Raw genomic sequence first — 143,140 nt, forward strand, 5'->3', positions numbered from 1 at the left:
AGAATTAAGGTTTTTATCTATATTGTCTTGGACTTAAGGCACCACTGCTTAGGAGCTGGATGAGTGAGGAAGGAGAGAAAGTATATTAAAGAATAAATTATCCGGTAGATACAGCCTAGTGGAAAAGGTAAATGGAAGATACGAACTTTAACCAGTTACAGCTTGGCATTTAGCTGAAGAATCTGAAGATTCAGGGAGAGGAATTGATTTGCTCGAGGTCATACAGCTATTTACAGCAGAGTTGAGTCTTTAGAACCCTCCGAATTTATTGATCCAAATATATATTACCAAACAACACTTTTTTTTTCTCCAGTTTTGAACTTTTTCTAAGAGATCCAGATTCAAAGTCAGGCTCAGCTGCTGCCAGTAACCAGCTGTTTAACCCTGGACAAATAACCTCGCTCAGCCTCAGTTTCCTTACCAGAAACTGGGACTCTTACTCTGCAGGGTGGCTGTGTCGATTAAAAAGAAGACTCTATTCCGTGTGTCCCACCCATAGCAGGGCCTCCATAAATATTCGTTTCTTTTCTCACTGCTCTCGTTTTGAAGGACAGAGCAGCGTAGCGTCCAGCAACCATTCCCAAGTTGCTTCCTCTCCTCTCAAAGTTTCAGTTGCATTACGTTTCTCCCCCCAATACCACGCAGACGCATTTTAAAGTCTCTTTCGTGGGGTAGAGCAGGCATTCTGTCATTTGTTTTGACTTGAAATAAGACAACGTAACGCAACCGCCCGGCAAACCGTCGGTCAGGCCAACTCCCGAAGGAAGGGGGCGGGGGCGCGGGACCCGGCCTTATTCACCGAGGATGCTGCTGCCTCTCTGCGTCCCGGTGCTGGCCGGGCCCCTCGCCTTCCCGTCCGGGGTCTTGGGGCCGCTCGCAGGCGTCGGGAGCCGCGCGGAGCAGGGGCGGTCGGGGCGCGCGGCGCTGATTGGCAGAGCGGGCGCCGCCGTCCAGGAAACGGCTCGGATTTCAGCGGGGGCGTGACCCGCCGGGAGGGGGCGGCGGCGGCGGCGGCGGCGGCGGCGCGGGCGGCGGCGGCGGCGGCAGTGGAGAGCGCCGCGGAGAGCCGAGCGGGCGGGCGGCGGGTGCAGAGCGGGCGGGCGAGCGAGCGAGCGCGGCCGCCACAAAGCTCGGGCGCCGCGGGGTCTGCGCGCGGCGTAGCTGGCCCCGCGCGGCGACTCCTTTCCATGCTGGCTGGGCCCGGCCGCGAGCCCCGGGCGCCCCGAGGCCGCGGCTTTCCTGCGCGCTCCGAGCGTTCGCAAGTTGCGAGCAAAGTTTGCTGGAGGAAACGCCAAGCCTGAGTCCTTTCTTCCTCTCGCTCCCCAAATCCAAGCGCAGCCTGCGGGCGTCATGCCCGCGCGCCTCCGCAGCCTGGGGTGCGCGTGAAGCCTCGGAGCCTTGGCGCCGGCGAGGACCCAAGGACCACTTTTTTGGGGGAGCTCGTCGTTTGCTCCGTCCCGACCCACGCCGGGCGCGGGGACAGAGCCGATCGCCGGGGATCGTTGCCATTGAAGGTAACCGCCGTGGTGGGCCCCTCGGGGAGCCTCGCGGGACGGGAGAGTGGGCGCCGTGAACGCCCGGGCCGCCGGGTGCACGGTCCCCCGAGCGGAGGGCTGGCACTGTGGAGGCTGCTCCCTGTCCTCCCTCTTTGGCTGCATAGGTGATGGGGGAGCTGGGTGCGTGCTGACGGCTGGCGTTAGGGAAGTTGTGCCTCTATCACCCCCATCCAGATGCTGACATCTGCCTCTGGCGCTCACACCCGCCCCCCTGTCAAACTCCGGCCGGCGCACTCCCGCCAGCCCGGCGAGATCCTCCGACCCCAGAGCTTGCGGGCGAGCGGCGGGGCTGCCTCGCTGGTGGCACAGCCGCGCAGGTCCGGAGCTCGGAGGGGCATCTGCGGGGTGCCTCGTTCCGGGGCCCGGGGAGCACCCGTCCCGTCCCATCCAGGCCCCGACAGGGGTGCCCTTCCCCGGGAGGGAGCCGCTGGGGTGGGGCCGGCGACACCTCTGTAGGGTAGGAGATGCTCGGGGGGTGGCACATTTGGGGAGGGGCTGCTCCGGCTCCCCTATTGCAGTGCCGGGCGCCCCTGCCCCGCAGCCGTCGTCGGCGCTGGAGGGAGCCCGGCGCGCCTGGGGCTAGGGGGCGAACTGGACCGACTTTTTCTAGTTCGCTGCCTGCTCCGCCGGCAGCAGCTCGGAGATGTCGAAAGCGCAGGCGAGTTCTAACTTGCGCGCTCATTCTTTCGGCGGCCGAACCGCGCCGGGGAATCAGCCGGGGGCCGGGCCAGGAGCTGGCTCCGACCCTCGCGGCCGGAGGGCCAGGCGCAGAAGTCCGGCCTGGGGGCGATGAGTCTCCACCGCTCCCCTCGCCGTCCGCTCCCTTGCAGACTTTTCTCGCGACCTTCCTTCCTCTCGCCCAATTCAATAAAACCTACCCTTAAAGGCAAACCTGCTTTCACCCATTATGTGTTTGGTGTGAAACGCTATCAACATTTAAAACCCCATTGTCCCCTTAGTCCCAAATCCCTGTAAATCTTCCACTGGCCTCGACTCATTTTCATCTGAAAAGCCTGTTTAGTTTGAATAGAAAAGCAATCGGGAGCCCCCCCCCTCTCCGTGGAATGTCAATTAAAATGCAGATTTCTCTGAGCTCTTTAGCACCCCGAGAAGGGGGAGAAAATCAGATATTCCAAGCAAACAAATGAAAGAAGTGCCACAGTGAAGCCGGGTTGGTGGTGTTCAGTTCTCCTGAAGCGGCGGCAAGTCCTCATTGGCTTGCCAGCGTTAACAGGGAAGAGAAGGTGGTCCCAGGTCAGCCTGTATTTTGTATTTTTTGAGATTTCAGTATGTTGAGGAATCCCCACACCCACCGCATTTGACCCCTCGAGAGGCCCCTGCCCTGTTAGCTGTGGGGAGAAGGGGAGTTAGGGAGGCTCTGAGCCAGGACGTGGATCTGCCCCCTGGGGGACCTGGGCGCCCCCCACCTTGCCTGGCTGTCTTGACTGTTGTGAAATATACTGGGAACAAAACACCCAAGTGCTGGTCATGGGCGGGCAGGCAGACAGACAACCTCTTAGGGGTAGAAACTCAGGTAAGGCGGGCGCTGTATGGGCTGTCTTCTTGGAGGGTTGGGCGGGGGGGTTTGGGAATGTTCTGGTAAACCGAGGAGCCCAGCATCGACCTGGCATAGGGACCACTCCCCAGCCAAGCCCTTTCGCTTGTCACTTTGCCTGTCTTTGGGGGCAGGCTTGTGCCGAGGTGAAAATGGACCAGGGGGACGGGTGGCCATGAAGAGCCATCCATCACTGGGAGGGTGACAACTCCTCCCGCGCCCAGGCGGAGAAGAGAGTTCCCTTTCAAGGGGAAAAATAAACACGCTGGGGCTTTCACTGAGGCTCAGACTCCAGGAGGGATTATGGTATTGAAGGCAGGAAGCCGGGATTGTGGCCGCCAGCGGCATGCTGGGCCTGTGTTCCCAACACCGAGCCTGGGGACCTCATTATCCTGCCTAGGAGGTCCCTCCATACTTTTGTCCAGTCTGGTGAGGAGTTGTGCAGACCTGCCGCCCTAGGCCTCCACCTTCCAGAGATTTGGGAAGGGGGTGGCCGCGGGGCCTGGACCTGGACCTGGAAATGGCTAAAAGTCAGCTTCTGGTGCGAGCTGATGGGATGAATGAATGGTCTGGGATTCAGCTGAGGTCACTCACTGTTCACCTTGCCCTGCCTAGAGCAAAGGAAGCTCCTCTAGGCTGGGACAGGTGGGCAAGGGGGCTGGGGAAGCAGCCTGGGGCCCACTCTCCTGCTAGGATTTAAGATTGTTCCTGTGAGGCAGAAAATTCCCATGCATTCTGGAAATGCTTAGTAAATCAGTGAGAATGTTTGTGTGTTTTCCTCCCACGTGTATGTAGAAATAGATATGGAATTATCTTTTGAGGCTCTTAACTTGAAGAGGAAAGAAAAGTTGGCCAAAAAATCCTTCAAGCCGTCTGAAAACAGGGTGGGCGCACATGCTTTTCTTGCTTGTGCTGTGAATCACACCATTTCACATGTGCTTTCTTTGAAGCAGAGATTTTCTTTATTCCTCCTCTGCAAGTGGTGCAGCATCCTCTTTTCCTTCACCCACTTTAATCCTTAGTTAAGGCTAAAAGTTTTTTCTGACGTAGCTTTGGGGAGGCTCCAGCAGTATTGAAATCGTATGTCATAATTCGAAATATCAAGTCATGCAAAAAGCGTGGGGTTCAGAAAGTTCTCACCCTTACCCTCAATCCTATAAAATGTGGTTCGTTCATATATAGTTCACAGAATTTCTGACTGTGTGGATCAAATTCCCTAAAGTTTGTGCATTTCGGTTCTATACTTAGTAATTGATACCGAACAAATTTAAAGTTACTTGGAATATCCTAAGCGTGGAAAATTTTCTTTGCCTTTGGATCAAATGAGTGAACAGAATAGCAGGTTGGGCACTGCCTTGTAACTTCTGCTCTGAAATTTTAGCCAGTACGTTAGCATACTGAAAGTTATTGGCCCAATCACATACCTTGATAATAATTTACATATCATCAGAAGCAGCATCATTAATAAATGCCTGTGATATTCATCAGAATTTGCATTTGCTCCATTTCTTAACCCACTCTGTCTGAAGACATTCTCTAGGCCTGGGTTGCCGTTAGTCATTGTGGAACGGGATTCAGCCCTCGAATCTCTTTTTGGATCAGCTGCTTTGAATGTATTGCAGTTCCGTTCATTCTTTGTAAGTGGCTGCTTGGCGAAAGATTGAAATACATTTCTGCGTTTGAAAATGAATCTCGACAAGTGTAAACTGGTGGGAATTTTTGGTCGCCTTCCTGGGGTTCTTTTTACTTTGCTGGTCTCCCTTCTTCCTGAGGGCTCCAGTGAGGGTGGAGCAAACCACTTCGCTCCAGCCCCCAGAAGCAGATGCCTCTGAAGCCCAGTTGGCCTGAGAGAAGTTAATGAGAGGCTGGGTATGCCAGCCCGAGCATCATTAACTTGCTTTTGTAGTTGCCCTTGAAACCAAGGTCACGTTGCTTCTGCTTTTTGAGGGCGGTAGAGGCGACAGTGGGTAGGGGAAGAGAGTACACTTTGCCTAACTGAAGTGGCCGCACGTATCTGTGTCCTGTAGCTACTCTTTTTTTATCTGTTTCTTAAAAGTAGGCTTTCTAAACGATCAGCCTAACACCTTTTGTGGACCGGTCTGGTGGAAACCCCTGGGACTCACGTGCGGAAGGAAGGCATTTGCAGATAATGAAAAGGAACTGGGTTGAAATGAATTGGCGTTGGGGAAGATTTCACTGACTTGCCGACTCTCTCTCCTCTAGAGGCTACAGCAGCAGCAGAAGTGGCTGCAGGACCAGCAGAGGCTGTCACAGCACCTTGGTTCCCGAGCCCACTGCCGGCTGAAGGCATTGCTGCGGGCAGCCCATGCTCATAGAGGAAGTGTGCAGATGGGATTAACGTCCACATGGAGATATGGAAGAGGACGGGGGATTGGCACCGTAACCATGGTCAGCTGGGGGCGCTTCGTCGGCCTGGTTGTGGTCACCATGGCAACCTTGTCCCTGGCCCGGCCCTCCTTCAATTTAGTTGAGGATACCACGGTGGAGCCGGAAGGTAAGTTGTTTAATTTCACTTTCAGGGTACCAAGTTTGTTTTGGGATTTGTCCGGGGAAGTGGCACTTAGGTCAAGGCCTGTTTGAGAATCAGCTACCCCTTGCGTTGTAAATGAGTCTTCCAAGAGCAGGGGAGAGTGGGCTGTCTGCTCCCCGCAAGCCAGAGATTACGAGAGAAGGTTCCCAGCTGTCACACTGCAGGCAGAGTGGTGTAGTTTGGTGGTTTCTTGGCATGTGCGTTTCTCTGAGCTGGGTGAGGGAGACGGCGGGCAGTGTATCCAGTGCCCAGGAGAGCTTGCAGCTGAATGCCATCTAGGGCTTCCTGCAGGAGCATTCTTACCGGAGAGAGTCTTGTTCACAATGTAAAGAATTGCTGTTTTCTGACAAAAGGAGTCACTAAGGGAAATTGCCAACATCTGAAATGCTGACATTTTATTTTCATTGTTTAAGGAGAAAAAGCAGCCTCTGAAGTTCAGCACAGAGATGCTTGACACATTACATTCTTTTGAGCCATTGTAATTCATAGTACTTAAGCAGTACATCACAAAGCGGCAGATTCTATTTTAGGTCAATTTGAAGTGTACCTGGGCCTTTCCTGAATCTCTGAGAACTTCCAGATCTAACAGGGTGTGCATTGGTGTTTCAGCTTTGGAAATTACATGAAGGCAACACATTATGCATTTTGGAAAGTACAGAAAGGCATGAGGCCAGTTGTGAGCACCAAACAGGGCTGAATTATCCCGCCGGGCAGATTTGGAACCTCCTCCCCAGGTCCTTCTGAGACGTCGGTAGCCAAGCCTTGACTTGGTGCAGCACTGAAATCTGTCATCAGTAGGGAATATTGGTAGCTGAGCTATTTTTCAAGTGGTAATCTGAGAATAAAACGGCAGATCCTAGCACTCATCGCCACTTAATGAACCTGTTTGCTGAGAGCCCACCTGGTGCCTGCTGAGCTCGGGGGCCTGAGTGGGCTGGGGTCAGCTCAGCTGTTCTGGAAAGGCACCCAGCACAGAAGAGGACCTCAAGCCCGTCCAGGACCACGCGGGAGGGAGGGCTGTGTCCCCATCCGAGGGGCGCTCCCACTGAGACCCTGAGTCAGGAAGCATAAAGGTATATCTTTTTCTAAGACGGAGGGACTTCTTCCCAGAAGCAGTCCAGCAGTCGTGAGATGAGGCTTGCGCCCTTTTTCTTACACAGAGGTGCGGACGGAGGCTTTATAATGAACAGGTGCGGTGACATCGCCGAGGCTTCCAGATCTCCGGGAAGGGAATCTGGTAGGAGCTTGTGTCTGTGACTGCCTCCTTGTGACATAAGCATGGCTGTAATGTGCAGTGGTGATGCATTTTTGAAGGGCTTAACTTGAGGGAAAAGGGTCCTGGTTTCTGAAAGTCATGCCTGTACTTCTTTAATTTTGCTAATAATTAAAATGGATGTTTCTCTAATTGCCGGTTTTCCCCCGAGTGCGTGGCTCAGCCCACACCGAGGCAGCTGAGCTGGGATTTCCCAGGAATGGCCCAGGTTAGGAAGAAAATGTCATTTTTCATTTAGACTTTCAGGGCAGCATTATTGGGAGTTTATTTCAACATAAAGTGTAAAATGGTCCTGGAGGACTTCTTTTTATCATATTTAATTATTGAAGAGAGTTTAAAATATGTGTGCACATACCAGAAGAAAGAGGTGAGGCAGAGAGGGGGAAAAGCAGTGGACAGGGATGAAGTCCCCACGGTGGTTCTCTGTTAAAAATGTGCATCCAACAATGTGAGTATTGTTGGAAGCAGGTCTTCTCAACTTGGCATCTGTGGATGCACTTGCGGGTTGAGGGGAGGTGCCTGAATTCCCTGAAATGGTAGGTCATGTTTTGCAGATGTCCTTCTGTGCATATTTCGGGGTTCATAGCTCCTATGAGGTTTGCTTCCAGAGTTGTGAGAGGTTAAAAAAAAAAAAAAGATTTAGTGGAAGCGGCGAAACCCTGCCAAGAGGTGACTTTGGAAAAGCACACAAACCCCTGGACCTCAGTTTCCTTCCCTTTCTGTCATCTGAGGGTTGGATAAGACAGTCTTCAGGGTCTCTTCATTCGTGCTCAATGAATATTTACATCCTCAGAAGCCTTCTGATGACCTGCCTCGAAAGCTTGCTGGGAGATTTAGGTGGGCCTGGCCGTAAAGTGCAGTTAGCACAGGGCGTGGCGTCTAATGAGCACCCGGGACGTGTTGTCATAATTGTTCCCAGTGAGCTGGGCACATGCATCTTCCCAGTCCCGTGGGCTGGCTGTGTCAGTTGCCACAGTGTCAGAAAACATCTAGGCTTTTGGAGACAGTTGAGAAGAAAGTTGCTCTCTAATGGAGGAGGCCCTTCGTGTTTCCAGGCAGCTGTGTTTGCTTTCTGTAGGGTCTGTACTTCCCCTTTCAACTGATTTGAGCCCTAAGATGGGCTCTTCCAATGCTGGAGTTTTGCTTTGGTGTCAGAGGTTGTTAGGAAGGTAATCTAAATATAGATGAGGAAGAGGAGATTTTAGCAACTGGAAGCAGACTAAGTAGGGCAGCTCCAGTTTAGGCCGTGGTACCAGCGAATTGGAGGGAGACAGACAGAGAGTCCCCCATCCATGTGTGTGCATCAGTCCCTGTCTGTCCTCCATGGTGACTTTAACTGTAGCTTTGGTTAAAATAAGTTCAACCTTGACCTTCTAGTGCACAAGGCCTTATCTTATTTTTGGTTTGCTAATTGGGAAGCTCAGTTTAGATAATGTGTATTGGGCTGGACCAGAGGAAAATTTGTCCAGAGAAAAAGGTGACCAAGTTCCAGGAAGGAGCCTGAGCCCTAATGCTAGAGGGTCGTTTTCCAATTGTCCCAGCTTTGTACGGTATCATGTCATCTATCATCGCCCTATCCCATCCATCATCATATCATGTATCACATCATCTCATCTACCATGTATCATCATATCATATATCCCATCATCTGTTATATATCATTTGTCTCTGGACACATTCTGAAGTGGTAGCAGTAGGTTTGGGTCTACTCAACTGACTTAAGAAAATAATCTCTAGAAGATTTTAGTAGTGTTAATATTCCAGACTAAAAATGAACATTTTCAACTGGTCATTCCTTTTTGTAGGTGACCAGCTGCGAAGGGTTTAAACTCAGTTGACTCAAAGGGGCCAGTACTCAATGCCAAGTACTGTTCTGTTGATTAAGATTCTAATTATTTAAAGTATAGTCAAGCTTGATTACCCTGGGGTGGAGGCGACTCTTACTTTCAAGTTCTTCCTGACATTGTCACCTACTCTGGTTAATTAAGTCATTGTTGACATTAACGACATCTTTGTTTACATCAGCCCAGTAGGAGCTAAAATAAAAGGGCTTTTCCAACCCAAAACCCTTAATTACTTTCCCACCCTCCACAAAGTGTCATTCTGAAAAGCAACAACCTGGGAAGAAAGTAGTATGCCTTTTTTTTCTTTTTTTTTGTAATCAATTTTTGGGCAACCTTCTGAGGTAATGCTGACTGATGTTGAGTTGGTCCAAAGTTCAGTAGCAGAGAGATCGAGCAGGGGGTCCACACGGAGACCTCCCTACCTCAGATTTTTCCAGTATGGTTTAAGTCCTTTGTTAGACGTACTGTAAATGCCATGATATCAGCCATACGCATTTAATTGCAAGTTAAAAGAAAAGAAAAAAAGAATATATCCGCATACCAAGAATGAATGATTTAAAATAATCTTCTGTTTTGTATTATCTGCATCTTTGTTCTTCAATATGAGTGTTAATATTTAAGAGTTGACTGTAACTTGATAGTTAGCTTAGGAACAAGGACTTATTCTTGGTAAATTAAACCAAACGTAGGCTTATGCAGTTAAATACACAATGAAGTACACATTCTTTATTAGTGTATAAAGTATTTCACAATTCACAGACAAAGAGCTGTGTTTAATATTACTTCTAGAGCAAAAATTTGGCAAGCCCAGAGAATTGGTATTTGTATACTTTCTATACTGGCTCGCTCTCATCCAAATTCCAAGTGTGTGTGTGTGTGTGTGTGTGTGTGTTTGCCTTTTTATTTTAACCAGTTAAAACACTGAGTACCTACTAGGTGACTAGTCCTCGCTAGGCCATAACTGAAGACTTGTTGCTCTCAAGTGTTTCCCACTCAGTTGAGGGTGAGAATTCAGATAACTAGAGCAATCCAATATGAGATGTCTCCAATATCAGACTTAATGAATAATTACACGGTTATGAAATAACTGGGGTAGTGTTTAAACAGGAAGAGTTTTGTTTAATGTTTGTATTCTCAATAAAATGTGTCCAGGAGCCCTCCCATTTGCAGTCTCTTGTTTGGGTATTTACTTATCCAGGGTAATTGTTAAAAGGCTACCCCGCTCTTTCATCAGAGTCTGGCTTAATTTTACATTTCCATTAAAAATGCTGTCTAATTTTAGTCTTTAAAGGAAAATGTGGGAAATTGATTTTTGGGTGCTGGCATCTTAGGCTCGGTTGGAAATACAGCTTGTGTGCTACTTTCCGCTGTGTTGATTTGATTCTTAGCAGGGTGCTTGCCTTGGTAAGCAATTCAGAAGTGATTGTTTAGAAGTTTTTCAGGCTGTCGCACAAATGATTCTGATCCAGTGGGTTTTATGAGGCTGTGCAAAAAGGCCCATGGTCTTTATTATTATTTTGTTTTCCTGGAGGGATGACTTTAGCCTTAGGTTTTGCATCCTTTTTATGCTTTTGCTATATCCAAGTGCGATTTAGAGATGGCTCTGCTTTTCCTGCTTCCCTGGCATTGCAATGCCTGATGCCACACCCCCACCCCACGTCCTTCTCTCTGCCTTGCCATCTTAGCAGTAATTTCTTTTAATTGATGGTGACAGTGCTGAAGGCCATAAGTGGCTGAATCGTGAACCTAATGTAAGGGCTGAACGTTTGGCCTTAAGCCAAAGAGGTGGGTGTCTGATCATTATATCCAAGATGAACAAACCCCGAAGAATTCAGCTTTGACTTCTTAGAGGCTTAGAGGCTCTTGAACTTGAGTTTTTAAAGCTATGCACAACTCGTGTTCCATTTAGCGGACAGTGTTTATCTTCATGGGAAGCCTTAAGGCTTTCTGGCAGCCCGAGAGTCTGCACAAACTGACCACTTCCTCCTGCTTACCCAGATAGACCTGGAGTGACCCAGCCAGGTTCAGCTCTGGCTTTCCTGGATCAGGGAATATGAGGAGGTGGGGAAGGGAGCCGAGACGGAGTTCTGTAAAGAAGTCTGGTTGAACGAGCTGCTGGCCTTTTCACTATTGTGGTCCCCCATGTCTTGGAGATGTTTCCTTTTGAAATTAACAAAGGTCACACTTTTCCCAAGTTTTTTTTCCCCCGTGCTCTGATAGTTACTACCCCATTTTTGGGCATGACAGGAAATCCAAAATGGTAGCCACATCAGTGGTTAGATGGTGGTTGCAGGCTTTCACTGGCCTCTGTATAACTTCAGGCTTTTACCATTTATATAATCATGCAAAAGGATATTTTTAATTATCAGGCTAGACCACTGTTGTCCATGAAGAGAGCAAATCAAGTAAAATAGGCATGCGTTAGAGTTTCAGTAATTTTGGTTTTAGGAAACTTGTACCATGATGGAGTTTTAAGATGTTGGGTGTGAGCTGTTGACATTTATTCCACTTTGGAATACCATAAGTAGTTACGTCCCATTCTGGACTTTTGCCATTTCATGTGAATGTTAAAAATTTCAACTTCTTTTTGACTGTACTGAGTCAGGGAGCTAAGGTGTGGCCTACTCTTTGGTTTAACCCCTGTCCAACTAAAGCATGGTAAATTCCGAGTCGTGTCTGAATGGAATGCACATATATAGAATGTCGGGTCGTGGTGAACATGTTTTATGGGGAGGTCAAAAAAATAGCTTATAAGGAAAATACTGACAGATTCAGAATTGAGGTCAAGGGACATATATATTTTATGATTTATATACAGCACTTTACTTGAAAGAAAGAACCCAGTTCTGAGCTCTGACATTAATACAGTAAACTCTGTATATATTGTCATGATTATTTTCTAACACTAGAACTCCTTCTGAGTTACTATGTGTGACCTCTTTTAAAGGCCAGTTTACTGTTAAGTTTTGCCATACGTAACCAGCTGTAATGTTTTAAAAATATCAAGACATCGAAAAGGCCAACTTTGTGTGTTGCAGGGGGCAAGGGGGTAGGAGGTAGGGAGGTGCTATAAAATGAATAGAAAGATCTTTGTAGTGGTGAGTTTAGGGTTTAAACTCTGAAAACCCTTACACTTCAGATTGTAAGTAGGCAGTGAGTTTGCCCCAGAGGAGTATGGCTGCCTTTAAGGCACCTCCTTCTTTTGGGAATTCCCTGGCGGTCCAGTGGTTAGGACTCTGCGCTTTCATTGCCGAGGGCCTGGGTTCAGTCCCTGGTCGGGGAACTAAGATCCCGAAAGCTAGCTGCACAGGTGGTGGCCGCCCTTAGCCCCCGCCCAAAAAAAAGGCACCTCCTTCCCATCCCGCTAAGCCTCCTGGATCTTGACCAAAACTTGTTGCCTTTTTAGCTGACCCAGGTAGGTGCACAATTAACTATACATCCTAGGGTTCAAACAGAAAATCACTCAGATCTTTAAAAGACCAGGAATCCTCTATGTAATTAGCCTAAATTCTGCATCTGACTTTTTTTTTTTCCCATAGAAATTAATAAAATCATTTAAAATGGTATGTAATGTGCTTTCTGGGGACAGAAGGAAGTTGGCCTTGGGAGCTAGACAAAGCAGATTTGAATCTTTCCATTATCTACTGGTGCTGTGACCTTGCATAAGTTAGATAACCTCTCTGAGCCTCTCTTTCTTTATCTAAAAATGGGTCTGATAACATCTATCTTGAAAGGGGGACCAGGAAGATCAGATGCAAGTGTATGTAAAGCCCGTACAGTAGTTCCTGGCAGATAGTAGGTGCTCAGTAAGTGCTAGTTTCCTCCCTGCCCCACCCCACTTCCTTGTAGAGGTAAAAACCTGAGATAGGATGTCAAACCAATATTTCTGGGATGTTTACCCTACGATATACAATGACAGATCTTCTGATGAGAGGCGTTTACTTTAATTAAAGTAGAAAGGGAGCCTCCCCAACCCTTTTTATTATCTTGGGCGTTTACAGGTCTGGACCTTGGGAGTGGGATTCTCTTGCTGCTTGCAGTCCAAATGGTTCAGGGTTGACATGTTTTTTCCCCGTCGAAAGAAGTCAGTTGCAGCTGTGTAATAATGGCAGGACATGTGCTTCTTAAGGAGCAATATATTTTGGCAAGGAGTTCTGTGCTTGGGGCTTCCAAACAAAGGATCGTCAAGAGGCCCTGTGAAGAAGGATGCAGAGGGACTTCCCTGGCGTCCAATGGTTAGGACACTGCGCTTCCACTGTAGGTAGCACGGGTTCGATCCCTGGTCGGGGAACTAAGATCCTGGATGCCAGGCGGCACGGCCAAAAAAAAAAAAAAAAAAAAGAGAAGGATGGAGAGAGGTTTATGGGATTGGTTGGTGGGGAAGGGGGGTGTCACACGCTCTGCTTTTGTCCTGGCCCGTGAGGGGAGCTCCATAGCATGTTATGATAGGCTCTGCCAGGTTGGCCTGTAGTGGCTTCCCCCGGGCAGCCTGGTGGGCCTTCCTTAGGTGCACAGGTGGCTGGGCTTCCAGTCTTCGTGGAAGGGAGCTCAAGGAGATTGTTATGGGACCCATGGTACTGGGGGTGTGAGTGGGGGTGGGCAGTGTGGATGGGGTCGCATTCTATTAGCCCATTCCTTGAGAGGATGAGGATGCAGGTGATGGTAACAGTAATTCTTATTACCATTTATTAAGTGCCTGCTGTGTGTTGGACATTGTGCTAGGTACCTTGACATATTATCTCTAATCTCTTTTCCCCAGTTTTATTGAGATATAATAGACAGCACTGTTTAAGATGTATGGCATAACCATTTGAGTTACATATATTGTGAAATGATTACCACAATGAGTTTAGCTATCATCCGTCATCTCATACAGACACGAAAAAGAAAAAGAAAAAAATATTTTGGGATTAACTCTCTTAATGACATTCACATATACCAACCATAGAGCAGTGTTAACTCTAGTCATCACGCTGTACATTATATCCCTGGTACTTATTTCCCTTCTAACTGGAATTTTGTACCTTCTGAACCACCTTCCTCCAATACCTCCTCCCGCCACCATCTCTAATCTTAGTAATGCAGCTGACCCCAGCTATTCACATTCCCATCTCATGGCTGAGACTCTTGACTGAGACTCTTGGAGACGAAATGATTCCTCCAGGGCCCCATAGTTAGTGAGTGTGTGTCCAGGCCTTGGGGTAAATTTATTGGTGCAACAAAGATTTCCCAGTGGACTCCTCTTTCCTGAGCAGGTGAGTCTTCTGTGGAATACTGTGGGGACCTCCTCATTCGTAAATCTGTCGTTTGACTCTTAAACATGTAAGGACACTGTAAGGACACTGCTGGTTGATGCTGTTTCTTCTCATCTGTCCACATCTGTTCCCCTAAAGCTATTTGAAGAAAAGTCGTAGGCAATAAAACCATTCCAATAACTACTTTGTGATTCTTCTGGAACGGCCTCTGGTGGTATGTCGCTTATTGGTGAGGAGCTAACCCTCTCTGCTGCGCAGGAGACCAGAGGGAGACCGCGCTGAGTCCGGGTTGGTGTCGTGCGGCAGGAGTCAGGACAGGAAGGGCTGCCCACAAGACAGCAGCACGAGGCCATCCCGTTTTCCTTGTCCCAGGTGCTTCAGGCGGTCCGCCCTGGGACCTGCTCAGTGTTTTGGTTGTTTTGGTTGTCAGTTTGACATTGTGTCAAGCTTTTCTTCAGCATTTCTGGTTTGAGATTGGGTCAAGGCCTACCTCTGCAGACCGGTATACCTGGGGCTCCTGCAACCTGTGGTCATGGACAGATACTGAGCCTTCTAATGTCAGAGGCTAGGAAAGCAAAAATAAATAAATAAAAGGGGGCGGGGGTGGGGGAAAGGGAAAAAAATTCCAAGAACGAAAGGGCAGGGGCAGCAGCACCTATATATACTTCCTGTAGCCTCGGCCAGGAAGGGTGTCCCGAGGGAAGAAAGAGGCCGGGGAGCAGAGCCCATTTTCAAAGCAAACAAAGTTCAGTTTGGTGGTTTTAAAAAAAAGAAAGTGAACTCTGAGCGGTTCCAGCCCGACGTGGAAGTGAATCAAGCCTGGTTGAGTCAGTTGCTCTCTGCGCCAGCCACGTGCTCGGTGACGCAGAAGACACAGGCATTCAGAAGGGGGGCTCCGTGGGGGTGAGAGCTTGTAGGATGCTTCACTGGAAGGTGGCACTGCCCGTTCCCTCTGAACCTCTCAGCCCTGGTGCAGCCGCAGCTTCCAGAGCCAAGGTCATTACTACGGCACACCTTTCAGATTGCAGCGTAATTGCTGTGGCTCCTTTGAGTTTGTCCCCCAGTTACGTTGAGACCCTACTACTACGTCCTACTGTGTGCCGGGCTCTGTGGGGATAGAATGACAAGCAGAGAAGTCTCAAGTCCTGTTGAGTGGGGGGCGGGAACTGGGACTGGCATTTGTCAAATACTTGCAAAAAACGAGGGGACACTTCCAGTCTGAGGTGAAGGTAATTGGAGGTAAAAGCATGGTGTGTCTCAGAGGGATTCGGGGAACCCAGAGGAGGCCAGGCCAGGCGGGGCTGGAGGCAGCCTATGTGCCACGTTAAGGATTTTTCTGGGTCTTCCAACCGTGCACCTTCCCGAGGCTGGTCTTGAAGGCAGTGGGTGCCGCCTTGATTTGCTGGCAAGATTACCACGTTGGCCCTAGTCAGCCCCGGCCAGATCTGCCGGCTAGGTTGCTCTGTGCCCACTTTGGGAATTGTCCTGACCTCTCTGCTGTCCGGTGAGAGGTACCTACCCTTAAAGGTATGGCGAGTGAGGAGGTCACGGGCAGCCCTCAGCCGGCACTTGGCTGGGTCATTTCCTCCTGCTCCTTGACAGTCTGGAGCTGCAGTTCCTTACCAGACCTACGTGGAGGCAGGGAGATGGCCCCGGGGAGCCAGGGAGACCCAGTGAACACGATTCTGGTCCCCTCTTGGGGGCCTCACCTGGGGACTCAGAGATTCAGACAAGGCTCCTCCTCTTCCCATGGAGAGGGGTGACAGTCTCAGCTTAAGAAAGGACCTGGTACGCCCTGTCCACGTCTTGGGAAGCCAAGATGCTGGGAGCCCTGCACAGCCTTTCCAAGAGCAAATGCTCCCGAGGGTTTTGAAAGGGGCTCTATTAGGAGGTAAGGGCTCTTCAGAGTTTGTTTCCTTGAAGTTTTTACCTCTATGCAAATAGGCGGCTTAGGGTTGGGGAGAAAGGTTAACCACCACGGTGGCGCCTATCTTAATTTGGAATTTCCTGAATGAATGTGGTTTCAGTCCTCAGGCACAGGATTCCCCTAGGGAGACTTTTTCTCTTCTCTGCATATCTCGGGAGAAAAGTGATCCCTGTGGCTTGTCCTGCCTTGCTGGGTCCTGCCGGGCCCAGCCGGCTGGGAATGGGCCCAGCCCACCCCAGAGGCTCCCCGCCCCCTCTGACTTCAGGGAGACCTCTCCCAGGGGCCATTCTGATCGAGCTGCTCGCTAAAGACCCCTCGGGCTAGGAATCTGTGCCTTCGCCTGAACAGGATTTCAGCGCTGGCCGGGCCTGAACTTGCTGAGGCCCGGGCTGCCAGATCAAACCCATTCAAATGAGGAGGCCCATCTGTTTCCCAGTATACAGCTGCTGTCCCTTCATTTGCAAATGGCTGGGATGCTGCTGGAGGGGGGACCAGTCTGGGGACACATCTGCAGGCTCCGAACGGGTGTTGGAACTGGGGTCCTGCTGAGAGTAGAAAGGCTGAGCCCTTTAAGTAAACTTGCTGAACAATACCCTCAAAAGGTCCTGAGTGGCAGAACCCGAGGCAGCCTTGCCCTCAAGAAGTAACTCTTCACCTCCCTCTCCTCGTCCCGCTTCCCGTTTTTTTCCCCTTTCGTTTGCCGCTGGGGCCGCTTTAAAAGTATTCATGTATTCAGAACGTACTCACTGAGGGAGGGGCTGGGGAAAATGTGCAATAGGATTTGGACATTGATCTAGGATTTGGGCATTGATCTAGGATTTGGGCATTGATCTAGGATTTGGACATTGATCTGACCTTTACGGGACTTAGAGGGCAAATGTATCCACTGGAGTTGGCACCATTTATGTCAGTAACGGGGCCGTGTGAGCCACAGGTAACACTAAGGTGGAAAGGCGACCGCCCCTGAAAACTTGCTTCTGAATGTAGTCAGACTGCTGGCTTTGGAGCATGCTCTCTGGAACGCAGGCCAACCACCCCACTCACTGGAGCCCAGGTCCTCAAGCTAGTGGCCTCTGGGTCTGGCGTTCAGGGGTTTTCATGGCCTGCTGTCGGGTTGCGGTGAGTCATCCCTGAGCCCAGCTGGGATCCTCTTTTCTAGGGAGTTCTTTGGGGGTTACCGTGCCCCCCATACAAATACCAGTTATCTCAAATTTGTTGGATGGATGAATAGTAAATGGTATTTTAATAAGTCACAGGCTACTTCCCTTACAAAAGTAATCAAACAGGTGTTGTACATGGCTGTTGATGACGACGACTCTCACAAGATCCTTGGATGTTTAGTTCCATTTGGGAACATTCCAGAAATCCCCACTTTGGTAACTTACATATATATGATGTGGCAGATTTGTTCATTTGAAAGAAAACCCCTTTTTAAAATCAGACAAATTCAAATTGAGGTTCCCATGTGATTGGAAAAATGTAATCTGCTGATCAGTTAATATATTACTCAGCCATAAAAAGGAACAAAATTGGGTCATTTGTGGAGACGTGGACGGATCTAGAGACTGTCATACAGAGTGAAGTAGGTCAGGAAGAGAAAAACAAATACCGTATATTAACGCATATATGTAGAACCTAGAAAAATGGTACAGATGAACCGGTTTGCAGGGCAGAAATAGAGACACAGATGTAGAGAACAAACGTATGGACACCAAGGGGGGAAAGCCGCGGCGGGGTGGGGTGGTGGTGGGATGAATTGGGTGATTGGGATTGACATGTATACACTGATGTATGTAAAACTGATGACTAATAAGGACCTGCTGTATAAAAAAATAAATAAAATTCAGAAATTCAAAAAAAAAAAAGTATCAAGCTACAGCCCACAGGCGGGGTAGGCAGGCAGGGCACCCCTGCCGGCGTGGAGGCTTCTCTTAGGTGTGCCCCCCACTTTACAAAAGCCTTCCCAGGCAGCCTCTGGTTTTGTCCCCGTGGTGACCTTGACCTAGCCTGGAGGTAGCCTATTCTACAGACTAGGACTGAGGCTCAGGGAGGAGAAGGGGCCGCCCGGGTTGACAGGGTTCATCACTGCCGCAGCAGGTCTCAAGCTTGTCCTTAGACACTGGAGCTGAACTTCTCACAAGGCGGCCCTTGGGCCAGCAGCATCAGCATTCCCCGGGAACTTGTGGGAAATCCAGAATCTCAGACCCCACCTCAGGCCTCCTGACCTAGAAACTTTGGAAGGGGGGCCCTGGAAGCTGTGTCTGGGTGATCTTTATGCAAAGTAAAGGCTGAGAAGCAGAGCCCCCCTCCTCCCCCTGCCCCCTCCCCCCAGCTCTCAATTGGAGTGGGTGGGTGGAGGCAGACTGTATTCTGCTGGGAATATACTAGTTGGATAAACAAAGACCTGATGAATTGGAGATGGGAGCCATGCAGTCTGTCTTAATGGGAATCAGAGGAGTTTTCACAGAGGAGATGATATTTGAGCTGGGCTTTGAAGGCTGAATAGGAGTTTGCCACACAGAGTATCGGGACAGGGGATGCAGGTAGAGGGAACAGTGCCCATGTGAACAGACAAGCCTAGGGTGTGAGAGAGAGGGTAGAGCGGGATCTGGGGCCAGGAGCAACCAAGGCCTTAGTGTGGGTGATGTTCTTTGGGTTTTACCCTGTCAAAGTGTGGAGTGGTCTCTGCCTTTTTTTTTTTTTTTTTTTTAAAGTAGTGGTAAGATTTGCTTTTCAGAAGATTGCTGTAGTGGCTCATGAAGGACACAGGGGGCGGCCCACGGGTGATGGGTTGGGGGGTGTTGCAGAGGTCTTTCGGAGAGATGGTAGAGGCTTGGAGTAGTGGGCCCGTGGGACCAAAAGCCGCCCTTGCTTTCTTTCCAGAGCTGTTGCAGAGACAGAGCGAATAGGGGAGGAGATGTGGGGACTGACGAGATGAGAGGCGAGAGGGAGCAGAGGTGCTTTAGGGTGGGTTTGGAGCTTGAGTTGATGCCACGTGGTGACTCCATTCAGCAAGAGGCCAGAGGAGGAAGACGAGGCTGAAGGTCATCTGCCTGTTTTAGATACGACCTCTGTAGACATCCAGGTAATGTGTTCCCTCGGGCAGGTGGAAATGTGAACCTGCAAGCAGGGACTTGAGTGGCATTGCCATGTAGGGGTGGGAAAAGCTGCAGAGATGGAGGAGGTCAGAATGCAGGGAAAAGGACCAGAGGAGCCGGGGGTGGAATTCAGAGCGTATCCACAGGTATGCGGGGCGGGGAGGGGATTCCCAGAAGGGCAGGAAGGTCTCCATGCACGTTCCTGTTCTTGAGAACACATGTGCACACGCGTGCACTCACGCACACACACGCCAGCAGAAAACAGCATGCCGCTGTAGGTAAATAGGCACTAAACTGTGTGTTAGGGGCTCTCCCTTTTCTATCATCCCCAGCCTTCCACGTTGAGAAGACCTGGTCAGGGGCGTTTCCTCCTGTCACGGTTAGCCAACTGCAGCCCCGGAATAAGGCTTTCAGCCACAAGTTCTTCCCCACGGCTGGTACTTTTGAGTGCTCGCTGAGTGCTGGGCATTGTGCTTGGTGCTTTCCGAGCACTGTCTCAGTTATGGTTGTTCCTGGTTTGCAGGGGAAGAACGATGAAGTGATTAGAAAGCCGAGGGCCCTGTCCTGGGTCACACAACTTCTAAGTGGCAGAGTTGAGACTCAGGCCTGTTCTAAGTCTGGTCTTTTAACATCCCCAGCCTGTCCTTGCCTTTTCTGAAGAGTCACCAGGGAGGGGACAGAAGTGAGGCTTAACGCTAAGGTACCACAGGGAACAGCTCCAGGAATTGAAGGAGCGTCGGATGAGGAAGGTGGCCTCCCGCTCTGTACAGTGAGGAGGGCTGCCTGGGGTCAAGGGCTGCCACGAGGACTTGGGGACAAAACTGTTTTGGGGGGCAGAGGATTCTTTTTTCAGGACCGGAGATGATGACGTTTGTTCATTTCACAGGCGATGCCTCTGCAAGCCCACTCTTGACCTTAAAGAGGGTGCTGATAAAGCTCAGGCAGATCCCGTTCGTTCCTTAATTCCTTTACCTCCTCGTGACGCCCCCATCCCCGTTCCCCCCTTTTCCCTTCCTGGTTGTGGTGATACAGGGAGTGCAAAACCTTCTGCTGAGAAAAAGAGACAGATTTTCCAGTGGTCTCAGTCAGTCGACAGGGCCAGCTTTTTGGTGATGTGGTTTTCCCTAGAGCAGCATGCCCTAGGAAGCCTAGATTTCGAGAAGGGCCAGCCCCCTCCGCTGTGTCTAGCAAGGGTGTTTCTGGAAGGCAGGCTCAGGGCCTGGATGACCAGGTGACTGAGCACATAGGCTCACTGTATATCCGACCTGGGGCAGGGGAGCTACTTTGACACAACTCTTAGTGCCAGTTTCTGCTTCCTGGGCACTAGATACCCTGATGGCTTCTCTCTCTGGGAAATGATTTTTGAACAAAGGGCTCAATTTTGAAGTTCTTGCTCAAGCAAAGCTGCCAATATCTAGGGATTTTTTGCAGATGGTTCTGTTCGATACCCTCATCCTGGTGGTCCAGTGGGAATTTTGCTCTCCCGAGCGTGAGTTCGATGCACGCGTTGTGACCAGGAGAAAACCTCTTTTGTGTCCCTCTTGCTCCCTTTTGGAGGACACTATAATTAATAGCCTAAAACCTTGGATCAAAAGAAGATGGGATGCTGACAAAATACGGGGTGAATATTTCTGCGTTTTGGGTCCGAATATTGGGCGATAATGGTGACTCACTCTTAAATGGGTACTTTCTTGGGCACTTTACTATTTCCACATTTTTATTTTCTCTTAGGTAGCAACATCATTTCTTTTCAAACTTGGAGAGCTGTTCACCATGTTTCTCAAAGACAGACCTAAATTATATGAGGGGTGTGCCTAAATATATAATTTTTAATGGTTACCATATTGGAAGCATTAGCCATTATCCCATCTGATCACAAGGAATGTGAGCCAGGCTAGAGTTTCTGGAACAGTCAAGCTACTGTGGCAGAGACAGCTATTAGTGGTTGTTCTGGCCCCCGTGATACCGCCAAGGAGAGTTTTAAGTCCTGACGTGAGTCTGCAAGACACCCCGACAAAGGGTTGGAAGAGAAAACTGCAGCCTGTTTACTTATCTGTGTTCCAGTGCTTTGAATTCTTTGAGGCCCCCATTTTTATGTTGGCAGTATTTCTTGAGGTAGAGAACTTTCATCTTTATATTGTGCAGAGTATTTGTCTCTCCCTTCCCCCCTTAAGGAACAAGTAGTACCCAGGCCTTATAAGGCCTCTGTTTGAGGTCCGGATTTTGTCTTCTGCAAGCCCGTTCTCGTAAAGGAGAAGCTTCGAGCCTGTCTGAGCTGAAAGCAGCCAGCTCTGCTGCTGCCATCTGGGTGTCTGCGGAGCCCCCTTGCTAGGGCACGCGAGGGTGGTCATTTCTGACTTGATTGCAGGGGCCCCAGGACCTTTAAATCTTTCTACGGCTAAGTTTTAATGCCACCTAGATGGAAACTGTGCCATAGAAAAGTGTGGGCTTCGCTCTTCCAAAGCCCCTGTGCTCTAAGACATCATGGATTACGGAAAAGTAAAGCGATATAGATGTCTGTCTGTCCAGACTCCCTCCGTTGCGGCTGGTAGAAAGTACTTTGGCAGTGCTGTGTATGTGAGGGGTTCTGTATTCTGTTCCTATGGACAGGAAATGGGGGATTGGCCAGTTGAAACTTCTTACCAGGACCGGAGTGTGGCCGCTACGGGCCATCGTGAAGACCAGGAGGGCGAGTCTGAAACAGACACTTACCTGCTCTGTGCCCTGTGACATTGCGGTGACATGTGCAGCTGCCTCCTGTGTATTTCTTCTGTCAAGACAGTGGCAGCCCCACAGCAGTGATATTTATTCCTCTCGTGCAAGGTGGCAGAATGTCGGGAGGGCACCAGGAAACCAAGGCTGTTGTACTACTCTTGCCCCACATGCTGGTGTTGTAGTTCCCGGGGAGGCCTGCCACCCATACCCCCTAGCAGGATGCCCCTTTCCCTTTCTCTTCCTTCCCTCCTCTCTTGCTGAGGGGTCTGTTTAGGGATTTCTGTCTCCATTTCTTCCCCTTCCTGGAGGAATGTCTTTAGGGCTTGGAGGCCCATGACTTTCTCAGGCGGAGAGACCTCAGGGGGGATGCATTCCAGGGGTGACCCCCCTGCATCCTTGAAGCTGGGGCTCCCATTTCTTAGCTGTGATCATCTTGACCTTTGAAAAGACACTGGTCCCTAGGAAACCCCAGAAAAGGCTGAATTTGTGTAGTTAGTTGTCCCCTTGGCATATGCGGCTTTTTTCTTCCTTAACAGTTTAAATCTGTCATCCATTCTCCACGAAATGATTGGACAGGGCAAGACGTGGGTTTCCCATCTGTTCTCTGTTTGCGTTTGGGCGCCATTTCAAAAACCACACGGGAAAAGTTTATAGGCAAACATTATAAAAAGTGACAGTCTGAAGTGCTGCTATGGCTGGTACGGCAGCATCGAGTGTTACCTGAAATAGCTCCCTGTTCCAAATTCTCTCCTGCTTCAATTGTCTCAAGACGGCCTCCCGATGACACCAGGGAAGAATTCAGCTGGTCGTGTACAGCGAAGCCCCAGGAACCACAGCCTTTTCTGACTTTTACAAGACTTCCCCCTCCCTGGGCTCTGCTCACCCCCAGCAAGGATTGGTTTCCCTGTGTCGATTTCCTGTGAAGTAAAGCTGGTGACATCAGCGTGCTGTCACACCTCTGCCCTGATCCACTGCGGGACTTGGGGTGTCAGGCAGCCCTCGCCTCAATCTTCTCTTCCCAGTTGGGGGCCCCTCAGTTCTACATTCCAGTAGCTCCCAAGGCATCCCAGCTTCAGAGTTTCTTAGGGGTGGGAAGGAGATGCGGCTCCGGGCAGGAATCCCACACCAACCGTATGCAGCGGCGGCTGTTAGTCACACCATTCACTTTTGATGAGTTGTAGAGATGCCCGTCTCTCATTTTTTAATATCAGATGAGTCCATTTATTGGAAAGCAGCTGTGTGATAAGATGCCACTGGTGCTTCTCAAGTGTTTGAAACTTGTGGGGAGAAAGTTCAGATTGATGCAACCAGAGATCTGCACAGCCGAGCTGTACCCGCCGGTCGTGTGGCCTCAGCAAGTAGAAACACGTGCCTTTTCGTCCTCCCAGAAAGTAAACTCAGCGCCTTGTTTGTTTAACACTTTTAGGTACAGAGACGAAGAATGTCCAGCTCTGGTGTGTGCGCTCCAGCCTTCTTGCTTCTTTGTGGATTGTAATTTATATTATGAAAGATATGAGGAAACATTTTCTGTCCGTGGAAGCCTCTGAAAGCGCAGTTGGTGCGTAGCAAAGTGGCTTCTGGAGCCTTCTCCTCATTGTGTTTTGGTGAGAACAGATGGGGGAAGTGTTGGGCTGTGTGCTCTGCGTGGATTTCTCCACTCCTGTCTGTAAGAAAGAGTAAAAAGTATGCTGCAGTACCAGAAAAAATAAACGCAGGAAATATTAATATTGCTATAAAAGGTATCGTTTAAATCTCTCAGGGAATACTTTGCCCCATGTCAACCATCATGTTTTATAGAGCAGGCCGTGCAGCTTGGTGGACTCAAGGGGAGGCACTGACCTGTGACAGCGGGAGGTGATCACATCACAGTTAGAGGGGTGGGTAGGGTACCGCAGATGCAGCATCAGCCATGTCAGAGGGAACCGGCCCGTTGTCTCCACGGAGCAAAGTGAGGTCAGTACCACTGTGGAGGTGTCCGCAGAGCACTCGGGAGCACGTGGCAGGGAGTCACCTGGAGGATAGCAGCGCAGAAGAGAAACCAAGCCCCAGTGGCCGCGTGGGAGGGGCGGGGACAGAGCTGCCTCCACTGAGCCAGTGGTTTGGGTCTCGGGCTAAGTGTCCGTGTCCTGGGATGTCTTTGATGCAGGAACCTGCGAGCTGGGCCACGGGAGCCGCTGGGTGGCCTGGGATGGGCGTGTCGTTCTGCCCCTCACCCCCACCATGTGCCCCACTGGTCTTCCCTGACTTTTTATCCCCAACCTCTTCTCCCTTCTTCCCCCCTTTCTATTCACTCTCCCATCCTCCCTAAGTTGCGCTTGAAGTCCTAGATTACGCAGGAGTATTGCTGGGTTCTGCTGGGGTTCCCCAAAGACTCCACAGACCCCCATATGAGCCTGTTGTGAAATAATCAGCTGGGGAGGGAAGCAGCACACACTTTCAGAATTTCCCACCGGTAGTAGTTACTGGTTTCAGACCTTGAAGGTGGATGGCTTAATGTTATGAATGAACACTGTTATCTTACTGATGCATTTTGGGGAATTATTTTACTATCCTTGAAGCTTATCATCTAATTGGAAAGCTGGGTGACAGTTTTGACCTGGTTTTCCTGGAAATTAAAACCATTCTTAGTATCTCAAGTCACCTTACCAGTCCTTTTGACCTGGGAGCCCATCATTAGTAACATCATTCTGTATCCATGGCGATACAAATCCAAGGAGTCTCTCTGATGATCCTCCGAAAAGAGTGGTGCTCGAGATCGTGGTAGTGTCTTCAGCCTTGAAGAACAACGGAGATAGTGACCGTCATGGGCCCAACAAGGTATAGTTGGAAGGTCAGGTTCATATTGAATGGCTTGTTGGATTCTCAAGATAATATCCTGTTTTGGGGGCATTCTTGCTTCTCAGTAGATGAGGAAGCTGAGGCCGAGAGGTTAAGCAGGAGCAGAGTGGACTTGGAACTCAGGGCTTCATCCTTTTCCCATGCAGGCAGCACGCATTTAACCAGCATCTCCTGTGTGTCCACCCTGAACAGGACGTGGTCCTTACCGCCCCGTGTTACCTCCTTCTACAGCAGCAGGTGGTGGTGTCCTTTTGGTGATGTTGGTCCAGCATCTCAGATACTCCTGGTTTCAGCAAGACTTTGTGGTTTACCCATTTCAGATGGAGGAAAGGCTTCTCAGTCAAAATGCTTTCCTTTAAAAATGGAGAAATCATAATTCCACCTTTGTCCAGAGAGAAATTTTTCTGCATCATAATTGCAAGTGTCTTGCTTTTTTTTTTTTTTTTTTAAAAAAAAACAGTATTAGAGCTTTCCAATGCCTCCATGAAATAGGGACAAGGCTTCCCCTTATCCGAGGGCCAGGACAGAACAGGTTGGCCATACGGGTCCTGGGCTCTCCTTTAAGGGAGGAAAGTGTTGCTGCTTCTGACCAGCTGCTTCCTTGCTCAGTCATCTCTTGTTGACCAGTTCTGGCTCAGAGGAAAGCAAATTCCACAACATTCTTGGTAACTTGCTGATCATACAATGTGGTTGTAATAAATATCGATGATTTTATGACCCAGGCTAAGCCACTGTCAATTCATTCTAACATTGTGGGTGCTGTTTCTGTAATCAGTTGTTGGAGACCCAGGACCCAAATGACATCTGATCCTGGCCTTGACTAGCTGTGAAAGGGGTGGGCCAGGTGGCCTTTGGGGGCCCGTCATTTCGGATATTGACTGGCCCTGACTCTAGGAGGTGGGAAGTGGGAGGTGCTCTGAGATTATGGGCCAAACTGATTTCTTTGTTCTTCTCCATTTCCCCTCTTACCCGCATTGCTGCTCAGGATCCAGAGTTCAAAACATTGTTATCAGTCCCTGAATTCAGCAGCATTATGACTTAGCCTTGGGGGGCCTCATCTGAGGACCTTCCAACTAAGTTCCCAGCAACATCTTTTAAGCATTGCTTTGCCCTTCACTTCTCTCTAGAGAAGACTTCTCTGACCATCCTATACAACAGGGGTTGGTGAACTTGCTGTAAAGGGCGAGACTGTAAATATTTTAGGTTCTGCAGGCCATTAGGTCTCTGTTTCGACTACTCAGCTCTGCCAGTGTCACATCACAGCAGCCCCAGACAATATGTAAGCATGGCTGTGCGCCTATAAAACTTTGTTTACAAAAACAGACGATGGCTGGGTTTGGCCCGGGAGCTGTGGTTTGCCAGCTCCTGCTTTGCAGCCCAGAGCCTCCATCTCTGGGTGTGCCACTAACCTGCTGAATTCTTCTCCCTGACACTTAGGACCACCCTACATACTTTATAGTTTTGTAGATGTTGTATTTATTGTCTATCACCCCACTGTAATTAATATCCCATAAGTGCAAGGACTGTTTTTGTTTCCTGTTGCTTCTTGAGCATCCAGAATAAAAAAAAGCATGGCCCATAGTAGGTGTTCAATAAATAATTGTTGAATGCGAAAAACAAACTTTTGAAATGTAACCTGCTTGTCAGTTGGGGCTTTCTGCCCTTGTTTTGGGGTGTGTTTTTCCATGTTAAATATGACTTTTATTTTCTTCTCTTGGTTGTGGTTACCTCTTTATGTTCCCATCCTGTTCAACGTCTGGGCCCTTCTTGGCGTGGATGCCTCGGTGGGGTTAGGGGTGCCCCTTTGGGGGGCCCTGGCCCTCCATGTTGGCTGGCGGTGGTGTTGGGGAGAAGGATTTCTAGAACCAGATGCGTGCAGCTCCTGGGATACAGGGACTGAAATGTGAAGTAACTTTCTTTCAATCTTATGTGGGAGATTCGTCCAGACCACATTCAAAAGGGCAAAACAATTGCCTTGTGACGCTGCCCAGCTTTGGAACCGTCCCAGAGCTGGGAAGCTTTGTGTTTTGCTGGGCCTGGGACTCCGGGTACCATTCATAGTTCTCACTGTGAAGGATGAAAGCCGATTCATGGACCCTCGTGGGTCCCGGCTGGCAGCTCTGGCTGTTCTTAAAGACGCATGGCTCCTTGTCGCTCCTTTCGCGGAGGCTGGGTCCTGCCAGGTCCCATCTTGCCCTGCACGTCTGGGGACTGTGACCCTGTCGGAAGTGGTCACCTTCCGTGTGTCTGCCTGGGGCAGGGGAGGGACTCACAAAGAGCCACGAGACCTCAGCCCTCGCTTCAGGAGCTTGGCATCTCCCCTGGGGACAGGACAGGTCCATCAGGAATGTGGTCCATCCCCAGGAGCTGGTGAAGAGGGGAGACCCGCTCCACTCTGGGCCAGGGTGGCTGGTGGCACACCCTCACCCGGGAGGGCACGAGGGATTTGGGCCTTGAAGGACAGGTTGGTGTTCGTGTGGAGGCAAGGGAGGAAGGGACAGCCCTAAAGGAGACAAAGGCAGAGGGCTGAGGAGGCTGAAACCCAGGGTGTGTGGCGGGGGCTCGTGGGCAGGGAGCGGTCCAGCTTTTCTAATGGAGCAACCGGGCCTGCAGCCTTCAGCAGCTTCATTTCAGGATCCATTTAAGTGTAATGGGGACTGCCTCCTCTTGGCTCCCTGGGGGCATTTTTCTCTTTTCTGTTTTGCCGTTAACGCCTCCAGGCTATTATCATTTTAAGAGAAAGCAGTGTATCCCAGCTCACCCAGCACAGAATTAAGTCTCCAGGCCAGCCGTGTTCTGATCTGAGCCGGAGAGTCTGAGGCACCTCTTTTTAAGAAGCTCAGATTTGTGACAACAGGCAGAGTCAGCACAAATAAATGGGGGTGTGTGTGCGTGCGTGTGTGTGTACACAGCCGTGCAGTCATGTGGAATGAAACCATTGGTAAAGCACACGTTCTCACAGATTAAAAACGCCACAATGATAGACTTTCCCGGGGGTTACAGTGTAAGCAGGCTTTGGATTGATAATTGACTTCAGAGTTTTCTTGGATAGTGTCTTTCCAAGTTGGGTTTGGGGTTTGTGTTTAACGCTCTACAGTTTGTGGAAACCCAGTGGGGCAGCTTTTGCCGGGCGCTTCCTCTGGTTGGTTTTGGATGCTCCTCTTCTCCTTGGCGAGGGCGGCTTCTGGGGGTGCGAGGAGAAGTAGACACCCCTGGGGCCATTTGCAAAGCATGAACTGCCTCTCCCGGGCGTCAAGGGGCCTCCACTGACCTTTGTTGGACGTTCTCTCCTTTCCCTCTTTCCCATCTGTCTCCGTCTTCTCTCTCCCACCTTTCTGCAGAGCCATCAACCAAATACCAAATCTCCCAACCAGAAGTTTACGTGGCTGCGCCCCGGGAATCGCTAGAGTTGCGCTGCCTGTTGCGAGATGCCGCCATGATCAGTTGGACTAAGGATGGGGTACACTTGGGGCCCAACAATAGGACAGTGCTAATTGGGGAGTACTTGCAGATAAAAGGTGCCACGCCTAGAGACTCCGGCCTCTATGCTTGTACTGCTGCTAGGAATGTAGACAGTGAGACTGTCTACTTCATGGTCAATGTCACAGGTGAGTTGGCCTGCCAGCCGCTGCTCTCTCTCTTCTCTGTAGCCATTCTTCTGGGTAAAGTGTTATTGGACAAGTGAAATCATAGTGGGATCTGCTAATTGGATGCCAGGCACAGAACTTCACGGTTTGTGATTGATCTGTTTTTGAAGTTCTTCTACGGGACCTGGTATATCAGAGAGGCTGGTCGTTAAAAATGACAGGATTCTCATGTGCACAGTAACATTTTTCTTTTAAGACAGCACACTTTCCTATAAGTAAAAACACATCTTTTTTTTTACCCCCGTACCACCGGCATCCTTGGCATTTAGAACATAGAATTGAAATTTGGATGCTGAAGATTTCTGCTTCCTTTTGTTAAAATTTGAGTTTCTCTCCTTGACTTTTCTTCCATGTGGTGAGGAGGGACTGCACAGGGCCCCTTTTGCAGCCAAGTTTAAAGTTCCGCTTTCAGGATATTAGTAAACGGTCAGAAGGCCACACGGGGGCTAAGTTTTTCTAGCGACTAATTCCTTTCTTGAAGGAGACCCCGAGTGCTGAAAGGTTGTGTTGGAAAGAATCTTTGGATATTACACAATCAGTAAGTTCTTTGGGGACTCGAGTACCATTTGAAGCTTAAAATCCAGTTTCAGTATATCCAATTTTATAGCATGTTTAAATAATGTGAAAGCAAAAAACGTTGAGAATCATAATATAGACGAACCATCATCATGGAGTGAAAATTTAAGCCATTAAAACCATCTTAACTAAACATGGTCTCAGACTTCTTGCCTGGGTTCCTGGGTTGTTGAATCCCCTTTCCAGAAAGACGAAGTTGTAGATGATTGCAACCTTTGGCTTTGCAAAAACACAACCATGGATATGTTCTTTTGAATACAGATGCCATCTCATCCGGAGATGATGAGGACGACACAGATGGCTCGGAGGATTTTGTCAGTGAGAACAGTAACAGCAAGAGTAAGTAATGGCTGTCTCCGAAGGTCCCCGAGAGAGGAGAGCTCGGTGGGAAGTCCTGACTCTAAGCTGTCTCCCTGTCGACTGTTCGGGATGCTTGTTGCCTGCCGTCCCCACCTCTCTCCGCTGTGTCTACTCTCTTGACTCTCAAATCTGAGAATAAACCAGTGTTACTGTACACCCTTCTCTACTGTTTGTTCTTTCTTATTGTGTCAGTGGCCACTTTCTTTTGAAAGCAGTTATGACTTTTCTTTCCTTGGTTTTCCTTTTTCCTCTGGCTTCTCACTATTTGGAGATGTAAAGCCAGTAGAGCCATGTAACATCCTGATCTTCTTCATAACCGTCGACGGTGCTTGGCTTGTCCCAGTGGTTCTCCACGGGGGGTGATTCTCCTCCTTCCCCCTCCCCAGGGGGACACTGGGCAATGTTTGGTTGTCTCAGCACAGGAAGGGGGGGATGCTAGTGGCTTTGAAGAGGCCAGGGATGCTGCTAATAAACATCTTTACAATGTACAGGGCAGCCCCGTAACAAAGAATTATCTGGTCCAAAATGTTGATAGTGCCAAGGTTGAGAAACCATGACCTTGTGAAACATCATTGCTTGCCGAGCAGAAATAAGGGAAGTGTGTCTTACGTTGCATATAGAAAAGAGGGGCAACAAACGCTGTTTGCATATTTAAAGGCAGTTAAAGCACTGCCATAACTGACACTAGGAGGCCTTTACATGGTGAGTGAGAATGTGGCCTCTCAGAGCTGGGCAGCCTCGGTTCAAATGCTGCTCCACCACTGCTGAGTTGGGTAACCTTGGGCAAGTAATTTAACTTTTGTGCCTCAGTTTCTTTATCTGTAAAATGGGAATAATCACAGTATCTTTTGGGGTTATGAGGATTAGTGAGTTCATATTTGTACATTGCTCAGAAGAATATTTGTGAGTGTTTATTCAATAAAGAAGATCAAATATAGCAAGTTGTATTTTCCAATGACATGGTTGGAATATTTCCAAAGTGATTTTGCACTGGTCACTGGCATTCCTTGCTTAGATGTTGTATTCTACGTTTTCGCAAAAGGATATTACTTTAATAACTTTAAACAAGGCCTAAATAATAAGATAATTCGTTATTAAAATAGACCCAGGGCTTTTTCAAGGAAGAAGAGAAAATCCATGTTGTCCGGCACCTGGGATAATGTTTTGCTTTAGTGGGGAACTGCATTTGTCTCTTGAGTCTCCTAGCAGCTTAGGCAAAAAGGGAGGTATCTGGGCTTATATAGTTTTCACTCTGTGGCAAGAGAAAGCTTGCGGCCTGGACCACTCGCGTCAGCGTCACTGAAGAACTTACTAGGAATGAAAATTCTTGGGGCCCACCCCGGACCCGCTGAATTAGAAACTTTGGGAGTGATTCTGATGCACAGTAAGCGTGAGCACCACTGGCTTAGGGACTCGCACACGCACATCTGCTTCCAGAAGGAGTTTATCGTTAGCGATCTCGTTGGTAAAACAGTGGGTAATAAGGCGAGTGAAAGTGTCTTCCGCTGTGATTTGTACCAGCCTTCCAATGAGGTCGTTATTATCATTGCGATTTAGTAATAAAACGCTGGTACGTTACAACATGCCACTCACTTCTTATTAGTTCTTTGGCTCTGGCAGGAGAATCAGTGACCCTGACAGTGATGAAAAGGGTCTGCTCTGGGCCGACTCTGGGCTGGCTGCTGGTTCGTTCAGTCAGTGCCCCCAGGGACCGGATAAGGTGGAGAAAGGAGTTGTTTGTTTGTGTTTTATTCATTGGGAATGTGTGATTCAGTGAGCCAAAAGCAGCGCTGCAGTTCAGTCAGAGGCCTGTGGCATGTCTAATCCCAGCGCCCCTCTGCCAGTACTCAGGGTGATGACGGGGGTGAAGGGAAGATGCTCGCACAGTTGTTTACGGCTCTAAAGTGGTACCCGCACGTGGGAGCCATTGCTGTTGACTGGGACATCAGATTCAGCGCGGTTCTGTGGGCATGCCTGGGAACTGCGTTGTTCTGGTGATCAGTCCCCTGCCTAATAGCATGTTACCCGGAATATGCAGGAAGTTATAAAATGTAACAGCAGGATAGGCTAAATGAACTGAATCTCTCTCTGATGACTCTCTTTTCATCCTGAATACTAGTCCTGACTGCTCGGTGCCCAGGTAGGGCCAGGTAGTAGTAGAGTGTTGCATTTAAGAAACGCCAGCCCACGTTGAGTGAATTGCCGTGCCTTCACCTTGCAACCTGGGTTCTTTGTAATTAGCTCTCGAATGACACCAACTCTGCCCCGAAGTGGGTGCTCTGCAGTGATTAAGGGCTGGTGTTAGCTGTACCAGGCAGATACTGCTGTCGGGAATTGCCTCTGTTTGGTGCCTGTGAAACATTAGATGCGATTTAAAGTGATAGCAGTTCTTAGCTGGCTGCTTGGCCTCTGCCATCTGTTAGTGTGATTAGGCCGGTCTGATTCACAGGTGCAGCCTGGGGCGTCTGAGATTAAGCAGCTGTGGCCTGTGTGGACAGAGGAATGCCATGGCCGGGGTAATTGGCAAGGCGGGGAAGGGGATGTTGCCATTAAGACAATTTTTTGCCACCTCGAGTGTCAAATGCCTGACCTGATTAATAGGGAAAATTGTAGAAGCACCGAATTCTTTGCATTTTCAGCCACCTGGAAACCACTCATGTGTCCAAATGGATTCCTTCGGTGCCTTCTGATCGCCTGGAGATGCCACTGGGGTGTGTTTGAAAGTTCCCCTTCAGTGAAGTTAACAAATGATGCTCCGGCAACCCTGTGCTGACAGTGATATTTCTGAGCTTCTCTGAGAAGGGTTTTTCTCATTTAGGATTGGTCTATGTTACTTCTCCATCAAGTGACTCCAAAAATAGATTGTAGGTTACTCTCATTGCTGGTATTCTTGTTTATCTAATTTTGTCAGTTAACTCTCAGAAGGCAAGCTTATCTGCCTGGTAGAGTTCTTCTTAGATTCTGTACAGAGTACAAAAAGTATGGTAGTCAAATATAATGGCAAAAAGAACAGTCAAAATTTGAGGCAGGATTGTTGCATTTTGGCCGTGAAACTGGTATCCGTTAACCTCCAGGTCCGATTTGATTTTTATAGGAGTGTACTGCAGTGTTCAGGTTGATCTGAACCCTTACCTCATCCTGCGAGACCCAGCTCAAAAGTGGGCTCCTCTGTAGAGGATTTCCTTGTTTACACTGGGCTATTGAGTGGCTTTGACTGTTGTTCACGGGTTCTGTTGTATCACAGGTAGTGTACATTGTATCACGTGTAGTGTCACGTAGTTATCTCAGACCCGCCTTTTCCGGTAGATTGCTTCTGGAGGGTAAGGACTATCCTGGACGTTGAATGAATATTTTGTGGAACTACCGTCCTCACGTATATCTTTTACGGATCCCATTAAAAACAGAGCAGCGTTCAGGTTTGGTTTGTACATTAAGAGAATAAGCCGGTGTTTCTCAAAGAGTATCCCTTGGAACCCTAGTTCAGCATAATTCTCTGCCAAAAATGAGTTGTATTTTGAAATGAATTTGGAAAATACCTCATACTGTGACCTTTCTTGAAGACTTACAGTGTCTATCAGCCTATTACAAGCTCTGAGAAGTTCTGTAGTAAAACATCTGTTTCTTTTTGTCCTTTCCCAGGGTTTTCCAAACTTATTGACCATAAGACCCTTTTTAAAATATAGCATCTATTAACATCCTGCTGCACGTGCTTTGAAAATCCCTGCAATGGGCTGATTTGATTGATCTGACTCCCCCTCCCCCCCTTTAAGTCAAGTTCTTCCATCACAGATGTGAAGGGCATTCTCCGGTCATACTTTAGCAGCTGACTAGCTGATGACCTCACACTTGACCAGTGCTAGACGTTTCCCTGAGTGGAACAACCTTGTGATGTCACTACAAGCCTGGCTGCCAGGAGATAATGCTGCTGCATATGCCCTTTGGTGAAAGAGACTTTCTCCGGACAGAAAGTTGTGATTTCAAATGCTAATTTTTGAAATGCATCCAGGTTGAGGATTTTGAAAAGGTTCAAGCTTTGTGCTTTAGCTTGAAAAAGCGTAACTTAACTGGTCCTTGCCTTCCCTAGGTACTAGGTATCTTAATGGGTCATCTGGCAGCAAATAAATAGACACGTCTGTCCGTTTTTTTCGAGGTACTTTTTATCACCTCCGGCTTGTGTTTAAGTGATTACTGTCTCTGGAGAACTTGAGACTGACTTCTTGGGAAGGGCATGAGTGACAGAAGGTTCAGGTTGGCTGCTTAACTAGAGGGAATTGATAGTAAGACAGCTGTATCAGGTGGAGTGGTTCTTTCTATTGAGTGAAGAGAGAGAAGGTAATTTTCTATTTTGGCTTTATTTTCGTTCAGACCTGCAGCTGCCCATCCTCCATATTAGGGAGAAAGGCAATTTTTTTTTTTTTTTTTTTTTTTTTTGTAAGCAACTGGGGAAAATGAAGGTTCTTGGCCTGAGATTCTGAACTTTCATTGATAGACCTGCCGATAGTAACAGTTCGCCGTCGTCACCTTGGCTCTAATTGGGATTTTCCTTGGAAGAGATCGTATCTAAGTTGGTAAATGCTGGTTTCTTAGTTGTGTTGAAGTTTCCAGGAACTGAAGAAAACAAATTTTTAGAAAATGTACAAGCTGCCTAAAGGTTTTGAAACACCTTTGCGGTGAAAACCTCATTACAAGTTGGTTTGGGTGTTTTATCACAAAGGCCAGTGATGATGTCCCATCCATTCGGCCAGACTGAGTGTCTTGTCTTTCTCGGCCTCCCCTCTGGTCCAGCAGCATCACGGGCCACTAGCGGGTTCTCTTTTGAAGGCAGAGCCTGGGAACTCCCCCAAGCAACTGGTCTCCCAGTGGACTTAGGTGTTTCACACGTGGGTCACTTGCCTGGTTTGTTTTAGTGTATTTCTTATTGAATGCCTCGTTGGTCAGCAAGCTGTTGTTTTAATGAGATTTCTCAAATAAAGCCCCCCTGAGCCCCACAGTCACACCTTCACTGACATCTCCATATTTTGTTAGATTTGTTTTCTCTTTCTCTGTGCAAAACTGAAGACAGATGAACTGCAGTCTACTGCAAGGATGGGGTAGAGCTCTCAGAGACGTGCCTCCTTCCCTCATCAGGGGTCAAAGCATTGAAATGTCCTGATTAGTGATATTTTTAAAGGCACTAATTATAGACTTAAGACAGAGGCCTTAGTGAGGCTTTAGAGAGTTTGTGAGACTTAATCTAAGAGCTGAAACAGGCTGTTGTTTTTTTTTTTTTACATCAATAAAAATACAGTTGGCAGTCATCAGCGGCCACAGCTCACATAAATCTTGAACTTTTGACTTAATTACCATGGGAGAGTTCAAAGGGCAGCATGGAGTGGTTGAAAGAGCACTGCTCAGGGAGCTGGAGACTTGGGTCTAGGCTCAGCCCAGCCTCTGGCCATGTGACCTTGATCAAATCACTTAACCTTTCTGGATGACATTGATCACACCAGCCGTTGGGCCAGATGGTCACTGAGGTCCCTTTTGGTACAGTGGTAATTTGAGTCCGTGTTTTTCCTTTAAACCACGAGGCTGTATTCTCTCTATTTGGTTAGAGAGAGAGAGAGAGAGAGAGAGAAAAGACCATAAACCTTAGATGTCAGGGTGGGGATACGTAAGAGTTTTTGTGGGAGCTGGCTCAGCAGCCCATGTTTTCTCCTTAGGTTTAGGTTGCAGGGTCAAAATAAATCCTCTGATCCTATCATTTGTCGACAGAATCAATATCTGTGTAGAATATAGATAGATACCTGGAAAGAATGTTAGAACTGGGAGGGGCCTTATCAGAACATTCAGTTCAGCTCCCTCATTTTATAGCTCAGGCTTTTAACAGTTGTCCATCTGGTCTGTCCATCCATCCATCCATCTGTTCAATAAACACTTGAGTGCCTGCTTCATAGTCTGAAGATGGCTCCAGCTGTATGCTCCAGGTGATCTACCCTTATTGGTCAGCCGACATCGAGAGGAATATATTTCAGTCTAGGAACACCCTGGGCATGGAAACAGACATAAGTAACCGAGAAAATGGTGGACGACCAGAGAAGGAATGATGAATCTTTATTGTGGGATGAAGGGGGGTTAAGAAAAGCTGTGTTGAGGGAACGTTGAGGGAAGTTTCTGTGGGGTTATAAATCTGCTTAACCAGCCACAAGTTAAGAGACTTCTGTTGTATTAAATCAAAATTCTACTTACTGGGTATTATTACTAATATACAGTATCTGTTTCAGTGTAGAAAATGATAATGAGTAAATACGCTAAACCTTGATGATGGGCTTGTATTTATTTATTTATTTTGGCTAGGTCTTACTGTTCCCTTAACTCTCTCGTTACGAGTATTTAATGACTAAGAGAATGTCGTTCTTTTGCTACATGCTACAGCAGAAGATTTGAGAGTGTCAGAGCAGAAGGGACCATACCTATCATCTAGGTCAACTTATTTACTCCTGATTTAAGTATGATTCATGTTTTATGCCATCAGGGGTTTATACCACAATTCCATCTCTATTAAACATATCCCTAAGATTATGTCAGGGAAGGTATACAAAGTGGATGCCGTACACCTCTTTCAAGCAACATGATGTGGCCTTGGCCATCCGTATTGAGCATCTACTGTGTGCTAGAGTCTTCTCTGCTTTTGTAGATCATTAATTTGTTAAGTGAGCTCCTCCTCCAAATGAAAGTTGTTAATGCTGTTCACAGCCTTGGGATAGAAGAGGCCTCATTAGGTAGAGGAGCTTTTTGGGAGCCTGGTCCCTGTTTCTCTCCAGCTGCATTGTAGTTTTTGGGGTGGGGACCCTGGCATTTCCATGTGTCCAGACTGCAAACATAGCAGGAAATACTGAAGACAGGAAGAGTTCGCAGAGGACATAGGCCACTGATGATGGAAACACAGCAGGGCTATTCCTACAGTGTAATTATTTTTCTGGACCTTCCAGATTCTTCAGGTTTTCCATAAAACTAGTTTATTTCAGAAAGAGCCGTTGTAAAATAATAAAATAACTCCTCCCCTCCAGCATTATGTTCTTAAAAAAATTCGTGAGCTTGACATCTTAAAGGAAGGCCTCATCATGAAAGTACATCGTGCCTGTGTGATGTTAGCACCCAGAGTGGTGTTGGACACGGGGTTGGTGGTGACCCATCACTGCCACTCAGGGAACGTCGAAAACTTGGCCTGACAGCCCTTTTTGTTGAGCCAAGCTTTACCGTTATTCAGAGAAAGCGAATGTTGTGAATTCAGTTTTCCAGTGACAGTCATGTAGGTGATTGGCTTCTACTTTGTTGATTAGATTTCATGGCGCCTCACCCACCTGCGATCTCTGAGCCTTTAGATGAGAAACATGGTGCCCACAGACTTTATTTTTTTAAAATTTTTTTCTGGTTTCTTTTTTTTTTTTAACATCTTTATTGGAGTATAATTGCTTTACAATGTTGTGTTAGTTTCTACTGTATAACAAAGTGAATCAGGTATAAGTATTCATATATCCCCATATCCCCTCCCTCCTGCGTCTCCCTCCCACCCTCCCTATCCCACCCCTCTAGGTGGTCACAAAGCACCGAGCTGATCTCCCCGTGCGATGCAGCTGCTTCCCGCTAGCTATCTGTTTTACATTTGGTAGTGTATATATGTCAGTGCTACTCTCTCACTTCATCCCAGCCTAACCTTCCCCCTTCATTGTGTCCTCAAGTCCATTCTCTACATCTGCGTCTTTATTCCTGTCCTGCTCCTAGGTTCATCAGAACCTTTTTTTTTTTTTTTAGATTCCATATATATGTGTTAGCCTACGGTATTTGTTTTTCTCTTTCTGACTTACTGCACTCTGTATGACAGACTCTAGGTCCATACACCTGACTACAAATAACTCAATTTCATTTCTTTTCATGGCTGAGTAATATTCCATTGTATATATGTGCCACATCTTCTCTATCCGTTCATCTGTCGATGGACGCTTAAGTTGCTTCCATGTCCTGGCTATTGTAAATAGTGCTGCAATGAACATTGTGGTACGCGACCCTTTTTGAATTAGCCCACAGACTTTAGATGAGAAGCATGGCTGTGTGTCTGTTTTGCACAAGCAGATTTTATAGGTGCAGTTTTGATGATTGAAATTTCACCCCAGGGAAGTGGCTACCTACCAGAAATTCCAACAAAATTCTTTCACCCTTGTCCTAAATAATTCCTCAGGCTCCAAGAAAAAGGTGCTGGTTGCCAGTGTGCTACTGCCACAGGCCATGACCGCACAGGCCCATGTGGTCTGGGGATCCCCATGTGGGTTGCAGGCTCACCAGCAGCTTAGCCCAGCGAGGGAGAAGCAGCGCAACGTTCCTAGTTGCTAACGCTCAGTCCTGCTTTTCAACATAGGGAACGTGGAAATCATGCCTGTTGGTACGTAAGCACATGTCTGTTGATTTCTTTGTATATAAAAATGAAAAGACATTCCACAGGATCAGGGCAGCTGTAATTGACGGTATCTGAAAGAGCTACTACATTAATATTTAGCTAATTCGTATGAATAGGCTATTGTGTTTACTTAAACAGATAACATGAATGCAGACACCTGACAGCATGAGGTATGCTTTTCATTTAGGTCAGATTTGTAAAAGTCTTTGTGTAGCGACAAAGCTCATTATTTATTTTGTGCTCTCAATGCTTTCTTTTTTAGTGGCTGTGGACGGATTTTTCTAAGTAGAAGCTTTTAAAATGAAAGATGATTGAAATTGTTTCAGTATATGCCAGGCCCTGGGAGACTTGTGATAAATAGGAATCGAGTACTCCCTGGGGAACCCTCAAAAGAATAGGTGTGTTTATGGGCATTTGACACCCCAAGTCAAGTGGCTACCAAGTTGCCTACTCATTACACATGCAACTGGATTCAGAGGAAAGAAGGGCAGCTCTATTTTCTCCCCCGGCTCCCCTCCCGCCCTCCCCCTGGGCTTTCTGTCTCTGGTGCACATGACCGACAAGTTTTGCCTCACTTTGCTCTGCCTTGGCATCATGTCGATACCACCTATACCCCCACCACCTTGACACTTAGATAAGCAGAAGGATAAAGAAGATACAGCATGTCCCTGTTAAGAAATCCCTGTTTCACCTTTTATAGCAGGTTTCAAGAGCAAGGGTGAGTCAAAGAAGGGTAGGTGTTTTGGATGCAGTTTTTCCACTTTCTGATTCCACCATGACGGCCTGGCTGTTAAGTGAAGGGCATTGTTACCTCGCCAGGAACGAGCTGTGTCATCCACAGAACAGAGGAGGAAACTTCTAAATCTGCATCGTAGACAAAGCCCCTTCCTACGCCCATTTTTGCTTCTGCTTTGTGGAGGGTGTGTGCTGTTGCTCAGTCTAACCCTTGTTAGAAATAAGCACTTATGGATCAGTCTTCAAGAATTTTAGTGTTCTAGAATGTTCTAGGATGTTCAGGGCCCTGCTGATGGACGCTTTAGTGGGGGGTACAGGGATTTTGGTTACCTGTTTGCTAAGACAGAATCACGCATGTGAAAAGTTAAATTGCTGTATAAGATTTCATTGGAAATCCTGGGCAGTAATAACGGAGGCAGTGTGCCTTCAGCCGAGGCTGTCTGTTCTGGACGCCCGTCCTGCACATCAGAGAGGTTAAAGGCATGGATTCCAATGCTTTGGAGAGTAGGTAGGGGAGACAGACAGTGGGCTCTGGAATCAAACTGCCTTGGCTCAAATCCTGCTTGCTCTTCTTCCTAGTTTTGTGGCTGTGGGCAGATTACTTCTCTGTGACTCAGTTTCCCCATCCCTAAACAGGGATTATAATTGAATTGTGTCAGGATTAATACAGTAAACACGTGAGAGCTTTTGGGGCTTTGTCTGCAAATAAGAAGCACCCAGTCAATAGTGGTCATCATGAGCCATTATTAGCAGGCTTGAAGAATTTATGGCAGTATTCCCAATTGATGCTGTGACTTTAATTTAGAAAAAATGTCCCTCCTGTGGTAATTGAAAAAGGTGTCTCCTCCTTTGAGTTTAAAAAATCACTAGTGTCCCTGTCTTTGAGGGCTACTTAGAGGGCACAACTTTAATGTCTAATTGGCAGCTTCCTATTAAGTTACCTGCTTAGACACGCTGGTAGGATTATGGCATTCACAACCACCATTGGAGAGGAAGGAAACCTTTGTGTTTTTTTTTCATTTTAAAAATTAAAACATATTTTGTAACATGGCTTGTTGACTTGTCATATAAAGTGCTGGGAAATTAATGATGCCTCCCTGAATTATTTTACCCTACTGAGATAAGTTATACTATTGATTACCCTTTGAAGCGCCAATGGATAAATTGATGTGGCTTTTGGGCACAACTTGTTTATGTGTATATGTGATCCTTTCATAGGTGTGGTGATCTAAAATGATATATTTGAGGGGGACTCAGCTGTTGTTACGGTGTGTGTTGTCACTGTGTGTCTAAAGTAGCATTTTAAAACATGATTCATAAATTTATATTCTGGCACTAAGAACAGGGAGAGAAGGTTCCCTGTTAATAGACATAAACTATAAACTATCAAGCAGCCCACCTCCAGGGACCTTCTGGGAGGCCAGCTGGATCAGACTTCAGAAAATGTTTCCCTAATGTAAATATTACCCAAAGATTTTGAAAGCGTCGGATCGTTCACATGCAAAAGAAAATGATCTTACCTGTTAGGAGCTTAATGATGGAGATGAAGCTATCCATCTATGTACATTATAATGTCATTTTCCAAAACAGGAGCACCGTATTGGACCAACACAGAAAAGATGGAAAAACGGCTGCACGCCGTCCCAGCAGCCAACACTGTCAAGTTCCGCTGTCCAGCTGGGGGGAATCCAGCACCAACGATGCGGTGGCTGAAAAATGGGAAGGAATTTAAGCAGGAACATCGCATTGGCGGCTATAAGGTAGAATGAAGCTTTCAAAATATTCTATTTCTTAAATTTTTATTTCTTTATTTTTTTAAGTAGTCAAAAGTTAGCAGGAACTAGAAGGAATATTCTTTTAAAAAAAATCAGTAATCATCATAATTGATCGTTTCCATGTTTGATATTTTAAAAAAATTACCCTGGACTTGCATGCAATTTTAAAGTACAGTCCCCATTTGTGTTGTTCTTTATATGAAGAGAGTTTAGTAATAGAAGGGTTGAAAGTTGAGAGTCTGTTTTCTATATGTTTTATGGTCTGTAAAACTAAAACTGGAGCAGAATTTGAGAAGTGTAAGTACAGTTGCCCTATCTGAGCAGGATTGTATGAATAGTGGATGGACTTGGATGAGAGACTGGGGTATGAAATACTACTTATTAAGAGAGAACACTTCCCGGGACTTCCCTGGTGGCGCAGTGGTTAAGAATCCGCCTGCCAATGCAGGGGACACTGGTTCGAACCCTGGTCCGGGAAGATCCCACATGCCGCGGAGCAACTAAGCCCGTGTGCCACAACTACTGAGCCTGCGCTCTAGAGCCCACGAGCCACAACTACCGAGCCTGCGTGCCACAACTACTGAAGCCTGTGCACCTAGAGCCCGTGCTCCACAATGAGAGAAGCCACTGCAATGAGAAGCATGTGCACCACGACGAAGAGTAGCCCCTGCTCACCGCAACTCGAGAGAGTCCGTGCACAGCAATGAAGACCCAATGCAGCCAAAAAAATAAATAAATAAAATTAAAAAAAAAAAAGAGAGAACACTTCCAAGATGACAGAGGCAATCTCCCTGTCCTCCATCCTCAAGGATTCTGAAGAGCCCATTACAGAATGTGGTGAAATATAGTCTCATCACTCACTGGGGAGATTGAAATTGACAGCCGTTTCCCTGAAGATGCCTCTTGAGGCATTTGTTCATCCATTGAGCAAATGTCGATCGAGTGCCCTCGTAGCAGGCACCGTCCTAGGCTCTGGGCAAAGCACGGCCCTAGCTTATCGGGGCTCCTCGTCCAGCAGGAAGGCAGACAAAAGAGCTGGCAATCAAGACACTGATATGGGTGAAGTTAGAAGAGTATGTTGTGCTGTGGATGTGCAGAGAGAGGTGATGTTGGCTCCTTGGGAGACTAAGGTAAAGGAGATCAGGAAAGGATTCTAGGCTGAGTTTGAAGGAAGGTTGTCTCAGAAGAGTGATATGGAACCTCCAGATCATTTAGTGTGGAAGGGGAGAACTTTACGGATTTAGTGTATGAGGACGACTTAAGGAACCTTACTGTGAAATTCTTTGGTGCATTTGGAACATGAATGGGTGTATCAGTTACCCATTGCCTTGTAACAAATTACCCCAAGACCTGGTAGCTCTAATAACAGCATTTATTCTCTCACAGTTTCCATGGGTCAGGAATCCAGGTGTGGCTTAGGTGGCCTTCTGTCTCAGGGCCTCTCACAGGATGGTAATCATGGTTTCAGTTAAGGCTGGGGTCTCATCTGAAGGGTCAGTGGGGAAGAATCTGCTTCCAGACTCACTCATGTGGTTGTTGTCAGGATTCACTTCCTTGCAGGCTGTTGGACTGGGGGCCTCAGTTCCTCACTGGCCGTTGGCTGGAGGCCACCCTTTTGCCACATGAGCCTCTCCATAGGGCAGCTGACAGCATGGCAGCTGGCTTCCTGAGGGGGAACAGACAAGACAGAGGAGAGTATGAGGAAGACAGATGTCACAGCCTTAGTAACCTAATCACAGAAGTGCCTTCCCACCACTTTTGCTGTTTTCTACCATTAAGTAAGTCACCAAGGGAGGTGATTATTGAGGGCACGAATATCAGGAGACATGGGGATCACTGGAGCATCGGAGAAACCTGCACAGTGGATGAAACAGAATATGCATCAACTCAGGCCCCAGGTCCTTAAGAACCATGTGGGAGAGGATTTCTTGGTGGCAGCAGTGTGATACCCAGGAGGACTTTCCTTGATGTACCGCTTACCTGTGTTAACACAGCAACATCACTTTAGATGGCAGGTGAGTCCCTGTCCCATCCCTGCTGCGCTCACATGGGGCTTCCCTCCACACAAAGTGCCCTGGAGCCCTTTCCCGAAACACTCTACACAGTTACTCATCTTGAAAGGGTTAGTATTTTCATCTGTAAGAATTTTTGACTTTTGTTTTAACATTGAAAAATTACTTTCTAGAAGCCAAAACCCAGAGGATAATTGGGAAAGCCTACGAGTAAATTTCTAAGCGCACGTGTGGGCAGTTTATGTGTGAAACAGATGTGAAACACATCTGCTGGAAGGTGGATGCCTTTGAAGCTGTGGAGTAGAAATACTTGGGTTGTCTTCTGCGACTCCTGCTCACTGGGGGAAGCAGTAGCAGGAGAACGATTTGTCTCTTTGTTCAGTCCTTAGACTGGTACAATGAGATTGGTGGTTGGCTTTTTTTTTTTTAAAGAATGAATAGACAGAGATTTCATTAGGTGATGCTGGTTGTAAAGGAAGAGTTAAACCACTAAAATCGGGGCCCCTGGGATTGTTCTAACCACCAAACGTTCTCTGAAATCATAACTGATGCAGTTCCAATGATTTATTTAAATACAACTTAAGTATAAGAAGGGTGGTCAAAATCTTGGTGGTTAACTCATTTCCTTCCTTAAGACAGTCTGGGAAATGAGTGCAAAGGGTCAGTGAGCCTCCAGAAACTCCTGGTCTCAAAATAAATAGGACCAACATCATTATTATGGGTAAGGAGCTTTTTGCAAATCTGAATTAGTGATTACAAATACGCTGGAAGACTAAGGGTGCCGAATGAGGAAACGCTGCTTGATTTTTAACAGGTGCAGTTCGGTTTTGATTATTGATGACAACATTCCACTAAATGAAGAGCAGCTATGTCCTAAAAGCGGAACTAGGAACCTCTAGCCCCTTCCCGAGGAGGCACAGATGACCAAAGTATTTTTGTTGTTTGATGTTGGAGTCATTTCTGGAGTGAAAGAGGAATGGAATTCGAGTGTGTGGGGAGAAAAATCTAAACTCTGTTTTGCTTTTCAATGAAAAGGGCAAACAAAAGGGAGAGTATTACACCTTTGGAGCGGGGGTGGGGAGTGCCGGCCGGCAGGGATGAGGGTGCATCTCTTGCCCAGCTGGCCTTTCTCTCTGGAGAAAGAGGCTGGGACGGTGGGCCTGACTGGCCTGGGGGCTTGCCGCATCGCTGCAAGGGTAGTCAACCTGGGTTCACAACAGTTGTGGCATTGGTCACTCGTTTTGGGAATACGGGACACCCTTAGAAATTCCATTGAGCCCAACGGGCTTCTGGGACTTGAAAAGACAGAGATCTCTTCTCTCCTGGGAAAATATAGTTACCTAAAGCCTAAGTCTTGCTAATGACGTGTTAGACCCACCCCAGGTCCCCGGGTTCCTAGGCCATGAAGTCACTAAAGGTCACAGAGGTGGACTTCCACCTGAGGGCCACCCCTGCTGGGCTGGGCTCCGGGGCAGAGTGGGGAGCATGGTCATAATGGGGGCTTTTCCCTCTGATGTTTTCTTTGTTACCTACATACGCTTGTAAAGAACTGTGTCTCTGAACATTTGACCTGAGGGATCCGTATTGTACGGTTTGTAGTTTCCATTCCTCGGCACTTCCCCCCAAAGCCGAGACCTAATAGTTCACGTGGAGGGCCCGACTGATGTTCAAATGACCCCTCCTCTCATTCCCGTCCCTTTGCTCTTTTATTTAATGAAGAAGCAAAGTGACAAGTTTTCCAAGATGTATTTTTCCAGAAAGCAAGACCTGAAATTTTCCACAAACAAAATTGTGATTTTTTGGTGTGCATTTCTGTGATTTTTTTTTTTTCTCCTTCATAAATCTCATTCCATAAACCATGGCTGTGCTCTGGTGGCCCAGCTGTCTGTCTAGCTGTTTCTACCTGTTTATGGGCTGGGTACTTTGGCCCTGGTCTACTGTATTATGCATATGTGGCCACTGAAGGGAGAAGGAACACAAAAAACCAAAACAAAGTCAAAGAGAATTATGAAACAGGACAGAAAGCTCATTTTAATTAAAATGGCCCATAGAGCTCTTTGGTATTGTGTGTTTCAGTCTTATTTATCAAAGAACTCATGCTGAGCCATTCTTAGGTTATTAAGAGTCAAATTACTGTTTTTCTTAGTATGTGGGCAAAGGCTGGTTGGATGTTATATAATGACAAAGCATGACTTGAAGCAAAACCATATCTCCCTAATTGTGCTGATGCCTGGGCTTTTTAACATCAGTTAAAAAGTTGGCTAAGCTCTCTGGGCTTCACATCACCTATCCTTAAGATGAGAAGATGGGATAGGAAATCTCTAACGTCTGATCCTTTCCAGCACTAAAACCTGTGTAGCATAACCATAATGCAGCATCAGCCATTTTTCATCTTAAACAACAGCACAGATTTTTTTTTTTTTATAAGGAGGTTGCCTTTAAGGCTAGATATTTAGTAGGGCTCTGAGCAGTGATTACAATTAAATGTAGAAAAGCAAGAAGATGACTGAGAGAATTAATAGACCACCTCAATTACTAGCTCATTCCTAGGTAATGATTTAGGCATAGAGGAGAAGAACATTCTTAAAAACCGTCTTTCAAGCCACGTACTAACGGCATAAGACCCAAGAGAGATCATGGGATAAAGCTCTCCCTCAACATGGCCATAGAATTGGCACAAGAGCCCGCGGCGTCCAAGAAGTTAGAATTCCCACGGAGCCGCCTGGCAGAGGAAAGGAAGCATTGTAGAGTATGGACGATTAGTTTCCAAGTACATTTCAGGTCCAAGAAAAGACAACTGAAAAAAAATTATTTTCTTATCACAGCTGAACTGGTTGTTTTGATGGTTAGGTTAGATTTACATTTTCTAGGTTATTAAGTGTAATGCTTAACCCCAAAGTATGTTTATTTGGAAAAATCACTACTAATGTGCTTTTTAATATATTTCTATTGGTTGAGCTTTTTTTCAACCAAGACACTTCCGCTTTAATGTCAGATCAAGCAGACTGTGATGAGAAGCAGGTGTGCGTTGGTATCTGCTGGCGTGTGTTGTCTGCTCACCTGTGTGCTGACTGTTCCAGGTGCCTCCTGTATACATGGCACCCTGTGCCCCGCACAGCCCAGAGAGGTGGGCACTGTTCTTTTGTCCCTTTTACAGATGGGGCTCCTAGGTGGTGGAGCTGTTATTTGGACCCAGGCAATTTTTGCTCCAAAGTTCATGCTCTTATTAAACTGCTTTCTTTCAAATATGGTTCCATGTTTTGTTAAAAAAAAAAACCCAGAACACTGTTATGATAAATGAAAGACACGTAGATAGTAATGGCTTCCCAAGAGCATATAAATATCAGTTGATGCAAGGTATACTGTTGAGAGTAAAGTTGGGGGGGAGGGGTATCATGCTGTTTTTCTAGCTTCCATGACCTGTATGAGATTTTTTTTCTGGTGTGTGGTAAAAGTATAACATAAAACTTGTCATTGATTTCTAAAACTTTTTCATCATCCAAAATAGAAACTCTGTATCCATTAAACATTAATTCCCTATTCCTCCTTTCCCCAGGCCCTGGTAACTTGTAATCTACTTTCTGTCTCTGCATTTGCCTGTCTAGGTATCCCATATAAGTGGAATCATAGGAAATTTGTCCTTTTGTATCTGGCTACTTCATTTAATACGTTCAAGGTTCATCCGTGTCGTAGCATGTATCAGAACTTCCTTCTTTTAAAAGAATGGCTGAATAATATTCCATTATATGCATATATCACACTTTGTTTATCCATTCATCTGTTGATGGGCACTTGGGTTGTTTCCACCTTTTGGCTCCTGTGGATGATGCAGCTATGAACATTGGTGTACTAGTATCTGTTTGAGTCCTTGCTTTCAGTTCCTTTGGGTGTATACCTAGGAATGGAATTGCTGGATCATATGGTGATCCTGTGTTTAGCTTTTTAAAGAAGGCCATGACATTTTTAAAGAGTTAAGTTCAAAAGGCAGTGGATGCCCTTTTGGCAGTTGGTCCCCAGAGCACCTTTCTGGGCACCGTCAGGGAACAGGCATAGAAGAGAACAGCCTTGCATTTTATAATTCACTTCCCACCTTCTCTGGAGAGATCCATTGTTTACTGAGTAGAGGGAAGAGTTTCTGCCACTGGCCCTCAAAGATCAGAGCTCACCCAGCCCTGTTCTCAGCCCAAAAAGCAAACTTCTTGGCATTTAAGCATTAAACAGGTGTTTGTCTCCAGGTCTGCGTGGTGATAGGAAGCAGCATGTACCACAGCCCTTGGCACATGTAAGCTCAGTTTGTATGTACACATCCCAGAGGGATGGTTTGGAGTCCCCCAGGAACCAGCTGAAAATGGGGATCTGGCATGGGCTAGTAAGATTTTATGCATCCTCATGACACCTGGTCTATGTTGAATTGTAGTTCATGGGGCACCTTATGAAGGCCAGGGTTAAAAGGGAGTGCTGTCCTTCTCCATAATTTGAGCCCTGATACTGGTGGAAGGAAGTCTTGGGGGTATTTACCATCATGTGGACACATCATTCCTCGATTTGGCACAGAGCAAAACTTTCCATCCAGCTTCTGGCTGTTTATTCTGCTTGTTATCGAACACCTGGGTGTTTGGAAATGTTCAGAATTTTTTGCAATGTGGAAAGCAAACATCCAGGTGACAGCTGGGTCTTTGACCTTTCACCTTTCACCTGGGTGTTTTGGTGTCCTACCAACTCAATCGACATTCCCAGTTGTCATCTGAAGGCTAGGGCTTTTGCGTGCAACGTGGAGGCTTTAGGTAACTGAGGAATTCCGAGAAAACCTGTCTGGGCCACCTTTTGTCTTTGCAATGACAGGGTGTAGAATGTTTGTGGATCCAGTTTTTGGATTACAAGTAAGAAGAGAGTTTAGGCCATTAGCTTCAGTCTGTTTGGTTTCAGTATTGAAATGTTATTTTTAGAAGTCTTTAGTGAACATAGTTTTGAAACCCCATGCTCTCTCATTTTGTTCCTTGGCAGATGAAAAATACTGATGAATTCCACAAAGATTTAGCCACAGGGAGGAATGAAAAGAAGGGATTGTGCATGTGTTGGTTAACGCAGGATTTCTCTTCTCCCTGGCTTTCGTGGTCTGTCTGCCGGAGAGTTACACATGCAGTGGTTCTGCCACAAGACAACTACTACCCTAGGGTTTATTTCACTTTTTTTGTTGTGTGTGTGTGAGATTTATGTTTAAATTTGAAAAGTGAAAATGAGAAAAGAGTAAACATTTTTAATCCTACTACTTAATTATATAAAGTAAATCACTAACAATTTAGTACATTTTCTTTCTGATTTTACCTTGTATACAAGTCATGCTTACAGATTCAGGCCTATATGCACCTAGAAGGTTGTGTGTGTGTGTCATGTGTGTGTCTTGTGTGTGTGTGTGTGTGTGTGTGTGTATTTTTTACAAAGTGGAATCATGAATATACATATTTGCATTCAGGCTACTTGTTTTCATTCATCAGTAACTATTAATGATATTTTACCAGGACTGAACATAAGAATACCTCATTCTAAATTTTTAATGACTGTATGCTATTCTTTTGGAATAAACTGTTCATTATGAATGAGTCTCCTGTTGGTGGATTCCAGTTTTTTTCTGTTACAAACTGTGCTTGAAGCAACAATTTTATTATGTGCTTTGAAGTAATCCTGCTCTTCTCTGTGTAGGCAAGATTTCTAGAAGTGGAATTAACTGGGTCCAAAAAAAAAAAAAATGTGTGTTGCTAATTTTAATGGGTACGAGCAAATTATTTTACAGAAAGATTTTTCTCAATTTATGTTATCAATTTGAGTTTCTATTTCCCTCCACCCTCACCAAGTACTCAATGACATTGATCTTTCTAATTTTTGTTAATCAACTGGTGAATAACAGTGTCTCATCATTGTTTTAATTTGCATTTCCCTGCTCCTTAATGAGGTTAAGCATCTTTTCATATGTTTATTGAGTATTTACATTCCCTCTTCTGTGCAACCAAAGATGGTTTATGTTCATTTGACCTAAGTGGCAGAAACAATGGAGCATTAAAAAGCCGAGGAATTGAGAAAAACGTGTTGAAGATGACATCTTACATTTTTGTAGTTTCTTTAGGTTTACCCGGAATCTTGGTATGGAAATGGTGTGTTTAAAAAAGCACAGAAATCTTTGTGCCTCTGTTCCCCATCTTTGTAGAGTTACTGTTTGTAGTCTCTTAGCTTGTCATTAAGCAACCAGTAATTAATGGTAGGATGTCCCCTACAAAAGTGTCAAATAGTCTCCCTGTTGGAGACTTCCAAGGGCATCCATTGGAAAATGCCACAGCTCATAAAATTTGGGATTGGTGGTATGTCAAGGAATCAAATACTGGAGCCACGGTATAAGAAAATAAATATTAACAGCACTGTATGGGGCAATATTGATTGAGTACCAAGGTCTCTGGAAGGGCAGAAACACCCTGTTTGGTAAATGTGTTTCTCATTGTGAAAGCATTTTATAAATGTTAACTTATTAACATTATTGTCGTGCATCTCTAGGAAGTAAATATCCAGGGAGCACATGCCCTTGTAGATCTTAGGTGGAATGCCATAGCCCCGACGAAAGACTGGAGCTGACCATATGCCCTAGGGTTAAAAAAAGACAGTGGCATGCGGGGCTGTATATGCCAAGATTTAATGTCTTGGGCAGAGGCAGACCGTGCCCTGCCTTCACAGTTCAGGTTCAGCTCCATTTGGAATCCACTCTGTGCCAAATCTGGATCCAGGCCCAAGAAAGACACTGACAGTTTGGATGGGGTCCAGAGACAGGCACTAGCCATGATTAAGGGCTTATGGGCATGACATTTGAGCAGGGGCTCAAAGAACTGAATATTTACAGCAGGGCTAAATGCTGGATTACGTGGCTTGGTGACATCAGGGCCCGAGTTACCCTCCACGTGACTGGTTCCTCAGAGGCCAAGAGGGTCCCATTCCTGATAGTCCTGAGCGCTTGTGGAGAGGGAGGGTCTCATTGTGGGTTCATCTGCCTCGAGTTAAATCAAGGAGCTAGCACCTGCCTTTTCCGTGCTCTGAGCCTACAGCTCCAGGGTGGCCCCCAGGGGGGCAGGATTTCATTAGAGAATTCTTAAACTGGAGGTTTTAGCATGCACATTTTCTCCTCTTTCTGAACATCCCTTTTCTACATTCTGCAGAGAAGGTGCTTATCCCAAGAGGAGACACAGCCTCTTGTTTTGGTTCTCCTAAAAGTCTGTGGCCCAGCCAAGAGCAGAAAGTGAGTCTTCTCCAATGTAGAGAATAGACTCTCTCCATTGTACGTCTGATGACTTCAAGTTCATTTACTGGCAGACATTTCACCTGGGACAGTGAGACGAACACCCCATCACCGGCTCTAGGACCTTAGACTGAAACAACCTCCATGGTTTACAGGGGGAGTCGTTTTCAGGCAGCAGCTGAAGCAAAGTGACTGCTCGGAACTCAGTCTTAATTCGGGGCTTGTAGTCTGTTAAGAAGAAGAAACCAGCCTTCACCCCCATGATGCTTCCTAAGACTGTTAGTGATGACCAGCTCTCTTGTTTTTGGACTCAGCGTCCGTAACTGCACTCTGCAGTGATGGCTTGTGCTGAACTGAACGGCTGACATGAAAAGAGTTGTACTATAGCGTGTTCTTCTAACCTGTTACCTCTGTTGGCTCTGCTTTTCAAAGTGGACAGCTGCTCTGCCCTCCCCTTTTTATAATGGAGCGTTCACGAGACCATCTTCTTTATTCTCTAATTTAGTTCCTTGAATCACTCATGTGCTTGCACAGGCTCTGCTGGCATTATCAGTTTTTTATGTGATTAAGGCAGAAAACACTTGCAGTGCTCAGGGAATCATTCAGAAGGTCAGTTGGAATTCCTGAAATAAGATGAGTAGGCCCTGGCTTTTTATTTTTTCTTTCCATTTCTCCAGAATGCCTTGTCCAAAATGCCTTTAAAGAGTGATACGGATTTGGAGAGAAATATTAAAGCCATGAACCTGAAAGATGAAATCTGCATTTTGGCCTTGATAAGGAAAAATCATGCTTGCTTGAAAGCCTGAGTCTATTGAAATACTTTGAAAGCAAGGTGGAAACCTTAGAATCTAGTCTGTTTGCATGTTGACAGAACTAGGGTAAGAATCACAATAAACTTATTTTCTCACGTGCTGCTTACCTTTGAAAAGTCTCAAGGAGTTTGTAAACAGATGGATACACAACTTAAGTTTCCTGAGGATTCATTGCTCCCATGTTTGAAATTCCGAGTGTATCTCAGGAACATGTAGCATCTATTCAGCCAGAGATGGGAGGGGCAGACCTATGTTTCCAGCTGAAACTTCTTGAGATGTCCTGACAGCATCTAAGCGCTGTGGGGAAGGATCTAAGAGGACTTCAAACCAGAAGCTTCCAGGAACAATAACAGCACCTACCTTGTGGGCTCCTTGGGAGAGTTCAGGTTATATTAGCTGAGGTGGAAAGGAGCGCTCAGGAAAGTGCCTGGTTCACAGTACGTGCTCACTGGCGTTAGCTCTACGTAGTTCCTTGGTGCCGTAGGGGTTGAGGGCTCCCAGTGGTTGAGCAGTCTGAGGCTTACCTGCCCTGGGGCACTGATACCGTGGGTTAGTATTAGGTTCCCCGGCCACTTGGCAGCTCCTGGAGGACCCCTCAAACCCATGACAGTGACAGACCTACTGCATACACTCTTTTGTATCTTAACATGACGATGTCAGCTTGCCAGATGTTCACCATGATGATAATTATTGTTTTCCTTTGTCACCAGTCTGAGTATTTATTATGAGGAAAATTTAGAATTCAGGTGATTCTTCTCTACCTTCCTTGTCTCCCTCAACTTCTTTTTAAATCAAGAAAGCAAAGCGCCTGGTGTTCTGTACTAAGATTGTTCAATAACCACCTTGACTCTCATCTTTGCAGGTACGAAACCAGCATTGGAGCCTTATCATGGAAAGCGTGGTCCCATCCGACAAAGGAAATTATACCTGCGTGGTGGAGAACGATTACGGGTCCATCAATCACACGTACCACCTCGATGTTGTTGGTGAGTTTGCTCCTCCCCCAGTGGCAGCCACGTGCCAGCCTGCTGCAGCTTGACTCATTTGAAATTGTGAAAGTGAGTCTTGTTTCTCCCCGTGCTTTCAGGAGACTTGGTTTGTTTTCATTCTTTCTAAATACACGCTATCATTTGGGAAGGACTCTTCTGTCATTTGACAATGTTCTGTTTCCTGATTGGCTGAGTTTCATGTGTTTTGCGTGATCCCCTTGGCTCCCAAGCCTCATCTTGTGTAACGTGGATATGGTGTGAGATGTGCTGATGTTCTGGAAGCTGAGATTTCTCTGCAAAATGTTAGCGTGTGCAGGGAAAGGTACAGTTAGGCTGTGGGAGAACGTTGTTTCTGAAAGAAGGGCAACTGTATAATGCTGGCTGAAGAGTAAAGGAAAAGGTATTATAATGACTGAGCTTATAGCTGGTTGGACGAAGGTTAACGTCAAGGGACCCTTCAGTCCCATCAGAAGAAAGTCATTAGACACTACAAGTTCAATGTCTATTCCTAGAAGCTATTTCTTCCGTGAAAAGGGAACTGTTTTTTTTTTTTTTTTTTAATTATTTATTTATTTATTTATGGCTGTGTTGGGTCTTCGTTTCTGTGCGAGGGCTTTCTCCAGTTGTGGCAAGTGGGGGCCACTCTTCATTGCGGTGCGCGAGCCTCTCATTATCGCGGCCTCTCTTGTTGCGGAGCACAGGCTCCGTAATTGTGGCTCACGGGCCTAGCTGCTCCGCGGCATGTGGGATCCTCCCAGACCAGGGCTCGAACCCGTGTGCCCCGCACCGGCAGGCAGACTCCCAACCACTGCACCACCAGGGAAGCCCAAGGGAACTGTTTTAATGGGCTTATGAGTACTTTTTTTTATCAAAGTGCTTAAATAAGCTATTTTAATGAAATATCTTAAGACAACATAGCTTGTTGTCCTGGAAACTCAAATTTCTTCCTAAGTCTGGTCTATTATGATGGGTTTTGTTGTAACTGATGAAGAAAGGCTGTTTCTCTGTCTTGTTGGAGGATTGATAAACTTACACCTAGGAGGTATCTCGTTTCGGGATGGTGGGCTAAGATCTTTTCTTTGTAGAAGCCACCTTTTGTCTTTGCCATCTACCCTGACTCTCAATGTGGCCACCTGTCCTTGAGTCCTTGCTGTGGGTTACCTAATCGGTTTGCACATCTCCACATGCAGGTTGCTGACTCCTGCTAAAGCCTCAGTCTCGCCTTGATTCATTTTGCCTTAGTGTGACCCTCTGTAACCCCACAAACTCATGCCCACCCACTGTGCATCCATAAACAAAGGCCTTCCGCCATCATTTCCTGTGCGTGTGCCCTTAGTATTATTTCAAATGTGGGCATTTCTTCTCCTTCAATAAAATATAAACTCTTTGAGGAGAGAGACCCCATAGATATTTGAATTGCCCAAAGAGCCATTAAAGAAACTTTGCAAAAGCTTGATTAACCAAATTACATAGATGTGGTTAATTGAAGTTTTAGGTTAACTGAAAATTAAATAGAAAACCATTTTAATTTTCTATCAGGTTAAATTAAATCCGTAAGAAACTCTTCCTTAGAAAGCATGATACAGTCTTTATCTCCATTTGTAAGTGTTCAGTGAAAAAAGCAACGTTTTGTTATTCAGAAGCCTTAATGTGAAATTTGAAAGGATTTTGTATAATATAGATTCTATAGATATTCATAAAAGCCTGAGTTTTAAGAGCCGCCTTTTCTCACAGAGATATTTGTGGAATGTTTCTTAGTGGGAATCACTATGTACAGATATTTTACCAAACAAACACAAAGAGAAGTAACACTCAAATGTGAGAAGAAAATGTTTAACATTTATTTTGGCATTGATGTGTCATAAGTCTATTGATCAAGGAGCACACGACTTGGACTTCCCTGGCGGTCCAGCAGTTAAGACTCCACGCTTCCAATGCAGGGGGCATGGGTTCAATCCCTGATCGGGGAACTACGATCCCACGTGCCACATGGCGCGGCCCAAAAAAATTAATTAATTAAAAAAAAAAAAAAAAACCAAGAGGAGCACACCACTTGGATTTCACTTTGGGCCTCGCATATCCTGAGTTTGACATGAAAGTGTTCCTATTAAAGGAAAGAAAGTTTTGGGGCTAGAAGTTCTAAATCCTTAATTTTGAACAAAAGTCATTTATTGTGGGAATAAAATCATTGTGCTACAGCAGACTTTGGGGATCCTGGCTTTGCAGAGATCTACAAATCATTCATTAACATTGGTTGGGGCCATTCCAGGAACCAGGAGTCATATCTCGGCCACTTCAGCCGCGGGCTCTTGCTTATAGCAGGTTTTAGGTTGAGTTGTTGTGTAAAATGTTCAAAAGCCCCTCACCCCACCTCCCCTTTCAGCTTTCTGGCAGCTCATCTCTGTGAAGCCCTGAAATCTCTCTTAGAGTTTAGGGTTGGATTTGAATTGGGCTGCTGAATAATGGAATTGTGCTGTCTAATGTTAATCCCCTGGCAATCAGTCTTGTTGAAAAGAGCGCATGATTCAGTGGTGTAATGTGGAGGGAGCGTAGTGTATGGAGTAATGCAGAGAAAGGCCTGATTATGTCACAAATTTGGGAGATCGCCCAGCTAAACGTGGGCCAATAATGACACAATGCTGGTTGGGAATATCCATTAAAGCTCAACCCCAATAATTTTCCAAGCCTTGAACCTTCTTTATAAATAGAAGCCAAAAGTCAGTGGAGTATAAGACATTTTCAGGAAAGATGGAGGTGTGAAATACTCTCATCTTTGCTCAAAACCCTAGTAATTGCTTTGAGAAGTGGTAATAAAATAAGAATTGAGTCAGCTGAAGAGTCTCAGGCAGACTTACAGGGCTGGCAGACAGTCATCCTGAACATCTCGGCAAGTGGAAACAAAAGGGATTCAGGCTTGAACAGTGAATTTCTGGTGGCTTGTAGGTCCAAGTTTAATACATGGCTGCGTGATAGCAGCCTCTCAGCTACATCTCTGTTTGACAGAATATCACAGACTCTTTCCCAGAGAAAGTGAAGTCCTGTCCTAGTTCCCATTCTCCGAGGTTTTATTTTTGTTGCTATGATACGTAGGCTTGTAGTTTGGATATGACGACGCATCAAACTGGGTGAGACCTTTTTATTGAAATTCTTCCTTGGAAAGGCATTCCCATAAGCACTTTAATGTAAAAGCTGTGTAATTTAAGTGACATTCTTGTGTTCTGGAATTAAATAGCAAGCCATTGTTGTGTGTGAGGGAAATGCTTTGGTTTATGGAAGCCCTTTTAGGAGCCTTGCTTGATCCTCATTAAAATTGACACCATTACTTTTCAGCCATTTACTTGCAAGAGAAAATTAGTGTGAAGCTCCACATCTCGGTAATTGTGGTGATAATAAAACGGGCTCTCCTTAAAATAGCGAGCTCTGGGAGGTGGCAAGTGTTCACCCGTAGTTCATCAGTGAGCGAGGCTGAAGCACAGGATGCTGCCTGGGGCCCTGCCACCAAGAAGCAGCAGCCTGGCAGAGGTCGTTTAACTTTTGGTTTCGCTCTCCTCGTGTCTGAAAAGGAGGGTGCTGAGACTCACTAATGTCAGATAAAGGCAGCCTGGTGTTGTGAGCATAGCGGGTCTGTCGGCCCACACACACTGGGGACCAAGCGAACTGGGACAAGTGACTTAGCTCCTCTGAGCCTCTCTCAGAGATGATGCTTACCTCGTTTCTGTGATGGCTGTATCAGTTTCCTAGGGGCTGCTGTAACACATCATCACAGGCTGGATGGCTTAAAACAATAGGAAATTATTCTCTTGTCAGTTCTGGAAGCCAGAAGTCTGAAGTCAGGCTGTCTGCAGGGTTGGATCCTTTTGGAGATTCCGAGGGCGAATCCGTTCATGCCTCTGTCCCAGCTTCTGGTGGCTGTCAGCAGTTCTTGGCTTGTGGACCTATCACTACGTCTCCAGCTCTGTCTTCCCGTGGCCTTCCTCTCCGTGTTGTCTCAAATCTCCCTCTGCCTTTCTCTCGTAAGGACACCTGTCATTGGATTTGGGGCCCACTTTCAATCCAGGATGACCTCATCTTGAGATCCTTAACCACAAAGACCTTACTTCCAAATAGGGTCACGTTCACAGGTGCCAGGGGTTAGGACATGGACTTATCTTTTCTGGGGCCACAGTTCAACCCACTATAGTGGTTATGAGAAATTGGTTGGGTAAACAGGTGAAAACACCCAACTGGTACCTAGGTGGCTAGAAACAAATGCTACTTTCCTCCTTTCCAAACTTGGAAACTCCTTTGAGGGTTAGAAGACATCTTAAATGGCCTTTATTGACTCAACCAGGAGTTTTATTGAACAACCTGGATGCCGTGTTGGGACCGACAGAACCGGCCAGTGGCTGACGGTCACTTGTCCTGCTGAGGTTTCCATCTTTGGTTAATGCTGTCGTCAGGGCTTTCCCAGGACTGAGATAGTTGCTTGAACTCGCAGAAGAGGGTTGTAGAGTTTGAGAGCTTCAAGTTCATCGAGTTGGTCTCGTTACCTCCACCTCCACCTCTCACCCCATTTTACAATTGGGAACATCCAGGTTCCGGGCGGGTAGGTGATTTTTGCCAAGGTCTCGAAGGAACTCCAGAGCTGGGTCTTCTCGAATCCTAGATTCATGCTGCGCGCACCACACACTGCTGTCAGGATTGCTGTGGAGTCAGCAGCGGCTGCAGCCAGACTCAAAGGTGAACCCCATGTGCAACTCTTTGTTGCCAAAAAACCCCAAAAAGTGAGAGAGAGAGAGATGGAAGTATTCAGAAGACCAGTTGCTCCTTCTGACTCATATAGACCCTTTCTTTGGCTTTGAATTATGAACTCTGTCTCCTTTTGATGTCCAGTTCTGCATTCCCAGAGACCATCAGATAACTTATGAGCTTTTCACCTGGCATCGGGTATTTTGGGGGGTAAAGGGCAGCAGAGGCGGATACGGGTCCTTTGGATTTGCAGAGGCCAGCCTTGCCTACTCCTCTACAGTCTACTTTCCAGAAATTTGTCCTCCCGGGGCAAGAGCTATAAGCAGTGCACAGTGTCTCGGTGGATGGTTGGGAACTGGTCAGGGCCAGGAGTCCCTTCTGGCTGTGAGGGGATCACCCAGGCCCCTCCGCCAGCCCTGACTTGCTCGGCGGCAGACAGGGGCGGCGCTGTCCACTGGCCCTTGACATCAGTCCGCTGTAACTCGGCTTCAGACGTGATGGGACTCAGCCCGAAAGCAAGAAGGAATCTGTCCCGGTGCTGACTGCCACCCCCCAGGTGTGTGTCGGGGAGGAGTGAAGGCTGTGTTGCGGGCACTGACCCATAGGCCTGACTAAGGGGCTGACGCCTGGCGTTGAGCGCTCGGCAGCCCGTCCCGTGGGAGAGGTGGTGTCAATCGTTTATTGCTTGGGGCATCCCGTCCTGGGAAGACAAAGGACCCAGTGTGATCCCTGAGCCCTAGGAAGGGGACTGAGGCAAGTCAGAGCCCCCGAAACCACACTTCTGCAGTGCAGTGGACCTTTCTTTTTGGTGGGAGGTGTCAGGTTGGAACGAAGTAGTGTTTCAGTAAATGAAGAAATGGGGGTCTAGTTCATTAATTAACTGGTTGGTTTATTAGTGAGGATCTCAAAATTAGGACCATTCCCAGCCACTTGCTCCTTACGGAAGACCCTCCTCTGTCCTAGTTTCTGTCACGTCATGGCTCCCGGGCACTGCTTTTGTTTCTCTGAGTGAAGAGGGTGGCTATAGTGCAAGTAGCATGAAACTACACAATACCGTGTGTCTGGAGATGTGAACGCATTGAACGCCTGACTCTCACCTTCCAACTTGTAGCTCTTGTGCATTTCCCTGGCACTCGCCAGGCCTCAGCTCCACAGGGCCCCTTGGGATTCTCAACTTGAAGCATCTTGACCTAGAAGCTTCCTGGCCAGACCTCATTTGACTTTCCATATTCATGATTTTGCTGCCAATGAATTCTTTTCCATTTCTTGCTCTGAGTTCAAGACTTGGTGTTTACCCTGATACTGGTTCTGCGTGCCAGCTTGACGTCGTGAAATCTAGCTGGAGGAAGGCAGAAACCCCTCAACTGAGAATGGATGGATGGAGGTGCCATGCCAGGCATAGGTCACGGCGGTGCCTGCCTCAGTGGGCTTGTTAAAGTGGACATGGAGTGGTGGGGCTGTAGCGGGGGTTGTGTAGGAGGCCAAGTCCTGCTGCTTTTGTGTCTCCAGCAGCCAATACCTCCTCCTCGTCCTAACCGTTGCTACAGCATCAACCCTCGGGGGGCACCTGAGCGCCTCTGGAGGTCCTGGTGGGAATTACGTGGGTGAGTGGTTCAAATTCTGTTTCCATCCTTTGCTAGCTTTGTGGCCTGGGCAGTCATGGAACTTGTGAACCTCAGTTTTCTCATCTGTAAAATGGGGGATGACATGCTTTGGTAGGAGGGCGGTGCTTTTAAATAATGGGACCCACGTGATCTCTAGTCCTGTCATTAGGGGGTCCCACACCTCCTTTCATAGCTCTAAGCCGAGACATGTTCACTCAGCTCAGCCCTGGCTAAAGGAGTGGTTGGTCCTCTCCTTTCCTTCAGGATGCAGATTTCAAAACTTCCTTTGGTAGCTACTGTTTAACGAGCTTTTTGGTTGCTACAGAGTGGCTTTTCATACCTATTTCACAACAGGTATTCCAGGGGCAAAAGCTGGCCAGGGGGCGGCTACATCAGCCCCAAATGTACTGACCAGCAGAAAGTGCTTTCCTGCAGGACTGATGCCAGCTCAGAGTTACTCCTTCTGGGCACTGGGGGCAGGTGATGCCTGTGGGTGCCAGCTCCTGGGGTTGGAGCAGGCACACGCTGGCCTGGATGGGACCACGTTAGAACTGCCGTATCAGCATATCTGCCATGTTCTCTGCAAGCCGTCAGTTGCCCTCTGCTCCATAGTTGAGGAAGGAAGCCTTATTGATGGTTCTAGATTCTGGCAGCGGGCCTGACTGAGGTGGCCGGGGTGAGGGCTAATATTTGATCTCTTGTCTGATCTTTGGCGTTGAGTCTGTGGTGTGGGCAAAGAGGATGTAGAAGTGTTACAGACAAGTGAATGACTTACAGCATTTTGTAAGAGGGTCTCTTCCTCGTAGCTGGAAATAATTCAGGTGGGCGCAGAGGGCGGAGAGAAAGCTTGTTGCTATTAGACTCTGGGCACGTAAGCTTGGCGTGAAGATGTAAATTCATCCATGGCAGTCAGAGCTCCCAGTCATTTGAGCTAGAACTTAGCAAGATTTTGATCAGTATGTGCTGAATTGAAATAATAGAAAAACAGCCTGAGTTACTTATATTTGGGGGCATGTGTTTCTTAACATATTGCAAATTCTAATGCAAGGAATCTTCCGAGTTCCTCTCTAAACTTATATGTACAGCTTCAATTACCGGTCACCTTTCTTCACAAAAGACCCCAGTTGAGACGTATTATGCCGACTCTCATTAAGATGAGTGTAGAAATGCCAACAAATTCTTCCCCTTTTAAATAATACTTCCACCAGAGTGCTTTGATGGATTCTCCCTCCCTTAGAACACCCTGCTGTTACATTCAGGTCTTGTGTTTGGTTGATTTTCACAGTCAGGAGAAGGTAGGGCAGAAACGACCTCTCGTAACAGGGATGTGCTCCCAAGTTCAAGAGCAGGTTTGAGTTGGAAAGGCAGCATTCAGAGTTTCACCATAGTGAGGTCAGAGGTCAGTTGGAAGTGGGGAAGAGATGGCTGAGGGGAGGATGTTAGGGTCTGTCTGGGAAAGTTTTTCTGTTTCTCCTTCTGAGAAGAGAGAGATGAGGAGATGAGGACATCAGTGCCTTGGTTTAGAGGGAAAAGCTAGAGCAGAGCATTCTACAGGGATTGTCTTTATTGATTGTACTGTAATGATTAATCCTCTACCTATGGGGCATCCTGTGCTTGGCCTAGAGGGTGTTTGGGACAATTGGTTGAAGGAAACACGTGCTTTGGCCTCTTGGGGTTCTCAGCTCACAGTGCAAAAGACCCCAAACTGCCGCAGTGAGAAGATGATAAATAGGGATGGAGATTCCTGGATCTTGATAGAACTTCTCCTTTTACTTTCTTTCTCCTGGAGCCTCCCCCTTAGAGAATTCTCTCAAACAAGGCCTGTAGGAATTCTGTCCATCCCAAATAAATGTGCAAATCACAGGTCAGGTGGTGCCCCAGACATATTCTGTATCATCTCAGCATGAAAGTGGTCTTTTTTAAGATAAGCATTGTGTATTATTTGGGAGGAATCTTTTGGAAGTTGTGCTTTTTTTGAAAAAGGAATTCCTCATTTTATTTGGTTCCGTATACACTCTGGACTGAGACTGAAAAATGAAGGATTTAGTCCTTTAAATTTTACATTTTGGCCAAAAGAAACAAAACCATCTTGTGTGTGAACCGTCACTGAGTGATCAGTGGGCAGTGGGCAGGGTTGCAGGCTGGCCTGAGGCCTCCCATTTGCCTTGGATGCTGAGAAGAGACGTAGAATTCATATTGGAGCCTTTTGTGATCTGGGTGATTATTTTGAAACTTCTCTTTAGATGATGCTTATAGCAAGGCGTTATCTAGAATCACTTTTATTTTCAGGGTCTGAGTTTGCCTCTAAGAAAACAAATGAGGTTTTATTGTTCCACTTCTCCTATGGTTCGTTACCAAAGGGAGGCATTTCTTGTTTGCTCAGATGGGCTAAAAGCTTTTGCTTCTGCTTGACACACCCCAGGAGCAAAGTAAGGCATCTGAGAGATTAGCATGGTAGATTTTTCTGGATTTCCTCTAGAAGTAAGGTTTTTTAATGGTGAAAGTTGATGAAACTGTCAACATTATTACCGTGGACATCTTTCCACGTCTGTACATATCTCTTTGCTTCATTCTTCCCAGTGGCCTGTATGCTGTCTGTTGTGAACAGAGTATAATTTATTGAATCATCCCCCTTTTGCTAGGTATTTAACTTGTGTTCATCTTTTAGTTTCCAGTTACCAGAGAGGCTCCATTGACAAGCTTTGCATACACCTATTTGTTGGGCACCTGGGTGAATATTTTTCTAGGACCTATTTCTGGATCTTTTTTGATATCGACATTTTCATCCTAAACAGCTTCATTCTGATCGCTGCTGTCTTTGGGACTCCTCCATGGTTTGGTTTTTAGCTTCTTTGCAAATCATTTGAGAAAAGATATTCTAAATCAGAGTTCTGCCTGTGTAACAAGAGGGTATGTTTAATTCCTGGACTTTTTTTTTTTTTTTCTCTTCTTTTTTTATTGTTTCTAACATACTCTTCCCATGTAGGGAAGCCAGCTCTGCAGACACCAGCTGATAATCTTGCATTCCTGAAAGATGTTGCACCCGCTATGGCAAGTGGCGGGGTGCTGAGGCTCTGTGATGGAGCTCCCCAGCGTGACTGCTCTCAGCTGTGTTTACCCCAGCTCCTCAGGAGGGAGCCTGGGGAGACTGATGTCTGAGTTTCGCATCAGCGTGAAAACCAAGCACAATACCGGGAGGGGGGGACCTTGTGCAGAGTCTTTGTGTCAGAAGAGAGAAAAGCCTTCATGTAGTCAATGGGACAAGATAAACATGCTTAACTAATTGAGAAGGCAGCTTTTCCATGATCCTAGGACTATATCTTACTCTATGATATTGTCACCTTTGCCATGTCTCTCTCTCTCTCTCTTTTTTTCAATTGTGGTAAAATACACATAACATAAAATGTACCATTTTAACCACGTGTAAGTGCGCAGTTCAGGGGCATCAAGTACAATTGTTGTGTAACCATCACCGCTCTTGCTCCCAGAACTTCTTCATCATCCCAAAGCTATGTCTCCTTTTAACAAAAAGATGGGCATTTTTGAACCTAAAATTGGCATACCTTTGTGGCTGCCAGAGTCTTCAGTTCCAGTTTAACTCTTCGAAGGCACGGAGATCAGGGTATCGTAAACATTTGGGGTGTAAATAACACACGGCCCTGCTCCTGTAATTTGCCCAAGAAGACCTAAATTGACACCCAGCTGGTCGAAGCCACTCAACTCCCAGCCAAATAATACCGTCTGTGACATTAATTAAGGAAGGCACTGTGCCTCCGCCTGCTTTGGGCTCCCCTGGCCGTCCAGCCTCAGCCAGCACTTCACCCTGCGTCTCCACCTCATCGAGCAAGCACAAAGGAATTAGTGGTGTTTTGCTTCTAGCATTTCACATGGTGCAGCCACCATAAGTCACTGAGGAACCTCAGTGCTGGAGGGAAAACACTTTGGCTTTTCCCAAACCAGCTTTTGCTCCCCGGACTTTGCTCTCTCTGCCGAGAAACATGTATGTTTTAGAGGAAGATGGATCCCCAGCCCAGTTCCTCAAGACCTTCCAGAGTCAGATGTCCAAGCAGGAGGAAAATGAGGCTACGTGCAGGATGGAGAGAGAGCAGCAAACCAGTCACCTTCTACCAAAATGCATTCCCCGCCCCCCCCCCTTTGTTTTTTTAAAGTAATTCCAGGTACCCAGCATCCCTAGTCTGTTCTAGAAGGTGACAAGCAAAATACTGGTTACGGATACTTTGATTCTTTCTGAGAAAGAAAGAAACGTGGTACTCCTTCTGTGGTACTCCTTCGCATCCTATATCCTAACTGTCCCCTTTCCTCCAGATCACTTTTGGTTCTGACCTTCTTTTGTGCCAGTCTCTAGAGGCTGGAGGAAGCTTAGGGAAAACAAAACTCAGAACCCAGCTAGATGTAGCCTGTCTGGTTTGAGGGCATTTGGCACAGTCTTCACAAGACAATGAACTCATTCTACTAATTGTAATTAGCATGAGGTCTTTAGCAGGTTCTTGGGCTCCTCAAACTTCAGAGGCCTTTGATCGGCTCCCCTAATAACCATGCCTCATGCTAACTGGTTTAGTGCGTTTTTTAATGCAACAAAAGCCACCCCCGCCTCCTCTTGAGAAAAAAGGGAGGCTGGGCTTTAGAAACAAGAATTCTCAGTTGTTCTCACTTGTTCTCTAAATCGCAGAATGTTCTTTCCTTATTCAGCCCCTTGGAGTTGCTAAGAAACTGCCTTTTAGAGGAAAGGTAATTAAATTTTGATTTTAATTTAAAGACAGGGAAGGCAGGGTTCTTCACGTTCCTTAAATGAATGGGTGCCCCGAGAGCAGACTTGCCGTTTCCAGATCAGTCCTGGGCAGGCGGTGTGATTGGAGTCTCTTGGTGTTTTGCTGCCAGAGAGCGGGGTTTTGAAATGGTTCTTTGCTGCAAGCGCTGCTGAACTTTGGGGAGAAATACTTAGAAGACCAGTGTGTGCTGGGAAACCAGTGACTCTGGGCTTGATTAATTTATAGGTGTAATTTAAGAAGCTGGTTCTCCATCTGATGACCGGGATGTGTGTTTACTGAGTCCGTACAGGAGGCCTCTCTGCCCGGTGGACATTTTTTATGGCCTTTGCTATGTCAGAGCAAAAGTTGTAGATCTCTAATGAGCAAACGTATTATTATGTCCAGGGGAGGATGGGCATGATATAAAGTTTCAAATGGTCAATTAACAAAGATTTATTCTTTGTCACTCAGGTATTTTCTCTCTCTCTCTTTCTCAATAATTAGCCCTTGGAATGAAGCAGGCTGTGTTCTTCCTGCTTTCCTGGTCCTAGCTTCAGAGCAGGATTTTGAGACAGGCCGTCTGATGTTTAGACTCTTAGCAGCTGGGCCTTCTGGTTCGGTAAAGTGGACTCATTTGGAGCACTTGACAAAAGGGAGTGAGAGAGAGAATGCGGGGGAGAGAATGTGTTTTTTAAAGCACTCCGGGCTGTGTTTACTACACATTTATTTGGTAGAACCTCATTCCAGCAGGGCAGCCAACTGTCCATTGGCTGCAGCCACGCCCTTTGGACTGCCTTCCATTCTGTCTTAATTTGGAGCTCACGCAGGGACCTTAGAATCTCTATCGTAAAGAGTTCTCATCCTCTTTCGGGCTCACGAACTGGCCCCTGCAACCTGCTGAACCCAGAATATGTATTTTTAAACATTTCAGTAAAAACACAGAGGTGAGGTGCTCGTCAGCTTTTCTGTATATGTATTTCACTCCCCCGGTAAAGAGAAAAATCTGTTTGCTATAATATCTGAGAGTCGAACATGCTGTAAGAGACCCTTGCCTGAAACGAAATCCTTCCTGGCGGAGAAGATGTGACTTTTGTTATCGCAGAAGAACAAGAGATGGGCCAGCTCTGGGTTTTGTTCTCTCATCCAGAGATAATTCACTGACTAATTCTTCTTTTTATATCAGCTTGCTGCCCAAAAGAGTTGCAGACCCAAGGGCTTTGGTGTGGCCCAGGGCTGAGGAGAACACATTCGCTGTTGGAGGGTCTTCGTGCCCACCGTCACTGCCCTGTCTCCGCGGTGCTTCCCAAGTGCCCGCTGGGCCGGGCCTTGGAGGGGCTGCCCGCTTCCTGGGGGCTGCCACCCAGCCTGTTCTCCTAGCTGCCATCTGCACCCTGCTTTCACCCCAGCTTTTCAGAAGTTAGAACGGGAGTCCAATCGCTGTCATCCCCTCACTAACGATGCCTGTTCTTAAGGGTCTGATGGACACAAGGAAGAGTGATCACTGAAGGATCTGAGAAAGGGGAGCGCCGTGCTCGGCAGATGCTGGCATCCAGGGACCTTTTCCAAGATGTTTCAGGCCTCGTTCTCCGACTTGTTTAAGGGCAGAGAATAAGGTTGCAAAGGAAATCAAAGCCTGATGTGGAGAAACGAAACATGAGGCCTACTGACTTTTTAAAAACATTTTAAATAACATTCTCTAAGGTTTCATTTTATACTGAAGGCAGCTGTAATAAGTTTTGGAAGGCGGTGTAAGGTTTCGATTACAGAGCGATCCAGCTTGCAGTTTTTGTACCCAAAGTGAGAAAGGGCCGAGGGGGAGTTGGAGTGGCTAAGAGGTTATTTTGTATAAGGTGAGAAAACTTGAAAGGATGAATTCAAGACTGTAAGCGGTAACATTTGGTACGCTGTAATTTGCAAATGCAATAACATGAAACCATTGCAAAGGTGGTGGGTTTTTTTTTTTTTTTTTTTTTTGGTGAACATAGTCCGGATAGCAATGGAATAACTTAATAACTAGAGCGCAGCAGCACGCTGACCACAAGTAAAACAAGACCGCAGCTCCGTCGTGGGCCCTGCCAGTGTTGCCCCAGTGACGAAGTTCTCTGCTGAAGGCTGGCGCAGGCTGGAGCTGTCGTGCCGTATGAAAGACCTCATTGTTCATGGGCATCGTTATTTGGTATTACATGCACAGTGTTTGCTTTTGAAACGATTTATGAGAAACAAGCATGTTTAAGAAAGAGGACTTGGTTTGAAATTCAGTTGGTCTGGCTTATGACATTTAAGATTTTATAGTACCTTTGTTTCTGAGAATAAATATTTAAGTCCACTGTAAATATTTATCTTTGAACATGCAAACACATGCACGCAAAACTGGAAAACTGAGCCAGAGAATGAACTGATACCTGACATTCACTTCTCTGTGGAAAGGCGTAAACTACCTCAATATTTGATGGGTGCAAAGGCGCCTATTTTGTGAGCTTGGCTGGCCGTGTCCAGCCTGGAGGGCAGTGATCCTTGGGCTTAAGTCTCTTGGGAGGAGGCCTGGTGGGGAGAGTGTGTGTGGACTTAATTCTGTTCTTCTCACGTGGACGGGGCGAGCCGGGGTTGAACCAGAGCTCTGTCCCTGCCAGCTGCTGGCAGGTCCCTGTAGCATCCAGCTGGCCGCCAGGCTGGACCAGGAGGCTCACAGTGGCCCATCGCTGGGATGGTGTCTCAGCCAAGCAGTGAGTGTTTCTAGTGATGCCTGAAAGGATCCCAGCTTTGAGATTTTCTGCCCACAAAAACTAGGAGCCTCGACTTCTGGGCTCTTTGCTCAGCCTGTGCGGGTGATACTGTGAAAAATGAATGACTTCTTTGGGGATCTGAAATCTTTATCTTTTTAATGTAAAAATATAGGTGTCTGTGAAGTGATGGGAGATTCTGGAATGAAATGTGCTCAGAGTAATTGCCAGCACTTTTTCTTTTTTCTGTTTTCCCTCCCTCCCTCCTTCCCTCCTTCCCTTCTTCCCTTCCTCCCTTCCTTCCTTCCTCCCTTCCTCCCTTCCTTCCTCCCTCCCTCCCTCCCTTCCTCCCTCCCTCCCTTCCTTCCTTTTTTTTTTTTTTTTAAAGTTTTTACAACCAGCAACAGGCTTATTGCAGTAAAATCAATTTGCACATGGTCTGGCTCTTGTCCAACACATTCCACTAAATGACATTTTAATCTGAAAGCCCAGATATAGAAAGGCTTAGGTAGCCATCATGCTGATTGGCTGTTTCCCGCCCCGTGCGCGGGGATACCTAGGCACAGCACGGAGACATCCTTGCTGTGTTGGGCCTGTTGGCCTGTCCTCATCTTCCTTGGTGGTGTTCTAGGCTGGAGGGTAAAGGCAGTGGTACCCACGGTGCGGAGAGGGAAACGGGCGGTGGCCCGTGCGTACAGGTAGGTGGGGACGGGGTGATGTTTGTGAATGGACGGATGACTGGGTGTGTGACTCTTGACCGAGCTGCTGTGTAGGCAGGTTCCACTCCCGTTGTGATTACGGTGCCTTTGAGGACAGGATCACACAGAAGGCTGGTCTGTTACTTGCTTCTTGAGGAACCTGGTGTGTGTTTGCTCCTGCACCTTGACGTGGTTGCCTCTACAGGGTTTCTGCAGAGACCACCTGTGCACCGGAGAGTTTCCCTAGAGACTGAGGCACATGAGGGAGGGTGGGAAGTAACTGCTGGCTTCTTCTCTATGGGGCCTCCTTTAAGACAGCCTGAGACATGGCCAGGGTTTGGGAACCGGTGTCGCTTTTTGTTCTGTCAGTGCCACATCTCAATAAGCGGAGGAATGTCTGTCTGTGCATCTAGCATGGGATGCGCAGTGACGCTTACTACTTATCGAGGAGGTGAATGGGGGCATGGGACAAAGAATGACTGAGTGGAGTGAATTCCACGGCAAAGAGATGAGACCATTTGTTCATAACTTCGGGCCTTAGTTTTTAGTTTATTTTCTTTTTGAAACAATGGATGGAAGAAGCCTTCTCAGAGCATCTTAGAAATGCACGGGGAGACACTGCCTATAGGCACCATTTTGGAATTCAGGGCGACCTTAAAGTTAGTGTTGTCGCTTCCCTGGGATTGTTAAGCTGGCGACCAAGGTGAGCTTCTGATAGTGTCCCCCGTGGAATGAGAGAAGAGGCGCTCTTTTCCCCGCCATTTGTCTTTTAGATTGTCAGAATAAAATCTTATCCCTTGTTCGTCAGGTGGCCACGGACGTCCAGTGACTCATGATGTAGTAAGTTCTTCTCTCAGTTTTCTAAATAAGTACTCCTTTCACAAGGGTTGCGCTCCAGCCGTCTCCTTTGAAGTCGTTTTTGTTCTGCGTCGGGCTGTGGTGTTATTTCAAAGGAGTCAGCCAGCAGGCTCGAGGCCTTTTTGGCTTGAGTTCACGGTCAGCCTTCTGGACAACACAACTTATTTGTTTGTCTCTCGCCCCCCCCGCCCCGTCCTGTCCCTGCTCCCCCTTCCACCCCTCTCTCCCCCAGAGCGATCGCCACACCGGCCCATCCTCCAGGCCGGACTCCCGGCAAACGCCTCCGCTGTGGTCGGAGGCGACGTGGAGTTTGTCTGCAAAGTGTACAGCGACGCCCAGCCCCACATCCAGTGGATCAAACACGTGGAGAAGAATGGCAGTAAATACGGGCCCGACGGGCTGCCCTACCTCAAGGTTCTGAAGGTGAGCACGTTGTGAACCCAAAGACGCCCACGGCCGGGGTCTCCCTGATGGGTTCGGCCGCAGGTTCTGTGGCTTCCCGTTGGCTTTGAGACAAGACAACTGTCTTACGCGTTCAGCACAGGGTGTGTTTAAGAATTAGCAGATCATTAGGCTTGCTGATAACGCCTCAGAAGGGAGCCATGGGGGTAGCGGGAGGACTGCCAAAGCTGGAGTCAGAATAGTTGAGCTATTTATCGGCCCTGAGGTCTTAGATGGGACATTTAGGCTTAGCTGCACGTCTATAAAAGTGGTAATATCTCCCCTACAGGGCGTTACGCGGAGTAAATGGGATGAAGTAGTGGAAAGAGCTTTGCAAACTCTAGGCGTTGTACCAACGTTTATTGTTACACTGATGTTGTTTTCTCTTCATATGACGTTAGGATCACATTTTAGTAGCCACCTTTTAGAAACAATTTGGATTTTCCTTTTAAGAGAGACCCCTTAACCTTTGAAATTCATTCACACGTGGTTTAGGTGATAAGCTTGAGAAGGTATTCCTGCACTCATGTAATGTTGAACAAGGAAACTTTCTTTCCCCTTGTAGTTCTTATTTGGTTCCTTGCAAGACCTTGTTTTAATAGCACCAGCCTCTTTATTTTTTAGATCTGTCTTGCTCTTCAAGATGGTGATAGCAAGCAACAGTTAAGTCTGTACAAATGCTTCTGAGTGCACTGCCTGCCACGTCTCCCACGTTGAGCTGCTCATAGAGAATGTCCTTTAAAAGAACAGTCTTCCAGTAGGACCATAGGAAGCTCAACTCAGAACATTAAACCAGTGAAGTGTTCTCTCCAGCTGAGAACACCAAGGATCCAAAAAGCTGGAAAGAGATGACCAGCCTGGGGAACTGTGGACCCGTTCTGCAAGGGTGTTGATCACACCCTTCCTCCCCCCTCCACTGGGTCACTTCTGCCGTCCACTAGTTGACTTGTTTTCTTCCTTCTAAACCCACAGCCCTTTGATGTTGCTGTTTAGATGAGATGGAGGTTGTTTTTCTGTGGTGTGTTGGTGGTGGGACCCTAGGTAGTGTGAAGTCCTTCCTGGTTGGCCATTATATTGTTCTCCTATGTCTGTTCCAGCACTCGGGGATAAATAGTTCCAATGCAGAAGTGCTGGCTCTGTTCAATGTGACTGAGGCGGACGCTGGGGAGTATATTTGTAAGGTCTCCAATTATATAGGGCAGGCCAACCAGTCTGCCTGGCTCACTGTCCTGCCAAAACAGCAAGGTAACAACGTTTTTGTTTTGTTTTTGTTTTTGTTTTTGTTTTTTGTTTTAAAGAAGGCTGGATATAGAAGCTGAAAAGACTTGGTGCTTTGGGAGACTGCAGGCAGCTTATAGGATAACTCTGTAGCCTTGGTATATTCATCATAATCTTTCTTTGGTGATGCAGCTGGTATGATGCCAGCAGCCATGGAAAAATGCCCACAATATTCAAAGTGCTTGCTCTAATTTCTTCTAAAGATTACCTTCCACCCCCACCCAGTTTTGAAGTTGTTCCTTCTGGTTTATCTCGTTCAGGCTGCACATCTCCCATCATTACTGCACGTCGGCACCATTGTAAACACACACCGGCATGCCTGTTGAACTTGTGGCATTTGCATAGCAGCAGAATTCATACCTCCTCTGCCCCACATTTTGAAAGAAATATCGGCACGATATAATTGGTTCAACAGAGCATCATTTTCTTGGTTGCATAACTGATACTTATGGAATACTGTCCTTGACTTTGTTATCCCAAATTCAAGGATATTCCATCTCAGAGAATAAAGGTACGGCTGGCTGCTGTTGAAGACAGCAGGTTGCCTTTCTCGATTTGTCATGACTCACATTCAAGTGTTTGTATTAAGAAAAGAAAAAAAAGAGTCCAGTTTCTTTGCTACCAAGATCATGCCTTCTTCCCTTTTCTTTCAATGCAATGTATGTCAAGATGGTTACGCAGGAGTAAAAATAACCAGAGCCTGGTAACCAACACAAACTCCCACCCACCCTGGTGGTTCCCACAGGCCTGGAAGGCAGTGCCAGGTGTCCACTTGGGCTTATCTGCGGTGTGCTGTCTTACGACACGACAGTTTAGACAGAACCATCCTTTTTTCGAGGTGGGAGTCTGCAGCCAACAGGACCAGAACCCAACTTGGACTTTTGGGTGCCATACTTTTGGAAAATCACCCCTATATCCAAAGCAAAGCAAAGCAAAGCAAAGCAAAGGCCAAGAGACTGGATCTCTGTGGGTTGATTTTTCCATGCCTTTGATCGCATGCATGTATGTCTAGGTGGTGAAGCCAGTGTGGTGACGGGCCTGTGGAGGTGAGCTGCTCCGTGTCGCTCAGTCTCTCTCGGTTGTGGGCTTTGTGGATGGGCTGCAATTGGAATCTTCCGGTGGCCGGTACCCTCCGGAGCCCCCGGTGCGACGCCTCATGGTTCCATGGCCCCCTCCACAATCATTCCTGTGTCGTCTAGCCTTTTCTCTTGCTTTCCTTGTTTTCTAGGCCGCCGGTGTTAATACCACGGACAAAGAAATTGAGGTTCTCTATATTCGGAATGTAACTTTTGAGGATGCTGGGGAATATACGTGCTTGGCGGGTAATTCTATTGGGATATCCTTTCACTCTGCATGGTTGACAGTTCTGCCAGGTATATACTGCTCTTTCTCGCCATGGTTTTTTTCCTCTTCTTGGTTGATTGCTATAAAATTAACACAGCTTCTGTTCTCAGAAATGGCCCCTTTTCCCCTTGCATAAAGAGTTTTTTAAATGTTTAAAAAGTATCCCCCAGGGATAAGAAAGTTGTCTTGGAAATTCACTCACAATGAGATCCCACCCTCACATTTATGATCAAGTGAAATTTCACCCTTCAAACCCGAAGGGATCTTATATTTTTAGTGAGTCATTGGGTCAATGTATAGATTTACCCATCCCCCTTTCTTTTAAGGACGAAGTTGAAATTACTTTGTAAAATCCAAAGTAATTTTTTCTCATGTCAAATTCCATTTTGCTAAAATCCCATAAGTACTTCTATTACTTTTGTTCTGCTTTCTATTTTTAACAAGATGTAAATAGATGGGTGTATGTTGAGGTGCCCGGGGAGAAGCACCCCCGTGTGTAGAGTGTACAGAAGCAGTGTGTTACCTACCTTGGGGATCGGTGGCTTGCTGCATGATGGAATGGAACAGACTCTCAGTTTGCTTTTACTGCAAAGCATGCTCTTGCCATCTTGGGCTTGATGTTATTTCTACCCTACACAGAAATCAACATCATCACTGAAGCCCTGTTGCCTAAACATTGCTGCTGTCTGAATCTTTAACCGACATCTCTATCCTAGTCAAGCTTTCTTGATAATTACTATCTCCTTTAATGCATCTGTCTCTTCGTCATTTCCGTTGTGAAACTGCATAGACTATGGTTTGCTAGCTCATAATGTTCCACTCCAGTTATTAATTCCTTAATTTTAAAGTGCGGTGCCTACCTGCATGCTTATTTTATATCTAGTAAAAATAAATTGAGCATTTCGTTTTGTGCTGTGCTGCTAAGAGTTTTGACTATCTTGCAAATAGTTTTCTGTTTCAAATGTATAAGCTTTAAATAATGCCATTGCATTCGTTTTGCCTTTTGTTGTGAATCTGCTCTGTGAGTATTTGCTCTGAGACAACGAGGCGCCTCTTGTATTGAGCTTGCTTTTCCTTGCAGTACTGCATTCTGCAAGTGCCTGACTGGCACTTCTTAACCCATTTGCCTGACAGTACAAGCACATTAACTAAGAATGCAGTTTGAGAAAAATACTACTTGGAAATACACTGCTTGTCGATTAACCATTAAGCACTAAGGAGGGAGCAGACATTATTGGAAGTTGGTATAAGAATGTGCTAACTTAAGTAATTATATGTATCCTCACATGCGACATTATCTCTATTTTTCCTTTAAGAGACAAGTTGCAGTGACATCAGTTTAACGAGATACACAAAAATTTAAATGGTTATTGATGAAGGAATGTTACAAGCTTTTTATCGTATGGACATAATGATTCTATATTATAAGCAATTCAGTCTTTATATTAAATGCATTTGTTTGTTTAGTTGAATAATCTACTGGACTATATTAAGAAATTTGAACCTTTTTCAGTCTGGCCTACTAGATGAATGTTTATCTCATGTCCTATGGAACTGTGTTCATCTGGGTCAATGACTTTGTCGCATCTTCCTTTGGAAGAGCTTACCCAAAGAAGACTGAGGCACCGTTCCTTTAGAAATAAAAGTGGGCATCGTTCATATTTAAGAATTTTTAAATGGTTTGCCTCAGAGACCATCAAGGAAGAAGACTGTCCTTTTGTTGAGGTTGTGGTTGGCTGCCTTACTCTGCCCAAATACCTAACAGAATGTGACCTCGTAACCTGCCCCTCGTAACTTGGTGGCAGCCAATCCACCACGATCACAAGATTGCAGAGGCCCGTTGAGGATAGAGATAGTGACCACCTGGGCCCCGGTGGTAAAGTGAGGAGCCCTTGGTTATTCACCTTCGTTTGGAAGAGGTGCACGGCCGGCCCAGAGCCCATGCCCTCCTGCAGCACTGAGTTATCGGGAAGCCCGTCTTGCCTTGGGAATGGTCGTCGCCTTTTGATTCCTGTAGTTCTGCCAGGATGCATCAGTCCAGTGTCCTAACTCTGTGGCCTGCTTATCTGTTCCTCTCCTGTGATCTGCAATCTAGCTCCAGTAAGAGAAAAGGAGATCACAGCTTCCCCAGAGTATCTGGAGATAGCCATTTACTGCATAGGGGTCTTCTTGATCGCCTGTATGGTGGTGGGGGTCATCGTGTGCCGGATGAAGAACACAACCAAGAAGCCGGACTTCAGCAGCCAGCCGGCTGTGCACAAGCTGACCAAGCGCATCCCTCTGAGGAGACAGGTAACAGAAAGTAGATAAAGAGTTTGAAGAACTTTACCCCTCCCCCATGCCCAGCCAGCTCTTCGGTCTCTTCCTCTGCCTCCGTGCCATCTTCTCCTTCTGGGAGTGTCCCTGTGCCGGTGGTTCCCATGGGCCTCTTCGTGGCCATCTGGTCAGTGTCTGGAGCTTGGAGGGTCAAGTCTTGGTGCATCAGTGGGGTCGACCGAGTCTAGTTCCAAGGGCGAGAAAGCCCAATGGTGCAAGACTCTGAGCTCCTCCACATGACTGGAAATAACCCAGGAGGCAGTGCCCTGGTGCGTTTGGTGGGACTCAAGTGCAGTGGTCTCTTCAGGGCATAAGCCCCTTTTGTTCCTGTGATGTAACGCTTTTTTTGGAGACAGGCTCATGCCACTAGTTGGAAAGCAAGGTACTCTAGTTCTCTTAGACTTATTTTTTTTTTAAGTCAAGGTCAGAAATCTGTCCCTGGAGGTGACTGAACTACTGCCCCATGAGGTCTGTCTTAACTGAATTTTGGCTCCACCTCTTTGATTCTTAAAATAGAATCGTATGCCTGTAGTATGTTGTTTGCACTAACACTGTGACTGTGGATTCGGTGGCAGAATGATTTTTATAACGAATAGGGAACAGATTGTTGTTAACCCCGCACTTGGTCTTTGGTGGTTACGTTTTCCTTGTGTGTTCCTCCCGATTGGTTTACTTTTGCTTCGGGCAGACAGGGCAAGATGCAGCCTACACCTCTGCTTTAAGCCAAAGCCCTGCAGAGCTGACAGAGCAGGCAGTGCTCTGATTCTGTCTCGTGCTCACGAAGATGGAAAGGGGAAACAGGTGTGAAGGCAGTGTTTCCAGAAGTACTTGGAACTTGGTTCCGATAAAGGCATGTTTTTTGAAACAGCAAGGAAGATGGCTACCTCATGGGCCCTAACTCAGTGTGTACTTCAGCTGAATTTACAGGGCGCTTGTTAAAATTGAAGACTCCTTAGTCTCAGCCCCCGAGATTCTGGTTGAGTAGGTCTTGGATAGGACCAGGAACCTGCATTTTAAGCAAGTCCTCCAGTGATTCTGAAATGCACTCCGAGCAACTCTGGGTTAATCCCAGCCCTGTCCCTCCTGGGACTTCAGGTGGCGATGACATTTTCTGGACAAGGCCCTAGCAAGGATTAGGGACCATTCGGTCAGCAGCGGTTTTAGCACAGATCCGGCTGTTCTCAGCCCACCTCCGAACTCCGGGCTGAACGGGTCCTTGCTGACTTCTTTGAAGCCACGTTTCAAGCAGGTCTTTCTAAATGGAGGCTGAGGGTAGCATTTGGAGTATGTGTCACGTGCAGGCAAGTGCTCAAATGGTGTTAAGAGTTGGGGGGGAGAAGGGTGCCCATTGGTCTCCCTGCCTCCAAGAATGCTGTTGTTATTAAAATGGTACCACTATCATTCTTGGGGCCAGGGCAGCGATGATGAGGCCACTTGCCTGATTCTGGGAGAGTCCAGCCCTAAGGTGACTCTTACAAGATGGTACCTTTGGTGACCTTCAGGTGATGTGGCCACCCCTCCCCAACCCTTGCTCCTTACCAGTTACCTCTGGGCCATTCTTACAGCCACCATCTTGAGAGCCTGGCTCTAGGGAGATGAAAGAGGGAGTGGGGTTCCCATCTCTATTATTTTTTTTTTTTCTAATAGGGAAAAATGCTACCTTCTGGAGGAAACCTGTAATTTGGTGTAGCTAGACCATTGTCCTGTAATTATTTCATCATCTTTTTTTCCTGCAGCTGTTACAATGCTCTTCTCTTTATTTAATATAAAAGAGGCAGATGCCTTTAAAATCCCCTCGACTCAACTCTGTTCATTGTGTTTTTATTTCTCTCTGGCTGACTGGCCTTTCTTCATTGTCATCTCCACCTAAGTTGGTCATTTCTCCTCTACTCCCCTGTGTAACTAAAGGGAACATTCGAGCTCTTCCTCCTTTTTTATCCCTCCCTCCTTCCTTCCTTCCTTCATAATTTTCTGAGTGCTTAGTCTAACCCAGGTTCCATATAAGACATGGCCCGTCGCCTTCACCAGTGGCTCCAAGGTCATTTGGGGGCTTTCATTTGAGATGCAATTGCCTTGTGTTTCAGTAAGGTCGAGTACTGTAAGAGAAGCAGAGCAAAGTGGGCAAATACCAGTTCCCTGGAAAAATAAATCTCTGGGAGTTTATTTGGGGAAATGTTGGCACATCTCAGCTGCTCACATGGGACGCACTGATTCTTCACAAAGAGCGATCCGTCCATAATAAGCACAGCCCCTTTGGTGGAGGAGACGCTTGTCAGGTAGCTGGATAAGAGGGGGTTATTGGACTGTAGCTGGAATGAAAAGCCCCAGAAAGGCCGGCAGATATGTTGATGATGGAGAGCATACCACAGGGATGCCAAGCATACCTTTACCTGGCGACAGGTGAGCCTGTAATCAGATGTCTTAGGGATGGGTTTTTCCTAGGCATTTGCTAGGCGCTTGTCATGCTGCACGTGCCCGGCCTTCTTTATCACACGGTAGCATTTTGCGTCTTTGTGGTGAGTCTGAATTTCATCTTCTTGGCCCTGACCCTCGCCCCTCCCCGGAGGTGCACAAACCGCATCTCACTCAATCAATCATTGCTCCCTTTTTAGAACAAGAGAAGATTAAAAAAATTTTTTTATACTACTGTGAATTTTTTTTTTAATTGACATTTACTAATCTGTACTGGACTTACCAGTGTAAGACAGACATTTGAGTTTGTTTTTGAGACAAAAATACTTTTTCTCCAGTACCTAAGGAGAAATTCCTTGTGAGCATTTCCCAGTAACCATGAATTTTTTTGAGACTCTTTATGCCTTTTGATGTTTGGGGAAAGAGAAACAACTTTTAGGTCGGGGGGAGGCGGGTAGCACGGGGCATCTCCTGGTTCCCCTTGATGGGGGTCCTCCCACATTCTGAGCTGGGGCTCAGGCAAGGGGACCAGCAAGAGCCAGTCCAGAGAGGGGCGTCTGCGTGAGCCTGTCGGCTCCTGTACAGGTTTCCAGGGCTGCTGGTGGATGGTGTGGCCGTTGTGAAGCCTTCCTTGCACATCCGTGAATTACAGGGAGGGCTACCCTTCCCGCATTTTGCACAAATTGGTTGGGTGAGGGGCAGGGAGGGGTGTGAAGGGAATTGAGGACGTCTGTTCAGGAGGCGAGCAACCTCGCTGCGTTTGTTGAATTGGTTTTTCAGGGAGCACATCAGCCTCTTTCTCTGGAACCAGACACTTCCATGGGGCATGATGGAGATTCAAGTGTCTCCATAAACAGATAAACACAGCTCCTGGGTGGGGACTTACACATGGGCATAGCTCATGCTGTCTCACCACCACCAGCATCTCAGAAGCGGCTGCAGGTTTGTTTTGTTTTTTTTTTTTCAGACTTCAGTTTCACCCTTTTGGCTGCCGATACAGATAGGTTGAAAGCCAGAGAAAAATCAAGGGCTGTCAAGGTCATGTTTTATAACAATGTCTTTGAGGCAGATGGCACATTCCCAGGGGCGTCATGAACAGGACAAAGATGGCATGTGTGATTCAGGAGCCAGTTCTCGGGGCTGGGTATGAATGGTATGAAACATACCGAACTCCGTGAAGGGCAGTCCCACTTCTAGAAGCTCATTTACTACCTAGCAGCTAAACAGCGTGATCTCGGAACATTCTCTGTATTTTGGTCAATCAAGTGGTCTAATGAAACCTCGCCAGTTCCAGAAAGCATGTGGGTAATTAGATGGTCATGGATGGTTTAACTGGAATTTGCCCTTTTGTGTGGGCGCCTGGCCCTCCCAGCCCCCATTTGGCCATTCTCTCCTCTCCGCTTCCAGAAGACACAACAGTTTGGCTAAGCTCGGACCTGGGTGCGATCTTCTAGGAAGACCAGCCGGTCGGGGTCTGATAGGTTTACTCTGGAGAGTCCTGGGGGGAGGTTTGGGGAGACGGAGACTTGCTAAGGGAGAAAAGTGCGTGCCAGATCAAATACCCTGCCTCTTTACCTAAAATTTGTTATGGAAGGAAAAAAATCCCGTCCCCACACCCCTTGGACCTTTATTTCAGCTTGAGGTGGTGAAGGCAGTTTGCCTGCCGTTGGGGAGTGATGGGCAGGGCTTATAGCAAACCTGTGTTAACTCCAGGACCTTGTGCTTTGGTCTGGGAATGCGGATCCGTGGACTGAGAGTCAGAGGGTTTCTCTGGCTGGTTGTGGCCCGTTTGTGAGTCCTCAGAATAAGCAAGCGCACAAATATTCATCCCTCTTCCCTGTGGCATCTGTGCCTCTGTCTGCTCTGTTCTCTGTGGGCCCCCCTCTCATTGTTGAATTGAATCTAGTATTAAAAGATAACATAGTTTCTCGGTGGCCCTTTAAAAAGAAAAGAAAAAAACCCCGCTTCCTTGCTTAATCTCCTTTATGTACCATGGAAATAGACAAAAAGCACATTTAGTTAAAGGCTTGATTTATGGCATGAGGAATTTATGGTAAAGAGATTCTGGAAAGTGAGGAAGCTGAATTGAGACTGTGAAAAAACATGCTAAAAAAGTGCCTGCCAGGATTTGGGAGTGGGGAAAAAAGAGCTTGTTTTAGACTGTTAATGTTTATTGTTGTACATAACTAAATGATCTCTATCGATGGACTATTTTAAAATTAGATAAAAAGGAAACCCAGAATTGAAGAAGCATATCTGATAGGGAAGATTATGATTTTGTGCCAAAAAAAAAAGTGATCATCTCACATTGCTGCAGAAGTAGGGTTCAGAGGTGGACAGTGGATTTCCTTAAGGACTGTGGTCCAAAGAAGAGAAGCTCCAGAAACACGGTGTTCCACGGAGGAATTCCCTGCAAGGGGTCGTGCCAGCCCTGCAAACACGTTAGCACGCGGAGTAAAACGGAGCGAAGAGAAAGCCAGTCATATTTTACAGTCTCAGAGGGGATTTTAAAAGCATAGTAAAAATGCATGGAGGTAAAATTAAGATATACGTCCACAGACAGAGTGATTGAATTCTGTCGTTTCTTACACTTGGGGCATTTTCTTACCTTTTTCCTCTTTGTGTGTTTTACAAAAGTATTTTACAGATCTGTACGTGGAATCTAAACCTCTACACTTAATGTGAGCAAAATTTCCATAACTTTAATCATAGTGACAGCAACTAAGTTTGGAAAGCTTTTCCATTTTCAAAGCTCTCACCTTAAAACCTTGTTGGAGACAATCTGTTTAGGGGGGGAAGATGTATATGGGTGTGAACTTTTGTCACGGTCTGTGGGCGAAGATTCCTTTGGGGTCACAGGTTAGCCGCAGAGCATGAACTTCCGACTGGACGTTTCGTTTTTCTTTCTGAAGCAGCCTCTAAGCCCTGTTTGTCATGAGACTTTCTTGCTCTCCAGCTTTCCTCTTGCCCTGGGACCGTCCCCTGACTCCTGGGTCCTTAATTTCTGGGGTTTGCTTTTTTGCTCGCTAGAGCCCCGGCGCATCCTGGCTGTGAGCAGAGGATCTAGTCTTTCAAACCATTAAGGCAAGTCCTGCCCTTAACGCCGGCGGGGTTTCTCTCTCCCCCATTGCACACCATGTCACAGGACCTCACACACGGAACAGCCTTGGGCTCCAAGTCCTCGGGCTTCCCCAGGGGGAGGGGAAGCTCCCTTGGATCTGAGCAGCAAAGGACTCTAAAAAGATGCTAAGAGAAACCATTGTGGGGTTGGTAGCGAAAGTTAACTGAGTTCTCAGCAAGCGCCAGGCTCAGCACTACATGCTTTATGGGTGTGACCTCATTTTACTGTCACGGTAATTCTGTGATGTGGGAACTGTTCCAGTCACCCTTTAACAGGTGAGGAAACTTGAGCTGAGGGACGTCAAGTGACTTGCTGAAGCTCTCACAGTCACCCCACAGCCCGCGGTGGTGCACTTGGTCAAGATGCCGCCACCGGCTTACGGTCCCACATTATAAACAGTTCGCAGGGGAAGGGCACCAGCTAGGGTTGGCTGCTTGGCTAGGGGACGTTACTGGGTACCCACACGGAAGGACGCAGAGACGCCCCAACACCCAGCCTGTAGCCCAGGGAAGAGGCGACAGCAGTGATCTCGTCATTTTAACTCATTTTAGAAGTCAGTGTATTTTAAGCATATGCCCTGTTTTCCGCCCCCCAGTGCCATGCCTCAGTCCAGACCCTCTGTATTCTTAAAAATATTTTTGTCATTAAAGAAAAGTGCTTTGTTTTCGTAGAACGTAAAAGAGATACATATGCATGGGGATGAAATTCAGATGGTTTAGGAAGTTCTGAAATAAGACATAGTACACCCCGTCCCTCAACATCCCATAATCTCTCTCCCCAAAGGTGACCACGGCTAAGGCTCTTATATATCCTTCCCGAGGCTTGTTTTCAGTGCCTGTGTCCTCACACCTTGCCATGGGAAGGCTACTCCCTTACGTTGTGTCCTGAAGCCTCAACCATGTGTCATTTGCGAGGACATGGCAGGGAAGGCCAGACGGGCCTCTTCACCCAGAGCTGCTCCCCCCATCACCGCCCCAGGGGTTTCTCCCTCACCACGATCCCAGCACACCATGCACAGGAGTTCTGGCCACCCTACGGTCCAGCAAGGAGGGCTGCGCTGCTGGCCTTGGAGGGGGTGTTCGTCTGTGAAATCTGCCAGCCCTCGTCCGGTTGGGGCCTGTAACTGTCTCATTGCCAGGCTGACTTTGACTGCTGTTGCAAATCTTCTTGCCTGTCATCTTCAAGCCCGGTTCCCACTGCAATGAGTGGTGATTTTTGCTTCTTCATGTGGGAGACCTTTTTGTCTCTGAGAACACCAGTCTTCTTTTGCATCCATAGCTCAAAACCGACGCAGGGCGTTAGGATTTGGGGAATTATTTTTAGCCCAACCTATTCCTTGAATCTTTCTGAACCCTTCTCTGCAGATGGAGCTCAAGACATACACATGTGGTCAATGAAGGTTGTGGAGATCTTGAGGGTGTTACTGGTGGGCCCTGCAGCTGAGGTCAGCGCACTGCGGAGGTCGTTTCCACGGGCTTTTCGTCTTTTTCTTTTCGCTTCTGCTGTTTTGCCTCTGTGGCCCTAACACTTGGGTGTGAAGCCTCAGTCTCTTCGAACCATATCTATTCATGAGGCCCCTCTCAGCTCCAAAATTAATGATTGTTCAGTTCCTTAAAAAAAAAATTATTTACCATGCTCACAGTGAATAAACATTGATCATACTGTCTGCATAATAAAATTCAGGAATAACAACCTTTGACAAAAGACTGCTCAAAAGGCTCAGAAATGTTTTCATGTACATTGAAAAAGATAATAGAAATTCTGTGTTAAAAATTGCCTACTTCTTGATATTAATACTAAAACCAACTTCCTATTCCTAAAATGATTCCCTCCGAATCCATTCTTGGACATCTTCTCAGGTTTCCTACCTGCTTTTTAAGGGCAGTCTGGGTTTAAAAAGGAGAGAATCAACGTTTTTTAAGTAGGACGTTCCCAGGAAAGTACAGTCTTCTGGTTCCCTGTGGGAATGGGGAATGGTCCAGGCTCCACCTTGAAAGTTCATCCCCATTAAATATGTTCATCTTTACTTGGTCCTTGCCACCTTGATTTAAAAAGTGTTTGTAAGCGCAGCTGGGAAGAAGGGTTGATGTGGGCAGTCATGCAGGGGACAGAACCACGTTTGAGGGGTCATGTCAAACCCCAGATTCCAGCTCTCTCGGGCCAGAGTCTTGTTCATGGTTTGGAATAAGATGATGGTCAGGCAGCCCACGATGGTGTTTTCCTTTACAGAATCCAGCACAGGGAAGATGATATATTTAAGAAATAACCATTTTATCAAATGCAGACTATAATGGATTAGAGTAAATGAGAAAACTCAGTGAAGCCCTGCAGGCTTCCCCGGGGTGGGGGGGGGGGGAGAGGAGCTTTCCCACGAGATTGTGAATAAAGAGGTAGTTTTCTTTCCCTTGACTCTTCGTCCACTAGTTTCTGAAACTGAAGTTGACAAGAGGCAGTTGATTTTCTCCGAATGGCCTGGGCATCAACCAGTTCCCAGAAGGACTAGGGAGAAGCAGATAGTGGTCCCCAGTGCCTGGGTCTCTGGTTACCTTGAAAAAAGGCACGTGGAGCTACTGGAATGCTTTTCACATTCAAATCCTAGAGCTAGTTCCTTGAAGTATTCTGCTTACATTTCAAAAGATAGAGCTGATTGAAGAGGCGATTATCCAGAAGTTTTTATGGAATCTCATAAGCACAGCATTGATTCACCATCCCTGCTGGTCTACGGGCAGGAGATTGATAATCTTGGGCTCCAGTACAGGCACAGGGAAAAAGGCAAGAATGAAGCCCATGGGGTCTGTCTCTATGTCCTCAAGTGATTATCTTGAGGAATTAGGACAGAAAGAAGACATTTTTTATCAGGCACTCTCTAAACCATTGTTTGGAAACCTGGCCTTAGGACCATATTATTTGGATGAAATCTAGCACATACTGCATGGATGGGAAGACAGAGGCGTTGGAATTCCGGGTTTTGGTCCTAAATTCACGACTTTGGCCAACCCTCACCTTCCCACCTTTCTAAGAGCTGACTGGCTGGCTGGGCTCTGGCCGGCTTCCAGCCTTCTCAGGTGGAGCCAGGATTACATCTGTGTCTTTGTATTTTGTATCCAGGTTTCTGCTGAGTCCAGCTCCTCCATGAACTCCAATACCCCACTGGTGAGGATTACAACTCGCCTCTCCTCAACAGCAGACACCCCCATGCTGGCGGGGGTCTCCGAGTACGAGCTGCCAGAAGATCCAAAATGGGAGTTTCCAAGAGATAAGTGAGTACTTCTGTGGGGCACATCCCTGAATGGGGACTTAAGTGTAAAATGGGGATACTGGGCTGACATTTTCTTTTTATTACCCTTAACTGCCAAGGTCTTGCTGTGATGATGTCAGCAGGAATGGGTAAGATTGTATCTAAATAACCAACTGTAGGAAAAACAAAGAACTAATTCTCGCTCTCTCTCTTTTTTAATAGTTCTTTTAAAACAGAGCTACTAAGCCATGGCTGATCCCCAAACAAAATGGTACCTTGTTAGCATGTTTTTTTTTAACTCTCTAGATAATTCAAACCCAGTCAAATGGAATAAAAGTGGGATTATCCCATTTATAAAACAGAGTTGACATTCCAACTTCTGGTTCCTAGAACATGTCTGTTCTACAGTTCATTTCTTTAGAGAAATTAGGTCTAGCATATAAATTGCCTTAAGAATCTTCACCCAGTGTTGCTGTTTTAATAGTTATTAATATAATATTGGGCTGGAAATCTTCAAATACGGTACCTGACATCGAATTTCTTGTGGTCCGTAGTATTTTCCTTATTGGATGATATTGATGTGTTCCAATCAGATGTTCAGTCAAAGTGTGGCCACCTGGGCTCTGCTGAAGGCATTGTTGGGAGCTGTGTGTCTCTTGGTCTGGCTTCAAGTTCAGGGACTTTGGATTCTGTTGGGCTGGATTGGAATCCTGGCTCTGCCAGCCAGTGGCTGGGCAACCTTGTGTGAGTTCCCTGATTCTCTGTGAGCTTCATTTCTATGAAATGAAGGTCATGGTACAGACCTCCCAGGACTGAGCACAGTTCCTGGCTCATGGGAATTTCCCTTCCTTCCATTTCCCTTCATAACCTGAGAGATCTGAACTGCAAATCTCAGCAAGATGGCAGAGCTGGGCATTGAGTCAGTGGACAGATCTTGGACTACCAGCCCTCCATATTCTAGCCGGGGACCAGCCCCCAGACTCGCCTTCTGAAATGAATATGATGGTCACTGAAGGGCTGTCTGCTCATTTCCAGGGTCTCTCTTGTAGTAATTAGAGTCCAAACAGCTTGAGAATAATGGAAGGTAGAAATCGCTGACTATACATCTGCATCAAATCAGCTGGAATAAGCTTTTGACTTGCTCATGTATAGCAACCCTATTGGTCTTGACATTTGCACTATCTCCCTGAGATTATGTCGGAGAACTGTCTAATTACTAGAGAAGGAACTCATACACAAATTTGGAAATACAAAGATAAGCTTTTCCAGAGGCTGGATATCATGCGCTCTCTTTGGAAGGAGAGATAGCTTACATGGCACTTGTAATTTTGACTCACACAGCTCCAACCAGCTTTGTTTTCTAATGGCTCGTTACTTTAAATAATAAACAGCTCATTTATTAATGTGCAGCATACGTTAGAACCAAATTGTTGTACCGGTATCATTCTGTTAGAGTGTTGACGGAAGTGATTTCCAGTTTATTTGTGTGCTATTCATTCACTCAGTACTTGTTTACTGAACACTTACCAGTGAGGTACCAGAAAAAACAAAGAATGATTTCTTTACCTGTAGAATGTGGAAAGGGGGTGTTTCTCGTGAGCCCTCCCAGCTCCCTGGTTTGATTAAACAAGTAGGAGGGTTAATGTGCACATTCCTATGGATATAGGACTGAGTTTGGGAGCTGTGATCATATTTTAAGAAATTGCAGCTCTCAGGTTCAATCTGTAGTTTTTGCCACCTGTGACACCACTGGCAACAGTGGAAGTCTGTCTGTTAGCTCCCACCCGGGGTACCCAGAGTGTGGAAAATCTGAGTGCAAAGCATTTCAAAATAGTGTTTAGCGCAACCATAGGAGGAGCAGATTTCCAATGAATGAAGGCTATTTAGAAGCAGTTTATTAGGTCGGAGGCAGACGTTATACAAAGAAAGGATTGTTACGCTTGTAGCAGCAGGGCAGTAGGACATAAATTAGCCATTTTTCCAATGCAAATGTTTATTTTCTGCCAAGATATTAAATTTAATTTTAGCTCAGGATAGAAAGGGAATGACCTCAGCATAGCACACACTGCCCTCGGTCTTTGCTGTGACTTTTGCAAACCATTGCGTACTTACCAAAAATACTGCTTACTCGTGGCAGCTTGGTACTTTGCTGTGTTATGCTTAAATGAAAAAACCACATTCATAAGTATTCCAAAGTCTCTTCCATTCTGTTGGTTTCTGGAACGCCCAAGGAGTCTATATGGCTATTAGTATGATGTATGTAGAGCTTCTGAGCTTAGAAATTTAGTTTATTGTGTTCACTTTGGATTTTCTTCATTATTAATTTTGGGTAGTCATAAGGATTTCTAAACTATTATGTCAAAAAAAAAATTCCCCCTATTTCTAGCATTTCCTTTTTCCTTTAATGAAAAACTAGAGATTCCTTGAAATGGTTTAAGATTCATATCTTGTAACTTGGCCCAGAATGTGACCATAAAATCCATTGGTATTCGAATAATAGCGATTTTTAAAGACATCACAGAGACAAAAAATAACAGCTTTAATGGTTTTCTTTGAGATATTCTAAATTATGAATATTTGATAGGCTCAAGATCAAAAGCTGCTCGTTTTTAGCACTTAGGAAGGCTGACCACCTCACTTGCAAGGATACCTTCCATAAAGAAAATAAATCGAGAATACAAATGTGAAATTCAATAGCTGTTCCAGCAGTAATTGACATTCTCTAAAACGTCACTAAGAAAATACTCAAGCGCATGTGTACCCCAAGTCTCATTAGTTCCATATGATAAATGCTCCGTGCTTTTGTAAGCCGCTGAAAGATTTTTATATTGAGTTCTGGAATTTCCCTCGGTACACCAGATGCTGTTTGCTAATCCTCTCTTTACACATTTAGGCTGACGCTGGGCAAACCCCTGGGAGAAGGTTGCTTTGGGCAAGTGGTCATGGCTGAAGCAGTGGGAATTGACAAAGAGAAGCCCAAGGAAGCAGTCACTGTGGCCGTGAAGATGTTGAAAGGTGAGTGGGGCGGAGGTGGGGAGGGTGGGGGAAGGGAGGGGTGAGGGCGCCTTATCAAGAATGTTCCTTTTGTGGCATGTGAACTCTATCATGGCAGGGGGTTAGAGAGCACATAGTTGACCTAGGGGTTGAGAAGTTTTCAGTATAAATCAGCATCTTGGACAGACTATTTATCTTGAGCTGTGTGCACTTATAAAAAAGAAAAGCCAGTTGTATTGGAAAGTGGCAGCCTCGTTCCCTTTATATGTGTAGGTGCTTAGAAAGTATCGACTCACGTAGAATTGATTAATTTAGATGAGTGTTGGTATGTCGGATTCAGGACCCAAACCTTAATTTACAAATGAAGGAAAATTGGCCTTTTTAGATGGAGAAAGGAGGCTCAGGGAGAGGAGGACACACTTACTCCTTTGCAGGAGGAACAAAGCAGGAATGACGTTGTCTGTGGGAGTCGCTTGGGAAGCTGAAAGGGGACTCACCGGATTGGTGCTGGTCCAGAGCCTTCTGGGACTTGTGAGCAGTTACCCGGGGATGTAAACGTCGAGTGGCGTTCGTGGGAGCCTGAATGTCTCCGCATTAACCTTCCAACCCTGCTTCATGCCTGCGTCCAAAGAGCTTAAAGCACTTTGAACCACTAACTTCATCCTCCCACAGTGTTCTTTTATGAGAGGAGGTGTAGGGAATGGTTGCATTGTAAATCCCATTGTAGGCATCTCAGAAAGGACACCCCAAGCTGAGTTTTTCCCACGTGTCCCGGAGGAGAGAGGGTCTGTTCTCGGGACATGGGGGGCCTCATGCACTGTGGACGCCCCGGGGGCTAGGCTCTTTCTTTCTTTCATGGGTTTCTGTGGGATAGTCACCACGTCTCTCCCTGAGGGGAGGGAGCAAGGTGGAAATAGTCAAAAAGGTGTTGGGTGTTTTTTTTCTGTTTGTTTTTTTAGCTGTGGATCTGAATGGCTCCCAAGGCACACTAGGGTGTTGTGAGCCGCTCCCCACTTTGGGGTGTGAAGCCCGGGAGGACAGTATTCTCCCACCCTGCACGTCTCGGCTCCACCAACAGAGGCAGCCAGCCCTCTGCACGGCCTGGGCCTGCCTCCTGTGCCCGTGCCTTGCTGAGTGGCAGGTGCAGTGAGCTGTGGGCTCCCACCAGCCGCCCCGACAGCCCCTGGCCATGTACCAGGGCCGAGTATGAGGAAGGCCCAGGCTCCCGGTCTCTGTGGACAGAGCTTCTGATTCGGTTTACGGAGCTCAGGGGAAGGAGGTCTGGGAGTTCTCTTTCTCTGGTTATTTCAAGGCTGGCCTTCCCTTAGGATGGAGAAGGACATGAGCCACAGAGCCCTTGTGACATGGCCGTTTTTACAGCCAGTGGGTGGCTCACAGCTTAGAGGAGACCCCACAGTGTCAGTGCAGTGGAGCCTCTGCATCCGAGGGGCAGGCGCTCAGTCCTCCACGTGAGGCTGCGTGGATGTGACACTCCAGGCAGTTGTGTTGCTCTTCCTTTTGTGAAGCTAAAAAGCTTTATGCAGCATGGCTTCTATCCTTGCCCTTACCTCATTTTTTTTAGTAAGCCCAGATTTCCCCATATTGAATTAGCTCACAGGGGGATACCTGGAGAAGAATCTTGCCACTTTTTGGAAGATAACTGTGAGCCTGTGTATGCAGAACCTAAGCCATTCTTGCTTGAAATTATGGAGCAGAGGATTTTAAAACCTTAATTTTTTAGCAGGGGAATCCCAGCCCCTTTGGAAGCCCGTAGAAGGCATGGACCTTTGCCCCCTCAAGATGCACGTGCACACATGCACTTTTGTCCTCAGTCCGGGGTGTCCTCTGAATCCATCTGTGAACGCTCTGTGGGCTACGAGGGCTCAGCTTAGCAGCACGTGGTGCAGAGAAAGTCTGAAGTGATGTGAAATGCTCCCAAACTCCTCTTCCTCCTCCTCCCTGGAAGTCCTCATGGTTGCTTTCAGGCCCCATGAAGTTTGATGTGATTTTCTCAGGTACCTTAGGTCTGTCAGAGGATGGAATTATTTCACGATAGAGAAAAATGCCCCCACATTTGTGAGGTTTGCTGGAAAAGATTTGGCCTTAGCATCCAAGGCCTATATATTTGTTCTGACTTTTGACCCTATTGACCCCAAATTAGCTATTCGACACGGAGCAGGGCAGTGCTGGGCCCTTCCCGCTTCACCAGTAAGATGAGGGAGATGATTTGGAAAGTTTTTCTGGTTCTGAAATTGACTTTCATGCTGTTTCAACCAAATTTTCATCAACTAACAGTAGCAACCAACGGGTTAGAGGAAACTGATCTGTAATTTACCTAATGTTCCTAGATGATGCCACAGAGAAGGACCTTTCTGATCTGGTGTCAGAGATGGAGATGATGAAGATGATTGGGAAACACAAAAATATCATAAATCTCCTCGGAGCGTGTACTCAGGATGGTGAGTAAGAGGAAAAAGAGCTTTCATCCACATAACCCAGGGTTCAATGTCAGCATCGTTTTAAAAATGGATGGACTCTTAGATCTTGCTCCTAGGGCCTCTCAAGTGCATGTTTAAAGTTTTCCTTAAAACCCCCGCAGGGGGAATTCCCTGGCGGTCCAGTGGTTAAGACTCTGAGCTCTCACTGCCAAGGGCCTGGGTTCAATCCCTGGTCGGGGAACTAAGATCCCACAAGCTGGGACTTCCCTGCTGGCACAGTGGTTAAGAATCCGCCTGCCAATGCAGGGGACACGGGTTCAAGCCCTGGTCCAGGAAGATCCCACATGCCGCGCGGAACAACTAAGCCCGCATGCCACAACTACTGACCCCACGCGCCAGAACTCCTGAAGCCCTCATGCCTAGAGCCCGTGCTCTGCAACAAGAGAAGCTACCGCGAGGAGAAGCCCGCACACCACAACTAGATAAAGCCCACACAGCAACGAAGACCCAACACAGACAAAAATAAATAAATAAAAGTAAATTAGTAAAAAAATAAGTAAGATCCCACAAGCCATGTGGTGTGGCCAAAAAAAAACCAAAACCCGTCTGGAAGTGTTCCCGGCCACAAACACAAAGAAGACGTTATGAGTGTGCCTGGGTCTGGGGGCGGGAAGGTGGGCATTGGGCGACTCTGGATGGGAAGGCCTATAGCGTCCTCCTGTTTTTAGGGCATAACCTGGAGGGTTTTCGGAAAAGGCAGCCTTCTTATGTTTTTGTTTTGTAAGTGCTAAGAGAGATTTCTCCAAATAAGATCCTACATTTTGGTGGACAAGTTCTTCCCTTCAAGTGGGGATTGAGGAACCCATGTCTTGTTATGGGTACCAGGTGGCTGAGTTCCCACAAGTGGCCTGAAAGAGGGGAGACAGATAGGAAGGGGCACATGATCTTCCTCAGGGGAGCGAGACCCCTGGCTTCTCTCATGGATGGTCTATGGCACTTTGCGAATCAGTTTGATGATAATTAATAAACTTGAAAATGCCTGTCTTTGCCTCAGCAGTTTCCCTTTGAGGTCTATACCGGGAGTCAGGAGACTTTTTCTGTAAAGGGTGATTGTAAATATTTTCGGATTTGTGGCAACTACCCATCTCTGCCGCCGCAGTGAGGAAGCTGCCACAGACAATACAGAAATGAATGGGCCACGTTGTGTGCCAGTAACATTTGCACACAAAAACAGGCTGGTCTATACCATGGGGAAATTATTGCACACATATATACAGAGACGTGCATAGCAGTGTTCACTGCACACTGTTTGCAATGGCCCAAACCTGGAAACAACCCATAGGGGGATGGAGAAATACAATGTGGTGTATTTATATGATAGAATCTATGTAACTGTTAAAAGGAATGATCTAGATCTATTTTTATCAGCCTGACTGGCTTCCAGAAAGATAATATGTGGGGGGGGAAAAGGGTGCAAAGCTATGTCTTTATTACTCATTGATGTGATTAAAAATAATACATTGTTTATGGATACATAGGTGTCTGTAAAATAGTTAAAATGCACTACAAGGACCAAATTTATGGTAGCTGTTGCTTTCCAAGAGGGCGCAGGTGAGAGGCTGGGCGAGACAGGGAAAGGACACTCACTGTAGTACCGCTGTTTTATTTCTTAAAGACTGTTGAGTCTCTCTCGACCGAGCGTCGGTTGTCATTTGGGGGAGATTAGAATGCAGGTGTTCTATTTTTGTGTGTGCTTTTCTGTATGTTTAAATTTTAAAAAATATGATAAAGCACTGGGTTGTAATAAGTAAAACTCCTTTGCTGAGCTGCCCCAGGGCAGATCTGGGCTTCCCTGCCTCTCCAACTTGTGTTCTCGTCCACAGGGCCGCTCTATGTCATAGTCGAATACGCCTCAAAGGGCAACCTCCGGGAATACCTGCGTGCCCGGAGGCCGCCCGGGATGGAGTACTCGTATGACATCAACCGCGTTCCCGAGGAGCAGATGACCTTCAAGGACTTGGTGTCATGCACCTACCAGCTGGCCCGGGGCATGGAGTACTTGGCTTCCCAAAAAGTGAGTCCTTCCCATTCTCCTTGGTTGGGTGGATTCCAGTGAAAAATGTCTCTGAAGAAAACACCATTGGGACGTGCTCGTTTGCTGCATCAAGCCCTTGCCTGTCTTGTACAACCTGGAGACTATGTCTTGCATTATTCACATTGGGGTTTAATGAACTCTTTAAAAGCCAAAACAGCCTCATAAACCAGTAGTGACACCACAGAGATGAGCAGAAAAGACGTCTCTTTTCGCAGGCACGGCTGGCTGTGATCTGCCGGGGAGTTGGCTCTCCAGGTGGACAGCAGTTGGGTTAGGGGGCGCTGCCTTTAATTCTGATGATTTTTTGGCTTTATTTGTTTTGTGGTTATTGAGCCTTTGGACATGGACTTCGGGTGTTGTCTTCATGGTTTTGAGTTTGAAATGGCGTTAAATAGTCTAAGAACAAAGATCACATGAAGGGATATTTTGGTAACATCGAGTGCTGGGTATCCGCTGGATTTATTTTGTCTCGTTTGGCGGGGTGACCCTCTGCGGTTAGAAGTTGGCCAGGTCCCCTGAGGTGAATCGCCTGCATTCCGAGCATGCCACATGCAGTGGACTTGAAACATCTGAGTTATTATTGTGAAAGCAGTTAAGACAGGTGCCCAGATATCCCCTGGGGCATTTTGGACAGCCCAAGACACCCTTCCCCGGCCCGCGCTTGGGGGGAAGGTCAGAGCTACCTTCTTGGGCAGCGGTGGGTCAGTTCCTAACTGCGCTGGAGCTTAATGCAGCATCAGGGATTCCTCTGGTCCCCAAAGAAGTAAGAGCCTCTGGTGGGCACGGACCGTCTGTCCCCTTGTGGCCTGGGCTGGGTCCTGGCCGTGCCGGTCACATGAGTGAGCGAGGCAGCCCCTGTCACATCACGCCGAGTAGGGATTTGGGGGCCAGTGGGTGCACCTCAGCCCCTGCTGTCTGTAGCCATGTGGGAACACGGCCAGAGCCACCACATGTTCTGTTTTTTGATTTTCAAGAGAGTCCAGAGTTGAAGATTTTTCAGAGCTTTTTTTTCCCTGTAAGATGTCCCAAAGTATAGATTTTAGGAAACCGAAACAGGGTTGTGCGATTGTGTACACGTGCGTGTGCACAGCGGACTTTGCCAGCTGACAAGTCTTTGGCAGGAAGAAACAATCAGATCTAGCATGTGGGACATATGACAAGACATTGCTTCAAAATGTCAGTGTCACAAAAGACAAAAAATGCTGGGGAGATGGTTCCAGATTAAAGGAGGCTTAAGAGACGTGACAACTGAATGTACGTGTGTGATCCCGGAAGGGATCCTGTTCTGGATGGGAGATGGGCTGCCGCTTTTATAAAGGACATTTATGAACAATTGAAATGTGAAATTGATTGGATAGTAGATAATGTGACTGTTCCAATGTTAAATTTGGGGGTGGTGATGGAGGTCTTGTGTAAGGTGGGAGGTATGTGCTACTGAGGTCTGCAGCTCACTTTTAAGTGGTTCAGCCATAAAACGGGTGTGTGTGTGTGTGTGTGTGTGTACAGGGAGGCTGGGTATAGAGAGAAAGAGCAAGGAAGCACAACAAGTGAATCTGGCAAACCTGGATAGCTGCTGTTCTCTTTCGCCTTTTCTGTAGCTTGGAACTATTGCTAAATAAAACCCTGGGGAGGCGGCCAGTCCGCAGGCTGCCTGTCCTGAGCCTCTGGTCCTGGTCGCCCTCTGTCCTCCTGGTGTGGGAGAGGGAGGAAGGATTTTTTGGACTCAGCAGGGCGCTGCTACTAATCCAAAGTGGTGGGAGACTGGCCTGGTCATTTTATTAATCCTTCAACGAATATTCCTGAGCGTTCCTGATTCGGATGCCTGGTATCCTGGGTCAGGTGACCAGGATGGACACAGTCCTTGGCCTCTTGGAGCAGGAACTATGGGGGGCAGCAGGTGAAATCAACAATAAATGTGGGCATAAAATAAGTGTGTGAAAGGCTGAGAACCGTGCTGTGGAGGAAACCGACGGTGTGGGGTCAGGAGCAGGGGGGACTCGGGAGGTTGCAGGGGGAGGTGAAGGGCGAGCCCTCCTGAGGAGGGACGGGCTGTGTGGAGCCTCTAGGGCCTCAGGGCCTGACAGCCCCAGGCAAGGACTCTGCCCTGTGCTCTGGGCTCTGGGGAAGCCACCAAGGGGGCGTGATTTTGATCAGGTTTGTGCTGTAAAGCTGGCTCCTGTGACCGTGGTTTGGGCTGAGGTTTATTGGCCCTGAGAGACACGAGGGAAGTAGGTTGCTTTGGGATATACTTTGCTATCTGGACAGTTAATGGATTGCGTAGCTATAGGAGGGAGAAGAAGAGGGATCAAGGCTGACTCCTGGATTTCCAGCTTGAGAAACCGGATGGTGGTGCAGCTTACTCGGGATGAGGAAGATGGGGGCATGGGGCGGTGGCAGGAATAGATTCTGGTGGGAAATCCAAGGTACGTTTTGAACATGTCTGAGGGTCATTCAAGGGCAGATGTCGACCAGGAAGCTGCGGGCTGAGGCTCAGCTCTGAAGGCTGGGCTAGACCCCGGAGCCAGCGAAGGAAGTGTAGTTTCAAGCCGTGGGAATGGATGGGTTCTCCGTGGGTGGGGAGGTTGGGGAGAGACAGAGGAGAGTGGGAACAGAAGCCTGGAGTCAAACCCTGAGAAAACTCTCAAATCTAGAGATGGGCTGAAAGCACAGGAAAAGACGGAGGAGACATGGTCAGAGAGGGTCAGAGAGGGAGGAGGGAACCCAGAATGTGGTTCACAGAGGCCCCGGGAGGAGTCTCAGGAAGGTGGAATAGGAGAAAGGAGCTGGTGGAGTCTGGCTTGTGGAGCAGTGGTGGGTCCCCCCCCCTCCCCCACCTCCGAGGACGAGATCCTTCCTGCTTTGGAGCTGCTTGGTGTGGTGGAGAGAGAACTAAGGATCAGGTGAACTTGGCAAAATGGGGAAAAGGATACATTTTAGAATGACAAACTGAAAATGCCCTTAGTAGTAGTATTGTAATAATAATAATTATCATTATTACTAATCACTGCCACTTTGTGAGAGCTTAATGTCTGCCAGGCATGGAGCAAGCATTTTACGTACAGTATCGTCCATAACCGCAGGACAACACAGAAACAGGTGTGTTTAGATCCCCGTCTTATGGATGAGGACGCAGGGGAGTGTCTGGAAGTGCCAGGAAAGCTTCGAGCCCAGGTACGAGTGAGTCACTCTCCTCACTTCTGAGTTGGGGACTCGTCAGCCTGGAGAGTAAAGCGGCTGGTCCCAGACCTGACCTTTTTGTTCTCTACCCACCTGTCCTGCTCTCAGGTATTCCCTGCCTCCCTGGACCGAGAAGAGGACCATTGAGATGCCCTGGGTTGGGGCTTTGTTTGCTAACCCAGGGTGGGGTAGAGGGGACAGAGTCCTGTTTCCTAAGGCTTTGTAGTTGTGTTTCCAAAGCTCTTTGCTGAAGGCCACCTACAATTAAGGACCTAGAACAGGTTTGAAGCAGGTTCTAGACCAAGATCTTAAGAATGGTCCCCTGAATGGAACCTGCTTCCAAAAATGGAGGGCTTATTCCTGACCGTGGAAAATGAAGAAGCGGGGGACAGGTGAGCCCCGTCACACCCATTCCCTCCCGGTGGATGGCGATAAGTTTGTTAGAGACCCGCCTGAGGACCTGTTGGGTGAGACATCTGGTTCATTGCTGATGGAGTGTAGTTAGGAATTCAGCTCAACGGACGTTTACTGGGTCAGGTTCTGTGCTGGGAATGTAGAGCTGAACCTGCAGTCCTGCCCTTGACCTGGGGACGCTGGGGGTGGCCAAGTTAAGAAACTCCATGATGTGTACAGTAATACAATTAGGTGATGTGGGATTTGAGCCTTCTACCAGTTATGGAAGCCTTTCTATTTTCAGTGCAAAGTACACTAATTTTTCTTTTTTACAAAATCCTTAGGCCAGTTAAACCTCCAAGGTGTTAAACTTGAGCAGCTGTTTTTGTTTTTTGTTTGTTTGGCTTTTCTTTTTTTAGCAAGCTCTAACTTCCCCATCTGTAAAATGGCTATAATAATACCCATCTCATAGGTTGCTGTGGGAATTTAATGTGATCAGCTGTACAGAGGCACCCAGCACGCTGTCAGAGTCATTGAGGTGTTAGTCTTCCTTCCCTTAGCGACCCGTTGACCTTTGTTTATTGAAGAAATGGAATACCAAACAGTCCGAGAGCCCTAGTTCTGTAAAACGGTCAGCTCTTTGCACTGGAGAATAACTCAGATTTCTGCAGATGATGGGAATTTGGCTTGACTTTGGTTATTTTCTTTTTCTTGGGTATTGGTTCCAAGTCTCTTCTTGTTCAGCCCAGAGGGTGGGCTTTGGTATTTCCTAGCACCCTGGGATGCGGGAGGTTGGTGCTGAGTTCTGGCTCTCTTGGAGAAAATGGGAGTCGCCGTCGTAGTGACTCTGAGTTGAGCCCTTATGTGTGGTCAGAGCCCCACGCACAGGGAGTCAGATTCTTCTGACCACACAGCTTGCCAAACTCACAGAGTTGTGTCGGCAGGGAGCACACCACTGGGAGAGTTTGGCCCAGGGCTTGGAAGTTCAATTTGAAGAGGCCTCCAAAACCAGGAACACAGCTCCCGCCCTAGCTGGATCCCCGGGCGGCTTCTGGGAGCTCTCACATTTCCTGCTTCCATTCTGGCTGGGCACAGGCCTGCCTGTGGGGTTCTCCTGCCTTCCCTTCAATGATCTTAGCCCATCCAGGGGGCCACAGAAGCGGATTAAAAACAAGGAATAGTTGGAGGGTGGGCAGGAAAAAATTATCCCTCATTTATTCTTCAGAGAGAGTTTGGTCTGCTCCTTTTTCAATGGGCCATGTCGTGGAGTATCAATCTGAAATCAGCCCCATTTCACCCACGTCAAATCGGTTGATAAGACTCTCTCCTTCATATAATAGTTAGCCTTTGCCTAGAACCTGTGTAAAAATGTTTGTTAGGGATTTTGTTCACTTCTTTATACCTAAACTAGGAGGTGATGATTTGGGACCCTAATTACCATGTATCCTGGTAAAATCTTGGTGTATTAAAGTACAGCTAAAACACTTTTAACAGCTTACAAAAACATATCATTTGTAGAAAGGAGACATAGAAGTTATAATGACTAGAGCTTTCGGAGACCAAAGAGTTAGTATCGGAACCATAAATCAGCTGCCCTGCAGCGAGCATCTCAGCATCTGGCCCCCGTGTATGTGGCAGACATAGGTTGGGCCCCGTGTGGGGACCAGGTGTTGGGTAAGAACTGGACAGAGAATAGACAGGCATTGGCCTTGATATAAGCCCGGAACAGATGTGATCAGCTCCTTCAGAAACATAATCTGAGGGAAGCAGAGAAGATGCAGTAGTGCTGAGTTTGAAGCACGGAGACCTGTTGGAAGGATGATGAGACCCTGGACTAAGGGCTTAGCAATGGCAATGGAGCCGGGTGGACAAATCGGAGAGGCATTTGGGAGTTGAAATCAAAAGAACTTGGGAGGAGTGTGTAAAGAATTCTGGTGTATGTATCTCAGGTGGATACGAAAAAGACCAAGAAAATAAGAATAGAGTAGAGACCTTGAATTTAAAGGTGCCAAAGGGATGTCAGTGTGGAAATGTCCTGTTGAAAATGAGAATCTGGATCCCAGGAGGGAGGTCAGGTTAGAGATAGGAATTTGCAGATCTTCTGTATGTATCTAAGAATGGAAGCCATGTGGATATGTGGAAATATACAAAAGTAATGGGACAGGTCCTCTATTTTGAGGGAGAGAGAAGCTAAAGCCAAGGAATCTGAGGGATCGGGGAGAGAGAAAGAGAGTGAGCCAAGAGAAGGGATGGGTTTAGAACTCAGCGGGGGGACGGTTTCAAAAATGAGCAAGAAAGCAACAGTGTCCGGAACTGCAGAGGGGGAATAATTGTGGCGTTAAAAGAGGTCATTTGGGTGTTCATAATACGAAGGATGCCAATCAACTGCAGATAAAAGGGTATGTGTTTTCGTATCTACCTTTGCTCTTTGAAATAGTTGGGGCCTTGGTCTTTTATTTTAATTAGAAAAGAAATACCAATTTTTGATGTAAGATGTATTTTCTCTCTGCATTATAAGAAGTACGTACGTTACCTTTTTATTCTTGTAGCATTTTGAAATGAGTTCTTTCTCTATTTCAGTGCATTCATCGAGATTTAGCTGCCAGAAATGTTTTGGTAACAGAAAACAATGTGATGAAAATAGCTGACTTTGGACTGGCCAGAGATATCAACAATATAGACTACTACAAAAAGACCACAAATGTAAGTTGTGGCAGTGATGAAGTGGGAAGAGGTGGAGAGGTGGCACGGAATGTTCCAGGTGAAGGATGGTGCTCAGAGCTAGAAGGACCAATGCCTCTTTATTCCTGTTCTTTTGCCTTCCTCTTTACAAACTTCTCAATAAGCAAATTTAGACTACATTTAAGATACTCTTGGTAAATGTGAACCAGTCTTACGTACAGAATAATCAGCAGCAAGAATCTTCGTAAGGCTCCTTGTCAAGAACTTTCCTAGCAAAGGTTAGAGCCTGGGAGTTTCTGGGTTAATTTTCACCTAGGAGTTGGTCAGGGTGTGCCTGCCTGCTAGGGAGATAGATGATAATGAGAATCCAAGGAAACGACATTTTACATTTTATTAACGTGTCCAAATCTGTGCATCTCCCACGCTCTGTGTAGTCCCAGTTGGAGCTTATTTCTGCGCTAATGACTGTCCAGCAAAAACCATTTGAGTGTCAGCTCTTAAAATAAACAGGGCACAGCCCGGTTGAACCTGCTAAAATAAATCGGTTTTAATATATTGGTTTTTACATTTCTTCTACACTTGCAGGGCCGCCTTCCAGTCAAGTGGATGGCTCCCGAAGCCCTTTTCGATAGAGTGTACACGCATCAGAGTGATGTGTAAGTAATTCCCTTGTCTCTGCCTTTTCCCTCGGGCTGAGTTGTAAAAATCTCGTACATTCTTTGCCTTCCTTCATTCTTTGGTCCCTGCTGCATTTCACACATGCAGAGAAGGTGCAGGAGCTGGCCTTAGAAAGGATGGCTTTTACGGTAGGCTGGTAACCAATGCTCTGTTACTAATCTGCCCGGCTTCAAAGCGCACAGGAGGTGGAACCGCTAACCTGCTCCTGCCAGAGCGGAAGTTCCCCCCCTTGAACTAATTCACGGATGTGCAAGTACAAAGCTGCTATCTAATTTGCCAAGCTGTTGGCGTGTTCTTCGCGCCCCTAAACTTTTCCTACTTGAGAGTAGTTTGTCATGTTTTCCCCGTCCTAGGTTTGTCCTCATAGGGGAAAGCTGGTTGGGACACGGTCCACTAGGATGATCTTGACAGGGCCTGCTCCCTGTTTATCCTTTGAAAAAATTCTGATCTTGTCTTAGCATCCTTGATAACGTTACAGAAATAGAGTGAAAACTATATAATATTTCTATTGTGATACACTTAAAAATATTATTAGGGCCAGGCTCCAACTGGTATTTTAGAATTCCAGCTTTGGAAATGTGGTCGAAAGATGTTACCATTGTGAGAAACTGGGTGAAAGGTACAGAGGATGTCTCTCTGTTCTATTTTTGCAAGTTCCTATGAATCTATAATTATTCCAAAATTTTAAAAATCAGTTGAGCTACTCTTGTTTGTGTGGGTGGGAAGATTTCTGGGGCAGGCGTGGATCCCGTGCTATAGCCACTGGTCCTCTTCAGCGGTCCTCTTCAGCGGTCCTAGAAGGAAAGGGTTACGATTCCCAGTTCTGCAGGGAGCACACTGCCTGGGTTGTGCTGCGATTCTCGCTCTGCACGAAACCAAAGGCAGTTTCATTTCTGAAACTCAACAGAATCAGTGAGGGTGTATTTCCAGTGACATAGGTAAATGCGGGATTCTCGACCTGATTAGCTCAGGAATTGTGAGTCTCTTGAACAAGGCTCCGGATCCAACTGTGGGTCTCTGCACGGTCAGGTATAAATTGTGCCCTGTGAGACGTTTTCACTTTCTGTCGTATGAAGTTTGTCTGGGGCACAGGGCTCCTCCATCCTAATCCCAGCCCGGCGCTAACTCCCTTCATGACCTTAGTAAGTCGGAAAACTTTTGTGCCCTCAGATGGTCCACTGGCCACCATGGGCAGCTGTTACGTCTCAGAATCAGCACGCTGGCCTTATTCTGTCAACGGCTCATGCTGTAGGTCACAGCCCTGGGGTCAGGCACATAGGCCGGTGGCAGAGCTGGACAGGAGCATACAAAGCCTTGCAGTTTAGAAGTTCATGTTTATAACACTGCATTAAGACAGAGACTTTTATTTGAGAGTGATGGAAGGAGGAAAAAAAACCCCCAAATCTCCACCCTCCCCTCTGCCCCCCAAAAGAGTGATGGTTTACCATCACTTGTCTGTTGATGGAAAATTCCATCGGAATGGCCTCTCGCTGTCATCTGGGGATGCTCTTTGGGGGCAGGAAGGGGCAAGTTGGATGAACTGTAGGAGGGCCCCGGTCAGGTGTCTTTGAATGTAAGAAGTAAGTGGGCGTTTATTTTCTTAACTGGGCGTGTTGAGGTTTCTGTGATTCAGATGGATTGCTGATGCTGTTTTCTCCCTTCTTTGCAGCTGGTCCTTCGGGGTGTTGATGTGGGAGATCTTCACTTTAGGGGGCTCGCCCTACCCAGGGATTCCCGTGGAGGAACTTTTTAAGCTGCTTAAGGAAGGACACAGAATGGATAAGCCGGCAAACTGCACCAATGAGCTGTAAGGGCCGTCGCCTCTCCCGGTGCCCCAGGGGCCCCTGCCCCCAGTGGCGCTTCTCCTGGATAGTTTGGTTTTCTAAGGCCCCTGGTTTTTTTTTTTTTTTTTTTTTTAAACATCTTTATTGAAGTATAATTGCCTTACAATGGTGTGTTAGCTTCTGCTTTATAACAAAGTTAATCAGTTATACATATACAATATGTTCCCATATCTCTTCCCTCTTGCATCTCCCTCCCTCCCACCCTCCCCATCCCACCCCTCTAGGTGGTCACAAAGCACCGAGCTGATCTCCCTGTGCTATGCGGCTGCTTCCCACTAGCTATCTATTTTACATTTGGTAGTGTATATATGTCCATGACACTCTCTCACCCTGTCGCATCTCACCCCTCCCCCTCCCCATATCCTCAAGTCCGTTCTCTAGTAGGTCTGTGTCTTTATTCCCGTCTTGCCACTAGGTTCTTCATGGCCTTTTTTTTTTTTTTTTTCCCTTAGATTCCGTATATATGTGTTAGCATACTGTATTTGTTTTTCTCTTTCTGACTTACTTCACTCTGTATGACAGACTCTAACTCCATCCACCTCATTACAAATACCTCCATTTCATTTCTTTTTATGGCTGAGTAATATTCCATTGTATATATGTGCCACATCTTCTTTATCCATTCATCTGTCGATGGACATTTAGGTTGCTTCCATGTCCTGGCTATTGTAAATAGAGCTGCAATGAACATTTTGGTACATGACTCTTTTTGAACTATGGTTTTCTCAGGGTATATGCCCAGTAGTGGGATTGCTGGATCGTATGGTAGTTCTATTTGTAGTTTTTTAAGGAACCTCCATACTGTTCTCCATAGTGGCTGTATCAATTTACATTCCCACCAACAGTGCAAGAGAGTTCCCTTTCCTCCACACCCTCTAGGCCCCTGGTTTTTTAAACCTGTCCTAAGAAGAAGAATTGCTGAAACTTTCTGGGCCCAATCCTGGAACCGAGATAGAAAGCTCCATGGACAGCCCTGACTGTCCAAAAGAAAGAACATCCTTCTGAGGTTTATGGAGCGAGCTTTAAACCACAGGGGGTGTCGGGCTGCCCGACCGAGGGCTCCTGACTTCACACCAGCGAGCCCGGTGATCTTCCTGGGCCACTGTACTGTGCCTTGCTGTTGTCAATGTGACAGGAAGGTACATCAGGCTTCCCACATACACAAGCTCACAAGCCCTGGGGCTGCCCCCTTTCCTCATGGGCTGTGCCTGGCCCCTGCACAGCGAGTGGAGGTTGGGTGCTTCTGCAGCCTCTTTGTGACCATTGAAAATTGCTCTTATAGATGGACCTCAACCACATTCCTCAGGGCGAATGAACTAGTGTCTGGTTACCTATATTTTACCCATATTTTAGTGCAGAGAATTAAAAACTTGTCCAGGTGCCATCCTTAGAGTACCCGATCTGACTCTAAAACCATGAGCTGGTTTCTAGCAAAACCTACCCCGCACTTTAAGTGGAATTACATTGTGTTGGTGACATGGGTCTTGCACAGTAAAGTCAGTGCTTTGGAAAGGAGTCTCTCCTCCCAACCCCCAGAATTGACTAAGAAGAGGGATTGTCCCAGAGACCGCGGTCTCTTGGGTATCGTTTCACGGGATTTTGTATCAGTAATCCCATGAGTGCTTTTCGGTGTACAGTGGACATCTGATGAATGACCACATTTTATAGTATGTTATATAAAGGCATTTATTTATTTATTTATTTTAACGTCTTTATTGTATAATTGCTTTACAATGGTGTGTTAGGTTCTGCTATATAACAAAGTGAGTCAGCTATACATACACATATGTCCCCATATCTCTTCCCTCTTGCGTTTTATTGTGTTCCTTGTCATTCCTGGTGCTTTTGCTGCCTTAGAGGGTCTGTCGGAACCCATCATCAAGATAAGGCCTGGGAACCTAGGCCTTTCCAAGAGTTAATCAGGAAGTGAAGGTACAGCCCAGTGGCAGCAGATTAATTCATAAGAACCTTGCCTTAAAGTTATAGTTTTCAAACTTCAGTTTTTTAAAACTGAGGAACCTTTGTTCAGAGTGTCAGGCAGATAACAGTAGAGCTGCTTTGGTCCAGGCAGGAGCGTGTGAGGAGGGAAGACCGGATTCCCGCCTGCTCCTATGGGGCTCTTCCCACAGTGTCCAAAAGTGCCGTGGAAATGTGATACCCTGTTATAAGTCACTGCCACAGGGATACCAGAAGTCAGCCGTGAAAACACATGGAAGTGTCTTTTTTGATGGCATATATAACTTCCTAAAACATTTTTGTTAACGTGATGTCTTTGTAAATCAAAGTGCCTTTCAGAGGAATCAAGCAGTGCCTCTTCTGGCAAAGTGGATCACCACCCCCTAATTTAGTTGCTAGGGAAGTTCTGATACATTTTCATAACTGAGGACATCTCTCCATATTGACTCTTAAAACTGGCTTATAGCCATGCCCCCTAGTACTTAGGGAATTAATTCACCGAGGAAACCCATCTCTTCCAGGTATATGATGATGAGAGACTGTTGGCATGCGGTGCCCTCACAGAGACCCACCTTCAAGCAGTTGGTAGAAGACTTGGATCGAATTCTCACACTCACAACCAATGAGGTAAGAACCTCCTTCCAGAAGCCCAGGGTCCTTGCTTGGGAGACCAGCACAGTTTTTGAAATGCACCCTCCCCTGTTGGACTCTGGGGTATAGGTTATCCTTGTTCCACAGGGGTCAGACAGAGTGAACCTATGTGTTCCTCCCAAATCCTGACTTTTCTCAGAACTACATCTTGAGAGTTCTGACTCACAAAACCAGAGACAGAGGACCCCACCCGAGGCTGCCCCTCACTGTGGCATGTGGATGGTGGGTCCAGGGTGCGTATGTATAGGAGAATGGGGAGAGGAAAGAAATGTCCGACTGCAGTGTTCGGGTTTGCGTGGGAAGGAGCTGGGGTTTCTGTGCTGGTTGGATTCCTTGCCCTGGTCATTAGGGTGGGGGCTGCTGGTCATTACTGTGAGGGCTGCTGATGGTCCGTTGCTGATGAGCTTGATGGGATGCACTGAAGTTGTGCCATTCCAGCTTCTATATAACACATTCCAGCTTCTATATAACGATGTGACCGTGCCTGGTCACAGCGTAAATGTACACAGAGTTTCCTTTAATGCGTGACTTACAGGATCTTTAAGTGAAAATTCATACCTTTTGTTAAAATATTTATTTTCTAGAAAATATTTGTAATCTATACCAACAAAAGAAACCCTCTTTTGTCACTCATTGTCCAAACTCGGCCACGTGAGTGGCTACTTCACCATGCAGAGAGTCATCTCTGGTTGTGGAAAGAAAGTGGTCTGAGCAGGAAAGATGATAAACCCATAAAGGCCAGAAAAACCCCACAGTAGGGAGAACTTGTTAGTGAATGAATTAGAGATATTTAATGAGGATGTAGAATAGTGTTCCTCCAAACAGCGGCGGAGGTGGGGAGAAAAACCCTACAATTGTCTTAATAACAGCAAAAAAAGGTTAAAATTGCCTAAATATTTTAGAAGGAAAAGAATACCTTTATTTTAAAATAATGCATTTAACAGTTTCAGACTGATTTTTTAAAAAAATAATCAAATGTTGTGATTTGAAGCCTTAAGCCAGCAATATTATCTGTGCGTCTGACTGTAGCTGATAAAGGGAGAGATTGCATTTAAATGAATACAGCTGACCTTCAGAAGTTGAAAGGAACAGTTCAAGGGGAAAAAAAAAAAAAAACACCAACTTTCTTCTCCTGCCAAAATTGTTGTTTCTAGTATAAGTTCCTTTAACCCTAGACTTGGAATCCACTGATATCCCTAGTTTTGTTTTTTTTTTTTTTTTTCCCTATCAGATCTGAACATTTATGGCTTCAGTTAGAAACTGGGAAAGCACTAAAGTTCCATTTTAATGATCCTGTGTCCGTGCTCTATGCTGTTTATTTATATATTTACATTTAAAGTGGGCCCATTTTCACCCTGAAATTTACATCTAGCATCCTAAAATAAAAAAGCAGAATGCCATACTGTCTAACGGATATAAAAATCGAAGTTTCTTTCCTTCTGAAAATCATTACCATATGCTGGAGAAAATTGGTTCCATTTAGGACAAAATTTCATTTTTATCATTGTAAGCAAAAAAGTTCTCTTTTGATGTGGTGGGCGTGTTTGTTTCCAGTTGTACAGTTCCTGCTGATGTTGTTGGAACTGACACATCCCCCATTCTTGGATGGGGACTCTTTTTCTTGCCAAACCTGGTGATGAATTACAGGGGTGGTTTGGGTTTTTTTTTGTCTTTTAAAATGTATGGTCGCCAACATTCTGTGGGCTCTTTTCTGATAACACTGAGGCTGGTTGTGCTGTGGTCTGCACTTTTTGCCCCCCTTCAGCAAAACCGTGTGTCATAGTATACTCCTTGGCTTTTGGGGGTGTAAGCGGAGGCACCCCAACATGCTAGCCCAGTTGAGGCAGTGATACCCAGAAGTTCCCCAGTTTAGAAATCTTTTCATGGTTTGCAGACCTTTTCTGTCAAGGGCCAGACAGTCAACTTTCAGCTTTATGGGCCTCTTTGTGAGTTTCTGTAGCAACAACTCAACTCTGCCATTGTAGCAGGAAAGCAGCCACGGGCGATGTGTCAATGAATATGTCTGTGTTTAGATAAGACTGGATGGACCCTAAAATTTAAATTTAATATGAATTTTGTTATTTTACATAGTTTTAATACCATGAGATGTTATTCTTCTTTTGATTTTTTTCCCAACCATTTCAAAATGTTAAAAACCATTCTTAGCTCACGGACCACACAAGAGCAGGCAGTGAGCTCTCACCCTGTCTTAAGTCGGAAGCAATGTTATCTGGGGGCCATCGGGTGGGCTTCCTGACAGCAGCACCGATGGATGCTTCAGGGAGCAGAAGAGCCCTTTTTGAATTTCCAACCTTCAAAACCTTAAAACGCAACCTGCATTTTCCTAAACTGTTCTTCAACGGTCCATTGTGGGTGTAACAAACACGAGTATATCCAAGCCTTTTTTGAACCTGTTTACATTTTCAACTCAGAGAGCTTCTGAGAGTAATGAATTGCATCTGTGAAATTACCCGCTGAATGAAGACTTATTCCCCTTAAATTATCCTGGAAGCTACAATAGTAAAATGTAATTCGTGAAATAAATATTCATGGTCTCAGCTATGGAAAGGGGTCCCGGGCATCCACAACATCTTACGTTTTTTCCATTTTGCTGGGTGCGGATTTGAACCGTGTGGTCTAACAAGCAGGTCCTTGGGTCTGTGCCCGTCGAGGTGACTGCTCAGCTGGGTGTTAACATTCCCTACTTGCCAATAGTTCATTTGAGATGGGTTGAGAAGAAAAGTGAAGGGCAGCCTAGAGGAGATAAAGTTGGGGTCTCAAGGTGGTCTTTGTGGAAGGCCGGGGTGGGCAGGTCTCAACCTGCTGGGGGTGCCCCCGTGTTGTCCCAACTCCCATATCAACGTCTCAAGAGCCTGCGTTTGAAATAAAAGTCTTCTCTTCGCTTCTTTCAGGAATACTTGGACCTCAGTCAGCCTCTCGAACCGTATTCACCTTGTTATCCTGACCCGAGATGAAATAAAACGTCTCTCTTCCCTTCTTTCAGGAATACTTGGACCTCAGTCAGCCTCTTGAACAGTATTCACCTAGTTACCCTGACACAAGGAGTTCTTGCTCTTCGGGAGATGATTCTGTTTTCTCTCCGGACCCCATGCCTTACGAACCCTGCCTTCCTCAGTATCCACATAGAAACGGCAGTGTTAAAACATGAATGGGCTTGTCCCCCGTCCGCAAACAGGGCGGCACCAGGAACATAGCTGTACTGAGCAGGGAGGCCCTGCCTCTGGGAGCCTGTTGTCTTGGCTTGTGTGTGTATATGCATCAGAGGAGTAAATAATTGGGAAAGTAATCAGCACACGTGTAAAGAATTTGTAATCTTCACCAGGAGAAGAAGAATGTTTCTGAGGCCGTGGACTGCCATGGGCCATCACGTGCTGATGACCCGCTGTGGGTACTGGCTGTGGACCAGCCAGACTCAAGGCAAACATGCATTCTGCATTTCTTGTGAATTTTGTAATAAATGGAGAAAATATATGTCAGCACATACTTGTAGAGCACAATTGCAGTATATAGGTGCTGGATGTATGTAAATATATTCAAATTATGTATAAATATATATTATATATTTACAAGGAATTATTTTTTGTATTGATTTTAAATGGATGTCCCAATGCACCTAGAGAATTGGTCTCTCTCTCTCTCTTTTTTTTTTTAAATAGCTATTTGCTAAATGCTGTTCTTACACAGAATTTCTTAATTTTCACCGAGCAGAGGTGGAAAAATACTTTTGCTTTCAGGGAAAATGGTGTAACATTAATTTATTAATGAATTGGTAATATACAAAACAATCGTTTATAGTTTTTTTTGTTTTTTGGGGTTTTTTTTGTAATTTAAGTGGCATTTCTATGCCGGCAGCGCATCAGACTAGTTAACCTCTTGCTTGGACTTAACTAGTTATCAGATCCTTTGAAAAGAGAAATATTTACAAACTATGACTAATTTGGGGAAAATGAAGTTGTGATTTATTTGTGTTTCAACTCTGCTGTCAAGATGATTGTTCTTAAACCACCTAAATGCCCATGTTAAAAAGAACTCGTTAATAAGAAGGCGTTTTGTTTTGGTGCAGCTCTGTCATTGGGCCCATAAACGTTTAACTGGGCTCCCCGAGACAAATGGTACCACCGTTCTCTTAAAAAGATGCCTTAGTCCATTCCTCAAGGAGCGCCCTTCGTTGAGGTGCTATCAGTGTTCTGCTCTCCGGCAGCTGGCCTTCTGCCCCTCAGTTGCACGTTGATCAGATTAGCCTGTGTTCTTCGGCGAATCTTCATAATGGCTTCCAGATTCATTGGCGACAGAGAAGCCTTGTAGAATCTTCATGTCCCGTCGAAGAAAATGGAAACACCGAGTTGTTCTGCCGATAGTTTGGGGGATCCTTCCATCTTTTTAAGGGACTGCTTCCGCCTAGCAGGACCTCACCAAAAGAATCCCACGAAATGCCAACGTCAGAATACTGCCACGCTGTCCATTCTGTATGAAAGTGCTGTGTTTTGCTTTCGAAACACCTACTCACTCTGCTGTAGCCATGCAGCATGAATGGAGATGACACTGATTTTTAACGTGCTACGAAATTGGAGAAAGTATTTAATAAAGCCTGTTAATTTTTATACTGACAATAAAAATGTTTCTACAGATATTAATGTTAACAAGACAAAATAAATGTCACGCAGCTTATTTTTTTAATACTCGTGTCTTACCAAATGGTTTCCCGTGTTCGGAGGTGCCGACTCAGTGCTGTGTGGTGTGATTGTGCGGAAGGAAAGCAGAGCTGGGGAGGTCTGTTCTTTGCTACAAACGGTGACTTGTCAGAGGGGTTGTCCGGGACCAGCAGGACCTGCAACAGGTGGGTCCAATGGAAAATCAGAAGAGGCTGGTTCAAGTCCTGGCTCCGTCGCTCCCTGGGACCCCAGGGGAGTCCGTGTTCCTTTCTGGGCCCCAGCCGCTCCCAGAGGAGCACGTGAATGGCATGGGAGGGAGCTTTGTGAACGGGCAGCTGTTCTAAGGATGGGGAGGTATTGAGAGGGGAGGTAGTCAGAAGGTCTGGATACTGGGCACCTTGAAATCTTTTAGGCTGCCTTCCTCATGATGTAGAATTTGCTTCAAAATTTCAAAAAGACAACTTGAACAAACTTTCAAAATAATTTTACTTATTTCCATGCCACCCAGAATCTGAAGAGGGAAAGGGCTTTTTTGGCCTCTTAACAAACGTGAACCTGTGACTCTTACGGCTTCATTATATTCGCTTGCCAGCCTCAACACCAGGAAAAGGAGACAAAAACAATCCGGCTTCTGCACTTCAGCCACGCTCTCAGAAGCTTCTGGGGCTGTTGGTGGTTACAAAGTACCGTCCTTGGCCAGAACTCCACTTTTCAGTTCAGAATAAAACAACTATTTCTCCTGGGGAGAAAAAAAAAAAAAGTTGCCATCCTTGGCATCTTTGTTCTGTTTGAGGCCATTAGTGGTAGAGTGAGGGTCTCACCAGCCAACTGAAGCGTGGCCTCAGCCCTTGTTCTGCATTTGCCAATCTCCTGTGCTATTTATTATCAGGACAGGGTTATAATCCCACCCAAAAGAATGGGATTTAAAAAAGAAGATAACACGGGAATTCCCTGGTGGTCCAGTGGTTAGGACTCGGCACTTTCACTGCCTTGACCCGGGTTCAATCCCTGGACGGGGAACTAACCCACAAGCTGCGTGGCACGTCATCAAGGGAAGGAAGGTAATGTGGTCCATGAGAAGGATGGGAGATAACTTCTTTTTTGATACCTGTCCCAAATAAACCGACACGGGCAAGGCTTGGTAAGAATCCTGGAGCATAACGCTTCCCCCTGCCCCGCTTAGCTGAGCCCACCTCCCACCCCGAGACTTACGGAAACAATGGGAATGAGTTGAAACACAGTGTGGTTTTCATCAAGACATGAAGAACCAAAAGTCGCAGGCATCTTGGTGAGGAAGGAGGGGTACCTGACTGCTGTCTCCAGCCCGGAAGCGGGGTGATTCGAGAGGCTGCTCAAGGTCCAGCTGGTGGCGACCTTGGGCAGGATGCGCAGACGGAGAAGCACGGTGGAGAAGTCAGGCCTTCAGGGGCGTTGGGTGGATTCCCTGAGAACCGGGTACCCTTTTCTACTCTCAGCTTCTCCATCCCTTGTTACCTCAGGGAGCTTCCCTCCACCAGATGCTTTGGGAAGTTCCTTGATACCACGCATAGGAAACTAAAACGTGCAGTTACAGTAAACCATCTGGCAGACTGGAACAGCTAAGGATTGAGGACCCAGGCCCCATTCTGGAAACAAGACGTTGGTCTGCTAGCTTGTACTGTGTAATTGAGGCTCTAGGAGGGCTAGGTACAGAGACCTCCACTATTACAGATCAGGAATTTGAGGGTCTGCTTGAGGCTCCTAAGGGTCACATGGCTGGGAAACGGTCTAAGTAAACAAGGCTGCAGCCTTATGCAGTCCAGGAGAAAGACAATGGATGGTGGATTGGGAGGGAACTGGATTGGTTTATTTCTTATAGCTGGGTGATGTCGGGCAAGTCATGGATTCTATCTGGACCTTCGTTTCCTCAGCTGTAAAACTGGTTATCACCAGTGTCATGGTCTGACCATGAGGGCTGCCCGTAGGAGCTTAGCTCAGCTCTGGCAGATGGTACTCTATTAATAAACAGTTTTCTCTTCCTGAGAACCTGTTTTTGTATATTTGTGATTTTTTAGTATATATTCACAAGATGGTGCAACCATTACCACCATCCAGAACATTTTCCTCACTCCAAAAAGAAGGCCTGTCCCAGTGATCAGTCACTCCCCACTCCCCCCTTCTCCCAGCCCTGGCAACCATCCATCTGCTATTTGCCTATTCTAGCCATTTCACATAAATGGAATCATATATGGCCTTTTGTGTCTAGCTTCTTTCACTTACCATAATGTTTTCAAGGTTTGTTCATGTTGTAGCATGTATCAGTACTTCATTCCTTTTTTATTGCCAAATCATATTCCATTGAATGGCTAGGTACACATTTTGCTTATCCATTCATCAGTTGATGGATATTTGGGTTGTTTCCACTTTTTGGCTATTAGGAACAGTGCTGCTATTAACATTTGTGTACAAGTTTTGTGTAGTCGTATGTTTTCGTTTTTCTTGGTTGTATACCTAGCAGTGGAATTGCTGGGTCATATGGTCACTCTGTGTTTAACCTTTGAGGAACTGCCAGACTGTTTTCCAAAATGGTTGCACTATTTCGCATTCCCATTAGCAGTGTATGAGAGTTCCATTTTCTCTATATTCTTGCCAATACTTGTTATTGTTCATACTTTTTATTATAGCTATCCTGGTGGGTGTAAAAGGTCTTCCTAAGATTTCAATGGCTGAGGAAATAAGACTTAGATCATGGATCAAGATACAGAATAGCTACTGGGTTTTCTAGAACAAGATGTTTCAGTGAATTGGCTGGCTTTTGCACCTATAAACTGGCCAAGATAGCTAAGGGGCCTCAGTGGGGCTTCACCGAGTGGAGGGTCTGAGGAATTGATCAATTCCATCTCTTTCCTCTTGACTGAGAAAGGAAGGAAGCACTAACACGTGATGCAGAGGGACAGAGATTCTTTCTGGCTGGAATCCTTGAGTGCCTCTCTGCCCCATGTCCCCAGTTTTATGGCAAATAAAGTCTAGTGCGCTTGAGCAATCCCCTGGGACCGATTAATGCACTATTACTTATGTATGCACATTGGAGTCGTCCGTATCCAGCCTGCATTTTGATGTTATTTATTTTTTGATGTTTTTGAAGATGAAAGCGAAGTTTATCTTCTCTCACATTTCATTCCTTGGAAACCTTGAAATGACTTGGCTGGGCAAGGACTACAGAAGCCTTCCACGTCTTAAGTGACATTCTGGAATGGGGCCCCTCTGTGTCCTCTTTTCCTCAGGGTTTCCGGGGGTTTTGATGAAGCTGCCAAACACCGTTCCGATGCCGGCCACTGAAGCAGCCACACCAGCTGTGGCAGCCCCAGCACCAATAAACTTGGCCGCTGTGTCAATGTCCCAGGGGCTTCAAAATTGTCTCCAAGGCCTGTCTCAGAGGTCACATGAGGTGCTACAGAAGACAGTGGATATGAGGACAGTCAGTGCCAATCATCTGGAAACTCCAGCAGCCCTTGCCATCCTCCCGGGACCTTTGAAATAAAAGGCAGTGGATTTCTTTCATTTGCAAAGTTGAATTCTAGGGTATGTAGTTCAGTGACGGAATTAGGCTTAAAATACATTTGCAGGTAAGTAATCTATCTCTCTTCCTGTGACTCAGAACACTGCCTTCTGTTGGGTTGTGTGTTTTTGAGTCTCTTTTTCCCTCTAATTCTTTAGTTGATGGCACTTTAACTGAATCTTGCCTGCATCGCTTACAGGTCAAAATCCTCAGCATAATGTACTTGGAAAGGGACAGATTTATGGATTTATAAATTAAGAATAAAGGAGGAAATGTTTTCTTGGTCTGTCAGTGGCGTGACAAATGATCCCTTTCTCAAGTGAGAGTTGAATTCAATGAGATTTTACTAAACACAGTGCCTGCTACATAGCACTCAAATATTAGCTGCTGTTTTATTTATCTATCAATCAAGCAATCTAGATGTAGACAGACATAGATGTAGAGACAGATATAAAGAAAAATATATGTACATGTATGTGTTTATAATTGTCATTTTTACCGAAGAAACTTATTCATGAAATTGCTAGTTAATTGTGAATTTCACTAGGACCATGTCCCCCACTTTTGTAAACAAACAAACAAAAAAAATAAGTTTTAAGTCAGTGAAAATAATGATCAAAATTTTTTTAAATCATGAAATTAATTATGTTTACAACAGTGAACCTGTTATGTTCCCCTTTTATTTTTTTTTACTGAAGTATAGTTGATTTACGATGTTAATTATAGTCCCCTTTTAAAACAAGCATTTGCTCTATAAATACTGCCAGGCAATGCCCTGGATGAGCTTTAAGGGACGATTCAATGCTTTCAGAACTGTACCAGCCAAGCTGATGAAGGGTTTAAGTACCACAGTTAAAAAAAAAAAAAGCAGGCCAGACCAAAAATGTAAAAGTTTGGAAGGGTTTTTGCAAGGGAAGCTCCTCTCTGGCTCTGCATGTGATGTCGTTATAAGCAAATCAAAACTGGTACCGTGACAAAAGGAAATATCACATGGAAAAAATAGAGGAGGCCTGAAGCAGTGCTGTCCAAGGATTATGATTGTAAATTGTTCAGGGGCGGTCCCAATGAATCTTCGGGAGTTGTGAAGTTAGCGTAAGTTCCCACACAGGGTTGGAAATGTTGAAATAAGCTCTCTCCATTCTGTGGGGAAGTTCATCAGGGGTTCTGGCCGACTACAGGCATCTCTCATTGCTGCTAATCCTACTGCAGAAGTTTAAATGGGAGAAGATGGCCAGAGCCTTTATTCAGAATAGGAGCTGCCTTTTTACATTGTTTTGTGACTTGACTTGCTGCCTCTTCTGGAAAAAGGCTAACTGTATCTGTGCATATACTAACACAGCAGGAGAGGAAATCAGAAACCTAGACTCCTTCCTGGCCTGGTCTTTATTCCCCATGAGACTAGCCCTTTGGTTGCTTCTAAGTGGATTTAGATTTAACCAAAATACAGAAGTTCCTGGTTCATTTTGGCCATCACCCCGTAGTAGCCAGAGCCGGGAATGAAAAAGGCAAAGACAAAACATTAAACCAGAAACTGGCAGTGAAATTACTGGGGCTAGGGGTGTGGCTAGTGGGGGAGCTTGTCTCACTCTTGTGTAGAACAGGGGTGGACAAACTATGGCCCACAGGCCAAATCTGGCAGCCCACCTGCTATTTTGTACTGCTTGCGAGCTAACCATTTTTAAATGGTTGAAAGAAAATAAAAAAGATGTATCTTGTGACATGTGAAAATTACATAACCCTCAAATTTCAGTACCTATAAATAAAGTTTTATTGGCACACAGCCATGCTTATTCATTTATCTATTGTATTTGGCCACTTCAGTGCATATTATATCGGAGAGTTGAGTAGTTTCGACACAGACCAAATGGCCCACAAGTAAGAATATTTACTATCTGTTACCCTTTACAAAAAAGTTGGCGGACCCCTGGTTTAGATGATGAGGTACCAGGTGGATGCCAGGCCCATGCAAGTGGCTTGTGGTCAAGGATAGCAGCAAATAACAAGGTTCTGAAATTGGGGGATGCTTTCAGGATCAGGGTCCACTTGAAAGGCCTGGGCGGGTGGGGATGAAAGTCATGAAAAATACCCTTTGGCCAAGCGGGATGTTTTGAGATCCTTTGGAGACAGTTAGCGGCCAGTGTGATGTGTCGAGACAAGCCTTCCTGGTGCCGTTTCTCCCCTGGAGCGCCGTGTACCAGCATGCCCCGTACTCTTCCAAACAAGGTTGCCACAGAGAGCCCCAAACCAAAGCCTAAATAAATAACGTGGTTCTTCCAGAGGCGGGGAAGGAGAGAGGTTGACATTCGGATTTGAATGATGCTTGTTTGGCAGGAAGTAAATCTGATCTCTCCCAGCAAAAGAGCACCTTCGGACCGTCACACTCTGTATTCCTCTGCAGGGCTGGAACACTGTGGTCAGGGGGCAGGGTGGCCCTCTTTACAGTCTTGTTGGCTGGACCTTATTTTCCACCGCTCTGGTGTTCTCGCATGCATTAAGATTTTCATGGATGAGATAGTGGGCACACATTCTGGTCCAAACTTCTCCCTGAACACAAAGGTCATCAGAGGACAGACCACGCTGGTGCTGCCTGCGCTCACCTGGACCCATTACTGAGTGTGACTTCTGTTTGCTTCCCTAAAGCCGGAGTTAAAGTTAGCGCTAAAGGTCAGATTGCTGAAGGCTTGAAATGACACAGCCCCTTATCCCATAAATCAACAAGCAACCCTCCCACGTACACAGATCCAGAAAAAAAAAAAAAAAAGCAAACCTACATATGCAATAAATGTATACAGGTAATGGAGACTGGTAATAAAAATGCTTGGATCTGGTTCCAGCTTTTTCCTTGTCTTCTAAATGAGGTTTAAAGCAAATCAAGCACTGAGCCCTTATTTTTCTGACCTGAAAGCAGGTGAGTTTAGTCAAGTGCAGGAGATATGACATGAAGGGGACCCCTGGGAAAGGCAGCCGGGGCGTGTGTAGCTGCTCTGGGGAAGCTGAGCCTTTGGCAGCTCCCCAGGGTGAAAGCCTAGACCGGGGCGGGTGCGAGGGAGAAGGCGAGGATGTAAGTGGTATCCCTTGAAAGGTACACATTGTTGGCCTGACCTGATTTACATGGCACCTGTAGACCCAAAGAGAACCTGAGAAGGGGCCCCTGGGCAGTGGCCGGGCGGGGGTTTGTGGTTGCCTGTGTGTGTGCACACGCACCATTGTAGATGAGGTTTTTACAGCTTTTCAGAAAAATAAAAATATTCCGAATTCCTCTGGTCGCCCCACGACATGGGGGCTCCTGGTTATTTAAGATCTCATGGGACCCAAGCACACCTTAGGAGAGTTCAGATCAGTTCCACATCTACAGAGGAGCACACTGGCTATTAAGAAGCAAAGAGGTGGGAGGGCATAGGTGGTTCCAGAATTTCTTCACAGAATTGCTGGGGGGTCTGAAATTGGTGTGGACGGTGGTTTGAGGATTTAGGGAGTTGGTCTGCAGCTGCTTTTGCATTGCAAGCATTCTGCTTTTATGTAAATCAAATGGTTTGGGTGTTGATGTTGCTGCATTTCAGGGCTTGGAGATTGGACAGGGGGCGTTGAAAGGTCCCTAACCACCCTCCCCCCCCCCCCACTGCCCACCTCTTCTGAGAGGTCTAATTAGCCTGAGCAGTTTCATTTCTTAGGCCTTCTCCCCAGAAGTCCCCCAGACCAAGTTTCTAACCACTCCTGACCACCCCTGCTCCCCAACCCTCGCAGGCAGCGAGGAACACGGAGCATCCTTTCTTGCCCCTTAAGAAGTCGTGCATGACTCCAGCTGGTGCGGGGCCCCGCTCCACGTGATGAACGCGGGGCAGTGTCTGTCCTGCACAGCTGAAACGCTATCAGAGTTTGTGCAAAAGGAGGCTCCAGTGGACTGTTTCACTTAGCTCCCCTGAGGCAGAACCAAGGGTCACGGTGCCTTCTAGAAATGTGTGGCCACCCCCTGTTTCCAGGGGAGGAAAGGCTATTTGGGTAGAGTTGACATTGGGTGAGGAGAAAGGGGGATGGTACCTGCAGAGAAGGCTTTTTAAGACTGTCCCAAAGGACGTTTGTGAAGTTGCTTTGTCAGGGGACAACTTCTGAGACGATGTAGAGGTTCATTCTAGCACTCTCCACCAAGCCAGCCAGTCACGAACTATGTGCTGTGGGCCCAGCACTGCACCAGGGATGGAGGGTGTATTAGCCATTATTCATTGTTGAATAGTCCTGTAGTTCCCTCTTGCTGCTGTAAGAAACTACCACAAACTTGGTGGCTTAACACAAGCAGGATTTATTCTGCCACCATTCGAGACCCAAATCAAGATATCAACAGGGCTGTGCTCCTTCTAAAGGCTCCAGGGGAGCATCTGTCTTTGCTTCCTCCAGCTTCTGGTAGCTCCAGGCATTCCTTGGCTAGTGGCTGCATCACTGCCATCTCTGTCTCTGTCTTCACATGGCTTCTCCTCTTCTCCTTATGATCTCTCCTCCTTTGTGCATCTCAGATAAGGACACTTGTCCCTGGATCTAGGGACCACCTGCATGATCCAGGTTGATCACATCTTGAAAGTCTTAATTTAATGATATCTGCAAAGACCTTGTTTCCCAAAAAGTTCGCATTCACAGGTTCCAGGGGTTAGGACATGGACATATTTGGGGGTTGGGGGGTCCTAGTCAACCTGTTACAGAGGAGGAGGGTGGGATATTTGAGACTTGGTGGCCTCTCAAATAATTTTACTATCAGGTTGGTGGATCTGGGGGCTCCCATTTTATCCGAGGGCCTTCTGGTGTCCTGACTGGACAGAGCAGCAAGCCCGTTCCCTGCCTGACCCTGGCGAGAAGGGGACTCAGCGGGTGTGGGTCTTCCTAGCATCTCCTTTCATGTTCGCACCGCTCTCCTGAGACAGGTGCAGGGAGATGAGGCAGTGTAGTCACAGTCCCACGGCTGCCACGTGGGAGACTGGGATCCAAACCCGAGCTGGCCTGTTTCTAGATTTGGGAGACTTTCCTCAATATGCATACTTCCGGCAACTGCCCAGCAGTTAGTCCCTCCCCGATGGATGAGCTTTGGGTGAGGTGGTGACCCATACTTGACCTTCTTGGAGGATAGAGCAGGCTGAGGAGGAACGCACATGACCCAGGTCAGAGGAAGCCTTGAGGGTCATTCTCTGGTGGATGACGGAATCAACAGTGAGAAAATCTGTCCATGTGAAGGGGAGTTTTTAAGGAAAAAATGTTTACCTGGGCTGACTGGGGTAGATCTCAGCCCAGGTCTCTGTGGAATAGGCCTCCTGGAGATGGAAGAGATTCGGGTCTAGGGGAGGGTGTCAGGCATGGAAACTGAGGGGTGAGGGTGACGTGATGCACCCTGGGTGCTGGCTGGCCACAGCGAGGTTGCTCTTTCTCCCTCTTCTTTGAGTCTGTGCTCGTCTTAGTCTTCTTGGGCAGCCATAAAAAATACCACAGACTGAGGGGCTTAAACAACAGACATTCACTTCTCACAGCTCTGGAGGCTTGAAGTCCAGGACACGGCTTCAGGCAATTTGGTTTTGGGAAGAGCTCTCTCCTTGGCTTGCAGATGGCCACCTTCCCACTGTGTCCTTACATAGCCTCTCCTCAATGCCTGTGGGGACAGAGACAGGACAGGGAGGGAGAGAGGACTCTCCTCCTCTTGGTTTAAGGCCACTAATCCTATTGGATTAGGGCCTCACCCTTATGATATCACTCATCTTTAATTACATCCCTAAAGGCCCTATCTCCAAATGCAGTCACATTAGGGAACAAAGGCTTCCACGTGAGTTAGGGAGGGACACAATTCAGTCCAGAGCTGTCCTTTTCCCTCTCTTCCTCCTCTCCTTTTCTTCCTGGTCTCATGTCCAGCCCTCAGCCCTTGTCCCCCAGGGATACAGGCTGCGTTTCTCCACAGACCTCAGCCAGGGGCTGTAGACACAACACCTGTCTCTCCAAGCCAGTGGGGTAGCTTCTGAGTAGCCATGGGCTTCAAAGCCAGGGCTGGCATCTCCTGCCCGCCCTCACTGGATGGACCCCAGGGAGCCCTCTCGGCCTTCACGTGGGGGTGAGAGGGGGGCAGAGTGAGGCGGGCCGCCCAGCCCAGTGGAGTTCAGGAGCTGGGCTTGAAACCCAGCTCAGCCCTCACCAGCCAGATGGCCCTGGGCAAGCCACTTAGTCCCTTGAGCCTCAGGTTTCTCATCTATAATGTAGGGGCGGTTATCACCTCTGGCCCCGCCCCCCAACACAGCTGTTTTCAAGTAACTTTGGGAAAAGCCCTGGAAAGAGGCAAAACAGAAACAGGTCTAAAGGGTAACTGCGAGCGTGATTGTAAATAAAAAAACCTTAAGGTCTCGGTCATGAAGAAGATACCTCTGCCCAGACCCCCAAGTTCACAGGGGAGCTTCGGGCATGAGGGAATGAGTCTTGGGTCCCATGGGGGGTGACCCTCTGCTGCGGACAAGGCAGTGTGGATTCTGTGGTTATTTCTGGCTGCTCGAGGCACATGGTTCCAGAGAAAGAGAGACCCAGTTCTCGCAGGGCACAGGGGAACGTCATTTCTCTGTAGAAAAAGGCATACTTGCTATGTCTCCTCTGATGTCAGGATACCCCCAGGATGAGGGTGGCCCGGCAGTCCTGGCCCCTGCACTTGTCAGATAAACACAGTCAATATCCTGTCCTTTTCCACATCCGGGGTTCTGAAAGAAAATACCATCAAAGAGAAAGGAGAAAAGCGATTTTCTTTCCAGGTAACGAATCTGTGTTTTTTTGTTTTTGTTTTTGTTTTTGTTTTTGTTTAAACTGAGTTATCTAGAAGGAGGGTGGGCTACTTGGTTGATCTTTCAAAACAAGAGAAATGTGGTCCCAGGTAGAGTTGTTAAGTCGGACCTAAGGCAGAGCTACCCACGGCTGTCTCTATGTGGCCAGGAAAGTTGTAGGAGGGGCAGAGTGTGCAAAGGTGCTGAAAATCGCCCATTTTTAATTGAGACACTCTCTCTTCTTACAGTATTTGGGATTTTATTGCCTAGAAATGGGTGGGCCAGCCTTTCCTGATAGAGACCACCCTCAGTTTACTGACCTTCTCTTGGCCTTCTCCTTGCTGTGTGACCTTGGGTAAGATGATGAACGCTTCTGAGCCTCCACTGCCTCATCTTCAAAATGCAGACAAAGAAATGGACAAGGGTACCTACCTTCCAGGCTTATTGTGAGGCTGAGGCGTGATGAGATTGCCTAGAGTCTCAATGCCTCAGCAAATCCCTGTGGAGCACACAGGGGTGGGAAAACAGGTCACCATATCACAGAAGCCTCACTGAGACTTCAGTTTATCAGCTCTTTTTCCTTCTGGAGGTTAGGGAGATTCCTCATGAGAAATCACCTGAAAACCAAGAGGGGAGTACAGAGGGCTGCACCCACCTGAATTCCTGAACCATTAACTCAGGGTCACCTCTGATTCCCAGAAAACACCTCTTACGCATTGAATGGTTTCCATCAGCTGAGGGCATAGCATCCCAGGCCGTAGGTGGTCAAGTGCTTGGAATTCACCTCATCCTAGCCCCTCCTTTCACAGGCCCGGAGAAGGGGGAGCTGGCAGCTGGCCCAGCGACATACCGAGGAGTTAGTCAAAGAGCTGGGACAGGAACCCAAGTCTCCCGGCTTCTAGTATCAAGATAGTGCCTAACAAACGAGTCCTCTCTTTTCTTTCCTTCTCTTGACATGTTGAAATTCTGCCTCAATCCTGATTAGCACGGGAGAGAAGAGATCTCAAATGGTGCCAGCAAGCTGGGCTGTGTTTGGCCTATGTTGTGTTTCAGTTTCTTTGGACTTGGTTCTCAGTGTTAAAATTCAGAAGATTTCACATAAACATGCATCTCTCAAGCTCCTCCTGGAAATTCAGATGTTGGTGACACTGGCATCGCATGGCCACAGTGGCCAGAGCAGATTAGCATTTGTCCCCTCATGACCAGGCACATGAGCTCCACCTGTCAGCCCCTACCTGGCCAGCCTCACTTCTCAATGCACCTGCCTGGGCTCGGTGGGCCTGAGCCTGTGGCACCTGAGTAGAACTTGCTTACCTAGGAAGGGTCTGTCTTCCCAGCCCGTCAGACAACACTTCTGAACAACAGGTGCTTCCTGTTTTTCTGCCACTTTGTTCTCTCAACCAGTTAACCTGGCTTCAGGTAAAAGAGAAAGCCATAAGGCATCCCATTCCATAATGAAGTTATTTTCCTAACGTCCCATTTGAAAACTGTGAACTTTCCAGAAGAAACTCTTGTTTGCTTTCCGCATTGACCTAGTTGCAAAGGAAAATCTCATTTTCTTAAAGAGCCGCGATCTTGCTGGTGTGGTGTGTGGACAGGCCAGTCAGCCTTTCCATTAGGAACACTTTCCTGGGCTTTAAAAACCCAGCCATAAAGCTGTGTTTTGGACCGAAATTGGTCCTCCCCCAGTGGAACCTGGGAATCTTTATTTCAAGGACTCTTTCAAAACATCTTTCACTCTTGAAGTGCAAATGTGTGTGGTTTGCGGCATCCTCGACCACATTTGGGGTTTGGGATTTTGCTGCATGACATTTTTCCAACATTTAATTTTAAAGCCATCATCTTCTCTATTTATTTCTGTGGTTAAAATTGGTATTTTCTTTTTTTCTTTTTCTATTGGGAGAGGATTGCATGAAAGGGGACTTTGTCCATCATTCCCAGTTCGGGTACACACGGACATGGGGCCTTGGTAGAGTCCCTAGCGTGGATGTCTCTTAAGTGTGTTCATTTATATCACCTGACAAGAGTCAGTGGACGTGATTCAATCACGAGTTAAGAGGAGGTTGCCTTCCCAGTACTGCTTTGCTTGTTATTCTTGTTTTGATCCTTGCCTGCCCTTTGCAGGTATTTTTGATGATCTTGTTGGCTTTAATGATCAGGAGATAGAGTTCCAGGCTGGAGATGATTGTTCCGGGGGGAAATTTTGAAAATCTACTCTGTATCACTTAGTCATTTCTATTTTTCAAGAATTACTTGACATGTGTAGTATGAAGAGGTGGCCTACAGAAAATGGCCCAATACGTGTCTATTTGCTCCATTCATGCCAAGCTTCTCAAGTCTGCTCTTCTTCCTCACTCCCTAACTTGGTCAAGACCGTTCATCAGTCTCCCAAACCGGAGACTCTGGATGTGGCCTTGAGTCCTCCCTCTTGTCCTCTCCCACGACCAGTAGCCACCACTTCCTGTCCGTTGTCCTGTCCTGGCTCTGTCCCTCTCATTCCCATCTCCATAACCATGGCCTTCCCTCTGTCCTCCCACCTCTTTGCCTCCTGACTAGCCCTGCTGTCTCCGTCTCTCCCTGGCCAGGCCACCCTCCACCCTGCCACCAGTTTTAGTCCTAAAAATGTCACGTCTCATCCCATTCCATTCTCTTGCTTAAAAAAACTTTTGTTGGCCCCTGCCATCTCAGGATAAAATCCAAGCTCTGCAGCATGACGTACTGACCAACTTTCCAGGCTTGTCATTCACCACTCCCCGCTGAGGGACCTTATGTTCCCATCACTCTGAACCCATCATGCCATGGACAACCTCTCCACCAATCAACATTCTGTCCTCTATATCTAGAACGGCTTTCCCCAGATGCCTTTCTTTTGCAAACTCTTTCAAGGCCCAGGTCAAACATCACAGCCCTTGGAAGTCTTTCTTGGTCTCCTGCACGTGGAGTTAGAATTTTATTCAAAGCTCAGCAATAGTGTTTGTCATCATGTACTGTGGTTTCTCTTTCTTTGGGTCTTATCTTCCCCTAGACTATGAATACTTTGAAGATATTATTCCAGATTTTTATTGATCTCTGAATTTCTGTCACCTAATGCAGTGTCTGACCCATAGGAGGTGTGTCTTCAATGCCAGGTGAATTGAATAATCATAGCTAATATTTATAAAGTGCTTGGCATGCATCAGGGACCATTTTGAACGCTTTGTACATTTTAACTGTCAAAACCACCTTTGAGGTATAAGCACTCTTAGAATTCCACTTGCTGATGAGAAGACTGGGGCATGGAGAGGTTATGTGAGTTACCCAAGGTCACACAGCCTGGATTGCATCCAGCCTGCCTGAGCACAGAGCCTGTCTGCTGGCTGAGTCCTGACATTATTCTGTTTTCCAGTAAATGAGTCCCAAGTCAAGTGCCCTGATCAACCTCTGGATAGATTTGAGGTAAAGGTCATAGTAGGGGCTCAAACCCAGGATCCATTTCTGGTCCTAAGATTTTCATCTCAGACTGGAGACCCAAAGCTCCATCTCTGTGCTCTTTACTTCCTCAGCTACTAGACACAGGTGAGCCATGGGAGGCTTGGGTAGGAAGGCTGATAAACGGCTGGCTCACTTTTGGGAACAAATCATCTACAACCTGAAATCCTGATCTGAACAGATACCTCCTAGGGAGTATCAAACCTCAGGGACAAAGGCAGAGACACACTGGTCCCTTCATTATCGTCTTCATCATCACCCTCGTCCTGTGGGAGTGTCTCTGAGGTCAGCAAATAGACACTGTGCAAGTCTGCAAGCCCAGGTGTGATTGAGAGTTTTCTGTATGTTTGTCCAGGACACAGGTTTATACACGAATGACCCAGCGTGACTCCTGCGTGTGGCTGAAGTTTCCCCGGGGGACACCTGTCAGGAGAGCCAAGGTAATTACGTCCTTCCTGGAAGGATGTGGATGGGTTCATCTGTCTGGGATGTTTAGGTACAGTCTTCCCGGAAGGTGGGGACCTGAACTAGGACTCCTCCCAGATCTAGTCCACTTTGGAGGCAGGTGGGCTGGAAAGAACAGAGGCTGAGGGGTGCGCCTCCCTGGGGTTCCAGTGCCAGCTCTGACACCAAGGGAGGTGTTTGCTGCTTGTCGCTCCAGCATGATTCCCTCTTTTTTTTTTTTTTTTAATTAATTAATTAATTTATTTATATTTGGCTGTGTTGGGTCTTCGTTTCTGTGCGAGGGCTTTCTCTAGTTGCGGCAAGCGGGGGCCACTCTTCATCGCGGTGCGCGGGCCTCTCACTATCGTGGCCTCTCTTGTTGCAGAGTGTAGGCTCCAGACGCGCAGGCTCAGTAGTTGTGGCTCACGGGCCCAGTTGCTCCGCGGCATGTGGGATCTTCCCAGACCAGGGCTCGAACCCGTGTCCCCTGCATTGGCAGGCGGATTCTCAACCACTGCGCCACCAGGGAAGCCCCCCTCTTTTGACCCTTCCCAATTATCGGCAGTCTCTGTTCTGCTGATCTGAGTGGTTTGGGGGAATGGATTCACCTGCTGGCTCCAGGGATGGAGCCGTGAGAAGGCCAGGACAGTCAGCACATCCAGGAGTGGACAGGAGACCACAGCCGGTCCAATCAGAGGACCTTTGCTGGGAATCCAGGGCAAGGAGACTTTGTTTTTTCCCTGAATATATGCCTGAGCAATTCTGTAATCCTAGGGGCTTGTTAGAAATGCAAATTCTTAGGTCCTACCCCAGACCTATTGAGTCCGAATCTCTGAGCCCAAGCCCAGGAGACAAGCCCTCCAGGTAATTCTGATGAGCACTCCAGTTTGAGAAGCACTTCTCTACTTCACTCAATTTATAGATGATTAAATATATATATAGGCACAAGAAAGCAAGGCGATTTGCCCAAAGTCACACAGCTAGTGAGGAGCTAAGCCAGGTCTAAAAGTCGGCTGTGCTTCCACCCACGCCATTTAAAGGCATCTCTTTTTGTTTGTCTATTTGTTTTTGTTTTTTTTAAACTTTTAATTTTATACTGGAGTACAGTTGATTAACAATGTTGTGTTAGTTTCAGGCATACAGCAAAGTGATTCAGTTATACATGTACAGGTATCTCTTCTTAAGGAAAAAAAAAAAGAGGCACCTCTGTGTTTTCGTTAAACTGTAAAACTATCAGCAACAGAAATCACTTCTCGCCTTTGAAGGTCCTCCCCTACCCGGTCTTTTTCTCCAGGGATGAAGATAAATTTCACTTGCTCTGAGGTTATGTGGAGTGAAGCCTCACTATTACTCACATGTTTATGTGCCCTATCACAGACTTGATCAACGTCGGCTGCCCTCAGGAGACCTTGGAGTCAGCGAGGACCACGTCCTGCCTGAAGAGACAGGTCCACCTTTGGCCCAAGCCCCAGGGCGTGCTGGGAGAAAGGTGGGTGCCATCCTTTCTGGGGTCAAGGTCCTGGTCTCTTGGCTGGCTCCTCCCAAGTTGATCTGGGCTCCCAGCTTTGGTTCGCCACCCAAGGCTCTGCTCCCTGTGTATGTGAGGGTAGGTGGGGCTGGAGGGGTACGGCTGGGTCCTGGCCAGAGTCGTGGCTCCAGTCTGGAAGTCCAGGCATACCTAAGTCGTCTCTCGTGGCTCCCCAATGCCATATTAGGCTGCCCCCTCTGAAGGGTGGAATCTCTGACTCATCCTCCCCCTCCCCCCACACCCTCACACTCCTGCCAGTTTTGGCCAAGATTAGAATTCACTCAAATCTGTGGGTTCTAAGGTTTCTGTGCTATTTCAGTTTGGCAAATGACTCCTTGTTTCAAGTTAGAAAAAGAAGTCCTTTCCCAAAAGGGGCTTGGGAAGGCTTTTCTTGGTGACCCAATGGTTTGGGCAACTGAGAAGGTGATGATTTCAGTGCATGTTAATCAGAAAGAAGCTGACTCTGTTTCTCAAATACATCCTGGGGTTAACAGATGAGAAGCAATGAGACTTTCTCATCAGAATGACAATCTAATCTACCCTCCCGGAATGTCCTGTAGATTTCCAGCCCGTGCTAGGTCCTCTCTGGGCATTTTATTAAGCCACACCCCAGTCCCACCAGGTAGGCAAACGTTCCCATTTTAGAGATGAGAAAACTGAGGTTCAGAGTAGTCAAGTCCAAAGCCTGAGGCCATACAGCTGAGAGGTGGCATCGGGACAGGGGCTCTGGTCTCACCTGTGGTTTTGCCACCCTGATGGTCCTGATTCTTGGGAAGAGGCAGGGGTCTCGCTCTGCTACCCCAAGATGATCAGCTGTGCAGTCTCTATGCCTCTGCCTTTGGATCTGAAAGGTGAATCAGATAGGGCTTTGGGGATGTGGGCAACAGAACAGGCAATTGAAAATGAGGGACAGAATCAGGGAAAAGTAGACCAGCCAGGGCCAAAGGATCGGAACGCGGCTGCTCTGAGAGTCTTGGCAGAAGCAGATGGAAGGTCTCTCTGTGGTGCTGCCACTGGAACAAGGCCACCAACCATTTCCTGCTTTTTGGCCCTCTGCTCATGATTCAGATTCCAAGGAAAACCTGCGTAGTGGCCTCTGTCGGGCTCAGGTGCCATCTCTTGTCTTGGGGAGAGTGGGGCATCTTGAATGACGGTCTCATCAGACAGCTTGCAAGTTTCCAAAAGGAAATCAGGATGCCATTACTGAGAGAGAAAGCGAGGAGAGTGGGTGTTGGATTGGGTGCCAGAAAGCCAGAAACACAACACTGGGTGTTGATGGGGAGCCCAGACAGCCCCTGGTCCTCTGGCTGTGGGGTGAGTCTTTTTTCCTCCTCTCACTAACACCTCTGAGGCCTGGATGCGTTTTTAAGTCTGGTAGACCTGAAGACACTTTCGGGTCCAGGCTGACCTGTCATCCTGAAATGTGGCTTCGAGAGATGGCCCAGCTGTGATAATGGGGCTGGGAGATGCCAGCCTCACGCAGCTCAGGCCCCTCCTTCAGAGCACAGCCCCCTACCGGCTAAGCAACGCCCAAGGGGTGTGCAGTAGGGGGGCAGGTCATGCATGCCAACTATGAGAACTCCCTGTTGTTCTGCAAACTTTGAAGCTCTGGGGCAAAAAGGGCCAGGAGATAATGAGTGGGGGCTGAACAAAACTACTCCCCTGCCTGCCTGCCAAGAAATGCTCCTGGGATGGAGAGAGAGGAAGACAGTCCAAGGAGTCTTAGAGATGACCCATGCCAAGCCTTTTACTCTAAGAGGGAGACTGAGGCCGGAGAGGGGAAGGCAGCGGCCAAGGTGGTACCACTGATGACTCAGCTTCCAGCCTCTGCTCTGGCCATGCCCCTCCCATTCAGTCTCCCAGCCACCACTGATCAAGCACCGACTGTGGGCAGCTCGGTGGGCACACTGGGTCTCATGAAACTACTCTTTACCCCAAGGGAGTTTATAGCCAAGAGGGAGGAAACAAGGAAATGAAAAACCACAACAAGAGGCTGGAGGTGAAGGGTTTTACCTCAGGGACTCAGGGGGGCACCTTTTTTGGCCTCTGATGACCCCCAAAACTTGTACCTTTGTCATGAGAAACCTTGGGGGCTCTTGTCCAGAAGCTCAGTTTCCTTCCTCTATGCCTGTTCTACCTTCATCCTGGTCTTCTAAGTCCCAGCTCAAAGGCCTGCCCACACCTCTCCCTCGGGGGAAAGACACCTTTTCTGCACGCCGGTCCCCGGAGCCCTCTCTCTGCAGATCCCGAGTGAAGTGCCCAGGGCCCGCTTGTGGTTGGCTCTTCAGTAGGGCCACCTGCATACAATGAGGATAAATGATGAATTGTACCCTCTCTCGGTTGGACCCCCAGTGTTTGCCTACCCACTTGTCCTTTCTAGGCTCACTCCCAAATAACACTTGCCCAGAAATGCTTTATACACTTGCTGAATAAACATCTTGGTTCCATTCTGGGGCCACAAAAGCATCAAAAGTGGAAATTATGCTTCACTGAAGTGGAATTTGGCAAGCATGTAGTGGCCGTGGCCTCATGGTAGGTTTCAACTAGAAGTTCAAGCTCCAGCTCACCCACTTAAAGGCCGTGTGACATTGGGCCAGCTTCCGAACTTCACTAAGCCCTAGTTTACTGATCTGTAAAATGGACAGAATTCTGATGCCTATCTCACTGGAAGTACCTGAGAATCAAATAAAAGAGTATAAATATAAAAGTGCTAGGTAAACCTCAAAGTACTGAGCAAATACTAGGTATTATGGTTACATGGCCCCTTGATATGGTCCATTTGAGAAAAGATAGAATAATTCAAATCTTAGTGCCTGGGCCTAATCTTTATGATAAAAAGGAAAAAGAAAAAGAAAGAAATTTAGTAACCTGTGGTGCTTGGCTGTTTTCTCTTAAAAATGAAGTTAAAATCCAACAAGAAAGGCCTGGGAAACTAGAACTGATTAGATAATTCTCCGAGGGCGTCCCCAATCCTTTTCCAGGAGGGCAGGCGAACATTATCACAGGGCTCAAACAAAACATGTGTTGACTTTTCAAAGTGGGTATTCCCCCACCCACAGAAAAACCCGGCCGGAGGGGTGGCCTGGCTGATGTTATCTTCAGGGAGTGCCTGGTACAAAGGAAAGAAGTGGGGACATGATGGCATCCAGAACAACAGAGGCAGCCCCGGGGAGGAGGCCAGGCTGGGAAACGCTGGGAACTTTGCCTTTCTTTAAAGAAACTCACTCGTTCCAGGAGCAGGATGGGGCATTTAAAACATTGTTCTTATCTGATTCTTATCCAGAGACCGATGTGGTAACGCTTTCCAGTATGTGACAGGGGGATGCCACAAGGAAGGGGGTTACTGCAGTTCCCCCTGGCCTCAGGATGGGGAGACCGAGGGCTCAATGCTGTGAAGGAGTCGTAAGCTGAGCTGTCCCCAGAGACAGAGGTGTTGACACAGAGGCTGTAAGGCCCCAGGGAAGAGGAGGGGGTGATGCAGAGAGAATCCCCATTAAATGGGATGAAGATGAGATAGAGGGTCATTTCGACTCGGGTTCTTCAGTTTTTTCCAGCTTTGAGATTTGGGGTTAAAATCCTAACAAGCACCTTCTAAAGATGAAATCCAGCAGAATGCATGGTCCTCTGCACTGTAGATCCACCAGTGCAAAGACATGGACTCTGGATCTCCACTGGGTCCTCAGTCCCTCCCATACAGGCCCTGCACAGATAATTATTAGTTGGATAATCAATAAATGATCAGAGTCTGGTGGTTAAGTGTGCTGGACTGCTTGGATTCAATCATGGCCCTATTTCCTGCTACCTGTGTGACCTTAGCAAATTATTTAACCTCTCTGTGCCTTGCAGCCCTCGTTGGTGTAGTGGGGCTATAAATACACTCAGCCTCATAGGTGGTCGTGGAGTTCAAATGGAATGATACGTGCAAACTGCTTAGCACAATGCCTGGCACGTAGTTAAGAGCCCGGGGGGGTTAGCATGGAGGTCGTTAGGACACACCATGGGGAGGACGGTACTTCCCAACCCTGTGAACTTCAGTGGGGCCATAGCACTTGCTCTGGCCAATAAAATATGTGTAAAGTGATGTGTGGGACTTTGTGGGTGAGAACTCTTTACTACATTCCCTCCCCCTCCCACAGCCACTGTGGAAACACATGCTGAGATGGACCCCTGGGTCCCCCAGTGATTACAAGGAGCAGAGTCCCCTTCCTCCCTGCACCAGGCAGTGATGGGAGCCAGAAGTGAACTTCTGGGTGGTTAAGCCTCTCAGATATGTGGTATGTTTGTTATTGCATCATAGCCTAAATTCTCCTGACTAATACAATCCCTTATTTCAGTTTTAGGATGCAGGTACCCATGGAGAATTCTCCTCACACACTTTATTTTCTGGAAAGAAGCAGCGTGATAGGATGGCCAGAGCTCAAGCTCTTGTGCGATAGACCTGGGTTTGAATCTTGCCTGGTTCCTGTCTAGCTCTCGCTTTTCTGGCAGGTTCTTTAACTCCTCAGAGCCTCAGTGCCCACGTATAACCAGCCCTGCTGTGTTGGGTTGTAGGGGCCCCAGGTGCTGGAGGAGTGCCTGGCACAGGCGGGCAAGCCTCCCGTGTTTAGCACTGATGATGGGCTGTGGCCAGGGCTGCTCATGAGAACGTCTAGGGTGGCCCCACACCACCTCCTCCTGGGCTAGTGAGACACATTAGATAATTCTCCGAGGGCGTCCCCAATCCTTTTCCAGCAGGGCAGGCGAACATTATCACAGGGCTCAAACCAAACATGTGTTGACTTTTCAAAGTGGGTATTCCCACTTTGAAATGGTGTGTAGTAATTGCTCAGAATCCTTCTCTGGCCGTCTGAGCTGGGCTGACATCTTCGCTTTGCCCCTGTGGAATCACTCTCTACTGTCCCCATCTTCTCTGCCCCAGAGGCTGACACATATGGACACACAAGCAGGCCACTGGCCTCCACTGGGTTTGGGATGTTTATTCCTTCCATATCTATCCCCAGCTACCTGCCTGTGAAGCCACCTCAGGCTGGCATTGCCACTTGACTCCAGGGCCCTGCTTCTCTCAAGCTGGCCTCACCACACAAGGTTCCCTGGGGGTAGCTATACCTGAAGGTGGTAAAGGCTGTGCTGCTGCCATGTTTCTGCACTGTGGGGTTCCTCTCGCCCCACCCACAACCTTTCTAGAATGATCCTATCTTCAGTGTGCCCCCCGGTCCCTGCCGAGGTCCTGATGATGTCGCAGCCCTCAGTGCTCTCTCTCTCCCTCTCTCACCTCCTGTGATCTCTCTTGCCGGCCTTGCTTCCCCTGGACAGGGCCTTGTCTTCCCATAGCAGACTGGCTTAGCCCCTTCTCTATACCTCACCTTTCCAGTTATGTTACAGGCACGCTCTTTAAAGGCAGAACCTCTCAGGTCTTTCTTGGGCACCTGCCCAGAGTGGACTGAAGGACTCTCCTCTTTTTGCACATGTGGAGCTTTTATAAAAATACGGATGCCTGGGTTCTACCCAGACCTGTTGCATCCAGATCTCTGGATGGGGCCTGGGATTTGGATAAGCAGACAAGGGTTGAAAAGCAACAGAGGATGAGAGTTCCCTGGTGGCCTAGTGGTTAGGATTCTGGGCTATCACTGCCACAGCCTGGGTTCAATCCCTGCTGGGGGGGAACTGAGATCCCACAAGCTGTGTGGTGTGGTCAAAAAAAAGCAACAGAGGAGATGGTTGGTAACTGTGATACACCAAGGCCCTGTTAATTATATTATGGTTGTGCAAGAAGCTTGATTATGTGTACTCATTCCACGTGGACACAGGTGCCTGGTGTGTGTGAGTGTACGCAGGAACAGGCTGGCTAATCTGCTCAATGTCCCGCAGGAGGGCTCTGCTCACGGCTCCTCCTGAGCCTTCGTTCCTGCTACGCTCCTGTAAGAACAGAAGAGAAATACCCTTCCTTCTGCCCATGTAAATTCCCCCATCTTTCAAGGCCCACCAGCTTCGGCCGACCATTGCTTGCAGCACACAAGTGAGGGAGAAGGTCCCCTTTGATATTTACTGTGGTTTCATGCCCAGTTGTATTGATACATGAACGATCTCATGCTGTATATTCATTTGGAGAATGGGAACTCAGTTTTAAACTTTCTCTTTCCTCCTTCTCCTCTGCACTGTCGATTGACTGCCTCGTCTATGCCAGTGACCATGGGTGCTTTTTTATATGTCAGGTCATTCATCGTTGCAACCATCCCATGAAGTAAACATTATTATCACCATTTGACAGATAAAGAAGCCAAGGTTCTGGGTGGGTGGCTGGACAGGTTGGGGGTAAATAACTCGTCCAAATGGCAGAATTGGGTTTTCATCCCAGGTCTGTCTGGCTCCAAGTCATTTGCTATAAATCAGACCAAGCTCTTTGGTCTCAGGACTCCTTTACATTCTTAAAAATTATTGAAGATTCCAAAAAAAACTTTGTTAACCTGGGTTATATCTATCCATATACCATATTAGAAAATAAAACCAGAAAAAACACAAGTATTTATTACACATAAATTAACAATAATAAACCCATTATATATTACACGTATAACTTTTTAAATGAAAATGAACGATATTTTCCAAAAGAAAAAAGAGTGAAAAGTGGCGTTATTTTACATTTTGCAAAACTATTGCCTGCCTTAATGGAAGACATCTGGATTCTTGTACTGGCTTGTGCAGTCAATCTATTGTGATACAAATCATGTAGTCCCTGGGAAACTCCACTGTACACTTTGGAGACAATGAGTGTGAAAAGGGCAGACAGTTCTTAGTATTGTTACGGAAATCATTTTGAACCCATGTAACCCTGAGAAGGTCTTGGGGACCCCCGGGGATGCCTGGGCAGTACTTTGAGAATCACAGCTCTAAGCTGATAAGCTCTTTGCATTCTCACCGTTTCTGGGTACTTGTCTATCTACAGCACAGTCTGGACTTCATGCATATCCAACCATCACTGGGTAACGTGAAGGTAGGAAGAGAATGACTAGGCAGTCTGCATCCATCCTTTACCACCAGAAAAGGGCACCCACTGAGCTTGGCTCTGACCCTGGGCTCCTGGAGAGAGGTTGCTATGGTCCAGTGAGTGGCCCAGGTTCTCCAGGCTGTACAGGGCACACGGGAGGTACGGTGTGTTCTTGACCAGGCTTCATGAGAGTTTGCAAGCTCAGCTTGATGATGAGCCTATGACCTGAATGACTCACCGCCATTTATTTTCAAGGGAAAAAAGAGAAAAAGATACAAATGTCTCTAGCACTTTGGGGATCAAAACACATTCCTGTCGGTTTTGGGGGGAGGGAGGGATAGGTGGAGCCCAGGGGATTTTTAGGGCGGTAAAATTATTCTGTATGATTCTATGATGGTGGATACAGGTCATTATACATTTGCCGAAACCCATAGCATGTACAACACCAAGAGTGAGTCCTAACGTGAACTATGATTTTAGTTAACAATAATGTATCAATATCAGTGCATCAGTTTTAACAAATGAACTAGGCTAATGCAAGACGTTCATAATACGTGGGAATGAGGAGAGAGTGAGAGGTTATATGGGAACTCTCTGTACTTTCCGATCGTTTTTCTGTAACCGTAAAACTACTCTTAACAAAATAAATCAAAACAAAACATCCCTGCCAATCTGGGTCTTAGCAGAGGATCTTTGTGGTTTGGGGGCTGGAATGGCCCAGAGGAAACCCCTGAACCGCTGTCTTGACTGTGCCACCACCCTGGGAAACTGTACCCACTCACACATCATGACCCCAGACGAGACGTTCTCTTGGGATCTTTCTCCCATCGTCTGCGTCTGTAGCTCCCAAAAGTCTACGGTAGCACCAGCTAGGATTTGGAAGGTATAATTCTGGTGGTGAGACTAGTAATTAGAGGATTGTTTAAAGACTCCTGGCGTTGTTTAATTACTTGAGAACTATCAGCCCATCATCCCTGGGATAATAGCCCCACTAAAGCACAATGAAGCCAGTGCACTGCGCATCTGTGGCTGGGGAATCTCCTGTAGTGTGACCTGGGAGGGAGCCCCAGCTCTTCTGCCCAGGCTGCTTGGGACTCGAGCCAGGAATTCAACAGGAAGATGTTTGGTGACTTGGGGAGGAATCAGAAGATGTGTCTGGCTGAGGTGTACGCACTGTGAGTTGATCACCAGCTCAGGCAGCCATGCTTTGGCTTGCTATAAGAAACACCCCTCCTCCCCGCCACTAAGTCTTCTTTTAAACAAGCTGAGTTGGGAGAACGGAAACTGTATTGCCATCCTTGGGGATGTGTGGACCATGAAGTTGGGATGGAGGAGGCAAGGGAGGCACCTAGGGCACCAGTTTTTAGGAGGTACAGTAAGTGCAGACTTGGCACCTGAGAGCCTTTTGCATCCCAGGTACCTGGCTCTTAGCTCCCTAGTCATGGCCCTGTCCTACAGTGTGCCTTACCTTGATAGCTGGCTGAATCTTCAGAAGTGTTACCGGTCTTCGCCACACCCGAGTCCTATGCACTATAAATAGCTCTCAGTGTGGGCTCCCCAACTTCTTTCTCCAGTGGGCATCTCCTTCCCCAGCTCCTTCAGGGCTGGCGGTCCCAGGAAATGAGCTTGACTCTGGAAGGTTTGTTCCACAGTCCAATGAACACACAGGCTCTTAGATAAAAATATGCTTAGGAGACAATAAGTGGTTGTTTTGAGATTGAAAGCGGAGACCCTAGTGACAAGGCATGGGGGAGGCTTTCCTAAGACTTTCTACTTTGAGGGTGAGGAGTGATGGGGGGGGATTGTTTGTGAGGACAGGTATGGAGGTGACCCCTCAAGGAATTTGTTTGGGTTTTTTTTTTTTGGTTTTCTATTTGCTCAAACTTAATTAGTAATATTATAACTTTCCATTTAATCATTGACCTAAATGAGTTGTATTTTTATCTCAGCAGGAGTCTGGCTGGGGCTGAAAGAAGCAGCTGTGGCAGCTGAGTGAGAGGCAAAACTCTTACTAGAATATTTGGGCTGGCAAGTGACACCACTTCTGCTCTGAGATAAGATGGAGACTCTTCCAAGCTATGTTTTAAAATCATAAAAAACAGAGTCTCCTGCTGGAGATAAGATGTATGTTGGTTTGGAGCATCTGGGAGCTGTAAAAGAGGAGGGTTATACCAGCATTACTGAGATTATTGCTGAAACCAAGATTATAAGTAATTAAGGTTTTGAAAGTTTTCTCCAGGTACACAATAGACTACTCAGTATCTTGGATTCTTGAGCTGGGGTCAGGTTAACTATTAAAAGAGGAAAAAAAAGTATTTCTAACAAACCTGAAGTTTATTTAAAGCCTACGCCATTCCTGTTGCTTTAGCAGATCTCGCTTTAAGCTGTAGCTCTTTTCCTGGCTCTCAGGACATCTAATGTTGATTCAGTTCCATGCCTAGATTCATGGTGTTTAAACTCATTGCCAAGTTCAGTTAGCCTCATTTTTACCCCAGGAAGGATGTCCTTCACCACACTGTCCCCTGGGATCCAACAGACTCACAGCCCTAGGAGAAATGAGGACCAACAATCATTGCATTTCTTCTCCAACTTTAACTCCCTTTGCTAGAACCAAATGTTGGGCTTGCACGGGAGATTCTTACTCCCTTTCTTTCTCAGAAGGAACAGATTGCATTTTTCATTGCAGAAGCACATGAGCCCTAACTTTCATGTGCCTAAAATGTTCTTTTATAGGCATCCTTTTTCAGTATCTTTGATCTGCAGGATGTAATCACATTTTCCTTGAAGATATAAATCATCTAGAAAAACATAGAAGAGGAGAAAATACCCTTAAATAACTTCTCAAACTGAATTAAAAACATAAGTTAATTATTTTGAATTATTTCATAATTCTCCCGTCTCTATCTCCTGTTCTCATCTTGTCTTAGCATCGTCTGTGATGGCCACCCTGAATCTTAGAGAAGACACTTCATTCACAAAGGAAAACTTTTAATTTGCTTAAATTGGCATGGAACGACTTTCGCAGGATCAGAGGATTTAACTTTGTTTTTTAAATGTCCGTTTTTAATTTTAAAATGTTTTTTATTTTTTTAATGCCCACTGATAAATGGATAAAGAAATTGTGATATATATCTACATAACAGAATGTTATTCAGACTTAACAAAAAATAGGAAATTTCGCCATTTGTGACAACACAGATGAATCTGAAGGAGGTTATGCTAAGTGAAATAAGCCAGCCACAGAAAGACAAATGCTGCCTGACCTCACTCATGTGTGGAATCTAAAATAGTCCAACACTTAGAGGCACTGAGTAGAGTGGTGGCTGCCAGGAGCTGAGGGTGGAGGAAACGGGGAGATGTTGGTCAAAGGGTATAAACTTTCAGTTACGCAAGATGAGCTAGTGCTGAAAATCTAACATACAGCATGCTGACCGTAGTGAACAATACTTTATTGTATAGTTGTGTTTGCTAAGACGGTAGATCTTAAGTGGTCTCACTACACACACACACACACACACGTGTAATCATGTGAGGTCATGGGTATGCTGATTAGCTTGATTATGGTGATCATTTCACGATGCATACACAAATCATACATCAAGTTGTACATCTTAAATATATACAACTTTCATTTGTCTATTATACCTCACAATTACCAAAGCTAAAAATTTTTTTTTAAAAAAAAACAAGAAATTAAAACAAAACAAAACAAGAAATTTTAGCAATCATTTAACCAAAAGTATGCCATAGTGTTCAGGACTTTTTGTGTTGCAGATACCAGAAACCTGCTCAAGAGATAAAGAGACACTGTGGAAAAGATAGAGGGGTAACTCTCAGGACGGAAGGGGGGCCCCAGGGCCAGGCAGCTCCAGGGTCTCAGGAGCAGGTGCTGGGGCCCCTCCGGGCAATCGCAGAAGCTTCTCCGCCCTGGATGACCTGTGCTGCCCATACCTTGGGGGTTGCATCTTTGGAGCTTGGTGCCAAAAAAAAAAGGAGGATGTTTCCAGTCTGTAGAGTTAAAAAAATATATCCAAGAGAAGGGCTCAATTTTGCTGAACTTGGGTCATGTGCTCACGTACACCAGCCACAGCACTCTCTTACAGGGGAGACATTCCAGGTTCCAAAAATGTTCAGGTGACTCTGATTGTCCCTCAGAGGAGTTGCAGAGTTGCACCAGGAGATACACTTGCCCCACCGCACAGGGTGACTTCATCCCCTACGTGCCAAAATGCTCCCCCCCACCATTCTTTCTCTGAGGAAAAAATGAGCAAAGAGTAAAATACAGTGTTGCCATGACCAACTGGAACCTTTGATTAACCAGAAATCGGTTTTTCATTCAACTTCAGGGGAAAATAGAAGAAAGTCTTGGGGGCTTACTTCACAATCTCACTCTTAGGGTATGTTCCAGGAGGCTGTCATTCTTCCAGATATCTTTTGCATGCTTTTTAAATTGTGATAAAATACACATAACCTAAAATTTACCATTTTAAGTGTACAGTTCAATAGCATTAGGTACATTCACAATGTTGTGTAATGATCACCACAATCCGTTTTACCATCCTAAACAGAAACTCTGTACCCATTAAATAATAACCTCCCCCCTCCCCCTGCCCCAGCCCCTGGTAACCTCTAGTCTACTTTCTGTCTCTATGAATTTGCCTATTCTAGATACCTCATAGAGGTGGAATCATGTAATATTTGTACTTTTGTGTCTGACTCTTTCACTTAGCATAATGTTTTCAAGGCTGGTTCACCCATGTTGTAGCATGTGTCAGAACTTTATTCCTTTTAATGGCTGAATTATACATATATATAAATATAGATATATTTATATATGTATTCCATTCATCTGCTGATGGACATTGGGTTGTTTCCACATTTTGGCTATTGGGAATAATGCAGCTATGAACATTAGCGTACATTAAATATCTTTTGGCAGTGCTGAAAAAGTATTTATTTTCATTAAAATGGTGCTGCAGTATCTTCAATTACAACAACAAAAAACTATTTCCCATCAAAATGGAGGCTCTGTGGGCTCACGGAGAAAGGATGGGCTCCAGAATCCCAGACTCATCTTTAATGGTGGGTTTATGATTTCCTAGTCTGTGACACGGAGCAAATTATTTAATCTCTCTGAGCCTTTCTTTTCCCCTCATCCAACCAATGATGGGCAACAAAGTCTGAAATGGACATTACTGGGTTGCTTTGAGAATTTGATGCTTCCCAAAATCACTTAGTAACCACAAGAGTGCCTGGTAGCACTTTTGAAAAACACGGATTCCTGAGCCCCACCCCAAAACTACTGACTTAGAATACCTCGGAGTGAGGTCAGGATGTCTGCATCTTGACCAAAATCTTCAGATGAGGTTGATGAAGCCCACTTTAAAACTCATCACTGAAGTCAAGCCTATGAAGCCAACCCCTAACTCAGGACTTGATACAAAGTCGTTTAGTAAATGCAAATCTTCCCTTTTCCCCCTTTCACTTCTGTATACTGTACCTATGAACAGAGGACGATTGCATTTTAAGGGACATTTGCAACAGTGACCATTCCATGTAACAACAACAGAAATTCTAATGATGGGTTGTTTTCTAGTTTGAATGACAAACCAGTCACCTCTGACTATAAGTGATGTTGGCGGTTCAGGCTATAAAGCCATTCCCTTTATTCATTTACATCTTTGGTTATGCATTTGGGTACCATTGCACTCTGTGCAATTCAAATTGGCTAATGAGGGTGCTGGGGTGAAGGGAAGCTGGAGGAAGGTACCAAGTCATGTTATGTGGAAGAGAGGACTCCTTAGAGATAGTCATGCAAACCCGAGGCTCCAATGCAGAGAGAGAACCCGTGAATTTCTATCAAACAAGTCAGATTGATGTTATTATTTATTTATTTATTTGGGGGTGCCCTTCGAATTATAAAAGGAGTGGACAGAGGGAATGTAGTAGACGTAATTTGTTCCAGGTTCCGAAAAAGCATATTTGTGTCTTATGAAATCTTACAAGAAAAACGTAATTCAAATTGGCTTAGAGATGAGAGCTGTCAAAGAGATTGAAAGCTGAATTACGAACCAAGACTAATGAGAGCCTGCAATGTGCACCAAGTTAGGGATGGAGTCCAAGAGAATCACTGCAAGGTCTTACAGGGGCGGTAAACAGCCTATTAATTAAGGTAGCAGATGGTAGTAAATTGGGAGATATTTCAGATTCCAAGGACAGAAAAAGGAATGAAAGTGTGAGATCTGTATTGGGGAGTTAGTTAGAAATCCCAACACGAAATCAATGACAGGAAAATAATAATAGCCACAGGTAGTCTTGGAAGCGAGCAGTATTCAGAATAGTATGGGGTTCAAAAGAGACTGTAAATATTAGTGGAAAGGCTGAGAAGCTACTGGAGAAAGCCTTCCACCATGCAATTGCTTAGTTTCAGGGACCCAGCAAGTCAGCTTGGGTATGTGTGCCTGGGCTGTAGGTTTAGGTTAACACATTTCTGGGTAAGTGTAGTCTTAAATCTCCCCATGAGCATTTGCAGACAAGGAAGTTGCCTGATTAGAAGGGACTAAATTGCATGTAAATTGAAGAAGTAAATTAGCATAGGGAGATAAAAGCAGATGAGCTGAGATAATCAGTGTGATTTGACCAGAGTAAGAAGGCAAAGTGGTGAAGCAGCTAGAATGTGAGCTTTGGATCTCCCAGACTGGGGGCCTACATCATCTCTGCCACTTGCCTTCAGTTCATTATTTAGCCTCTTTGAGCCTCGGTTTCCCCACCAATGAAATGAGGACAAGATTTCTTACCTTCTATTGATAATGTCATTTCAGTGAGATTTCTATGTAGATCACCAGGAACACAGTAGGTTTTGAACACATGCAGTCTCCTCCCTGTGCTGCCTGCATAATGAATGTGACCAGTACTTACTTGTAGGAGGGGATGGTGGGAGATGCTGGGGGAAACTTTGGGTAGCATTTATACAACTGTGTCTGTTTCTCGGTTCTTATTTTCTACAAGCAGAAATCGGTTGTGCTCTGTTATTAGAGTGAAGTCATATCCAACTCAGGGGTTAGGTTCTATAGCCATCACATGAAGTGAGAATCGCATATGAGCAAAATTATCCTTGAAGATACCTGAAAGTGCCCATAAAATACAGTACTGTGCTATCTTTCAAAAAGTTCTTTTTAGCCAGTTTTTCTTCCAGTGTTGGAACTGATCACAATTTTTTTCCCCAATTGAGCACCCGTAGTTGGCTAGCACTTTTGAGCCATGCTATATAAAAAATCTTTTAACACTAAAATGGCACCTGGCATGGTAAGACGCTCGCACCAGAGGGGCCCCCAGGAACCGAGGGCAGGGCTGGGGCTCCCAGTTCATGCTGTCTCCACACCTGTGCAGGCCATGTGGAACGTGGCATCTTTTGTTCTCTCTCTGGGCCACTCTTAGAGTCTGTCCTCATCCATTCTGGCTGCTATAACAAGATACCATAGACTGGGTGGCTTAAACAACAGAAGTTTGTTTCTATTCTTCTGGAAGCTGGGAAGTCCAAGATCAAGGTGCTGGCAGATTCTGTGTTTGCTGAGGGCCTGCTTCCTGGTTTGCAGAGAGCTGTCTTCTCGCTGTGTCCTCACATGGCACGAGAGACACCCTTAGTTTCTTTCTCTTCTCATAAGGACACTAATCCCATTACGGGCCCCACCCTCAAGAACCCACCTAAACCTAATCACCCACCAAAGGCCCTACCTCCTAATACCATCCCATTGGGGGTTAGGGTTTCAGAGTATGAATTTGTGGGGGACACAAACATGCAATCCATAACAAAGCTGAACTTGGCAATTCTTCTGAGCTGAAGCAACTGAGGAGGATCAGACTGGCTGTCTGAGGGGTTGGCTTTGACTGTGGAGTAAATGTACACAACAGGGCTCCATACTGGTCACCTTGCCAGGTTCCCCTCCTTGGCTGGTTATGATGGGATCTCTGGGGCTGTGTCAAAGGGAGTGAGCCCCAGACAGTGGCTGCCTGCTCTGGACCCAGCATGAGTGTGGGTGAGTGGGGGCAGCCTGACTGAGTTTGCACTCTGGGTAAACAAGTCTGATCAGCCTTGGCAAGGGCTCAATCGGCAGCTACATCCTCCTTGGAGGAGGGTGTGTTCCTCCCCTGAGCCTGGAGATAGCCCAGGTGTGGGTCTCTTTCTCTGCTTCTGCTCCCAGGGAGGTAAGTTATATTAAAACTTGGTCAATTAATGCATTGAGAAGAAAGCAAATGATAGCATGTACATTCACTCTTCTCCAGTGGTAAACTTCCTTTTTTAAATTTAAAAATACATCTTGGACATTATTTCTATTGATACATAAAGGACTTATCCTTTTTTTATTGAGGTAAAATTTATATAACATAAAATTCACCATTTTAACCATTTTGAAGTGTACAGTTCAGTGGATTCCAGTATATTCACAACGTTTTGCGATCATCACCACTATCTAATTCTAGAATATTTTCATCACCTCAAAAAGAAACTCCATACCCATTAAGCACCGATTCCCCATCCCCATCTGTCCAGCCCCTAACAGCCATTGATCTTCTTTCTCTCTTTATGGATTTGCCTTTTCTGGACATTTCATATACATGGAAAATCATATAATATGTGGCCCTTTGTGTCTGGCTTCTTTCACTTACATGATGTTTTTAAGGTCCATCCATGTTGTGGCATGTATCAATATTTAATTTCTTTTTAATGCCAAGTTATATTCCATTGTATGGGTATACCACAGTTTTTTTCTCTGTTCATCCATTGATGAACATCTGGGTTGTTTTCACTTCTTGGCTATTATGAATAACATGCTGCTATGAACATTCATGTGCAAAACTTTACTTGAACACCTGTTTTCAACTCTCCCAGGTGTGTGCCTAGGAGTGGAATTGCTGGATCATCTGGTAATCCTATGCTTTACTTTTTGACAAACCATCAAACTGTTTTCCAGACCAGCTGTACCATTTCACAGTCCCACTAGCAATGTGTGAGGGTTCCAAACTTTCTACATCCTTGCTAAATACTTGTTATTTTCCATTTTTACTTATTATTATAATATCCTAGTGTGTATGAAGTGGATTCTTATTGTGGTTTTAATTTTTACTTCTTTAATGATTAAGGATGCTGAGCATCTTTTCCTGTGCTTATTTGCCATCTGTGTCTCTTCTTTGGAGAAATGTCTATTCAGATTCTTGCCCATTTTTTAATTGGATTGTTGTTTTGTTGTTGTTGAGTTAGAAGAGTTCTTTATATGTATGTTCTTCATACTGAACGCCTATCAGATATATGATTTGCAAGTATTTTCTCCCATTCTGTGGGCTGTCTTTTCACTTTCTTGATAATATCTTTTGATACACAGAAGTTTTTTATGTTGGTGAAGTCCAATTTACCTATCTTTTTCTTTTGTTATTTGTGTTTTTGGTGTCATATCTAAGAATCCATTCCCAAATCCAAGATCATGAAATTTTACCCTGATGTTTTCTTTTAAGATTAATTGTTTTAGCTCTTACATTTAGTTCTTTGATCCATGTGGAGATAATTTTTGTATACAGTGTGAGGTAAGGATCCAATTTCATTCTTTTGCATCCTTTTAAATATCTGCATAGCATTCTGTTCCATAGTTTATTTAACCAGTTTTCTACTCAGATATTTGGGTTACTTCCAGTCTTTTACTACTAAAAACAATAATACAATAAATATTCTTGTATATAATCACTTCCTACACATCTGGAATATTTGTAGGCTATGTTCCTAAAAGTGGAATTGTAGGATCAAAGATTGATTGGCTAATTGCTCTCCCTGGGGGCTGAGTGGATGTGCTTGTCTTCCAGCACTGAGTGAGGATGTGTTTCCCCACATTCTTGCCGATCCTTGTAGATCTTTGCCAACCAGATGGGTAGTTTTAATTTGGAATGTTCTTATTATGAGCAAGGTTGCACACTTTTAATGTATTTAAGAGCCTTTTGTAATGTCTTTGTTACGAACTTTTCTTAACTTTTGCTTATACTTTCCATTGGATTATTGGTGTTTGTTTTGTTTTGTAGGAGACAGTCATAAAACAAATGAGGCCTCTGTCTGTAATAAACTTGTCATCTACCTTTCAGCTTTATTAATGATGTTTTTCTTCTCTAGAAAAAATGCTGTATTCTTTCTTTAAGATAGTTTGGTTAAGTGGCTACTTATAAAAGCTTTTTCCATTCCAATATTATAATATTGTTTTATGTTTTTTTAATTGTATTTTTATGATTTCAATATATTACTTAATCTTTGGTACAGCTACAATTTATTTGGTTATGTGGTGTGAGGTAGGGATTCTTCTTTTTTTTTTTCTCTACATAATTTAGATAGTTGCTTTTGAGGTCAGATATCCTCAGTTCCCTACTGCAAATAAAGCAGTAAAAGTTCAGTCCTGACCTGATAGAGGCCCCAACCCCCTTCAGTGTTTGGTCCAGGCTAGGAAGGGCATCCCTATGCACTGGGACCAGAGGATGGCCCATTCTTGGCTTTGCCTTCTTGAGGAAGCATCGAGTAGTGGTTAAGAGCAAGACAGGTTAAAAATGCTGCTCTCTCAATGCCTGGATGTATGACCTTGCTCAAATTTGTAACCTCTCTATTGTGTTTTTTCCTTATCAGCAAAATAGGGACAATAACACCACCATAGAATGGTGATGAGAAGGAAACAAAGCCCTGTATGGAAACTGTTCAGCACAGGGCCTCACAAGTAGTAAATACAGGAGAGCTGCTGCCATCATCGTTGTCCCTGTTATCACTATCATCTGGGCACTTTGTAATGGCTCCAACCTCAGGTCTGCCCTTTCCAACACAGAGGGCGCTGACCTTGGGCCCCTCCACCTGGACTGGCTCCATTATTTGTCCAGTCTTCTTCCAGGGGAGCAAGTGGTGACCCTCAAGTGTCTGGCTGAGGCCACCCTAGGGGGTTGTTCTGGGTTTTTTTATGCCACCACCATTTATCAATCTTTTTAATGAGATGAAATCAAATAAAAATACAAAACGTAGCTCTGAAGGGAAACAAGACCTCACAAAGGGTTAGAACCAAAGCTTGGTGATTTGTAGGTGGTAAACTGAGGTTCAGAGTGAGAAAGTGAGTCAGTAACCCCAAATGAATGATTCCCTGGTAGACCAGGACCCAGGGCCCTGACTCCCTAATTAGGGCTTGGTTCACACAGGCATAGTTCCTGGCGCCCTACCCTCTCATCAGCTTGTGGTAGCAAGGAGACAGGGACTCTTAGATTTTTTTTTTCTTTTTTAATATGGATAATAAAGCTAGCTTTTTACTTGGGGAGGTAGCATCATTCTCCAGGAGGGTCCCTGCTGCAATGTCACTTGACATCACTCTTGGCACTCCTCTGTCTGAGAAGTGCCTGGGCAGTGACCTTTAAGTTTCTGAAAGCCTGGAGCTATGTTGTTTCCTGGGTATCAGGGCAGTAATTGGATGAATTAACCCTGGTGGGGTTTCGGTAACCATTACTTTCTGTGATTTTGTGACCTTTGATAAGGCAGCTACTGCTTTCTCTTCCCAGCCTCCCCTCCGAGAAGGGAGCCGCAATTCAGAGAACAAAAGGGGTAAATTCTTGCCTTTTGAGCTTTTCTACAAGACGAAAGCCTGTAGTGCTCAGGACTGGGGAGAGACCCCAGGAAAGGAAGGGAGATTAGTTTCTGATGGGTCCTTCAGAAGAGACTCCAGCCTCCCAGTGCCCTGGGGGAAGGAGTGGCAAAACCAGAAACCCCAGGCAGGTGAGGGATCTGAGTTCCAGGGGATCTTTGCCTCCCCTCACCCAGTGGATCTAGTTCTGGAAATGGCTGCCCTGCGGGCGGCTGGCCCAAGATTGCTTTGCAAAAGGTCTCTTAATACAAGAATGGATTTAATTTTTATGGGGCTTGAGGCTTAAACAATTCGAGACCCTCTTTAGAAAACAGAATTTGATATTAGGTATAGCTGGGGTTTCTTTTGGAGGTGATGAAATATTCTGGAATTAGATAGTAGTGATGGTTGCAGAACTGAGACAGGAAGTGGGCAGGCCACAATCTTTGAAAGAATGACATAGCTGTTGAGGACACGACATAAACTGGTTAGAACCAACTAGGTCCAAGATGGTGGACGAGTCGACTTCCACTAGACCTTGAGCCTCATTATATGCTCACTGTAATACATTAGCATATGCTAAATGACACACCCACAGGCACCATGACAATTCTGAGGCCGACCATAAAAGGCCAAAAAGTGGGTGGTGACCCAGTTCCTGGAAATCTCCACCCCTTCCCCAAAAGAGTTGGAATAATCCTCCCACTCATCAGCCTATGAAATTACCTAGCCTATAAAAACTAACCACGCCGTATCTCGGGGCCTCTTGCCTTCTGAGATGGCCCACACTCTTGTCTATGGAGTCTGTATCTCCCTGAATAAACCTTCTTTCACTTTACTACGGCTCGCTCTTGCTTTCCTGTGCAAAGCCAAGAACCCACACTTGGCGGCCGTCCCAGGGATTCACGTGAGACCTGGGACATGACCATCCTCTTGTGCCCCACTTTTTTCCTACAACAGAACTCTGCAAATATACTAAAAAACCACTGAATTGTACCCTTTAAGCGGGTGATTTTATGGTATGTGAATTAGATCCCAATTTTTAAAATACATTGTTGAAAAATATCAGGCACAAGGTTCTACAGCAGCGGTCCCCAACCTTTTTGGCACCAGGGACCAGTTTCGTGGAAGACAATTTTTCCATGGATGGGGGTGGGGGGGATGGTTCAGGCGGTAATGCGAGCGATGGGGAGCAATGGGGAGCCGCAGATGAAGCTTCACTGGATCACCCGCCGCTCACCTCCTGCTGTGCGGCCCAGTACCGGCCCGCAGCCCCGGGGTTGGGGAACCTCTGTTCTAGAGGGCCTGAAGCAAAGCTGCGTTTGCCTTAGTCTCTCTGATCCCAGCCAGAGCAGTCCTGCTAGGAGCTGTGGTCCTGGAGAGATAGCCCCTTGAGGACTAGGTCCTCCCTTCTCCTTGGCCGTCCTCCCATACCCAGGCCTGAGTGCGCCTCCAGGAAATTCCGTGCAATCCCAAAGGAAGAGTGGGAATTAACGGTGACAAAGCTTCAGCTCCGTGGGATGGCACTAGGAAAATAATGCAGTCTCATTTCTTGTACTCCTGACTCCTGTACTCGGGAACTGAGACCTGAACCTGCTATGTGTGTACAAGCCCTGGTGTACAGGAGCTTGGTGACAGGTTTCCCTTGGACACCGCAGGTGATGGGGGAGCGGGGCGGGCTTATAAACTACGCCTTCTGTGCTGGGGGGGGGCTGGCCAGAGGGGACCTCGATTCTACCCTCGGTGCAGTTTTGGATGGAGAAAATGTCTGCAATCTGGGCAAACAGATGAGGCTCTTTGGAGGCCAGGGATATGCCACTGTCATATTTAGAATCAAATCCTTGTTTATCTTGAATCAGACCCGGCTCTCTGCGTAACTTCTGTTCCTCACATTTTGAAGATTCGGGCCCAAAGGGCCCAAAACCCATTTCAGGGAATAAGGAGAAAGCTCATGTTTGAAAATGAACCAGCAAAATAAATCATTGTGTTTCTGACATGATGTCCATTGAATACTTTTCAATTCTGAGCTTTGGCAGCAGCGTTTTAAAAAAGCACACACACACAAAACCTATCACATAATTCTTTCTGAAAGGCTCATTCAGCAGGCCTACCCTTCTTGGTTCCCAGCCCCACTCTTTCCCTTTTCTTCTCTTTCTTTTTTTTTTCTTTTAAACCAGCCCTTCTGGTGAGAGGGCAAGTGTACATACAGTCTTCCTTTGTGTTTGTAAAACAGAGCCATATCAGTTGAGCAGTAATGATAACATTTGTAGTTATGCAAGCAGAGATAACAGTAATCAGATCTCATGCGCTCAGCAAAAACCAATGGCCAAAATCTAACAACTGGCTGGCTCAAGGTTGGGGGGTTATGCTGAAAGGTGAGTGGAATGTGTTTGTGTGTTTTTGTTTTATCAAAGCGCCCAGCACTTTTTTCTGCCAGAGGATCTCCTGGTTGTAAAGTCAGAAGTTGTCCGGTTAAGGGGACCCTACTTTAAACCGAGATCTGAAGTTCCCCTCTGTGCTCAGATTCTCTTGGCTATTTTTTCTTGCATCAAATGATTTAGGGCTTCCTTTGCTTTCCAGCAGGTAATCTGACCTCTCTATACTGGAAGGAGCGAAGGCTAATGTATTCACTCAAGCAGAGGCCAGTTAAATGATGGCATCAGTTTGCAATGCTATTTGGATTTTTTAAAAGAAAGGTGTTGTTCTGGAGTTGCCCTTATTCTCTCCAAATCTGATTTCCCTGGGGGGGTTTCTGTTGCACTGTTACCCAAACAACATGCAAATATATTGATACCTGGGAATTTAGACAGTGGCAAGGACGGGAAATTGCAACTGTATGACAAGGCCAAAAACAGAGCCCAGGCATGTATGGGACTTGACGTAATCGAGGCTAGGATCCTCAAAATGTGATGGATGTTTAGAGATCACCAAGTTAACTCCTTATTAGGTGTTGGGTGTCTGAGTTTCTCTGCTGGTTGGTTTCTCCGCTTTCCTTTTGGGGTTGTAGTTCAGTGATTTTGGGGGCAAGGAAGTAGTGTTGAGTTCTCCAGGTGTAGTCAATAGTGGCTTCACATAGACCAAATGCCTCATTATGGGCAGTTGTCAAGAGACAGATTCTGATTCTTATCTGACTTGGGAGGAAACTTGGATCCACGGTAACCATAATTTTCAGCAAAATGGAGACCAAACTATTTTTCTCTTCTATTAAGAAGTGTTCGTGATTATGTTTAAAATAAAGTGCATCTTTTTCTACTTCTCTTCTGGGTACCTGAAGAGCGGTCCCACTTTATCCCCCCTTTCTACTCATTTCTACCCAAAAAAGATACTGGAAATAGGAATGCAGAGTATAGGAGTTATGGAAAGCAGCAACATAAACCAGGAAGTGCTAGAGGGGAGGGGGTGGGAGGGTGGAGAATTGTATAAAGAAATACATTCTGTTGTATTTTTTAAAGATACACCTTCTTCCCTGTCTCCAGACATATGTGTGTGAATTAAAAATTGTACTTTGAATGCTGTACAGATGTTGGCATTTTAAAACCAAATACTGTTGGCCTGCGGGTTGCTGAGCAACCTGTGCAAACTGTTCCAAGAGACAAAATGAAGCACCCAGGGCTCTGTCTGGTGTTCTGGGCCGGCAGGACAGACTCCCTACGTGCTGGCTCTAGTTAGAAGTTCAGCTTTCCTGGCTTTCTTTGCCTGAACACACATTTTAATTTCACCGTGTCAGTTCTCATTATCTGTCTACATGGAATTCCCTGTTTGGTTTTCAGAAATAATTAAGTAAAAAGCCCTTTCACTCACTGCATTTTTGGCATTGATAAAGACATTTGAGGCATTTCAGACAAGGCGGGGGCCAGTATCAGAGCAGTCTTTGAAGATGTTCTTTAAAGACAGTTCTGACAAACAGTGGCAAACAGACCAATTAACCCCAGAATCGAAGTCCTGGTCGCTTTAAACTCCCTTCAAAAGAAATTAGCCCTAATGTTAATAAAGTGGGTGTTAGACCATTTCAGAATAGCAACTTCCGCGGACTGAGTCCATTGGAATTATTACATTGTTTTGCCAAAAGAGGAGCCTTGTGCTGGTATGAATTTTTGTTATGGTTGCTGTTTGAAAGTTAGAAAAAAATGTCCAAACCACAGTTGGGGCAAAAATTCCAAGTGGAACAGTGCACGTTTCTTAAAAAACAAAAAACAAAAAACAAAAACTAGTTTTGAAAAGGGAAAAGGACCCAGAAAAGGTAGTAAAGGAAGCGCCCAGAAGTGTATCCTCTAACGTTGGGATTTGTGGTTTGCATCAGGATTGCGTTCAAGGCTCCGGCTCCCAGGTGATAAGCCCCACTAATGCTTCTCCACTCACCGAGGAAGGCTTGTAGCTCAGCTGTTGATTCCTCATTGAGTTTTCAGATCACAGGGAGACAGACCCAGAGCTTCAGGCTCTGCAGGTAGTG

The 143,140-nt window shown here is 46.4% G+C and overlaps 1 protein-coding gene across 14 annotated transcripts; it reads left to right on the top strand.

The window, feature by feature from the left end:
• Window positions 1–1,047: 1,047 nt before the first annotated feature.
• Window positions 1,048–104,360, top strand: FGFR2 (fibroblast growth factor receptor 2). Of its 14 annotated transcripts, XM_036828380.1 has the most exons (19): window positions 1,302–1,514; window positions 5,335–5,626; window positions 23,201–23,332; window positions 27,954–28,220; window positions 29,097–29,174; window positions 39,952–40,121; window positions 51,099–51,222; window positions 66,835–67,025; window positions 68,141–68,288; window positions 71,761–71,963; window positions 80,623–80,774; window positions 83,646–83,767; window positions 86,095–86,205; window positions 88,068–88,258; window positions 94,430–94,552; window positions 95,117–95,187; window positions 96,879–97,016; window positions 99,531–99,636; window positions 102,665–102,829. In XM_036828380.1, the coding sequence occupies exons 2-19, from the start codon at window positions 5,461–5,463 to the stop codon at window positions 102,827–102,829; spliced, it is 2,658 nt and encodes an 885-aa protein (XP_036684275.1). In that variant the 5' UTR covers window positions 1,302–1,514; window positions 5,335–5,460. The 14 variants fall into 14 exon arrangements, with proteins under 14 accessions (XP_036684271.1, XP_036684275.1, XP_036684277.1 ...); XM_036828376.1 differs by lacking the exon at window positions 23,201–23,332 and having other exon boundaries at window positions 1,048–1,514; window positions 71,761–71,957; window positions 102,665–102,964; XM_036828382.1 differs by lacking the exon at window positions 23,201–23,332.
• The last annotated feature ends 38,780 nt before the right edge of the window (window positions 104,361–143,140 follow it).

This window comes from Balaenoptera musculus, chromosome 16 (genome assembly GCF_009873245.2).
Source record: "Balaenoptera musculus isolate JJ_BM4_2016_0621 chromosome 16, mBalMus1.pri.v3, whole genome shotgun sequence".
In the NCBI taxonomy this organism is placed as follows: domain Eukaryota; kingdom Metazoa; phylum Chordata; class Mammalia; order Artiodactyla; family Balaenopteridae; genus Balaenoptera; species Balaenoptera musculus.

Coding starts and splice junctions, on each gene's coding strand:
- FGFR2 (XM_036828380.1), top strand. CDS start 5,461: ATGGGATTAACGTCCACATGGAGATATGGAAGAGGACGGGGGATTGGC. Junction 68,289..71,760: donor TGTCCTGCCAAAACAGCAAG/GTAACAACGTTT, acceptor TCTGCAATCTAG/CTCCAGTAAGAGAAAAGGAG. Junction 88,259..94,429: donor AGTACTTGGCTTCCCAAAAA/GTGAGTCCTTCC, acceptor TCTCTATTTCAG/TGCATTCATCGAGATTTAGC.